Consider the following 144,179-nt stretch of genomic DNA (forward strand, 5'->3'; position numbering starts at 1 on the left):
TTTTTTTCTTTAATCCTCATCAGAGGTTATTTTTTTCCATTGATTTTTAGAAAGAGGAGAAGGGAGGAAGGAGGGGAAGGGAGAGAGAGAGAGAGGAACATTGACATGAGAGAGACACATCTATTGGTTGCCTCTGACTGGGACTGGGGATCGAACCTGAAACTGAGGTATGTGCCTTTGACCAGGAATTAAACCCATGATCCTTCGATCCGCAGGCCGACACTCTAACCATGAGCAACTGGCCAGGGCTTGGTGTCCCTTTTTGTTGTTGTTGATGATGTTTATTTCTTCTCAGTGATTGTTTTACTGCATTTTTAAATTGAAAATAGACATTTTATTTTGTTTACATAAAATACAATTTCAAAATGCAAGTCATAATGTGTAGATACTAGAGGCCTGGTGCATGGGATTCGTGTACTGGTGGGGGGCATGGCTCATGGGGATTGACTTGCTATGGGAGTGCCGCTCATCCAGGTCAGCTGAGTGGCTGTGGACCGGCCCTCTGAGCGGCTACTCCCTGGTCTGGCATCTTTTGTGGCACCAGATCACTCGCCTCTCCAGAGGACCTGGTCAGAGCCAGGCCCAAGGACAATAGCGGTAGAGTAGGCCTCATTCCCATGGCAGCCAGAAACCCACCTCCCAGCCTCGGGGGTCCAGCTCTGTGAGCCCGGGCCATGGCGGTGGTGGAGATGCTGTGCAGCCTGCAGGTGTCCGGAGGAGGTGGAAGGGAGCAAGGAGGAGGAGCCTGGGGTTCCTGCCCATTGGCCCAGAGTTTGCAGTGGGAGCAGCCGCTCTTCCTGGTCAGACTTAGCAGGGATCCCACTCCTGCGTTGAGTGTCTGCCCCCTGGTCAGTGCACATCATAGTGACTGGTCAACTGGTTGTTCTGCCATTCGATCGCTGGGCTTTTATTATATAGGATAATAAACGATGTATAAATATAAATGTATATATGGAGAATGTCACTGAGTTCAGTTTCTTTCTGAATCCTTAAATTAAGAGAATTCACTGGGTACAATATCTCTTTGCTCCCTTTCAGTGCAAGCAGAGCATCTAACTGGAGAGAGTTTTAGGAGCTCAAATGCTAATGTCATCCTTATAGACACCTCTCAAGCCAGGAGGCGCCTGCTGAACTCACTTAGAGCCTCAGATATATTTTTCTTTGTAAACTGCCAGTCAGGAGGAGGGATGGAAGAGAGTCAAGCTGATCAGTTATCCTGAATAAATATCATAATAAAATAAAAGCCCTGATAGGAAGACCTGAGGCCTTCAATGCCGGGGACTTTGGGAACTTGGCCCCATATCTGAGGCAGGGCAGGTATCAAGCTTCCATCGTAAGCCTGGAGCGCCTACTCCTCTAGACAGTGCTGCGGGTGGGCACATCTTGGTGGCTTCTCCCTGGCCCTGGACTCCTTGAGTCTTTTCTAGGTCCCCTGTGGCCAGAACAGAGTTGGTGCCTTCACTGTAGCCCTTGCTGGCCTGGCTTTCCCTTGGAGTTTCCTAGACTGTGTGGCTGCTTTCTGTATCCTCCTCTCGGCCATTGGTTCCCCCAGTCATTGGGATATCTTCCATATTTTCCATTTGATCACGGGGTGTCTGGGAAGTTTGCCTGTAAAGAAATAATTCACAGGTTTTGAAAAGAGGAGAGCATTGCCCTCAAATTGAGTAAACAGTCCCTATTGAACACTCACATGGAGAAAACTGTACTTTGGGCACATAGTGTTATATTTTTAGGGTTCTCAGCATTTAAAAAAAAATATTTTATTGACTTTTTACAGAGAGGAAGGGAGAGAGATAGAGAGCTAGAAACATCGATGCGAGAGAGTCATCGATCGGCTGCCTCTTGCACACCCCTACTGGGGAGATGCCCGCAACCAAGGTATATGCCATTGACCGGAATCGAACCCGGGACCTTTCAGTCCCCAAGCCGACGTTCTATCCATTGAGCCAAACCAGCCTTGGCAGTTTTCAGCATTTTTAATCCTCTTATTCACCAAAGATTTCCAAATGCTATTGGAGCAACCCCCCCCCCCTCCCCCTGCCAATCCTCCGCTGAAAAGTGGTAGCTCAAATGGCAAGAAGAGAAGGAGAAAGTAACTAGGAATCAGCTAAGCCAGATGTGATAATCCTGATAAAAATGATATAATACTTATAAAGCTTTTAAAACAGTTCTTGGCACTTAGTGTTAAGCATTGACCCAGGAACTAGGTTTAATTCCTGATCAGGGCACATGCCTGGGTTGTGGGCTCGATCCACAGTAGAGGTATGTACAGGAGGCCAATCAATGTGTCTTTCTATCTCTCTCCCTCTAAAAATAAATTAAAAACATTTTAAAAAGTAAACTCTTAAAGAGGTGATTATGAATATTTCTTTAACAGTCTGTGAATATTGATATTTTCTTATGAGCATATTTATTGGCCATATATACTACGTTTTCAAATACTTTTAAAGAACATAATTTAATGTATTATTCTTTTAAAAGATTGTGTATGAATTTTTTTTTTTAAATACTCGCCTAGCCAACAGCATCTCAACCTGTGAACAGGAGGTCATGGTTCTATTCCTAGTCGGGGCATATGCCAGGTTGTGGGCTCCATTCCCAATGTGGGATATGCAGGAGGCAGCCAATCAATGATTCTCTATCATCATTGATGTTTCTATCTATCTCTTCCTCTCTGAAATCAATAAAAATATATTAAAAAAATATATAGTCAATGATTATAGTCATTATAATCTCTTAAGAATGTAACTCTAAATATAGCATTTTATATGAAAATTATTATGATATTTAAAAAATCCTTCTAAAATACATTTCGCCAACGTTTTAAAATTTTTTATTTTTTGATAAGTTCTTAAGTAATATAGTAATCTTTGTTAATTTCTAAACTATTTATGAGCTTACGGTAATTCTTGTTGGTTGAGATGGTATTAACAGGTTTTGAAGATTTATGTAAATTTTTAGATACTTTCATTTTGGCTTTACAGTAGCATTTCATGAAATGTTCATTTTCTTTGAAGTTAGGCTCAAAGGACAGTGTAGCTTTTATATTGATATGATATTTACAAAAGAATATTTTTTTTCTATCATAGTAACAGCTTATTTTCAAAAAATCTTATGTTCATTGATTGTATAAAGCCGAGAAAGGATCCAGAGCAACTACATCAATGTGGAATACTGAAATACTGGTTACTAATTGATAGAAGTATAAAATTAAGGCTAACCCAGGCTGGTTTGGCTCAGTTGATAGAGCATTGGCCTGTGGATTGAAGGGTCCTGGGTTAGATTCCCGTGAAGGGCACTTGCCTAAATTGCAGGCTTGATCTCCACTAGGGGGCGTGCAGGAGGCAGCTGATCCATGATTCTCTCTCATCAATGATAGTTCTCTCCCTTCCTCTCTTAAATCAATAAAAATATATTAAAAGAAAAAGAAAAATTCATTTTAAAAAGTTTAAGGAGCATTTAAAAAATAAATTAAGTAAAGGCTAATGTGTCATTTGAGGCTTTAATGAAAAAAAATGATAAAAATGCCTGATGATTAGAAAAATAATAAGGTCTGAAATTTCAGCAAGTGGCAGAAACAATCTTGTCACAAGTGCTGAAATGTAGAATTTTAATGATCAGAAATACAAAAGTAAGACTGACATGAATGAGTATATTTATAAAAAAAAGTATCTCCAGCCGAAACCAGTTTGGCTCAATGGATAGAGCGTCAGCTTGGGGACTAAAAGGTCCTGGGTTCGATTCCAGTCAAGGGCATGTACCTTGGTTGCGGGCATATCCCCAATGGGGGGTGTGCAAGAGGCAGCTGATCGATGACTCTCTCTCATCCATGTTTCTAACTCTCCATATCTCTCCCTTTCTCTTTGTACAAAATCAATAAAATATATTTAAAAAAGTATCTCCATATTTAATGAGTGCATTGAAGAAGAATATAGTCATGCCTATATGATAAGAAGTGATACAAATTGCATATCTACCAAATTGGTAATTTGGCACATTCTTTCTTTCTGAATTGGCTCTTGGTAAAATTGACCCCGTGTCATCAGCTCTCATTGCCCCATTTCTGACAAGTGGCCTGCTTTGGAAAGTAAATGGCTTTCTAAGACTGGTTCAGTGTGACTGCTCAACTCCAACACTGTTGTGTGCTTTTTAAAAATCCTCACCTGAGGATATGTTTTAGAGAGAGGAAAGGAGAGAGAGAAACATCAGTGTGAGAGAGAAGCATTGATTGGTTGCTTCCTGTACAGATCATATACCAAAACCTGGGTATGTGCCCTGACTGGGAATCGAAAAAACCATCTTTTGGTATATTGAGATGATGCTCCAACCAACTGAGCCACCAGCCAGGGTCCAACACTCCTTTGGCCAACATAAAAGAGGGGCGAGAGGGAGATCCTGTGTCTTTACCCAAAAAAGGGATTCTTCATTGGGAAGGCAGGCTCAGAGTCATAATAATGAACTATTTTCTCGGAGGAAAGGAAGAATCTTGTCCAGTGTGATTCTCTTGTGCCACTCACCTTGATCTTTTACAATAACATACCAGAAGTAATGCTCCACAAAGCACAGTAACAGATGAGAGTGTTGCCACTGTAAAAGAAGAGAACTAAGCTGGTATCATCCTAAAAGTTCAGGTTCATTTCATTTTTATTTAATTTATCGGGGTGACACTGGTTAACAAAATTATACAGGTTTCAGGTGCACAATTCTACAACTCATATTTGTATACTGTTTTGTGTGTTTAGTACCCCAGGTCAAGCCTCCATCCATCACCATCACCTATAAGGTTCATTTCTAAGAATCTGAAAAATCTTTACTATTTACATTCCCGCAGAGAGATACAAATGCCTTCCCAACCAGCTTACTGTTATTAACATTTCTTAAGGTTCCATGCAATTCAATCTATTCTACCTCTGGGCAAAAAGTAAATTCCTTCTCCACCAACACTGCCAGTTCACACTGTCCAATTCATGTTATCTCATGTCCTGTGCTCCTAATCCTTGACCTTCCTGAGCAGAGTGACAGAGTCAGGAGGGGAAAGTAAGAGGCTCAGAGATCAGAACCTGGGGTGGACATATGAGGATGAGGAGGCCAGCACTTCATGAGAAGAAATGCTTGCTGCTAAATCCAAAGTCAAGAAAGTAGATATGGTAAGGGTCCTTCTCAGTTGTCCTCTGGCACAACCTCCCTCTTCTCTGCAGCTTTGCAGAATCCTGATTTAGAAATGATAGCTTGCAGTGCCATTTTTCTTCCAATTCCATTGTCATTATTTATTTGCTACTTTTTTTTTATAACAGAGGAAGGGTGATAAGGAGAAAGGGGGGTTGTTATAAGAGAGATTTTACAAGTAAGAGGAGAATAAAGAAATGCTTAGGAAAAGGAAAAAACTGTTGACTGAGTTGAAAAGAACAGCATGGATGGTGGGAGGATTTGAGGTGGAAGGCCAGCAGCAATGACAGCATTTGAGATTTATTAGACAGGAACAGTGGGATCCTCGTGTGGAAGCAAAAGGGCAGGTGAACATAACTATTTTTAAAACACCGAGTGAATAATAAATTCCAAGCAGATTTTGCCAACTTGCCTTAATATTATGAAATCTTTCTGCAAAAATCACCTGGCTGCCCCACCTGCAAGATGACAACCCTGAACATCTGGAGAGCCAGTCATCTCACTGTGGACCATGAGTCAATTAGTCTCCTAGACCAGTGGTTGGCAAACTCATTAGTCAACAGAGCCAAATATCAACAGTTCAATTGAAATTTCTTTTGAGAGCCAAATTTTTAAACTTAAACTTCTAATGCCACTTCAAAATAGACTTGCCCAGGCCGTGGTATTTTGTGGAAGAACCACACTCAAGGGGCCAAAGAGGCACAGTTTGCTGACCACGGTCCTAGACCATTAAACTTTCAGACCTGTCCCTGTACAACTAACACACAACCTTGTAGGCAAGGGTAAATCCCCATGGGTTGGCATTTAAAATATAACCCTATTGAAATACAGGTTAAGTATATGGAAATGGGAAACACCCAGATTCTCTGCTTTCCAGCAGTGAATGTAAATGGGTACAGTTTTTCTCAAAGGTAATTGGTAATATAACAAAAGCTCTAGAGAAGACCATATATATTAACTCTCCATTTCTACTTCTAGGATTCACTCTAAGGAAATGGGAGAGTATATATAGGAATAATTACTGAAGTATTATGTAAAATAATTTTTTAAATGTTTACCTAAATATCAGTAGAAAATTAGTTAAAATGTGTTAATACCCATCCAATGGAATATTATTCAGCTTTTAAAAATTATGAAATGGCCTGGTAGATGTAGTTTGACCTATGAACCTATGAGCTTTGATCTATGAAATAGGACAGTGGTTCTCAACCTTTTTAATGCCACGACCATTTAATACAGTTAGGTATTAGGCTCTACAGCAGCGGTTCTCAACCTGTGGGTCACGACCTGTGGGTTGAGAACCGCTAGTAGCTTTGCCTAAGACCATCAGAAAACACATTATGATTCATAATAGTAGCAAAATTACAGTTAAGAAGTAGCAACGAAAATAATTTTATGGTTGGGGGTCACCACACATGAGGAACTGTATTAAAGGGTCACGGCATTAAAAAGGTTGAGAACCACTGAACTAAGAGGTCACAGTTTGATTCTGTCAGGGCACATGCCCTGGTTGCTGGCTCAATCCCCAGTAGGGAGCGTGCAGGAGGCAGCTAATCAATGATTCTCTCTCGTTGATGTTACTATCTCTCTCTCTCCCTCTCCCTTCCTCTCTGAAATCAATAAAAATATATTTTAAAACTTGTGAAACTAATCTATATTAACATGAAAAGATGCCTATCTATAATAATAAACACATAATATGCTAATTAGACCGGACAGCCAAACGATCTTCTGCATGTCCTTCTGTATGAAATCCGGGCAATTTCATGTATTGGGCCTCTAGTGATATCATAAGTGAAAAAAGGTGGTTGAAATAAAAATGAGCCAAAAGAAATCCAGTAAGCCATGTGTATATCATAGGCACAAAAAAAATATTGAAGAATATCTATCAAAGTATTAAGTAATGGTGGGATTGTAGATAATCTTTATGTTCTTTAAGAAATTTTCCCCTGATATTTTTGCAATGTTGCTGTAATCAGAAGAAACAGTAAAGTGCAAAACCAAAATTACTTGCTGTAGAAAAAGCATAGAAAAGTTGTTCTAAAAGAAGTAACAACAAACTTGGAAAACTAGTGAAAGTTGTTTTGACTAAAAATCAGAAATCTTTATTAGCAGAGATATTGTAGCTGATGATTCACTATTTCGTCATGTTGACTAAGCAGTTCAGCATGCATTTACTGTTCATGGAGAGATTTATTGTAAAAGGCAAGCTGATATAAACAATAAGTTGTATTTCACAATGCTCCTTCCTGTTTATTTTTAATGAGGATATATATATAAACTACAGACTCAAACTCAAGGGAGAAGCAATTTGAACTCAGTGACTTAAACTCAAACACTTGGCCTCTTCCTCAATTATCTACGGAGATAATTTAGTAAAGAAATTGAAACCAGAATCTCTATAACAATGGACCAAGATAACAACTGCCAAGTCCTCCACCCTTTTGGGTTTCCTAGGGGTGCATGGATTAGAGAAAAGGGAAGTGAAAGAGATTTCGTGAGATAGAGGAGGATTAGAGTTGGGGGGGGGGGGGGGGAGAGGAGAAAAAGTGTGTTATTGCACAGGAAGCCAGAAAGGCTAGTAACTGCCTGCATTTTATTGCAGGTTAATACCAGACCTGCCACAAATAGAATCTCCATTTCTACTGAGTGAACAGATGAATGTTACAACGGTAGCTCCTGTTAAAGGCTGAGCATATTGACTGTAGCAAACATTTCAGATGTGACAGAAAAAGGAACTCCTCACTCCTAGTGTACTAAATGAAGATGGCCATGTAAACACCATCATAGATGACATTTTGACTTTTATTTTACGATTGAGACTCCTCAAGAATAGCTTAGTTAAGGATCAGAGACCAGACCTTGGAAAAACTGAATAAAATTATTGATAAAAAGGGCTGCCAAGTGAGGCAGTAGATATTTAAGACAATGAAATGATGCACCACACTTCCTGAATATTTATTTAAATGTTAAATCCCTCAAATTTACTTAATCATTTTCTCATTCATTCACTGCTTATTCATTCAATATTTCTGTTGTACTAAAAAAAGCAACTTTAAAAGTTGTGCTATCTTTTATAACCTTATTTAAAAAACAAATGATATTGGTAGTAACAATGGGCTGATCAAAACATTAAGTTAACATTTATTGAGCAACCACTATTGTATAAAGCATTATTTATTTATTTATTTATTTTACAAAGATGAGCTCAACCAGGACTGTTCAGCTTCCTGGGACAAGTCCCCTGAGTTCCAACACTTCGAGGACAAAGGGGAATACTTACCAGTGACAACTGTGGAATTGGATGAATGTGCACCTGCGGGGAGAGATTGCAGCTCAGTTATGACGGTAGTCCTAAAGATACTGTTCTCATTAAGCAGGAGAAATTCTGCACAATTTGGTTCCTATCTTAAAGCCTTGAGAGATGCATGGCTGGCAGCCAAACTCATTTTAGCAAAGAACAAGCAAGGTAATTAATTCATTTAGAGGCTGGGCCATGCTTAAGAATTAGATGGGCCCTTACATAAGGTACAGGTTACCGAGAGCTCTTCCACCCCATAGATCGTGACTCCAGAGGGTGGGGAGCTTCCTCCATCCTCCCATATTAGGAGGAGGCAGAGAGTATTCAGATTCTTAGCAAAGCAGGTTAATACGGCGAGCCTTGGCATGTTTGGGAAATGGACTTCTTTTTTCACCTGGACTGAGCCAGGGTGGAACACAAAACAGACCAGAGCAAGAAGGCTGTGGCAGAGAGCTGATCTCCAGTAAAGTGTGCAAAGCCAGTGCCAACCTGGCTTCTCGAGGGAGGTGGAAGGAGTGTGTTCCAAGGCCTTTGCAGTTGTGGGAGGTGGGGCTTGGGAGGGCTCATTCCTGACCACCCCCGTGGTTCCTGCAGGAGGTTTGGATGGCATCAGCCTGGAGCCCGGTACCACGGCTGGCTTTGTGGCCACTATGGTGTCTGGCTTGGACATGAAAGCTGGTTCTGTCAGAAGGTACAACACATGGAGAACATAAATGTTTAGAATAGTTGCCGGAAGCCGATCATTGTTTTAATAATAGAGAGGTGTGGACAGGGAATTCGGAGGGCTGGTCATCCTTAGTTGCTTTAAAGCAGGGGTCCTCAAACTTTTTAAAGTGGGGGCCAGATCACGGTCCCTCAGAGAGCTGGAGGGCCGGACTATATGAACTACTAATTCCTACTGTAACACCTCGGCTGCACTCACTGCCCAAAAAACCTGGCGGGCCGGATCAGACTCCTCTGCGGGCCGCTTGTGGCCCGCGGGCTGTAGTTTGAAGACCCCTGCTTTAAAGGGTCAGAGCTAATTACTAGATATTGGTAGTTGAAGAAGCCCCCGCTTGTTAGTCCTAAATTCACTGACGGGCTTTTATTGGAGTTTCCTGCCTAGGGGAATGGGTGTGTCCTATAATTTTAATCTTAATAAAAGGGATGGAAAAGCCAGAGCGAGAAGTAGTTCTCCCACTAGAGTTGGACTACCGCCTGGCCCCCATTTCCCAAATTAAAATCTTTTCTAAAGTCTCTTTTCATTTGTGTGCGGCCTTCTCCAGAACCCAAACCCTGAACCAGAACCCTGAATCTCACGGAACGTGAAAGGGGTTCCCACAAATAGTAACTTTCTCAGCTCCAGAAGAGAATGAACTTAATCCGTGCTCCAAGGAGCCCGATCTGGGCCAGCCCTCCCCGCACACTGCTCCATGGATCTTTACGAAAATCCCTTAAGTGTTTAACATAGTCGTCCATCCGGAGTGGCCACGAGACTTTTGAGAAAGCTAGAAGGTTTGCAGAATAAATTACAAAGATTAGAGTAGATCCAGGCTGTTTACTAGAGAAGACTGGTCTCAAAACAAACAAACAAAAAAGACACACAAGTGGGACTGTATTTGCCAAAGCCAAAGTGTCTGGGATGCTGGCCTTAGTTTATTTTACACATGTCTTCTAAATAAGGGGGAGCCTGAGATGCCGCCCATCTGAACGATAGTGTATTTAAAGAGTATCTTGGCTTTGCCCCAGACTTGGCATCTTTGGCCGTCCGGCCACATTATTTGGGCTGCTTCATGCACTCCCAGCCCAGATGCTGCGGGAGGTCCTATGCCCTTTAATCCTTCACGTCCTCATACTACCCAGACTGCCAGCACTCCAGGTACTTTGCATAGAGTACCCCAGAGCAGTGGTCGGCAAACTCATTAGTCAACAGAGCCAAATATCAACAGTACGACGATTGAAATTTCTTTTGAGAGCCAAATGTTTTTAAACTTAAACTTCTTCTAATGCCACTTCTTCAAAATAGATTTGCCCAGGCTGTGGTATTTTGTGGAAGAGCCACACTCAAAGGGCCAAAGAGCCACATGTGGCTCTCGAGCCGCAGTTTGCCGACCACGGCCCCAGAGCATTCCCATCCAAGTGCCCATGGCAACATCACTCTGTGTCAAAGATGACAGTCTCACATCTGAGATTTTGACTGTGCAGTTTCATCTGACCAAGTGTTTGGCGCATGAAGGCAGAACTGGGAGAGGCCACTTGATGATTTTCATTAATTGGGTGAATCAGATTTGACTTCGATCAAAGGAGCTTAGAACTGCCCCAAACTTAAATATAGCCAGTACCTCAGCCTCTGCCTTCTGTTTGTAGCCAGCTAACTAGAAGGAAACCTTTTTGGCCTCTCCATCCTCCCTTCAGCAGTGGCTCTTGGCTCTGGCTACCTAAGAATTACCCAGGGAGCTTCTAGAATTCTTATTCCCAGGTTGCTCTCGAGAGTTCCAAGGTGACCTCAGTGGACAGCCAAGATTAGGAGCCCTGCTCTAGGGAGGTGTGCCAGGTATAACAGGGTGACTGTGCCTGGAGGGGAGGAGAAAGGGGCCAGGAAAAGCCACAAATTGGAAAATGGGACACAAAAAATCAAGAGTTAAGCCAAAACCCATTTGGCTCAGTGGATAGAGCGTCAGCCTGCGGACTGAAGGGTCCCAGATTCGATACCGGTCAAGGGCATGTACCTTGGTTGTGGGCACATTCCCAGTAGGGGGTGTGCAAAAGGCAGCTGATCGATGTTTCTGACTCTCTATCCCTCTCTCTTCCTCTCTGTAAAAAAATCAATAATAAAAAAAAATATATATATATATTTTAAAAAGAGTTGTGTAAAATAAGGGGCACATTGTCCCATGATATTTAGCACCCAAGGTTTCAAATTTTCTTAACACTGAGACAGTGCTCAGGAAATTGGGATGGATGATTACCTAGGACTCAATGGAAATGTGGCATGCTGGCAGCTTTGGGCAATGCTGCTACACCAGCGCCATCATAGTTCACTTGCTGGTGTTTAGGACTGTTGGGAGGTAATTCTGCGTAGGTCTCTCGTGTTTCTGAAATTCACTTCTTTTGTTATTAATACTTAGAGCTCTTTCTAGAACCAGAACTCTGTTTTTTGTTGCTTTTAAAAAATTATTCATAATTGACACCGTATTATATTAGTTTCAGGTACACAACATAGTGACTCAACATCTATATACTTTACAAAGTGATGGCCACAGCTCTGACCCAGGCGTGCTGTGTTTTCTGCCAGTACCCTGAAACTATGGTGGACTAACATGTGAGACAGGCCAAACCTCAGATCCTCCATGGTTTTGACAAGGATAGCAGTCTACAGTTAAGTTTGATCTGACGTAATACGAGTGGATTTCAAACCATTCTTAACCATGCACATATAAAACCTGGATATCAAGCCCCTTTGATTTAAAACAGAAAATTAAGCTAAGGTAAATTTTTGTTCTTGATTTTTAAAAAGTTTTGTTCTATTATGTAAGTTTGTAGTGAAACTTCTGTTGTGGTCCATGTATCTGAGGGATCTGTGGGGACCTGAGTGTTAGCAGGGAATGGGAATCCTTAAAAAACTCCCAACATTCCTACCTTTTCCAGAAGGGTAGGGACTCTCTGTCTCTGGGGTCACCCTTGCTGGCGCTACTGTGGAGGATGGCCTTTGGCGAGTCAGGGAGGGGTCTCCTAGAGAGAGGACAACCACATGGCATTTATGATCCTGCGGGTGGAACCTGGGGTGGCTTCAGAACTGGATATAAACAACAAATAAACATACAAATTTAAAACGGATACATTTGGCCTCCTAGGATAGGCCAGAAGCACAAGAAATAAACTACAATCAATGTTTCCCAACTTGCAGTTCTCATGCAAATACAAGCACAGACTGCAAACAGAATAGGCAGCAGGAATATCAGCAAATCTGTATCAGTTCCCTCATCCCTAAGCCCCACGGAGGCAACATGGATGGGCCAGAACAGATACATCCAGTGGTCTGCAACACAGCAGCGGAAGCCTGAGCTCAGGGAACCTGAGTCTTTTATTAATGGCATGACCATGCCTGCCTTTTCTCCAGAGGGAGGTGCTGTCTCCATCTTCCAAGGCTGTATTTATACATGCATCCTTGAAAAGATCAGGGAAAGGGCCAGTCAGTCCTCTGCATCAAGTAGAACGCTTTCTCCTTGCTCTGCCTCTGATGCCTGCATGACAGTCATGCAAAGAGACAGAGAGGTTGAAGGGGAGGGCTACCAGTGGCCTAAACACTACAAATTCTTGGCTCTCCAAGAAGTCCTATAATAAAGTGAGTTTGCTATAGAACATTCTCCCCTCTGCCCTGACTGGTGTTGCTAAGTGGTTGGGCCCATGCACCAAAGGGTCGTGGGTTCAATTTGCAAGTTTGATTCCTGATCAAAAGCATGTACCTGAGTTGCATTTTGATCCCCATTCCTAGTTGGGGCCCTGTGAAGAGGCAATATATCCATGTCTGCCCCCCTCTTCCCCACTGCCCTCCTTGCCTCCCTTCCACTATCTCTAAAAATCAATAGATGGTGGCCCAGAAAGAAACTCTTTACAGACTGATTCATATGCCTTTCAGCATAACGATTATTGCTTGTCTCATTTTTTATTCTTATTTCCAGTAGGACATGATCTCACTCATCTAGGGGAAATGGTGAACAACATAGACTGATGAATAAGAACAGACCCAGAGATAAGGAGCCATGGGTCAGACTGTTGGACCTCAAAGGGAGGGTGGGGATAAAAGGGAGAGATCAACCAAAGGACTTGTGTGCATACATATGAGTCAAACCAGTGGTCGAGGACAATAGGGGGTGGGGGCATTTTGGGGGTGGGGGTGGGGGATTGGAATGGGGAGTTGAGGACAAATATGTGATACCTTAATCAATAAAGAAAATTAAAAAAAAATCAATAGAAAAAAATCATCTGGTGAGGATAAATAAACAAACAAAACCTCCCCTCATCTCCTTACCCCTCTGCTTCCCCCATAGAGAAGTTGGCAGTTTTCACAAATGTTATATGAGAAAGGATCTCACTCACTGCTGGACATGCACCAAGTAAGCAATGAATGTTAAATCCGAAGACTGTGGCTTAATGTTTTTCCTAGAGTAAGTGGATTAGAATTTCTGGAAATGGCACAATTGGCTTCTGCCACAAGATTAATTGGCTCCTTCTGGCATGGTTACCTAGTTGTAGGTGGTTTACAAAAATCGATTCTGGCGACTTTCCCTCACACTTGCTCTGGACACTGACTGGACACCCGACGTGGGTAACCAAGTTAGGGAATCTGTGCCATGTGTCTCCGCAGTCTGGGATGGGTACCTTTGGAGAATGACAATAATTTCCCTGCAGGCCTTCTCGGGAGAAACTGGAAGCCCTCAGGGAAGTAACTACACTTGAGCACACATCCTTGTCTGTAGCCAAATTCTTGCTACCACAATCTTAAAAGCATCGATGGTAATAATAGTTAATATTTACCAGGCTTCACTGAATCCTTCTACAAACAAGCTACAATGTTGACATCAGGTCCATTTTCTATATGAGAAACCCAGAGTTCCGAGATATGAAGGCCCCTCCTCAAAGTCTCATAGGTTTAGGTAAGTGGCAGAGCCAAGATTTGAAGCCAGAATTGTGTGACACCCTCTCCGCTCCAAAGCCCATGTATTTCCACCTTCAGAGGTGTTGTTTAGAGGCCTGTTGGTTAATTTAGCCTCAGACCTAAATACAAAACTCTTGGCCCCTCAGATGGGCTATTCCATTACCCACACTGCAGCATTGCTGTCTATGTGTCCTTGGCAAGAGTGGCAGGGAGGGATGGTGCAGGGGCAGGTACTTACTGATGCATTTGAGAGAGGGAATTGTCCACTGGGTAATATTTGTGTCCTCGTTATGCAGACACTTAGTTAGGCTGGACGTACCAGCTTTACGCTTGAAACCAGAGTTACAAATATAACGCTCTCTGGAGTTCTCGTTATAACTCTTGACTTGGATGTTTGCGTGTTCAATAGATGTTGGAGTAGCGCATGTGGTACCTGCAAAAGTACAGATAAGAGGGAGAGATGAACAAATTTCAGCTTGTTCAGAAATCTTCCAAAAGCCTTGCCTTAGGTGCCAGACTTTCAGCATAGCTAGACATGGAGGAGTTATCAGAGAAAACCTCCTTTGCCTCACTCTCACTTCCCATCCTCCCCAGCCTCAATCAATCTCAAAGGTATCCATCTCTATTTCTCTTCTGCCTCATCCATACCAAGCCTTTGAGTTCTCTTGCCTAAACAAACAGCAATAGACTCCAGGCAGCCAGCATCATCTTTATAAATGCATATTCGATAGCTTTACTCTTTCCTGATATTCTGCTGCTCTTAAAATAAAAACTAAAATCGTTAAGTCTTCAAGGATCATCCAGAACTGGCCCTGCTTACCTCTCTAACTACTCTTTCCCCTGGCCACAGTGGCCTCTGGTCCCCTAATGCCACTTACCAGGCTTTCCCTTCCTCCCCTCGCCCCCCTCTTGGCTGGCCATCTGTCGTCCTTCTTCAGGAAAGTCTTTCCTCACCCCATAGTCAGGCCCTGGTGCTGGAAACCAATCATTGTCTCACTAATAGAAAGAGGTTGGTCAACCTTGAAGCTCTGAAAGGTCAGAGCCAACCACACCCTATCTAATTGAGAATAGTAACTGAGGCAACTTCCCCATCTTGTAACCATGTAAATCCTTACTGATATGATAATCCACGTATTACCTGCCCGACTTCTTTCTATTAGTGAGACAATGATTGGTTTCCGGCACCTGTGGAGTTCTCTGTTCTTTCCCTGTATAGTTGTTTTAACAATTGGGGACCCAGGTTCAGGCAGGGGGAGACGGGGCTGTGAGGCGGAATCCCAGGGGAGCAGCGAAAAGCAGAGCCCCCCGGAGTCACGCACATTGTGCGCAGAGGACAGTCTGTTGACTCTGATGCTAGACGCCCCTAGCGGGAAGGAGGAAAAAAGCTCTAGACTGAAGGAAAACGACGAGGAGCAGGAGCCCCTGCCGGACAACGGCCAGCCGGGCGCCAGCAAGGAGCCGGGCGACGGGGCCCCCAGGGGGGGTGCCCCTGGGCCCTTGACCGCTGAGTGCGGGCCACGAGCCGAGGCCAGGGGCTGCTTCCTGGGCTGCGGTGCCGACCCCGGCAACAGGCTGAACCAGCACAAGAGCCCGCGGAGAACAAAGGGGTGCCACAGGCCAACCTGCTGAGCTTCCAGGACAAGGAGGAAGAAACCGAAGAAGTTTTCAATGTGAAGAAATCAAGTGAGAGCAAAAGATAGTAAAATTACTTAAGAAAGAATATAAAGAAGATCTTGAAAAATCGAAGACTAAGTCAGAACTCAACTCAGCAGCCAACATTGCAACATAAATGAGTTTAAAAAAAAAAAAAAAAAAAAAAAAAAGGACAGAATGTTGGAACGGCCGTGGCCAGGCCTAGAGTGGCCAGGCACAAGGCAGTGGCAGCCGGGCCTGGAGCAGCAATAGCCAGGCCCCAGAGCAGCAGCAGTCAGAACCAGAGCAGCAACAGCCAGGCCTGGAGCAGCCAGACCTGGGGCAGTGGCAGCCAGGCCTGAGGCGAAGGTGGCCAAGCCCAGAGTGGCCAGTCCAGGAACACCCAGGGCCGGAGTGGCCGGGCCCAGAGAAGCCGGGCCCAGAGCAGCTGGGTCGGGTGCAGCCAGACCCAGAACATCAGCAGCCAAGCCCGGAGCACCCAGGCTGGAAGCTGCCAGGCTCGGAGCGGCCAGCCCCGAGACAGCCGGGTCCAGAGCAGCCGCTTCGGAAGCAGTCAGGCACAGAGCAGCAGCAACCATGCTTGGAGCAGCCAGGTCGGGAGCGGCCAGGCCCGGAGTGGCCGGGCCCGGAACAGCAGCTGCCAGGCTGGGAGCGGCCGGGCCCGGAGCGGCCGGGCCCAGAGCAGCCTGGTCGGGTGCGGCCAGGCCCGGAGCAGTGGCAGCCAGGCTGGGAGCGGCCAGGCCCAGAGCGGCCGGGCCCAGAGCAGCCGGGCCCAGAGCAGCCGGGTCGGGTGCAGCCAGGCCCGAAGCAGCAGCAGCCACGCCCGGAGCAGCCAGGTCGGGAGCAGCAGTGGCCAGACCCGGAGCAGCTGGTTGTGGAACGGACCAGAGCAACAGAGGCCAGGCCCGGAGCAGCCAGGCCCGGAACAGCTTGCTCCTTGCCTGCCTCCGCCCCAAGGCTGCCTCTCAGACATGGCTGGAAACTTTTGGGGGAACTTGAGAGTCTGCTGAATCAAATGAGGAAGGTTTAGATCTGGATGTGTTGAGTTAGTATAGCGCTGGGGTGTTGATCTGTGAGTGCCTTGTGTGGAGCCTAGATGAGGTTGGTTGATCTATTTGGAAATGTCTTCTGTGTGAAGTGTATCCTTGGGCATGTGGAGGTATTATTGATTTGAGAAAATGCTAAGTAACTGATTTACTATCGGTAAAATTTAAAGTTCTGAAAGTTTAAGGTCTCTTGCCAAAAAGAGGTTTTAGAGCTAACACCTTAATTTTAATGGAGAAAGGGAATGACAAGCCCTTTCCACCCAGAACAGGTAATCCAATTCCAACCAGCAGCTATGTTTAAACAATGTGTCCATTTACACTTGAATGGCTACACCTTTTGATAGTCTAAGGGCAAGTTTACATGTAAACAAGTTTGCTCTCAATTCCCAGGGCAGAAAAGAAAACCAAGGTTTAAAATTATTAGATTTTGGAATATATTCTTAGAAGTGTAAAAGTTTATTAATTAAAAAACAACAACAACAACAACAACAACAAAAAGGAGATTGAAAAACCTGATGAACAATAATAGCTGTTCATTGTAGTAGAGTCAGCGATATGGGAGGGGAGTGGACTGACTGTTCTCAGGGAAAGGGAGGGAGGAAGAGACTGAACATAAACTGTGCACCTATGGATGAGGACAACGGGAGCTGGGGAGGGGGCGGAGGGTGGGATGGGAACCTGGTGGAAGGGGGAAGAAATGAGGAACCTTTGTAATAGTATGAACAATAAAGATTGATTTAAAAAAAAATTGTATTTAAGATGTTGAGGTGATGTAATGAATATACTAGGTGTACCGGTTAATAATAGCAGATTTTGTTATCAAAGAAAATACGATAATTTCAAGAGAAACATCAAAAGTGTTTTATTCAAAGTAATGTCCATCACTAGCTACACATTTCTTTTCTTTTTTTTAATATATATATATATATATATATATATATATATATATATTTCATTCCGTTTACAGTTGTTTTTTAATATATATATATTTTTTATTAAGTTATTATTTTTGTACATATACCAATGCCCCCCCCCCTCCAGTACATACTCTCCCTCCCCAGAGTTTTGTGTCCATTGGTTGTATATATATGCATGTATACAAGTCCTTCAGTTGATCTCTTATCTCCCCCAGATCTCCCCAGCCTCCCCACTGTAATTTGACAGTCGGCTTGTTGCTTTACTGTCTCTATATCTATCTTTTGGTTCTTCAGTTTATAATGTACTTTATCATCCATAAATAAGTGAGGTCATGTGGTGTCTCTCTTTCATTGACTGGCTTGTTTCACTCAGCATGATGTTCTCCAATTCCATCCAGGTTGCTGCAAATGCTGAGAATTTTTTTCTTTTTTATGACTGCATAATATTCCATTGTGTAAATGTACCATAGTTTTTGGATCCAATCATCTGCTGATGGGCACCTAGGCTGTTTCCAGATTCTAGCTATTGTAAATTGTGCTGCTATGAACATAGGGGTGCATATATTCTTTCTGGTTGATGTTTCTAGCTTCTTGGGATATATTCCTAGGAGTGGGATTACTGGGTCGAATGGGAGTTCCATTTTCAGTTTTTTGAGGAAGCTCCATACTGTTCTCCACAGTGGTTGCACCAGTCTACATTCCCACCAGCAATGCATGAGGGTTCCTTTTTCTCTGCAACCTCGACAACACTTGTCTTTTGTTGATTTGTTGATGTTGGCCATTCTGACAGGTGTGAGATGGTACCACATTGTTGTTTTGATTTGTATTTCTCGGATAATTAGTGACTTTGAACATGTTTTCATGTGCCTCTTGGCCTTCCTTCTGTCTTCTTTTGAGAATATTCTTATATATATATATATATATATATATATATATATATATATATATATATATATATATTTTTTTTTTTTTTATTGATTTTTTACAGAGAGGAAAGGAGAGAGATAGAGAGCCAGAAATGTCGATGAGAGAGAAACATCGACCAGCTGCCTCCTGCACACCCCCTACCGGGGACGTGCCCGTAACCAAGGTACATGCCTCTGACCGGAATCGAACCCGGGACCCTTCATTCTGCAGACCAATGCTCTACCACTGAGCCAAACCGGTTTCGGCTAGCTACACATTTCCCCATCTTTCAGGTAATTTGTGCATACTGACCCAATAGAACTTTTCTTGTTCTGAGGCAAACCATTCAGAGACCCAATTATTCACTTCTTTGTATGTTTTGAAGTGCTGCTCAGAAAGTGCATGTGCCATCGATCAGAACAAATGGTAATCTGAAGGAGCAAGGTCTGGTGAATACAGCAGGTGGGTGAATACTTCCCAGGCAAGATATTTTAACGTGTCTTTAACTGGTTTTGAAGTGTGTGATGGTGCGTCATCATGAAGCAAAATTACTTTGCCGTGCCTTCTGGCATATTCTGGTTGTTTCACAATCAAAGCATCGTTCAAATTGATTATTTGTTGTCAGTAGCGATCAGTATTAACGGTTTCACCTGGTTTCAGATGCTCATAATACACATACCTTCCTGAACCCACCAAATGCAGAGCATTGTCTTCTTTCTGTAGCAATTTGGCCTTGTAATCATTGCTGATAGTTGACCTGGATCAACCCATGATTTTATGCATTTGGGATTATCAAAATAAATCCACTTTTCATCACCAGTCAAATTCGATGCAAAAATACTTTTTTTGTGTGTGTGTGCTATTGAAGCAACATTTTACTGATGACTTTTCAGTTTTCTATTTGTTTTTCGTTCAGTTGATGTGGCACCCATTTTCCTTCCTTGAAAGTATTTCCCATTTCTTATAAATGATTGGAAATTGTTTGCTGAGCAACGTTTAATCTTTATGCAAGTTGTTTTTGAGTTTGATATGCATCTTCATCCAATAATGCTTGTAATTGTTGGTCTTCAAATTTTTCAGTTGCCTTGCATTCTTTGTTTTTCACACAGAAATCATCACTATTAAATAGTTTAAACCAGCATTCACAAGTATCTTGAGATGGAACATGTTCTCTATAAGCTTATTCAGCAGCGCTTTTCTTCAAAATAAAGTATGAAATAAAACTTCTCGCAAATGCTATTTTTTTGTCATGAAATTCAACATTTTTAACTGTAAAATTATCTATAATGTTAACATCTTCAGCAAATTTGACATATGAAGTTTTGAAACTTCTCAATACAACAAAATAGTATACATATCAAATCACATACATATCAACATATGTGTAACTCCATGTATTATTAGCCAGTACACCTAGTATGTCTCACCATCTGCACTGTATGCTATAAAAGGTGGGCTCACATCTGTTTTGCCCAACACTATATTCCCGGAGCCTAGTATAGTACTTGGCAAGAATAGGTGCTCAAGTAATACTTATTCAAAGAAGAATGAATAAAATTTCCTCCTTAACACCAGGCTTAAGTTTGAACTTCCAATATAAGAGTTCTATTTATTTAATTTCTATATGTATATCCCGGCTTATCTAATTCTTCTCAATTTTTTGGAAGAAACTAGAGGCAAGATGAATCTTTTCAGGTGGCTCTACTTTTGTAACAGCTGGAATTAAACACTAATTCCAGAGAGAGAAACCAAGATGGCAGCATAGGTAAACACAACCATTTCTTTCTTTTTCCCTTTTACATTTTTTTATTAAATTATTCTCTGTGTACATATTTTAACATTCCCCCCCCATACATAGCCTTCCCCCCCCCCGAGTTTTGTGTCCATTGGTTGTATTTATATGCATGCATACAAGTCCTTCAGTTGATCTATTATCTCCCCCAGATCTCCCTACCCTCACACAACCATTTCAAAACTACAACTAAAAGACAAAAAGGACATCATCCAGAAACACAGGAAGGTTGGATAAGTAGAAGTTCTACAATTAGAAGGGAAGAGAAAAGCACACTGAGACTCAGAGGAACTGCAGAAACAAAGTGCAGAGGTATGGAGGCACACACAACTGAGTATGCAGCTGTATTTTTCAATCTGCAGGGAGACACAAGCTCCCAACTGCTCTGAACTCTAGTTCCAGGCGAGACTCTTGGGACCCAGACTCATATGGGGAGAAAATGGACTGTCTGGCAGTGGGCAGAACTTGAGGGTGGCTTTCTCTCAGAGGTAGTTGCAGCGATTACCAAGGGACACTGAGACCCGGAGGCCTCTTACGGCAGGGCTGAAGGGAACCATTGCTGTTTGCTCTGCCCTGAGACTCTGCTGTACCTAAGCTATGTGCAGAGGCTTCTGCATATGAATGGCCTGGTCCTTTGAAATCTAAACCTACTTAACAAATTGCAGCTGAGTCAAAGAGACCTAGAATATCCAAAAGAAGGCCTAAGACCCCACAGAGGCTTGAATACTTCACAGCTGGGCCTCATCTGGGCACCTCCAAAACCCAAACAAAGAAGAGGAATCTGCATATCTCTCTGTAGCTCCTGCTGGGTGGTCTCAGGCAGAGGCTAAATTAGCACCTCCTTGGAGATCCAAGAGCCAGTGTACCCATGGATCAGAGTAGGACCATCCATATTACAACTCCTCAGATCCTTAACCTGTTAACCAGGGAGTTCCCTTTTTAATGACGCAACCTGTAACGGGCGCGTACTCTTTCACTAGGACGTGTCAGTACGTCACGCCCGGAGGACGTAATTTCATATTATTTTTTTTTATTTATACTTAAAGTCCAGGTTCGATTCCGGTCAAGGGCATGTACCTTGGTTGCTGGCACATCCCCAGTAGGGAGTGTGCAAGAGGTAGCTAATCGATGTTTCTCTCTCATCTCATCAATATTTCTAACTCTCTATCCCTCCCCTTTCCTTCCTCTCTGTAAAAAACCAATAAAATATTAAAAAAAAAAAAAAGATTACAAAAAATATATACCGTCCCTCTCAGGACGCAACATATATTTCAAGGACGTATTCATACGTTCTACCTGTTCCCGATATTGTTTACGTTTGACGTATTTATAGGTCCCGCTTGGTTAACAGGTTAAGGGACACACTCAGGGGGCAGACTCAGTGAGCACCAAAGCCACACTGAAGCAAGTTTTTTCTCATAAGGGTGTCTCCAGCACAGAAAGTCTCCCATGATAGACAAAGCTGATTCTCACAGCCAATTGGCCTGGAGATCAATTCCTCCCAGTGATACCAACAACAATTAAGGCTTAACTATAACAAGACTGTGCACACAGCCCACAAAGTGGTGCACTAAGAGTGTCCACCTCAGGTGACTGGGAGGCTGAGCTACTGGGCCCTAAAGGACACCTTGCACACAAAGCCACTCTATCAACACAGGGAAGCAGTCAAAATGTTGAGACAAAGAAACAGGTTACAAATGAAAGAAAAGGAGGAAAGCAAACGACTGGATATAGAGTTCAAAACCACAGTTATAAGGTTTTTCAAGAATTTTCTAGAAAAGGCTGATAAATTTAGCAAGACCCTTGAGGATATGAAAAAGGACCAACTAAAAATTAAGCATACACTGACTGAAATAAAGAGTAATATACAGAGATCCAGCAGCAGACTAGAGGATTTCAAGAATCAAGTCAAAGATTTGAAATACAAAGAAGCAAAAAACACCTAACTGGAAAAGCAAAAAGAAAAAAGGATCCAAAAACATGAAGATAGTATATGAAGCCTCTGGGACAACCTCAATGTCAAAATTATGGGGGTTCTAGAAGAAGAGAGAAAGCAAAATACTGAAAACCTATTTGAAGAAATAATGACTAAAAACTTCCCCACCTAGTGAAAGAAATAGACTTATAAGTCCAGAAAGCTCACAGAACCTCAAACAAAAGGAATTCAAAGAGAACTACATCAAGACACATCATAATTAAAATGCCAAGAGCAAAAGACAAAGAGAGAATCTTAAAAGCAGCAAGAGAAAAACAGTTACCTACAAGGGAGTGCCCATACGACTGTCAGCTGATTTCTCAACAGAAACTATGCAGGCCAGAAGGGAGTGGCAAGTAATATTCAAAGTGATGGATAGCAAGAACCTACAACCAAGATTACCCAGCAAAGCTATCATTCAGAATTAAAGGTCAGATAAAGAGCTTCACAGATTAAAAAAAAAAAAAAAAAAAAAAAAAAAGCTAAAGGAGTTCATCACCATCAAACCAGAATTATTGATATATGAAATGCTGAAAGGTATTCTTTAAGAAGAGGGAGAAGAAGAAAAAGGTAAAGATAAAAATTATGAACAACAAATACATATATATCAACAAGTGAATCAAAAAATCAATTGAATAAAAAATCTGATGAACAGAATAATCTGGTGAATATATTGTAATATAATCAGGGGTACAGAAAGGGGGTGGGCTGACAATCCTTGAGGGGAAAGGGATGTGGGAGGTGTGGGAAGAGACTGGACAAAATCATACATCCATGGATGAGGACAGTGGGAAGTTGGGATAAGGGCAGGGTACCAGGTGGAAGGGAGCTATGGGGGGAGGGGAGAGGAGAGGGAAAACTGTAATAATCTAAACAATAAAGATTTAACAAAAAAATAAAAGTAAAAAAACAGTGATTCCAAAATGTAAGCTAAAAAATTCTGGCAATGCGGCTTTCATTCTGTTCTGTGGAAATTAGGAGTTTCACAAGTCGATATCTAAGGATATTGGCCCAAGAAGAAAATGAAAGACTGAAATGTTGGCCATTTCCATTTTGAGGATGCCATATTTATTATTGACTTTTTGTTATTTTTAATTATTTATGGCCTGTTGATATTTTTGCACCCTTGGAAAAATTCCTTTCATATATAAAAGCAAGCAACATAAACATTAAACAAATTTAAAGAGTACTTCATACTTTTTTCTACATTATATAACAATAAAGCTTGCAATAAAGAAAAAATAACTTTTTCTTTCACTGGGCAAAACTGTGAAACTGACATTATTTATCATGTACCTAATGTAAAATACTATAGATCCCAGGAAAGTATCTATTTTTAAGTCCTTGATAACAGTATCCTCCTTGGCACCAATTTTATAGATTAGGGTTTTATAAAAAACCAAAAAAACAAAAGGCTCTTTAATTATTAAAAGACTAGAGGCCCAGTTTTCACGGGGAGTTGTGGGGGTGTCCATCAGCCCAAACTGCACCCTCTCCAATCTGGGACCCCTCGAGGGATGTCCAACTGCCAGTTTAGGCCCAATCCCACTGGGAATGGGCCTAAACTGGCAGTCGGACATCCATCTCTCTCAATCCAGGACTGCTGGCTCCCAACCACTCCCCTGCCAGCCTGATCAACACCTAACTGCTCCCCTGCCAGTCCGATTGCCCCTAACTGCCCTCCCTTGCCAGCCTGGTCGCCCCCGACTGCCCTCCCCTGCTGGCCTGATTGCCTACAGCTGCCTTCCCCCACTGGCCATTGTGACGGTCATCTTGTGTTCATATGGGAGCAGCCATCTTGTGTGTTGGAGTGCTGGTTAATTTGCATATTACCTCTTCATTATATAGGATGAGAACCAGCCCTGGCCAGCATAGCTCAATTGTCTGGGCATTGTCTCATGCACTGAAAGGTTGCTAGTTTGATTCCTGGTCTGGGCACATGCCTGGGTTGCAGGCATGATCCCCAATAGGGGGTGTGCAGGAGGCAGCCAATCAATGTTTTACTCTCACATTGATGTTTCTCTCTCCATCTCCCTTACTCTTTCTCAAAATCAATAAAAATAATTTTTACTTAATCAATAAAGAAAAATTAAAAAATGTTTTTTAAAGGTGAGGACCATCCAATGTAGTGTTCTGCCACGTTTGCTTCAAAATAATATTGCTGGCATATCCTTAAGATGAGGTCCTGTCCAATGCCAGAAAGAGTCTATTGCAGAGAAGGTTAAAAAGCAAAAAATTTCTTTAGCCACTTGAAACACTGTATGACCTTTTTTTAAATTAATTTTTTAATCAATTATAGTAGACATACACTATTAATTTAGTATCAGATGTATAGCATAGTGATTAGACATTTAGATAACTTAGAAAGTGATCACCCCCATAAGTCTACCAATCTGACACCACTGTATGGTTTTTATATGCTTTTTACTATTGATTTAATACATTTTAGGTTTTCTTGCATGCAGAGGAGATGAGCAAGAACTAGTTTCTGAGGCCAAGCTTTGCCTGAGGCGGTAGAGGAGGCTCAGAGTGGGCTGCGTTGGAAGGAAAGTCCCACACAGGGAAATTCTGCAGCATTTCCCATTGTCCTGGAGCTTGTATGGACGTGTTGAGAAAGTATTGCCGCGCCCCCCACCTGGGCAGAAACCTAGGTTACCAAGATAGCAGGAAAGCATACAAATCTGTGGGCTTCCTTCATGTCTGGGAGCTGGCTTTTTGGTTCCAATTGTGGAACCCTGAATATGTCTCTGCTGAGCAGTTGGGACATCAGTAGGCAAGAAGGTTAGGACTTATCCAAGAGAACTGAGTGAAACAATCTTTCTACTAAGGAGGGTAGACTGAGGGGGAGACTAAATAGAGTGGCACTTAGATCCACAGACAAGGCAGACCAATCCACAGAAAGCAGGTGAGAAGGAAGGAGAAAGCTGCTATTTAGTCAAAGCTGACCGTGATCCTGCCTGACCCAAAGAAGGTTCAGGTTGCTGGAAAGCAGGCACAGATTCTATTGGGATAAGTCAAATGAGAGTGGCTTACTTGAAGCATATACGTAGAAAGAAATCAGCATCACCTGAACACCCAGCTAGAGATCAGAGCTTATCCAGGATAGATGAAGATTTCTGTTCCAGAATTCAGAATCCTCACATTCAAAGCTGTGGAAGCTGATCAAGTTTTCCAGAATCCACCCCTACCTCCCCCCACCCCTCACTCCCCACCTGGTACACAGTTTAAGCTGGATAGGTGGCCAGGCTCACTTCATCCATTTGGGAGTTAGTTGTCCACAGTACTATGAGGTAGCTGAATCATCAGACTTTCAGACTAGAATTGCCTGATCTTGGCATGTTTCTAAACTCAGCTATGAGAACGAATAGTATGCCAACCAGCCATTAGACAAGCACTAGGTTTATCCTGAAGATCTACTCAACATCTGTCAATGCAGAGATGCCAGAAAAATAAAATGAAGGGATGCCCTGGCTTGTGTGGATCAATTGGTGGAGCATTGTCTCATGCACTGAAAGGTCACCAGTTTGATTCCTGGTCAAGGCACATGTCTAGGTTGTGGGTTCAATCTTGGACCATATGGGAGGCAACCAACCAATCAATCTCTCTCTCTCTCTCTCCTCCTCCTCCTCCTCCTCCTCCTCCTCCTCCTCCTCCTCCTCCTCCTCCTCCCTCCCTCCCTCCCTCCTAACTTCCTTCTTCCCTCCTTCCCCCTCCCTCCAGTGTAGTTCAGTTGGTTATAGCATCCTCCCGTGCACCGAAGGGTCTCAGGTTCAATTCCCACTCAGGGCACATACCCAAGTTGCAGGTGTGGTCCCTGGTCTGAGCACATATGATTCCCAGTCAGGGCATGTATGGGAGGCAAATAATTGATGTTTCTCTCCCACATCCATGCTTTTCTTTCACATCCATGTTTCTCTCTCCCTCTCCCTTTCCTTCTCCCTTATTCTCTCTATTGAATCAGAGAAAAACATATCCTCAGGTGAGGATTAAAAGAAAATAGTAATAAAAGGAAAAGCAAGCTGGTCTAGATAACGAGTAAATAGTGATGGTTTGCAGCTTCTGTAGATTTTCCTCCCAAGCCCTTCTCTGCTGTTAAATATGGGGGCAAAAATATAAAGTCACTGTCATCTCTCCTTTTCTTCTTGAAAAACTTGTAGTAATTAGTCATCGTCCATGAGTGAAACAAACTCAGTCCAGGTTTTGGAGGAAGAAATTACAACTGTGGAAAGGGGAAGGGGATGAGTAGAATGTATCCTATGGTGTTGGACTAGAATTGAGGTTGGAGATATTAGCATGTAATTAGTGTGTACATGAGTTTGTGTACGCTTGTGTGTTTGTGTAAGTGTATACATGCAAGTATGTACCTGTGTATGTGTGTGCTAATTTTGTCCTTTGATAGTGCCTAGAAGTAATGTCATATTAACAGCAAGCACACTTGGTACCCAGATCTTGGTCTCTACAAAAAGTCATTGGAGCAAAGACTAGTTCCAGGGTTAGGACAGGGAAAGCACAAATGAGTATGGAATATATTGTGCCAGGAAGTAAGGAAGTGCTCAAAGAATGATGAAAACATGTCAAAGGATACAGTGGCCAGGTTGAACCAGCTCATGTGAGCCAAATCTGGAGCAATTTGTGTATTAAAATAAAATAGTAACAGATTATGGAACAAAATAAAATTCCATAAGTTTGTACTAATAAATAAGTAAATTAATAAATTTGGGAGAAGAGAAAGCCTTTCTTACAGTAGATTGAAATTCACATTAGTAATATTGGGACAATCAGTATCATATGCCTCCTAATTAAATTCACTCAGAAAGACACATACATCTGTGGTATTCTTAGAGCACTAGTTAAGTATACAATTTTACCTATATGTTCCCCAAAATTCTAGATTAGCACTTCTTAGTTGGGATTCAGGAATCTGTATTTTAACAACTCCACCAGGTGATTCTCATCATGAGAGAAGTTTGGGAAACACTGCTCTATCCCAATAGTTTTCAAAAATGAGTGGGCATTAGAGCCACCTGCATGGCTTGTTAAAATACAGAGTGCTGGATTCTCCTCTCAGAGCTCCTGAGTCAGTAGGACTCAGGGATAGCTGCTTGTTCATACCTTTCTTAGTTACTGCCACTGATTATATCAGTGAGGGTTTCTTTTATAAGTTCCTCTTGATGTACTTTTCTAATACTTTTTAATTGGATCTAGTTCCCCCTCTGTCATCGTGTGTGTGTGTGTGTGTGTGTAGCTTAGCAGTACCATGGTTTTAACTTCATACTACCAAAATCTTAAGTCTGCATCTGTGATGCTTTCCTGTAAGTTCACATAGAGGATAGAGTGAGATGAATGAAAATAAAACTCAGCTCTAGAAATTTGGCAGTAGACCAGAATAGATAGGTCCATTAAAATACTAGACTATGCTCTATGGCAAAATGTTCCTTCCTTCTGAGGGAACCAGAATTGACCTTGGATCTTTGGACCTCTTAGGTAATATTATGTTATTGGTGACTGGACAGTCTCCATTCAGCCACAGATCAGGGATACCAGAGAACATGAGAGACATGAAGTCCCTAGGTATATTCAGATGTTCAATTTCTTCACGATTTAGTCTTCATAGAATTTGTATATCTAGAAGTTTGTCCATTTCATCTAGATTGCCCAATTTGTTAGTGTACAATTGTTCATAGTACTCTCTTATAGTTCTTTTATTTTCCATTGAATTTACTGGGGTAACATTAGTTAATAAAATTAATTAGGTCTCAGGTATACAATCCTAAAATGCATCATTTGTGTATTATATTGTGTGTTTACCACCCCAGTCAATTTAATTTTTTTAAACAAAGATAACCAATTATCTTATTAAGATTTATTATAAATAGTCCATTTTTTAAAGCTCTATCATAAAATAAGTTGCCATATTTTGTCTCTTTTTAGGCCATTTTATTTCATTGATTTAGTTTCTATCTCTACACCATAATTCATGTAGCTAATAGAGCAAGGCTAATTTAGGAGAATAGACATCCTTATGGTATTTAGTCTTAGTACCTGAAAAGTAAATCTTTTTACTTATTTAGTTTTTTTTAAAAAAAGTTTTATCATTTTCTATATATTAATAAGAGACTGAAAAGTTTTGTTGGTTTATTACTAGGTACTTAATTTTTTATTATATGCACGTTTGTAAAATAATTGTATATTCTGCAACCTTGCTAAACTCACTTATTCAAATTGTATTTTGGTAGATTCCATAGGATTTTCTATGGAGATGATTATGTCATTGATTATTTGAGTATATTTCATAATTCTATTTCATCTCCCTTATTAGCTAACTATCTACAACTTTTTTTTTTTTTTAAGAATGGATTTTCTTTCTTTTAAAAAAAAAATATATTTTAATGATTTTTTACACAGAGGAAGAGAGAGGGATAGCGAGTTAGAAACATCGATGAGAGAGAATCATTGATCAGCTGCCTCCTGCACACCCCTACTGGGGATGTGCCCGCAACCAAGGTACATGCCCTTGACGGGAATCGAACCTGGGACCTTTCAGTCTGCAGGCCGATGCTCTATCCACTGAGCCAAACCAGTTTCGGCTATCTACAACTTTTTGTTGTATTATTCTAGTAGTTGCTTTAAGGTTTATAATATATATCTTTACTTTACATGGTTTCTCTCCAAGTGACATTATACAACTTCACATATCAAGTAAAGAGGGAATATGCTAATTGACCCTCAGGCTGTTGCAAAGATGGTGGTTACCACAGCCAATAAGTAGGGAATATGCTAGTTGACTGTCACACCCTCAAAAGATGGTGGTGTCCACAGCCAATAAGGAGGGAATATGCTAATTGACCGCCACACCCTTAAAGATGGCAGCACCCACAGCCACAAGATGGTGACGCCCAATCCGCTCAGCTCCACTGGGCCCACCCCCAGGCAGGCCTGGTCACTCCGCGAGCCTGCCTCCAGAGTCCCCCAGTCCCTTCAGCCCCCCAGCTGCCCAGGGCTGGCCTGAGGCACAGGCAAGCCTCAGATGGCAGCTACCTAGCTGCCCAGGGCCACCCAAGGCTCAGGTAGCCAGGGCCAGCTGAGGCTTGCGCTGCTGGCAGTGGCAGCAGCAGAGGTGTGCTGGGGAATTGCCTTCCTCTGATCACCAGGTCATCTCCCGCCCCTGAGGGCTCCCGGACTGTGGGCTGAGGGACCCCCCTCCAGTGCATGAATTTTCATGCATAGGGCCTCTAGTATAGTATAAGAACCTTAAACAATATATTTCCATTTCTCTTCCCCCAATCTTTGTACTATTATTGTCATACATGTTGCTTCTATTATACATATATCATAAACCCAACAACAGCACCACATTTTTATTATTTTTGTTTTAAGCAGTTATTATATATTTTATTGGCTAGAGATTTTTTAAAATATGTTTTTTATTGATTATTTTTACAGAAAGGAAGGAAGAGGGATAGAGAGTTAGAAACATTGATGAGAGAGAAACTTTGATCAGCTGTCTCCTGCACATCTCCTACTAGGGATGTGCTCATAACCAAGGTACATGCCCTTCATCAGAATCAAACCTGGGACCTTTTCGGCTAATACTCTATCCACTGGGTCAAACCAGTCAAGGCTTGGCTAGAAATTTTAATAGATGTTTTCACTGTTTTATTAATTATTTCTGGATGTTTTGTAGCAACAGGGTTTTTCAGAAACCTCTACTTTGTCATTTTGCTGAAAAAGGAAGTCTACTAGAGTTTTTTTCATGTTGAATAGTCCTCAAAGAAAAATAAATACATGATTACTTGATTACATGCGAATGCATAAGAATATCAATGTCCTGCATCCAACCCAATCAGCCAGTTACTTATTTTACAAAGCTAGACTCTCATAAGTATACAAGAGGCCTGGTGCACAAAGTTCATGCACTCGGGGGGAGGGAGGGTACCTCAGCCCAGCCTGCACCCTCTTGCAGTCCAGGAGCCTTTGAGGGATGTCTGACCGCCGATGTCTGACTGTCAGTTTAGGATGTCCTAAGCTGGCAGTCAGACATCCTTAGTGCTGCCTCAGCAGTGTAGAGGCTTCCACCACTGCCTCTGCGCTTGCCAGCCATGAGTTCCGCTTCTGGCTCAGTGGCACTCCCCTGTGTGAGTGCACTGATCACCAGGGGTCAACTCCTGCATTGAGCATCTGTCCCACATCATAGCGACCAGCCATTCCACCATTTAGTCAATTTGCATATTGCTCTTTTATTATATAGAACTAGAGACCTGGTGCATGAAATTTGTGCATGGAAGGGGTGTCCCTCAACCCAACCTGCACCCTCTCCAATCTGGGACCCCTTGGGGAATGTCTGACTACCTATTTAGGCCCGATCTGTGGGATTGGGCCTAAACAGGCAGTCGGACATCCCTTTCACAATCTAGGACTGCTGGCTCCCAACTACTCACCTGCCTGCCTTCCTGATTGCCCCTAACCACTTCTGCCTACTAGCCTGATCACCCCCTAACCACTCCTCTGCCAGCCTGATTGATGCCTAACTGCTCCCCTGCCAGCACAATCTTCCCCAACTGCCCTCCCCTGACATCCTGGTCACCCCCAAATGCACTCCCTTGCATAGATAGGGGTTTTTCTTTAGCATATTGGACAATCCTAACTGGTTTGGCTCAGTGGATAGAGCATTGGCCTGCAGACTCAAGGGTCCCAGGTTTGATTCTGGTCAAGGGCATGTACCTTGGTTGGGGGCACATAACCAGTTGGGAGTGTGCAAGAGGCAGCTGATCGATGTTTCTCTCTCATGGATGTTTCTAGCTTTCTATCCCTTTCCCTTCCTCTCTGTAAAAAATTAATAAAATATATATTTAAAAAAAATAAACATTTAAGATTCCTCTATATCTGCCTGGCTGGTGTGACTCAATGGTTAAGACCCCAGGCTACCACTGCTGGAAGGGGATCGCGCCCTGGCCAGGCTGAGACCCCAGCCCAGGCAGCCATCTCAGCCTGGCCAGGATCGCGAGGTGGGGGTGCATGGACCCAGCCCAGGCTGCCACCATTGTCCTGAAGATTGCTTGGTGGGGGTGCACAACCCTGCAGGTCTGAGACCCCAGCCCAGGCTTCTTCTACTCTCTGGTGATAGTGCAGGGCGCTGGTGCCTCCCAGCTGGACACCCTGGGCTGCTGCCACTGGGTGGAGTTGGGGACTCTGGTGGGGCTAAGAGGACTGGGTGCCACCATCTTGTGGCTATGGGCGCCACCATTTTTGTCACAGAGTGATGGTTAATTTGCATATTACTCTTATTAGATAGAATAGTAGATAATGCATTTGATTGTATCAGTGAGCTTTCACTGAGGCTTCAATCACATCTTTTGACACTTCAATGATAATTTCCCTTTACATTCCTTTTCTTTATAACATTGTTCCCTAGATATTCAATGTAAGCAAGTCTCAGCTTTTTTTTTTTTTTTTTAAATATATATTTTATTGATTTTTTACAGAGAGGAAGAGAGAGGGATAAAGAGTTAGAAACATGGATAAGAGAGAATCATTGATCAGGTGCCTCTTGCACACCCCCCACTGGGGATGTGCCCGCAACTAAGGTACATGCTCTTGACCGAATTGAACCCGGGACCTTTCAGTCCGCAGGCCGACGCTCTATCCACTGAGCTAAACCGGTCTCGGCAAGTCTCACCTTTTTAATAATATTGTAAACTCATTGATGGTGGTGGATATATTTTAAAGTCCTCTGGTACTCACAGAGCTAAACCTGACATGCGATGGTATTTTCTGAAGTTAGTGGCTTGTGAATATATAGAGTGGGATGGAAATAGAAGTAAACTTACTAATAAGGTTCTTGAAATGTCAAAACTCTTAAATTGTCTAAAAAACATATATAGCAAGTCCTAACGATCATTTAAATGAAGTCACTAAAATAGTGCATAGGGCTACACATGTTTCTACTTCCCAGTACTTGAGAATCAGGCTTTTTTTTACCAAGTTGGTTTATACAATTTAATACAAGTCAGTAGCTCTGGCCTACTCTCATTTTTGGAGTTCAAAAGTTATCAGGTTAGCATGCCCCTCCTGTTCTTTAAGGGGAGTCAGAACCCATTCCAATATTTTATTTCTCTTTTTCTACCACTTAAAGGCCCACAACATGCCAATTATAGGATACAAAGAAGTATGCCATGTAATTTCTGCTCTTAATAAATGCAGTGTGAAACTGATGTATTTAAAGCATAAAGGGCTCTGTGTTCATAGTAATCTATTTTCTTTCATAATTTTTCCAGTTGAAATGCCAACCAAGCCAACCCACTTCCTCTGGTACCCACTGTAAGTACCAACAGTACTCAGGTCATTGCCTTTAACTCATCTATTCTTTGTCTTAGGCTCATTTACTGAGCTTCCCAATCTACTTTTTGTGTGATAGGTAAATTCATCATAGTTCAAGTCCTTACATAATGCTTTTTTAGGGCTTGGATGAGTTGAATGAAAGTTGAGGAGCAAACAAAAGGGAAAGAATGAAATACATTTTATGCTCATAGAACTTGGGAGGACATCTGCCCCTCCTCTCTTCCTTATTGACCTTGTCTTGGTTCAGGATTTCATCACCACTTACTGGAACTATTGCAAAAGCCTCCAACCTAGCTTCCTGCCTCCAGACCCACTAAACCACAGTTAATTCTCCACACTCTTTACACCATTATACCACTCAACTCCAATGATGTTTCCTTTGCCCAGAAACCTTCAATGGCTCCCTACGATGCAGTAGAAAATTAAGTCTTTCCAAATAGAAAGTATTCAGATAACATCAATCCTGTGTAACGAGTAATACTGAGTGATTCCAAGAGTATATACTTGGGGATTTTATACATTTATTCAAACAGTTATATACTACTAGAGGCCCAGTGCACGAATTTGTGCATGGGTGGGGTGTGGCCGGCTCTCTCTGATCGGGGCTGGGCTGGCCTAGGGGAGTTGGTGGCTGGCCCTGCCCCATGGTCAAACTCCCGGTCAAATTCTTGGTTGAGGGGACAATTTGCATATTAGCCTTTTATTATATGGGATTTGGTTAAAAAAAAAAATCCAAAATTCTAGATCTTTTTTTTTTTAATAAAAAATTTTTATTGATTTTTTACAGAGAGGAAGGGAGAGAGATAGAGAGCTAGAAACGTCGATGAGAGAGAAACACTGACCAGCCACCTCCTGCATACCCCCCACCGGGAATGTGCCTGCAATCAACGTACATGCCCCTGACCGGAATTGAACCTGGGACCTTTCAGTCCGCAGACCGAAGCTCTACCGCTGAGCCAAACCGGTTTTGGCCAAAATTCTAGATCTTGATTGTGTTATTTTGTGATTTTATTTTACTTTCTCTATTTAAAACATTGAAAATATTAGCACCATCCTCTAACCAACTGAGCTAACTGGCTAAGCACAATTCAAAATATGATAGAAAAACGAAGAAAGGCAAAGACACAGATACAAACAATCTGTATCTAGATCTTCTAGTAAAAATGATCATATGATGCAGACTATTTTAAAGCAACTCCATTGTATTTATGCAGTACTCCACTGCTGAACATTTAGTTTGATTTGAACAAATCCTATATTTTTTGTACATTTAAGTTTTCATCACTTTTTTGCTATTAGTAGTAGCACAAAGCAATCATAACTAGATAAAACTGATTTGAAATAAAATAATAAAAGGTTTGGGCAAAACCCCCATAGTTTTGAAAAAATAGTTTAAATTTTTTTAATTTAAATTTTTTATTGTTGACACTGTTACAAATGTCCCCTATTCCACCTTCCACTTTGCCTACCTCTATCCTAACTCCACTGTCCCATCCTATTCCCTCCCTACACTATTGTCTGTGTCCATGAGCTGTGCATATATGTTTTTTAGCTAATCCCTTCACTTTCCTTTATCCAGTCACCCTCTTTCCTCTACCCTCTGACATTTGTCAGTCTGTTCCATTTATCCATGCCTCTGGTTCTATTTTGTTTGTCAATTTATTTGTTCATTAGATTCCATATATTAGTGAGATCATATGGTATTTGTCTTTCTCTGGATGGCTTAATTCGCTTAGAATAATAATTTCCAGGTCCATCCATGCTGCCACAAAGAGTATGATTTCCTGCCAAAACCGGTTTGGCTCAGTGGATAGAGCATCAGCTTGTGGACCAAAAGGTCCCAGGTTCGATTCTGGTCAAGGGCATGTACCTTGGTTGTGTGCACATCCCCAGTAGGGGGTGTTCAAGAGGCAGCTGATTGATGATTCTCTTTCATTGATGTTTCTAACTATCCCTCTCTGTAAAAGATCAATTATATATATATATATATATATATATATATATATATATATTAAAAAAGTAAGATTTCCTTCTATGTAGTATATTCCATTGTGTAAATGTAATGCAGCTTTTATATCTAGTCATCTATTTGTGGGCACTTGGGCTATTTCCAGATCTTGGCTATTGTAAAAGATGTTGCTATGAACATAAGGGTGCATATATTCTTTCTAATTGGTGTTTCAGGATTCTTAGTATATATAGTACCCAGAAGTGAAATTGCTGAGTCAAAAGGCTGTCCCATTTTTAATTTTTTTTAGGAAACTCCATACTGTTTTCCACAATGGCTGCACCAGTCTGCATTCCCACCAACTAGGGTTCCCTTTTTTCCACATTCTCAATAGCACTTCTGGTTGGTGTGAGGTGATACCTCATTGTCATTTTAATTTATATCTCTCTGATGATTAGTGATGTTGCTTATTTTTTCATATGTCTATTGGCCATCAGTATGTCCTCTTTGTAGAAGCATTTATTCAGGTCCTTTGCCCATTTTTGGATTGTTTGTCTTCCTGGCATTAAGTTGTATTAGTTCTTTATATATTTGGGGGATTAACCCCTTATCAGATGAATCATTGGTGAATATGTTCTCCCATATGCACTAACCACCAATACACTAACCACCCCCAATGCACTAATGTACAAACCAGCACTGGTGAGCAGGGATATTCAACTTTAAACAAATGACCTGCCCATGATGATGAATTTCCCTCCAAATCAGGCCCTTTGAATAAGAATAGACAGATGACAACTTGCTGTCTAGTAGCACTGTAAACTAGCAGCTACAGATCTGAGACTGTATTATTTTCTCACCTAGGAATAAGAAATGGGCTGCTCTTTATACTTTACTAGAGGCCCAGTGTATGAAATTCGTGCATGGGTAGGGTCCCTAGTGGCTGCCAGCTGCCAGCTGGGGCCTCCCTTCCCTCAGTTGGCTGGCTGGCCCTGTCCCCTGGTAGAACTCACAGTTGAACTCCTGGTCGAGGGGACAATTTGCATAGGCTTTCATTACTAATATATAGGATAACCAGGTTCATACTATCAAGTAACAAATTTAATAATTTGAATCTCTTCTACTTAAAAAATATTAGGTATCTTCTGCTCTACTAGCTCTTTATCCATTTTACCAATACCACATTGTCTTGATTATTATAACTTTATAATTAGTCTCAAAATCAGAAGTGTTTTTTGAATTTCATTCTTTTTCATTTTCTTTGGTTATACTACATCTTTTGCATTTTCATGTAAATTTTGGAATCAGTTTGTTAATTTCTACAATAAAGCCTGCTTAAATTTTGATTAGTGGAGAATTGCTACCTTAATGATATTGATTTGGCCAGTCCATGAACATGGTATATTTCTCCATTTGTTAGATCTTTAAATTTCTTTCAGCAATAGTTTGTATGTTTCAGTGTACAGGTGATCTTTTCTAGTCTTTTGTCACATTTATCCCTGAGTATTTCACACGTTTTGATGCTATAGCAAATTATACATTTTTTAAATGTCATTTTCCAATTGCTTTTTGCTAATGTATAGAACTATAATTGATATTTGCATATTGGTCTTTTGTCTACTACAATCAATCCAAACATAAAGGAATGGCTGATGCTTTTTTTTTTTTAAAGTTATAATATCAATTCAGCAGAATAGTCTTTTCAACAAATGGTTCAGGAACAATTGGATAGTTATATGCAAAGCAAACAAATAAACAAACAAAACAAAAAGAAACTGAACCAAAGCAATACTGCTATTGGGAATGTAAAATAGTGGAATTACTTTGAAAAATGATTTGTCAAGTTCTTTCACAAATTAAACATCATGTGTCATATGATCCAGCCATTCCTAGTCATTTTCTCTACTAAAGAGAAATGCCCATGTCCACACAAGAACCTACATGTGAATATATGCAATAGCACAAAACCAAAACAACATAAATGTCCATTAACAAGTTAATGAATAAACAAACTGTGTGATATCCATGCAATGGAATAGTACTCAGCAATAAAAAGAAAGGAACTGTTGATACAAGTTACAGTGTAGATGGATTCTTAGAATAGTTACAATGAAAGAAAGAATCCAGACAAGAAAGAGCACATACTGTGGTTGCATTTATATAAAATTCTAGAAGATACAACGAAGTAACAGAAAGCAGATGCTGTCTGCCTGGGTGACAGAGCCCTTTGGGAGGTAAGGAGTATGAAGGACATGAGGAAACTTCTGGTAAATGATGATTATGTTTATTCTCTTGATCCGTGGTGATTGATTCATGTGTGTATACATTTAACTTTAAATTTATCAAATCGTTCAATCTAAATGTATGCAGTTTATCTGTTAATTATCCCTCAGTAAAGCTGTTTAAAAAAACAACAACTAAGAAACATGAGGAGTTATAAGACGTCAGCAAGAACCTTGTGAGGTTAAAGAGCAATGTTGTAATTGATGAGCTTTACAAATCTTGACTGCAGTTTTGCTCTCTGCACTTTGACAGCTCGTCTTTGCTGCGTTCTGACTAAAGCTGCACTTCCTTTCACATTGTGCAACTGAGTTGCCCCAGTCCATTGGCTGTCTCCTTCATCTCCTTAGGGGTCATGCAGGACACTGGTTAGCCAGTTGGGAGGACCTGAACAAATTACCAATATAACTCACATTCTCAGATGTGGGAAAAGTCCAAACACAGTCTTACAAAAATAAAACTTCATAGAATCCCCAGAGCTATGGAGTTAACACCAACCCAGCCAGGATGGATGGCTCTGATCAAGTACTCGCTAGACTGGTCTGACTGACTGACTGGATGTAAATGATTGGGAATCTTGCCTTAACACACACACACACACACACACACACACACACACACACGGAAGTAAGTAAGAGCTATTATGGATTTACTAATCCCTGGGGAGTCCATGGATGCCTTTCAGTGGGTCCGTGACCCCAAAATCATTTGCAAGTTTTATAAGTATATGCTTTTTTTCCCCCTCTGGGAAGAGAGTACCTAGCTTTCATCAGACCCTCAAAGAGCTCCCAGACTAAAAAAGATTAAGAAGAGCCAACGTGGATAAATCCAGACCTATTATTTCTTCTTCCTCCTCTCTACCTCCCAGGAGAAAAGGGTATCCGCCCCTCATTCGGTTCTTCCCGCGGAGATTACATCTATGCGACCTACACCAAACCATCACCAACAATTTCGTTTCTTCGCCTTTGCCTGGGAGCGCTTTCACTTGCTGCCCCACTGTCCTGTGACCTGGCACCGTTCCCAGCCGCTTAAGAATTTGGAGTTGTTTCCAGGTTCCCAGATGTGCAGTCTGCCCAACGCCTTTCCTCTCCCCAGGGACGCAGTTCCTAGCCGATCCTACGACTACCCACGCGCGTTATTTGCTTTTTTGTCTGAGGACGGGGCCGTCTTCCCGGACCTCTGCAGGGGACTGCCTGCATTGCAACACGGGCACCGCTTTCCTTCTGGGGCTCGGAGAACCGCGCTCACGGTTTCTCGGAATTGCTGTTAAAGCTCCAGCTCAGATACCCCATGGCAAGCCCCGGGTTTTCCCCTTTGCTTTGGAAATCGGGGAGAAGTCCTGTTAAAAGCCTGGTCTCGCAGCTCCCTCCCTTGGAGAGGGTCGGGGCGCGGGGACCCGCGCTCTGGTCCCCGCCACCGCTCCCTCCACGTGTTCCCCGCGCGCGGGTGCCGCGCCCCCTCCCCGGCAGCCCTTCCCCCTTTCCTATCCCCGCCACCCCCCACTCCCGGCCGCCGAAGGTGGGGAGCTCAGGGCAGTCCCTCCGCGGCGCCCCCGCCCGCCGCCCCAAAGGCGCACCCCTCTCCCTTCCCTACCCGGCGTCCGCGGCGGCCGGAGCAGCAGCAGCAGCAGCAGCGCCGGGAGGTCGCCGGCCCAGCGGCCCCGCAGCGGCGGGCGGGCCATGGCCTCACCCCCGCCCGCGCCCCCGCCGGCGCCTCCAGGTGCCCAGGGGTCCGGGAGGAGGCGACGGGCACGGCTCTCTGGACCGGCTGCCCCGCGAGTCTCATTCGCTTTCGCTTTTACTTTAGACCCCGGAGGGCTGGTGAGAGGTGAGGGGCGTGACAGCTGTGTGACTCAGCGTCCCCACCGCTCCGCGGGGAGCCGCCGGGCGGCCGCAGGGGTCCCGGGCAGCCCCGGACAGTCCCCTGCGGAGGACCGGACCCCTGTCCCCGCTTCTCTCCGCGCCTCTCGGGACTCCCAAAGCGCCGTGGGTCTCGGGTCTCCACGCAGAGGGGGTGGGCGAAGCCATCCGGAAGCGAGGTCTTTCCAGTAAACTCGGGGCCGGCGGGCGTTCACACCTGACTTGGGTTCCAGTCCTTGACCTCGCCGCGCCTGTCTCCTCCTGTCGCCCCGACGTCACCTTCCAAGTTTCCCTTCATTCCCAGGCCATGGGCTAGTGGGTGTGTGGCTCTGCGCTCCCCCCACCATTCTGATCCAATTAACGGTGGGGGAACGGACCTCATTAGTGGGTGGCCCCGGAGGTGTTGCCCAGGTGCGGATGGCCACGTCACCTGCTGGGGATCGCAGCCCATGCCACCTGTTAATGCCTGCCGGAGCCTTGTTTACTGGAAATTAGCACAGTATCACAATGAGGAAATTGACACTGGCACAAATCATAGCCATATTAGGATTTTGTTAGTTTCCTGTGCATTCATTTGTGTGTGTGTTTAGTTCTGTGCAATTTTGTCAAACACACACACGCCCAACTGACAAGCCCCTGCATCTGCCCCTCCAGGATGTCTACAAAATTGGTGGCATTGGTACTGTCCCGGTGGGCAGAGTGGAGACTGGTTTTCTCAAGCCCGCCATGGTCGTCACCTTTACTCCAGTCAGTGTTACAACTGAAGTAAAGTCTGTTGAAATGCACCATGAAGCTGTGAGTGAAGCTCTTCCTGGGGACAATGTGGGCTTCAACGTCAAGAACGTGTCTGTCAAAGATGTTCACCTTGGCAATGTGGCTGGTGACAGCAAAAATGATCCACCAATGGAAGCAGCTGGCTCCATAGCTCAGGTGATTATCCTGAACCACCCAGGCCAGACCAGTGCTGCATATGCACCTGTGCTGGATTGTCACACAGCTCACAATGCTCGCAAATTTGCTGAGCTGAAAGAGAAGATTGATCGTCGTTCTGGGAAAAAGCTGGAAAATGGCCCCAAGTTTTTGAAATCGGGTGATGCTGCCATCGTTGATAAGATTCCTGGCAAACCCATGTGTATTGAGAGCTTCTCTGACTACCCTCCTCTGGGCCATTTCGCTGTTCGTGATATGAGACAGACAGTTGCTGTGGGTGTCATCAAAGCAGTGGACAAGAAGGCAGCTGGAGCTGGCAAAGTCACCAAGTCTGCCCAGAAAGCTCAGAAGGCTAAATGGACATTATTCCCAACAGCTGCCACCCCAGTCTTATCAGTGGTGGAAGAACGGTCTCAGAACTGTTTGTCTCAATTGGCCATTTAAGTTTAATAGTGAAAGACTGGTTAATGATTACAATGCTTTGTAAAACCTTCAGAAGGAAAGGAGAATGTTTTGTGGACCATTTGGTTCTTTTGTATGTGTGGCAGTTTTTAAGTTATTAGTTTTTAAAATCAGTACTTTTTAATGGAAACAACATGACCAAAAACCTGTCACAGAATTTTGAGACCCATTAAAATAACAGTTTAATGAGAAAAGAAAAAGAAAAAGAAAGTATAAAATGTTTCCACCTGGCTATAAAGCCAATTGTGTTCCTGGGCTGAAGAAACTGCAAGGAGGCTGGTTGTTAGGAAGAGGAAGCTGGGCACTGCTACCTGACGTCATTACCCCAACGGTCAGACGCTTAGCATATCAGCCTTATATATTTATAGATTAGTTTCCTCGGACTGCCACAACAAATACCGAAAACAAGATGGCTTAATCAAATAATTAATAGAGTTAATAAAAGAATTTCTTTGGTAAAGCCCAGACACTGTGGCTCAGTGCTGAGCACTGACCCATGAACTGGGAGGTCATCAGTGAGATTCTGATCAGGGCACATGCTGGGTTTGGGGCACAATCCCCAGTAGTGGTGTGTAGGAAGCAGCCAATGGATAATATTTCTCTCATCGATGTTTCTATTTCTCTATCCCTTTCACTTCCTTTCTTGCCAAAAATCGACAAAAAATATTTTTAAAAATTTGGTAAAGAAGCAGGATACAAAATTAATAATATGTAGAAATCTGTGGTGTTCCAATACACTTATAACCAACAATCAGAAGGAGAAATGAAGAAAAAATTTCATAAAAAAGAATAAAATAGGAATAAACTTAACCAAAGAGGTGAAAGACCTCTACAAAACTGTAAAACATGGAAGAAAAAATTGAAGAGGATGCAAATAAATGGAAGGATATACGGTGTCCTTGGATAAAAAGAATTAATATTGTTAAGATGACCATACTACTGAAAACTATTTATGGATTCAGTGCAAGTTCTATAAAAATACCAGTGTCATTATTCTCAAAACTAGAACAAAAATCCAAAATTTATATGGAACCATAAAAGATTCTGAATAGCTAAAGCGATATTGAAAAAGAAGAACAAAGTTGGATGTATCAATCTTCCTGATCTCAAACTATACTACAAACCTATAGTAATCAAAATAGTGTTGTGCTAGCACAAAAATAGACACATAGGTCAATGGAACAGAATAATAATCCTAGAGATAAATGCTCACTTGCATGCCAGCCAATCTATGACAAAGGTCAACTAATCTAAATACTGAAGTAATGACAGTCTTTTAAATAAGTGGTGTTGAGAAAACTGGACAGTTATATGCCTTATATCATAAACAAAATAAACTAAAAATGGGCTAACAACTTAAATGTAAGGCCTAAAACCATAAAATTCACAGAAGAAAACAAAGGAAGTAATCTATCTGACATTAGTCTGAGTAATATCTTTTGAATAAGGAAAACAAAAGAAAAACTAAACAAAAGTATAGTGAAGAAAACAAAAGCTTCAATAAAACAAACAAACAAACAAAAAAACAACCTACTGACTGGGAAAATTTATTTGCAAATGATATGTCTGATAAGGAGTTGATATCCAAAATATATAAGATTTCTCATGCAACTCAATAACAACAACAAAAATCCACTACGATAAAAAAAATGGGGAGAGGGCATGAAAAGACATTTATCCAAAGAGACATAGAGATGGCCAACAGATTTATGAAAAGATGCTCAACATCACTAATCATCAGGGAAATGCAAATCAAAACCATAATGAGATACTACCTCACACCAGTCAGAATGGCTATTATCAAGTCAACAAATAATACATGTTGGTGAGGATGTGAAGAAAAAGCAACCATCATGCCAAGTTTGGGAAGCTAATTGGATTCTGTTTTGATGTTGTCTGAAGCTGGCCGCTGGGTGTATTGGTCCTGGGTCTCTTGGGAGGGACTCTGGTGTAGGCCAATGTCAGATGCTGTCTGTCCTGGCCCTTGGCAGCCTGTTTGAAGTTACAAGGGATCTAGTTTATGATTGCCTCTGTTGGGTTTGGGTGAGGACAGAAAGGACCAAGCTGTACACTAAGACCAGCCTGTTTCAGCACTGGGCCCAGGGTCAGGTCGGCAAAAGTCCTAAGGTACCCTGAGATCCATCTTGCCTGCCTACCCCTGCTGGCTGCCTGTTGGGCTTAGTCTCTAAAGAGCCTCAGGCAGAGTAGGGAGGATGGGGCTAGTGGATCTCCCAGGAGGGGCAGGGGATGGGTATAGTCTTCACTCCAGAGTCACAAGACTCTGTCTCAGACTTTGCTCCAACCTTGACAGGGTGGAGCCACCAAGAATCTGGTGGGGCCTGGTGGGGCCTCTGGAGCAGGGAGATTGAGTCTGCTGGAAGCTGGAAGGGTGGTTTTATTTATTTTTAATTTTTTTTCTTTATTGATTAAGGTATTACATATGTGTCCTTATCCCCCCATCACTCCCCCCACCTGCCCAATCATACCCTCACCCTCGTCCCCTGTTGTCTGCATCCATTGATTATGCTTATATGCATGTATACAAGTTCTTTGGTTGATCTCTCCCCTTACCACCATGGGAGGGTGGTTTTGACTGATCTATTGAGGAGGAAGTGCCAGTCAGGTTCCCAGAGAAAATGGTAGGAATGGCCCCTACCTCAAAGTCAGACAACTCAGTCACTGACACCCCCTGAGTCTGCCTAGGCCTCTACACCTTGGCCAAGGCAGCTGACTCAAGGCAGGGCCTAAACTCCACAATGTGGGGTGAGAGGGAGTCCAATTGCTCATTTCCCCCACGCCTTGCCCCCCCATGCCACATGAAGGGGAGTGCTCCACTCAAGAAAGATGGCATCTGTGGTATGGAAGAATAACTCAGCACAAGGATTCTGGCAGCTTTCCCTTTAGCTTTCTCCACAAGCCCCATTTTCCTCACAAAAGTCTAGTCCACTCTGCCCTTCTTAGGGTGAGAGGCTGTGAACGAAATCTTGTGCATTGGCCCTTTAAGAGGGTACCTGTGTTGACAGCTGGACCCTGTCTCTCCCTGGCAGACAGAAATCCTGCAGCTTTTCACAGCTGGATGTTATGTGAGAGCCTCTTCCCAGCAATGATGTTCTGGGCTGTGAGCCCAGCTTGGGGTTTAGGCCCCATGTTTCTGAGGGGGAATCCCTCACAACTGAGAGAACTTCAGCCTTTACCTGTGGGAGCAGAGCCAGCCTTTTCTGTGGGTGTCTCTGCCCTTCCTACCAGTCTCAATGTGGCTTCTTCTGTAAATTCTTGTTTATTCCTCTTCGGCTAGCCTTCAGTTGGTGACTTAGGATGATTTTTCTTTAATTTAGTTGCAATAACAGTTTGCTCCTGGGAGGAGGCAAGCATAGCTTCCACCTACTCTGCTGCCATCTTGAAATCTCTGTAAGGGTAGTGGATTCTTATTCTTCCTCTTCTTTCTTTTCTTTCTTTTCCTCTACCTCTTCCTCTTCTTCCTCCTCCCCTCCCACCACCTCTTCTTCTTACATCTTGCTTTAGAATCTTAAAATTTTAAATTAAGATATCATTCACATAACATAAAATTCACAAGTTTAAAGTGTATAATTCAGTGATTTTTAGTATATTCATGATATTGTGCCACCAGCACCACTGGCAAATTCCAGAATATTTCCATTACTGGAAAAAGAAACCCAGTACCGTTAGGAGACACTTCCAATTTCCTTCTTTTGTCCCTGATAACTCTAATAATCTACTTTCTGTCTCTATGGATTTGCCTTTTCTGAATAGTTCTCATAAATGAAATCATACAATATATTATTTATGTCTGGTTTCTTTCACTCCGCATAATTTTTTTCAGTGTATCAGTATTTTATTTCTTTTTATTACTACGGTAGATCACATTCTATTAAATAGATATTCCACATTTTGTTTATTCATTCACCTGTTTATGAACATTTGAATTGTTTCCACTTAAAAAATGTTTTATAAAGAGATAAAGGGAGATGGAGAGAGAAACACTGACGTGAGAGTAATACATGTATTGTATACATCCTGCACACCCCCAGAAGGGATCAAACCTACAACCTGGGCAAGTGTCCTGACCAGGAATTGAACCGGTAACCTTTCAGCTCACGGGAGGACACCCAACCAATTGAGCCACACTGGCCAGAGTTGTTACCACTTTTTGGCTATTATGAATAATACTCTTATGAACATTCATGTACAAGCTTTTGTGTGAACATGTGTTTTCAGCTTTAATGGGTATATACTGGGGAGTGGATTTTTTTTTGGTCATATAAGACTTTTGAAGGCCATTGAGAAGTCTTGGGGAGCCATATTGGGACCATGCACAATCAGTTCGCAGGCTGGGTGTATATAATGTGTGCGGGGGAAACCTCCCATTGTCTTCACTAGCAGAGGGGTGGACAAGGAACCAGCAGAAGGCTGGAGACCTTGAGCTCAACTATACACTCACTGTATAGCTGGGACGAAGGTAGCTGAAACAACTTACACATTTTAGTCTTATGTAAATCCTTGCTCATAGGCTATCACCGAGCTATTACTGGAATTGCCTACCTAAGGGTGTATCCTAAACCTGAATAAAAGGGATGGTAAGGCCAGAGCAAAGTGGAGTCCTCCCCTGGGCTTCCACCTGGCCCCCAATTTCCAAATTATTATTTCTTGTCTTGTCTCTTTCATTTGTGCGCAGCCTCTTCTAGAGCCCAAACCCAAACCCTGAACCTGAACCCTGAACCAGAACCCTGAACCACACGGGACATGGGACACTCACACGGTGGGTGATGCATTTCTAATGCTCACCAAATGATCGCATAATTGGCTTCGGGAGATACTGACTTAGGAACTAAGGCAGGATAAGTCTGTGGGAATCAGCATAAAGGCATCTATTTGTTACAGTAGGAAAACCAAGGCAGTAAAAATGAGGTGGAGGAAATGAAAGAAAACAAGTCCACTTACAGAAGTTTTGCTTAAGAACAGAAAAATAAACATTGGCTATAACAGAAAAGAATTGATAAGCCATACTCAAAGTATAAAAGTATCACATTTACTTTTTTGTAAATCATATCATATCTGGCTTCAAGTTTCCACTTGCTAAGATCAACAAAAATCTGATATCATCCCCCACCCACGCTCATGGCAAATAATTCTCTTCCCTTCCCTTGGGTTTTGCCAAAACCCAGGAAAATAGGGAGAGGCCTGTGACCTGTTTCTTTCTATTTATTTTTTCTATAAAATATATTTTTCATTGTTGATAGTATTGTAAGTATCTCCCATTTCCTACCCCTGTTTACCCTCCTCTTCACAGCCCCTAACTGCCCCCCCCCCTGCAGGTCTTCACTACCCTATTGCCCGTTTCCAAGGGCTATGCATATCCTCCTATATAATAAAGAGGTATTGCAAATTTACCCTCACACCCTTGCACAAGATGGCCACCCCCATGTGGTCAAAGATGGCCACCACAAGATGGCTGGCAGGGGAGGGTAGTTGTGGGTGATCAGGCCATCAGGGGAGGGCAGTTGGGGATGACCGGGTCAGCAGGGGAGCAGTTAGGTGTCAATCAGGCTGGCAAGGGAGTGGTTAGGGGTAATCAGGCAGGCGAGTGGTTGGGAGTCAGCAGTCCCAGATTATGAGAGGGATGACCTACTGCCGATTTAGGCCCAATCCCACAGACTCCCTTCCAAATAGCCCATCCCCAATACCTTCAAAACACTTTTTGCATGTCCAGTTATCCTAGACAATCTAGGCTGTTTATCTCAGCCTAGGTCTTCCTCCAGAAAAAAAGCCTATTTGGGTCAGCCTCCTTGATGTCCTGTAATCAAATAAACAAATGTCAAACAACCTATAAATTACATTCCTGAGATAGGAGGGCCCCAAATTCTGGAACAGAAAAGCTTGCCTGTTTTTGAGCAAAATCACCCCTTTCTTCTCTGTGATGAATCTTTGGTAGCAAAAATCTCCAAGAGACCAATTCATTCTTTGATAACTCAACAATATTAATTTAGAGCCTCATATTATAATTTACTCATCTTTGTAATTGAAAAATAAAGCTATGAAATGAATTTTGATCTTTAAATATTTAAATATATCAGAGTAGAGTGAGCTTAACAACTTTTAAAAGATTCATTATTTTTTAACTCAAAGCTGCTTTGGAATTTTACTTTTTAATTGTCTTTGAAACCAGTACTGCATGTGTGGAAATAATAAGACCTACTCCATGGGGTAGTTGTGAGGAGTAAATGAGCTAATGAAAGCATTTTGAGCAGAGCCTGACATATAATAAATGCTTAGTAAGTGTTAAATAAATGATATACAGAATCTAATGTTTACTATGTTGTTCTTTGTAAACTACCTAAGATGATTGTAGAGAAAATTGTCAGCTAAAAATGTACAGTACAAGTTAGGGGGTGAACAAGCATTCAGAGATATGTAATCCATGATACTGAGCCACGCCGTCTGCCACAGCAAGATGCCAGAGCACTGAGGAGGTGGATGGGAGGCCTCATGAACAGATGGTGAGGGTAGAAACTCCACCCTGGGTGGAACTTCTAACAGTTGGGACACATGTTCCCCACTGCAGTACCACACCCAACTAAGATGATAAACATGTAGAGCAAACCACCCCAAGATGAAGCAGGTCATGTTCAACCCCAGTTACACCAGGAGCATCCCCTGTGGACCCTCACCTACCTAAGAGCTCAACTTGGCCTGTCTGTCACCTTCGGGGCACTTCCTTCATGCTCACAAAATATTTCTGTCCCTCTCCCCCACTTTTCTCTGCCTTCCTCAACCCATCTCCTGGTGAGTTTGGTTCATGAATTTTAAAATTTTAGAACTTGGAAGAAGAGGAAAACCTTTTGTTTTCTCATTTGTTTTTTGTTTTATCCCTATACTCAAGATAAAAGCAAGGAAGAAAGTGACGGAATGTTTGGGTTTTAAAAATGTAAACCCAAGATTTATTTGGGAGTTTCAAACCCAAATGTCTATCAGGAACAGAAAGCAGGATTGGTGAGCATGACACAAGAGGAAGTGCTGGATGCTATTGCAGACTGTAAGGGAGCAATGTAGGTAGCAGTGACACTAAATTTTTAGTTTTTGAAGAAACTTTGAAAATATTGTGAGGTAACCAGAAACTCAAGAATGCCTGAGGATGCCTTTCTAGCCGTACTACCAATCATCAGATGTACGGTAATATTACTTGGGGCAAGTGGGGAAATATTTTGGATTTATGCTCCTGACACTTCACAGGTAAGACTCCTTACATGGGCTGATCTCCGACCTAATGTAGTCACCAATAATACCAAACACCTTGGTCATCCAGGAGGACTGTGGGAGGGGCAAGAAAGTGTAATTACACAGGGGTTTCCACCCAGCTTCCCTTTTGTATGACACAAAATCAAAACACTGCCCCTTTGTGTGTAAAATTAAAGAGCAGTTTCTGGCTTGTGTGGACACCAAAGAAAGGATGTCACTACTATCCCTACTAGCCCCTTGGAGAGGTCCAGAAAATGTAACTAAGACCTGGTCCATAGAAAAAGAAATGGACAGCCAGTATGAAATGGAATTGCCATGGCCTAGAACAAAGAATATCCTTACATAATATTATTCTACAATATCATTAAAATTTCCCCCAGATTTGTGTTATCCAATTACTTATAATAGTACCTTGAACCCTTGGGGAATCAATAACAAATCATCTTTTTGGTGATTGGAGACAAAGGTAACACGTCTCTTAATATTCAAAAATTACAACAGCGTAATATACAATTATCCCTAGCAAACTTACAAATTAACTCTTTGAATGTCTGGCAGCAATTTAAAAAGGACGTAAAAGGACTTAAACCCTTCCATTATGTAGAGGGCCTCTGGGAAAGCACCTGAGCATTCCATTTGGGCCCCTCTTGCTCTTTTGACCAAGAGGGACCCTCTTCTCACAATCCAATTGCCCACAGCTGCTGCCTGAGCTTTCTGTTTATGCCGAGGTTGAAGCCTCATGATGACTGGTACCATGGATCTGTCTCTCACCCAGTGGGGCGAGCTGGGACCTTCCTGGAGAAGAAACCTGGGTTCCCCAAGATATGTGATCAGTGCTGGGGCCCCACCAGCAGGCGAGGGGATCCTAAGACAGGATGTGGAGGCCACAGGGGCATAGGATACCAAGGAGACAGAACTGAACCTCATATCACCCTGTTTGGCCCCAGAGGATGGCTGGTTAGCCAGTGACGGGTAAGATTCCTCAAGAAAGAAACAACCTAAGACAGGCACAGTAGAAGAGGGGCCATCAGGAGATAACTTGGGGGTCAACTGAGGTGGTGCACAGACCCTCACCCCCAAAACTTTGCAGGGGCCTGAAACCTCACCCCTGCTGAGGGAGTCTCCTGCCCCCATGGCAGCTTAACTTCCTATGCCCAGCTCAAATCGGGACCCGGGTAAAAGACAGAGACTTGGCTGACAGCAGCTGCCCTCTCACTACAACAAGATTTGTTTGAGTTGTCTTGTAAACATGGTGTGGGGAAGTGGGTTTTTTATATCTAAATCCAGCCTAACATCAGGAATGTTCAGGGCCTACTCAAGAAGGCAAATAATACTTTATCCTAATATTTACAAGGTAAAATAAGATTGTTTTAGAATAATAAATTTGACAGTAAAATAGTAGACAAGTTTTCAGGCTTATTTATTTATTTAAAAATATATTTTATTGATTTTTTACAGAGAGGATGGGAGATGGATAGAGTTAGAAACATTGATAAAAGAGAAACATTGATCAGCCGCCTCCTGCACATCCCCTACTGGGGATGTGCCTGCAACCAAGGTACATGCTTAACTGGAATGGAACCTGGAACCTTCCAGTCTGCAGGCCCATGCTCTATTCACTGAGCCAAACCAGTTAGGGCCAGGCTAATTTAAATTGGCTAATTGAAATAAGCAAATATCTTAGATAAACTAATTGCACTGAACAAAAAGCTGTTCCTAAAGTGGTTAACTAAAATTTTTATTGGTAGTTCATCTCAGGATAAAATTTCACAGCAGGAAATTAACCTAAAGCAATTATATTATAGTGCAAAAAATTTAAATTTAAAAGTTATCAAGACTTGCCGAAACCAGTTTGGCTCAGCGGTAGAGCGTCGGTCTGTGGACTGAAAGGTCCCTGGTTTGATTCCGGTCAAGGGCATGTACGTTGGTTGCGGGCACATCCCCGGTAGGGGGTGTGCAAGAAGCAGCTGGTCGATGTTTCTTTCTCATCGATGTTTCTAGCTCTCTATCTCTCTCTCTTCCTCTCTGTAAAAAATCAATAAAATATATTAAAAAAAATAAAAAAAATAAAAGCTATCAAGACTACATTATAAAATTTTCAAAAGCCTCCGAAAGTGGAAGAATATCATGTAAGGAAAAATATCCTGTATGTAAATTACGTCTAGAAAATTTGTATTTTAGAAAATTAATTGTAATGCTCACAGCAAGACACCCATGAAAAACACACATGGTGTCAAAACAAGCCAGAGGAAAATCATTTGGGCAAAAAATGAGAAAGGATCCCAAGTCAAATTTATAGAAATATTCCTTTATTAACTTTTGGTCGAGAATATGTTTGTATATTTTCAGAAAACAACTCTGAGACCATGTGGACTCTGGCAACAGAGAGGAATTGACAGGACTACTCCAACCATGAAGACAGAAGAGAAGCAGCCCAGAGAGGGAAAACACTGAGGACGCGTTGCCATAATAGCAGTCAGCAGCTGTGCATCACCGCAGATTGCCAGGACCAAACCAGAGAGGGTTGGACCTGCATTACCACCATTTGCCCACCATCCAGAACTGAAATATTGTTGACATGTACACATAAGGAACTGTTTGACATTGAAATTGGGTCTCAAAAGAACTGGTGGCGTAGAAAGAAACTCTCTACAGACTGATTCATATGCCTTTCAGCATAACTATTATTGCTTGTCTCATTTTTGATTCTTATAAGTATATTTCCAGTAGGACATGATCTCACTCATCTAGGGGAAATGGTAAACAACATAGACTGATGAACAAGAACAGACCCCGAGATAAGGAGCTATGGGTCAGACTGTTGGACCTCAAAGGGAGGGTGGATATAAAAGGGACAGATCAACCAAAGGACTTGTGTGCATAAATATGAGCCTAACCAGTGGTCGAAGACAATAGAGGGGTGGGGGCATGAGTGGGGGGTGAGGGTGGGGGATTGGAATGGAGGGTTGAGGACAAATATGTGATACCTTAATCAAAAAAGAAAAAAATATATAAAGATGCAAATGGATTAAAACAATGGAAAAGATACATCATGCTAATACGAATCAAAAGAAAATTGGAGCTATATTAATATCAGATTTTTAAAATTATAAATTTATTAGGTTACCTGGAAACCAGATGAGCTGAGCCCAAAAATGATGCCAGCACCCAAGGATGGGGAGTTAGAGATTTTAAAGAATTCCAGGAGGACTTTTTAGGTGGGGAATTCTCTGGGTAAGTCTAGATTCTGGGCAATCTGGAGAGGAACATTACTGGTTTTAGCAAATGGAATGTGATCTAAGCGAAAGGGAATGCTGGTTGTGAAATTACCTAAAACTTGGTTTTCCAGGGGAATGGGTATTGATTTGATTATTTGATCAAACCTAACATTCTAAACTTTTTGTTTTATGGAATAGGGAGGGAGGTCATTTCCTCTGTAGTTCTTTCCTGCTGAGAGGGTTCATTGAGATCATAAACGGATAGACTTTTATTATAGTTGGCTGGAACACTGTATAGATTCCTCATGGTTGGAGTGAGAGGTTGCAGCAGCATAATTTTCCTGAGAGACTTGTTGGTGAAGATCAAAGGCAGTCCTGAAGGAAAGATGAAAAATGACACAGAATACATGGGCCAAAAATGAGGGTGAGAAATAGGAATGTTAATGGCCCTATGAAGGGAAGTAGATACCAATTTATATATTGTTTTTCAGTAGTCACATGAATTTTCAAAATATGATAGAGCAGTGGTTAAACATCTGCTGAGATACTGAGGATTTGAGGAGAGGGGTTATCTGGACTGCCCTTTTGTGTCGGATATGATGGATTATAAAGACAGGTAAAGACTGATTATTGGAGGGCTATGTCTACATTGGGTGAGAGATAGACTAGCATACAGGTTCCTGTCCAGTTGATCATCTCTGTTTTAGAACTCTGTCTTCTGCTAAGAAGGGATGTAGAAAAAAAAAAAAAAAATCCCTAGCGCATGCCGAATCAGTAATTACAGACAGTGTTTGATTAGAATGCTGAGTGGGGTTTATATGTGATACCCAAGGCTGAGTAAACCTGTTGAGTGACTTGGGAGTTAAAAGCTGGTCCTGAGGCAGCCATTGCATCACATGCCTGGTTTTGCTGCTTTTCTGGGCCTGGAGCTTTTCTGAGACCTAGATGTTATCTTTTGGGAGGAAAAGGTCAAGGGTCTAAACTGCCTGACTAATGATATGAAATGGGAGGAAAAGTCAACCTGGGAGCAAGGTCTCACCTTACAATTGATTTTCCATTGCTAGGCACCTGAGGCTTCCTACCCTGGTCACCTTCTGTACCTGGCCCACTGTCCTGGCTCTGCTTATGTCTGTCTAACTGCCTACAGCATCCTCCCCAACCCCCACCCCAAAAGGGTCTTGGCTCTGAAATCTTTCAGAGAAAAAGGGTACAGGGTCTTTTTTTTTTTTTTTTTTTTTTTATAGCTGCTTCCTGGTGAAAGGGGGCAATGTTTTTCTTTAGAGTCAAGAGATCTCTGACAGAGGGATGATGAGGCATGGGCACAAAGGATGTGGTGATGTGTCTACAGGTGGTATTCCTTGAGTACGAATAGGGCTTATACCCTGGTGGAGACAAACTGTGTTATAAATCTTAGTATTATTGGGGTAAAAACTAGAACAACAAGAATTATGATAAATGGTCCGATGGAAGAAAAAAATGTTTTAGTTCTCATAATTTCAAATAAAAGGATAGGAGAAAAAGGAAACATTAGTTTGGAAGGTTGTAGCCAAATATTTAAGAACATTAGAGAAATTCAGGACCCAGTTTAATTCACAGGTGAAAAATAAAACTTTAGAGACAATTAATTGAATTAGTGCCTAATATTCACAACTGTGTATAAGAGTCTATTGGAGTATACTTTCCCCCCTAAAATCACCCTCATTTTTATTAAAGACCAAATTAAGACCAATTTATTTATTTACTGCATTAAGTCCAGTTCCAATTTGGTCTGATTGTTTGTATAAACACAATAAAAATAGCAATTGATTGTATGGGCTCTTTAAATCTGCTTTTCTGGAATTTCAGGATTGAGCTTTAATTTGCCCCTCATGGCAAAGAATCTGAGTCACCTAGTTGCCATCAGTTTTGCCTTCAATACCTGTAGATTTGGGTGAATTCCTCAAGTTCTTCTCGTTCCCAAAATATCTCTAGGTTCCCTTCTTGACATCTCTCAGGAAAGTAACCTTTGTTCCTTACATGGAAAAACTGCCATGAACCATGTGACCAACCGTGTGACCAGGCTTTCTCCAAGGATCTCTTATTTGCTTCAAAGTTAGTTTTCACTTCATAAAGCTTTCTGGTGATATTCAGAGTCTGGTCATGACTCTCTTAGAAATGACATGCCAATCAAAGTCTTGATTCATAGAACCACAATTGGAAACTGGTCTTATTGAATTTATGCAAAGAAACATATTGCCACCCTAGCTGCCTTGGCTCAGTGGATAGAGCGTCAGCCTGCAGACTGAAGGATCCAGGGTTCGATTCTGGTCAAGGGCACATGCCCAGGTTGTGGGCTCCATCCCCAGTATGGGCATGCAGGAGGAAGCCAATTAATGATTCTCTCTCATCATTAATGTTTCTATTTCTCCCTCCCTGTACCTTCTTCTCTGAAATCAATAAAAATATATATATATATATTTTTAAAAGGAAATGTATTGGCATAATTCACTCATCATTAAGAATTGGCAAATTCTGGAGGGATGAAATAAAGAGAAAAATATAATTTTCCAACTTGCTTAAAAAACAAGTCTTCTTATATCTGAAAAGCAAGAGGAAATCCTTGTCCTTTTAATGAAGTGGGAAAGAACAAAATTCTAACTCTGTATTAGCTTACTTTTGATTTTTAAATGTATCTACTTAATTAAATTTACTAATCAGGAAAGTGCATGCTGGGCCTTCATTTTAAGGAGTTTTTAAGACTGGGCATTTTCAGGAGGGCTAGAAGGGGATCTCAATAGAATTCATCAGTTTTATGCTGATATAACAAAATGAGGTCTATTCTCTCTCTTTTAGAGAAATATGTTCATTGACTTCAGAGAGAAAGGAAGAAGGAGAGAGAGTGAGAAACATCAATGATGAGAGAGAATCATTTGATTGTCTACCTTCTGCATGTCCCACACTGGGGATCAAGCCCACAACTTGGGCATGTGCCCCATCTGGGAATCAAACCATGACCTCCTAGTTCATATGTTGATACTCAACCACTGAGTTATGTTGGCCAGGCAAGGTCTATTCTCTTAATTTGTCCCTGGTTGTGGTCAGCAAATGACACTAATTGGATTTTTGCTATATGTCTCTCTAAGTAGGTTGATATGAGCTATTTACCTTCTGCAAACCATTTACTCTTAAGTGTCCCTGGTTTAGGGGAGATAGGATTTACTAGACGGCTGTGGACTGCTTGGCATCTAGATTTTCTATATGGCTGCAAACTGCTGTTTAACTCAGTTTCCCTACTCTGCTTGTTCTGGCTTACTGGTCGGTGTCATTTATATAACTCCCACTTAACATTTCTCCTTATAAACCTTCTATAACTTTCACAAACCTTTTTACAATTTTCACAAACCTTCTTACAACTTTCACAACCCTTCTTACAACTTTAATTCACTTTTTTTTTCCTTCAAAATGCATGTCCATGCCTCATGCCTTCTATTACCAAAGCAACACAATTTCTTCCTAATTTAATTAGAATTCTTAACACTTAGAAGCCTTAATTTTCCAAAGATAAACAAAGAGTAAACTACCAGCATTTCTTATATTGACATTTATGAATGCTCACTTTCAAGAAACATTCCTTCAATAAAGCACAAAACATTACATTAATAGTTCCAAATCTAGATATTCTGTAACAAAAGATTTTGAATTAAAAATAAATAATATTATCAGGGATAAAAAAGGACATCATATACTAACAGGGTAAATTAATCAAGAAGACATTGCAATTTAAATGTTAAAGTACTTAATAACAGAGCTTCAAAACATGTTAAACAACCGAAAGGAGAAAGAAAACAGTCTATAAGCATGATCTGAGTATGGCTCAACACTCCTCTCTATGTAATTGATAGAACAAGTGGATCAAAAGATCAGTAAGATATAGAAGATTGAAAATACTATCAACCAACTTGACCTAATTGATATTTATAGCACACTCCATCCAACAACAGTAGAGTACATGTTCATATATACATATGGAACATTCCACCAAGATAGATAATTTTCTAGATCAGAAAAAAGGGTTCCTATTCTGGGTCTCAATAAACGTAACAAAAAAAAATTATGCCACAGAAACTATATTCTCTCATCACAACATAATAAAATGAAAATGACTAAAAGAAAGACACTTGGGAGCGGCCAGGCCCGGAGCAGCAGCAGCCAAGTCCAGAGCAACTAGGTCGGGAGAGGCAGTGACCAGACCCGGAGCAGCTGGTTGTGGAACGAACCAGAGCAACAGAGGCCAGGCCCGGAGCAGCCAGGCCCGGAACAGCTCGCTCCTCGCCTGCCCCTACCCCACGGCTGCCTCTCAGACATGGCTGGAAACTTTTGTGGGAACTTGAGGGTCTGCTGAATCAAGTGATGAAGGCTTAGATTTGGATGTGCTGAGTTAGTATAGGGCTGGGGTGTTGATCTGTGAGTGCCTTGGGTGGGGCCTGGATGAGGCTGGTTGACCTATTTGGAAATGTCTTTTGTGTGAAATGTATCATTGGGCATGTGGAGGTATTATTGATATGAGAAAATGTTAAGTAACTGATTTACTATCTGAAAAGGGATTTACTATAGGGGAAAGGGAGGGAGGAAGAGACTGAACATAAACTGTGCACCTATGGATGAGGACAATGGGGGATGGGGAGGGGGCGGAGGGTGGGGTGGGAACCTGGTGGAGGGGGGAAGAAATGAGGAACCTTTGTAGTAATATGAACAATGAAGATTGATTTAAAAAAAAAAAAAAGAAAGACACTTGGGAAATTCTAAAATATTTGGAAAACAAATAAAACATTTCTAAATAATCCATGGATCAAGAAGGAAATCACAAGATGAGATAGAGATTTCTAACTTAATGATATGAAGATACATTTCAAAATTTGTGAGATACAGCTAATGCAAAGCTTAGAGGCAAATTTATCATATTGAATACTTATTTTAAAGATAAAGGAAGATTTCAAATCAATTATCTCAACTTCCACCTAAAGGAAACAAAAAGAGAAAAGCAAATAAAGCTAAGAATAGACAGAATGAAGGAATAATGACTTTATTAGCAGATCACCTATATTGAAACAGAAAGTTAATAGAAAAAAATCAAGGACACTAATAGGAAGTTGTTTGAAATAAGCAATAAAATTAACAAACCAGAACAACTTTTTAAAAAGTTATAAAAAACACACATTACAAATAATATGAATTAAAGGATACATGTCACTATAGATGCTACAGGCATTAAAAGGATAATATTTATGAGCAATAATTTGATAAGAGGTAAAATGAACAAATTCTATGAAAAAGAGAAACTACCAAATCTGAACCCAAGAAGAAATGGATAACCTGAATATACTTACATTTATTAGAGGACAGTAGTTAAAAACCTACCCCAAAGAGAACTCCAAGTATTGATGGATTCAATAACAAATTTTTATAAGAAATTTGAAGTATTTTTTTTTTACCTTTAAGTCCTTAATTTATCCGAATTTAATTTGTTTGCATAGAATGAAGTATAGATCTAATGTCATTTTTTTTTCCATATGGAAAATCCACTTTTTCTAGCTTTGACAATTAAATAGCCCCTCTGCCATGCTCCTTCATCATTTCTATGTGCCCTATATACCTGGGTCTGCAAATTAACTCTCGCTTGAATAAATTACTCCAGGAGAGGTGTGTCTCCACAGGATTCCTGTAGTAGAGATCAAAAAGGGCATAATATCTGGAGAAATATTTATAATGGGTCACTCAGATGGACACTGACATTTTTTTAAATTTAGTAATTTCTTATTTCTCAGTTACAGTTGATATATAATATTATATTAGTTTCAGATGTATAACTCAGTGATTAGACATTTACATAACTTACAAAATGATCCCTCCAATATTTCAAGAACCCACCTGGCACATAATTATTATAATACTAGAGGCCTGGTGCATGAAATTCATGCACTTTGGGGGGGCGGTGTCCCTCAGCCCAGCCTGCACCCTCTTACAATCTGGGACTGCTGGCTCCCAACCGCTCATCTGCCTGCCTGCCTGATTGCCTCTAACCACTTCTGCCTGCCAGCCTGATCACCCCCTAACCACTCTCATGCCAGCCTGATCGATGCCTAACTGCTCTCCTGCCATTTCAATTGCCTCCAACTGCCCTCCCTTGCCAGTCCAATCATCCCTAACTGCCCTCCCCTGCTGGCCTGGTCACCCCCAACTGTCCTTCCTCCCCTGCAGGTTCGGTCATCCCCAATTGCCCTCCCCTACAGGCCTAGTTCTCCCCAACTGCCCTTTCCTGCTGGCCTAGTCACCCCTAACTGCCCTCCCCTGCTGGTCTGGTCACCCCTAACTGCCCTCTATCCCCTGGACACCCCTGTCATCCCCAAATGCCTTCCTCTACTGGTCATCTTGTGGTGGCCATCTTGTGACCACATGGGGGTGGACATCTTGCATGAGGGTGTGACAGTCAATATGTATATTACCTCTTTATTATATAGAATTATATAGGATAATTGACCATATTCCCTGTGCTGTATTTTTACATCCCATGACTCTTCTGTTACTACCAATCTGACTCTTTATTTCAATCATCCAAAACAAGAAAAAGCCAAAGAGTCTGAATTTGTCAATATACAACATACATACATACAAATAAACATACATACACATACATACATACATACATACATACATACATACATACTGGAATAGAATGATGAAGAAAACTTGATGACTGATAGGCGCCTATGAAATATAGAAATTGCTTACAGTTCTGAAAAGCTTTTTTTCCTCACCATATTAAATGACAGGTCCAGGGATCCATACAAAGCAGAGTGATCTTGGCTCCCTTATGATGAAACCATGGAGAACAAGATCTTATCCTTCATTTCAAACCTGAGAAAGTAGAGAGAACAAGACTCAGATTCTTGCCATAGGTAAAGAAATGCACACTCAGCCAGGCATGTTCTTTCCTGATTAATGCTTTGTTGAGACTTCCCCAGATCAGTCTATGAAATCAGAAAGATTGTTTCCAGGAACATCTGGAGGAGCTAACAAGAAAACATTTCTCTCTTCATTCTTTTAGGGTCAGATTATTGAAAACTCCATCCAAATAGCAAGAATGGGAATTAAAACAATCCTTGGGTCCCTGAGGAAACATTTGCATTATTGTACTGCACTCAGAATCATGGTTCTTCTAGGGGTCTTCTCCCAGGAAGTGCTCTAAGGGAAGTGCTGGGTGTCATTGGTGTGTCACAGTGCCATCATAGGTTCTGAAGTCAGAGTACTGGAATTTTAGTTTCCTACACACTGCCTCCATTTTTCATTTGCAAGGTGGGACAGAAGTGAGGCTGTTGTGGGTCTCGGGCTCCTTCAGAATGGTCTATGAAGACTGTTGGAGATGAGATAAAGCTGGGTCAGCAGGGGAGAGCTGCAGGAGGTGGTGCTGGGACCGAGAGAGATTAGGGCACAATTTATGACCTCTGCAGCTGCAGCTGAGAATTCCAGCTGGGCAATCGGTGTCAGGGTCTGGAGAAACACAAGAGGCCTTAAGGATCCTGGCTCTTTCCTGTGCACGTGAACTTGAAAAAGTCATTCTCCTCTGTGTCCCTCTCCACTCTGTCTGGAAAGCATTTTAGGGTAAAAAACGGAGGGAGAGGATATAATAAAAAATAAAAAATAAAAAATAAAGCATTTTTATTAAAGAGACTGAACATTGCCTACAAGGATTGTTTGAATTGGATGGGGACATAGTGTTAATTTTCTTATCAGCTAGTAGGTGGGGCCTGCCTGATTCATTATAGATTTATTATAGATTACAGAAGCTATGATTTCTGTGTGTCTCTGAATGGTAGTATATGAATCAGAGTCAGGCAAGTTAGGCTTCAGTGAAAAACAGCCTCCAAATATTAGTGGTTTGTAACAACACACGTTTGATTCTTACTCAAGTTACATCTTATCAAGTTGGCTAAGACTCTGCTCCAACTCACCTTCACACAGAGACCCAGACTGACAGAGAAACTTCTATCTGGAAACTTGTGTACTGTCTCTTAAAGCTACAGCCCAGAGATGACACACACGCTTCTCATGTTTATTGGTCAAAGCAAGTCACATAGCCATGCCTGAGTTTAAGAGGGTGAACAACAGAATTCCCCTGCATTGCAGGGCTCTGAATATTTGGGAACAAATGTACCCATTAGAGGGATAATGTGACCTGCTGTACTTGCAATTCATTTATTCTCCAATATCATTGTCTTGTAGGATTCCTTTGAGCTGCAGCAAATGGTTAATCAGTGTATAATAACTGATACAACTCTAAGGAAGCAAACTATTAGAGAGGAGGAAAGGAAAAAAAAAAAAACACACCTGTGAATCCCAAAGGTGTACTTTGGGGAGCAAAGATGCCATGTGGTTTTTCTAGGCAGAGTGAGCAGTTACCTTTGTAGGACCCAGTGTGGCAGAAGCATTTTAGAGTCATGGCATTTAATTTCTGATTCTAAATCTCTGCTTTGCCAGGTGCCTTCAGTTGAATCTTACCCACTCCATGTTTCCCCCCTTCCCATTAATGTCTTAGGTCAATTATTAATTCAGTCAGAGTTTAGTTCAGAATTCTACCTCGAGATTCCATGCCCTCTTCCTCCAGTACTGCTGCAGGGCTCAGCAGTCTGGGATTCCAGGAGGGAGAGACTCGTGATAGTTCCAAATGGCCACACATTGGAGCGGGGGGATCTCTCTCATTTCTGCCTCAGATGTCTCCAGGGCTGAGGACTTCCTGTTCCAGGCCCTGGCAGGTGGCAGCATGCAGGTCTGTGGGAGCCATTCTCTTCCTGACACAGAGACCCACCCAACTCCTTTGGGGTCTATGGCAGAGAGCTCACGCTCCATCCTCTGTGACGCCCTGGAAAGTGTGCCTGTCCATGCCCTAAGTTAACCTCTCTTCTCCACATGGACACATGGAAACATTGGGGCCCTGTTCAGGCCACATTTGCCCTGAGGGAAACTCAGAGGCATCCCTGGAAGCTCCTTCTTGATTTTCCCCACTTCTAGTGGTACACGATTTGTATTCCTGGTTGTGCTCTCAAAACAGCCAGACTGCCCTAGCATCTTCCACCCCCCCTCCCTTTAACAGCTTTATTGAGATATTTTTGACATAAAAATTATATATACTTAAGGTGTACAATTTGATGTTTTGATACATGTATGCATTGTGAAAAGATCAGCACAATCAAGCTAATGCACATCTCCATCACTCTACGTAGTTGCCTAGCTCATTGGACGTCTCAGTTTAATGGAGTACTGTGTATCAGAACCTCGCCTTCCTGCACAGATCACAGAGCAGCAGGAAGGTGGAGGCCTTGAGCATACTTGTCACTATTCTTTCTGTTTTTCCTTGACAGCTTGGGCAGTGAGAATTGTGTAGGGAAGGAAACCAGTTCTCCTGGTTGTCCCATATTTCCCCACCTTTATTGTTCCAGCAGATTAACATCTTGTGACTTTATTTCGATTAGTCTAAGTGTAGCTGGTTGTAGAACATAGCTTGATGCTTTAATTTAGTTCTAACTCTGCCAAACTGTAATGCTTTACTTATCAGCTTATCACACCAGCTCTGGAGCCTCCTGTTTGCAGGTTTTCCCCAGGGAGTGGTGTTACACATTTGTAAAATGAGTACATGGAGGTAGTCCTGTCCCCAGAAGCGGCACCATGGCGGCCCCTGGGCAGCGGTGGCCACTGCAGCTGCTTGTCACGCTGCGGATCCTGCCCGCATACGGAACCTGCCTGTACTAGGCCCCCGCCCGGGGCATGCTGCTCTCCCAGCATGAGCAGGGCACTTCTCCACAGGTCTCGGGCTGTTTTGCCCAGCCAGGTCATCTTCTGGGCCTCTCTGGCCATGGCAGCCTTGGCTTTACTCTTGTTCCAATGTGCCTCCAAGGGCAGAGTTTTCAGACTGGGCCGCTTGGATGTGAGCTCCACGCTCTGGTGCTAGGCTTGGCTGTGGGCTGTGGTGCCATCTGCACCCTAGTTCTTGGTGCTGATCTTCTCCTTCCTCTCTGCGTGTTCACTGATGCTATAAGGGAGTTCAGGCTGTAGGGGAGCAGGTGACCCTCCCCACTCATGCTCCCTTTGGCTTGGGTGCCCATTTCACTGTTCCCTTGAACCAGGTATCTTGCATGGCCCAATGGGGTAAAGTCCCTGCCATGTTGCTTCTGAAGGTCAAAGATCACCACTCCTACATCTCCTTGGACAAAGCTGGACATTTCTCCAAAAGAAGACAACACTGTGGATGCCTACTGTAGTGTGTGAGAAAACAACTGGGGAGACTCAGCCCTCCCAGAGGGAAATAAAAATTGAACCTTACGGATGGAGTGACCACTAGCAGCAGATGCTCTAGCCACTAAGCCAAATCGGCTAGGGCTGCAGTCATTCTTTGAAGATTAGTAAGGGTATAGTCATATTACCACAAAGAATTGACACCATTTTCTTTGATATACAATTTTTAAGATAATATTTATGGAAACAAAAACATGTATTTATGTGAAAGCATGCTTAAATGTTAAAAGCTAACTCTTGACCCATTTTCTATTGAAATATTTTGATGCAAATATGATAGTATAAGCCAAATTTGGGAGAGGGGCATGTATATGTCTTATATTAGTAAGGATGGATAATTGTTATAGGATGCTGATATATGGAAAAAATCACAGTGTCCTGATTGGGAGGATTTTTCTGTCTTAGGTACAGTCCAGGTATAAGCTGTCCTGGTGTGGCACCTTCATGGTGTCAGGCATCCAGGCTTCTTTGGTTTTGTTTTCCAGTCAAACTTAACATGCAGTTTCTATCACATCGGTAGTTCTAACATCCACTGTCAAGGCCACCTGCCAGCCAGTGGAAGAGACAAAGAAGGGAAAAGGCATACCTGTTCTCTTCAAAGACACATCCTCAAAATCGCACACTTTACTTCTGCTCACACCTCACTGGTCAGAACTCAGTCACATGACCACACTTAGCTGTTAGGGAGGCTAGCAAACATTACCCTTAGCTGGGAGAGGATGTGTTCCACTGAAACCTGGGTTGTTGTTGTTTGTTTGTTTTTTATTACCAATGGAAGAATAGATTTAGGAGGACATAGCAATAGGTGTCAGACTTATTTCTTTATTTTTTAAAAAAAGGGTTTTAATCATTTTAGAGGGAGAGGGATAGAGAGACAGAAACATCGATGAGAGAGAAACATTGATCATCTGCCTCTTGCATGCCCCCTACAGGGGATTGAGCCCACAACCCAGGCATGTGCCCTGACCAGGAATCAAACTGGTGACCTCTTGATTCACAAGTCAACACTCAACCACTGAGCCACACCAGCCAGGCAAAATGATTTCTTTTCCATAGTTGTTTTAAATAATTCCCAGTCTGATGATTCCAACAACAACTCTGCCATTATGAATTTGATTCTAATGTTGCCTTTGTCTCTCCAAACTTATTATTATTATTATTATTATTATTATTATTATTATTTTGGCCTGTTAGCGTATCTTGTAATTTTTTGTCGGAAGTTGGACATGATGTAGTAGACAAAAGGAACTGAAGTAAGCAAGCTTTGGTGTGAAGCTTTGTGTTTATCTGACTAGGAGTTAGGTTTTGGTTGTATTTACTCTTTGCTGCTGCTGTGGGGTAAGAGGCAAAATCTTCTCTAGTGTCTTTGCCTCTCCTATTGTCTCGGGGTTTCTGGAGAGACTTCATAAATAGAGTATGAGATGTGGGGTTCTTTTAGCTGCTTTTCCCTGTTACCATACAGGAGAACTATTGATGTGGTGTTGTGGTGGGGGACAGGGGGGAGGGAACTGGTCCAACATGCTACAATTAGGGATTAGGTTTCATTCTTTTAGTGAATTGTTGTTTGTCATCTCAGAAAACATGAATACTCATTAAGTAATTACTCTTTCCATGCCATGGTAAGCACTAATTTACTTTTTGTCTATATGGAGCTGCCTATTTTGGATAAGCCATATAAAAGAATCATACAATGTGTAGCTTTCTGTATCCGTTTTTTTTTTCATTTAGCATAATGTTTTTGAGGCTCATCTACATCATAGCATGTATCAGTACTTCATTCCTTTTTGTGACTGAATAATAATAATATGGATATCCTACAATTTCAGTGGTTCTCAAAGTGTGGTACCTGGACCAGTGTTTCTCAAAGTGTAGAACCATCATGCAGAATCATCAGCTTCACCCGGAATTTGTTAGAAATATAAATTTTTAGGCCCGCTCCAGACCTTGAAACTCTGGAGATGGGCCCAGCCATCTGTGTTTTAACAATTCCTGCCCATTGATGATAATTTAGGTTGTTTTCACCTCTTGGCTATTTGGCTATAGTGATATTATAAACAGTTATGTACAAGTTTCTGTGTGGACATAGGTTTTCATCTCTCTTGGGTACATAGCTAAAATTAGAATCAGGAATAGAATTGCTATTATGTGGTAATTCAATGTTTAACTATTTTGTTGTTGTTGTTGTTAATCCTCACCCAAGGATATTTTCTCATTGATTTTTTTTTTTTTTTTTTGAGATTGGAAGACAGAAAGAGAAACATCGATATGAGAGAGACACAGCAATTAGTTGCTTCACACACACCCCGACCAGGGTCAGGATCAAGCCTACAACCCAGGTACATGCCCTTGACTGGGAATCGAATCTAAGACCCTTCAGTCCATGGACCAACACTATCCACTGAGCCAAACCAGGTATGGCTCAATGTTCAACTTTTTGGGGAACTTCCAACTTGTTTTCCACAGTGGCTGCACCACCATTTACATTGCCACCATCAATATATAAGAATTCCTATTTCACCAGCACCGGTTTGGCTCAGCGGTAGAGCGTCCGTCTGTGGACTGAAAGGTCCCGGGTTCAATTCCGGTTAAGGGCATGTACCTTGATTGTGGGCACATCTCCAGTAGGGGGTGTGCAAGAGGCAGCTGGTCGATGATTCTCTCTCATCGATGTTTCTTTTTTTTTTTTTAGACTTTACTACTTTTCTACATATGTGCTTTATTTCCCAATCCTTTAGTTAAAATAAGTCAAACATTTGAGGTACTTCTTCTTGGGGGGGCTGACCACGACTTCCCTTGCCCTGCGGCTGGGCTCCTCATGCGGCTGAGACCCTCCCAGCTCAGGTTTACTGCATGTAGCCTCCTCATTAGGGAATAAATAACTCTTGGTCCTGAAATACTTCACATTTCACATGAAACTGAGCTAGTTCAGCATTCTCTATTTTAGAAATTTGGATTTATTTCTCCTTATGGGATATATCATCTCATCGATGTTTCTAACTCTCTATCCCTCTCTCTTCCTCTCAATAAATGAATAAATTTATCGATTTAGTGAAAAATCAACAAAATATATTTTTAAAAAAAGAATTCCTATTTCTCCATAATTTTTCCATATCCTTGTGAACATTTGTTCTTTTCTTTCTTCTTCTTTTTAAAAAGTATATTTTTATTGATTTCATAGAGAGGAAGGAGAGGGAGAAAGAGATAGAAACATCAATGATGAGAGGATCATTGATCAGCTGCCTCCTGCACGGCCCCTACTGGGGATCGAGCCCACAACCTAGGCATATACCCTGACTGGGAATCGAACTGTGACCTCCTGGTTCATAGTTCAATGATCAACCACTGAAACACACTGGCCAGGCTTCTTTTTTTGTTTGTTTTGTTTTGTTTAAAGTAATCTTAGTAGATATGACATGAAATCTCATTGTGGTTTTGATCTGCATTTATGAAATGATCAGTGATGATGTGGTTATTAGCTATTTGTTAGGAGCTCTGTATATTATTAAAAAGTATTGAGGATGCCAAGACCTTTTGTTTAAATAGTTACAGCTAGTGGTACTTTCCGTATTTAGATACTAAAAACAAGGAATTTAAAAAATATGATTTATTAATTTCTTTATAAACAACAGTAATAAGCTCATTGTATGTTAACATCCGAATGATGACATGATCACATAGGTAGTTTCTGGAAAACTCCACCATACACTTATAAGAGAATTAGAGTTAAAAAGGTTAATTAACATCTTAATTATTATGAAAAAATTTTGATCTCATAGAACTCTCTCCCCCAAAATGAGTAATGTTACTTCAATGTTACTCAAGTAATATAAGTAAAATAAAATAAAAATTATGGTCTGAAATTCCTCTCAACTTTAGTTTAACTAGAAAACACAAATTTGGGGCAGTGATGGGGGATATTAACAATGGAATCTGTTTGGTACTTGGTTGGTCACAGAAAGGACAGAAAATGTTTCTTTAATCTGGATATGGCACCTTCCTATATTTTTCATAAGACTTTTCTGCTCTTTCCAAAACAAAAACTGGCTGCAGGTTTAAACTTTTCATGAATTGCCTTGGTCATCTGATTTTTTTTTGTTTAACTGTGACATCGAGTCAACTGATTTTAAGATTGAGCTCTTACACAAAAGGCTGTACAACAACTTTCACTGAAATCCCAGCACCTGGAGCTGATTTTCAGTAGGCATTGGGGATCAGAGGGCACGGAAAGATATAACCCAGTGGTTCTCAAAGTGTGGTACCTGGAATAATCATCAGCATCAACTGGAATGTGTTAGACATGTGCATTTTCAGGTCCAATCCAGACCTGTTGACTCTGAAACTGGAAATGGACCCAGGACCCAGCCATCTGTGTTTTAACAAGGCCTCCAGGTGATTATGATTTGCTAACAGTTTGAGGACTACTGGTATGGCCTTTTCGATAGTTGCATCCTGTCAATGTGATCTCCTTCCCCACTTCTCCCTTTTTTCTTCTTTCTTTCCATAAACATTGAATGCATTGATCTATTACTGGTGTTTTTATAACACTTACTTGAAAAAGTACACATTTGCACATAATGTGTCTGTCTACAAATATCAAATTTTTGCAGGACAAATTCAGAGTATCATTTACAGCATGCTCAAAGAAACTAACCCTTAAAGAAACCTATTAGTAATGAATAGGTGGCACTTTTTAATAGGTATAATTTATTATCTTGGACCTAGTTTATCCCTATTTTCCAACATGAACTCCAGTAAAATCCTTTCAAGTATTTAGCTCTACAATTCCAAGGGCTCGATGTTACCCAAAGATAATTCTGCCATAGTCTCTGCTCTTCTGAAATTCAAAATGGAAGGTTCAGTGAAGCAGGGCTAGTTTAGAAGACTGACCTAAGGACAAAAAGATGCATTCAAGTTACCAGTCCAGCATTCTTAGAGGAATCTAAGGAAGTAAGGAATGTGATCAGGAGAATGAACTAGTCATTCAGAGGCTGGGAAAAGAGCTACGTGAATCAAGAGACAAGATCCTCTATTACGTAGGCTACAGAGTGTGCGTATGTCTATTTACATTAGTGCTGGGTTTTTCCTTGGGATGTCTAAACTGGGCAGTTGGGATGAAAATAACATTAAGCTATTTTCTTCATACTATTTAGGGTGTGGAGAGAGTTTCTGGCCCATCAAACTTTACATATACATGAGAATAAGAATGAGAGTTCTGGTTGCTTCTTGCTGTTCCTCCAGTGATGTACTTAGAATCAGGTTGTGCTTACTCATTGATCCAGAGCTGGCTTCATGATGAGGTTGCAGTTGCTTGTAGTTCTGTGATGTGATGTCAGAGTTTTTCAAAACCCAAGGTTATCACAGGAGATGCAGCTTAGGTGACTATTTAACTTCTTTGATTTTGCTTGTGCTTCATGACTGCTGTGGGCTGTTCTCAGCTTCTTACCACTCTAGCTTTCTAGAGTGTTCTTCTACTGTTATTCCTGTAGTGATATAACTAAGTCATAGTTATCAGTGTAATACTGAACCTAGAAAAATGTGTTTCCACCTAAATTAATGTGAGTAGAACATTCAACTAAGCCCACGTTGATCTGCTAACTTTAAATTCCACCCAGGATACTATTATCTTCCTACATGCTGAAATCTGACCTCAAGTCTCCTCTATCCTCCCAAGCCAAGACTGCCCCGTGGTTCTTACAGCATGAAAAGTCAGTCATTATTCAGTGAGGCAATCTGAAAAAGAGCCCAAGGTAGCCCTTCCATTTCCCTGTCAGTTCTATGACTTAACAGTTATAGGTATGTATATTATATATATATATAATATTATATTTGTATATTTGTATATATGTATATATTTGCATATATATATGAATATTTTCCATGTGTCAGGAACTTGTATACATATATGTATATTCTATTTATATTCTATTTATATATGTGTATATAGTTGTGTATGTATATATATATATATATATATATATATATATATATATATATATTTTTTTTTTTTTTTTTTAAAGAATATTTGCCATGTGTCAGGCACTTGTCAGGGGCCTGAAGATAAAAACAAATGTCCCCTTTTCTCAGGAGCTTATAGACTAGTATAGAAGGGAAAAAATAGAGAATTTAATATAATTTGTTGGAGTCTATGATTAAGGTGTTATAAGAGCAAAGAAAATGAGCACTTAACCATATGTGGGGGTGCCAAGAAGGCTTTTAGAGTTGAAGGTGCCTAAGATGTCTGAGGCCAGATTTTAAAAAGGCAGGAGATAGTGGGGGTGTGGGGAGAGGGGAAGCAGTGAGAGGGTGTATCATAATGTTTGGGAGAAGCCAAGAAGTTTTGAACATAACGTGCATGGGGCAGTGGTGAAATGATACTTGGGATGGATCAAGTCATGAAGATCAGGCCAGACTGAGGGTTTTAGACCCTATCCTGAGGGCAACAGAGAGCTTCACAAAAGCTTTACTTATGGGACAAATGATAGCATTGACCCTTTGAATGGTCCAGCTACAACAGAGGCTGGATTTAAGATGGGTGATAGTGGTGCAGTCTGGTTATGTTATGATGGAGTAAATTCACACAGGAGATGATTACAGCATGAACTGGGTCAGTGGGTGTATGTTAAAAAGGAGCAAAAGAATCAAGACATACTATATAAAGGAGGTTATGGTAGCTGGTTTTAAGTGAAGGTTAAGGAAGAGGGATGACTTAGGAGTGCGTTCAGGTTTTAGAGTGTGACAGTAGGACTTGGTAGTCAATATACACTGAGATTAAATGTAGAGTGAAGATCTAGAGTAGTAAGGTGTATATATGTTGATTTGATATGTTTTAAATATTGCAATATGAATACCACTGTAGCATCAGCTAACACCTCTGTTGTGTCACATGATAATCATTTTATTTTTATGGTAAGAATATATAAGATCTAATCTCTTAGCAATTTTGAAGTATAGAATACAGTTTTGTTGATGATAAGCACAATGCTGTGCGTTAGATTCCTAGAACTTATTCATCTAACTAACTGGAAGTTTGTGTGACCTTTGGCCCACATCTACAGAGGAGATAGTCTATAAAATGTTTTAATTGTGTAGAGGACAATAATTACAGAAATGGGATAATAATAGCAACTAAAAGTGCTCGTAATTTTTCATGAGTGAAAACTCTTAGTTTCTAGCCAGCACTGTCCTATCTGAACTTTCTGTGATGATGGAAATATAAACGTGGCTAGTGCAACTAATGAATTCAATATTTAATTATATTTAATTTATAAGTTTAAACTTAAATATCCACATGTAACTAGTGTATACCATATTAGACAAAACGGTGCTTATTTTCCCGAGTTTTTATTTAGTCCAGTTGGTTGCTTTCTATCTTGCTCAGAGCTCCATGAAGCAAGGTTTTGATAAGTGTTGTGCTGGGAAAAGTTTAATGTATATCCAACCAGCTCTCTGAAAAAATTTGCCAATTTCCATGTGTAAATACTCCTATCATACATAGTTTCAGGCTACCAATGTGACATCACTGAATACAGAGTTGGAAAGAGAGATGCACTAGCAAATCATTATATAATATTTTCTTAATATAGACACAATAGTTGTAAATAACTCTGAGAATAAAGGAATCAGTAAAATGTAGTAAAATAATTAGAAGAGTGATAGCTTTGAGTATTTAATTTTGTATTTAATGTAATGTATTTGTAAGTTTGCATACTTTAATTTTTCACAACGGTTATGCTTCAAACAGTTTGTAAAATTCCTGAAAATTTAACTTTGGCTCTCAGTAGCCAGTGTAAGCCAGCTCTGGCTCATCACTAGTTCCTAGTAATTGCTGGCAGGTAAATAAGATCAAATGTAAGATTCTGTATGGCCATAAGAGGGCATTATTAGACGAAATTTGACTTTAGGAAGGATTTTGGACTAATCTCTGAAAGAGAGGTCAGGTTGAGTCTCCTGGAAGATTGTAATTCTGGAGGAGTTTGTGGGACTCATGATTACAGGCTGTTCTTTATTTCACAACATACATTCCACAATCTTGAGCACCCCCAAGTAGCTTCACCCCTTCATGTCTGAAGGCTTTTTGTCTTTAAACTACCAAGATGAAAAAATCCTTGAGAGCTATTAAGTCTTATTACTGAAGGAAGGAGAGGATCAAACAAATATCTTCTGAGGGTTTTACTGGGGAGTTTACATTAGGGTGGGGCCAGAGTGTACTCTTGTATGGGGTAGGGATAGCCTGGATCTTTGAAAAAGTGATATAATAGGTCTCTATAGACTGCTGGCTAAAGGGTGGGAGAAGCAGGGTGTGTGTGTGTGTGTGTGTGTGTGTGTGTGTGTGTGTTAGAAATGTGCATTTTCAGGCCCTATCCCAGACCTGCTGAATCAGAAACACTGGGGGTAGGGCTAGAAGTCTGTATGAAGCCCACCAGGATATTCTGATGCCCATCAAGTTTGAGAACCAATGGCTTAGTGCAGAGTTGGAAAAATTGAATGTGAATGTATTTGATGCATCTGAAGAGTTTTTAAAAAAGTATTTCATAGTCACATGAGGTTGTATATTGTGTGATTCCATTTATATGAAATGCCCAGAATAGGTAAATCCACAGAGACAGAAAGTAGATAAGACGAGGGGAATTCGGAACTTCAGGGTTTCTTTTTGGGGTGATGGAAATGTTCTAATGCAGAATTAGGTAATGATGGTATGTTTCCAACATTGCTAAAACCACTGAGTTATGCACTTGAAAATGGTTAAAGTAATTAATTTTATCTCAATTGAAAATAAAAAAGTACTGATTTCGAGGGCCAACCCCCAAAGATTTTTGGTTGGGACCCAAGCATTAGTATTTTAAAGACTGTCTCCTGACCTGGCTGGTGGGAGCATCATTCGATGCACCAAAAGGTGGTAGGTTCCATTCCCAGTCAAGGCACATACCCAGGTTTCAAGTTTGATTCCTGGTCAGGGTTTGGGTAGGAGAAGGCAGAATGTCTTCTCTCTCTCTCTCTCTCTCTCTCTCTCTCTCTCTCTCTCTCTCTCTCTCTCTCTCTTTCTGTCTCTCTTTCTCTCTCCCTCTTTCTAAAATCAATTTACAAAAATAACTCCTGGTTGTTCCAATCTGCAGCCAAGATAGTGGAAATAAGACCACACATCAGTCATGTTCCTGGTCTAGAAGGCTCTGGTGTGAGTGTCTGCAGGAGGTGGAATGAGAGCTCAGGAGAGAAGAAGCTTAGGGTGGACCTAGCTTCCTTCTAGCCAGGTAATGGGGCAGAAAGGCCTTGGGATCTCTATTCAAATTGCATTTGGAGCTCTGCTGTGCAATCTAGTTTATGTTACTTAATCTGTTCATGATGTAGCTATGAGAAGATTTCTGAGAAGACATGTTGTGATAATGTTTATTAGACAAGCATTGAAATTGGTATACAGTAGGTGCTCAACAAATGTTAGTTTCCTTTGCTCTTCCAATTCCCTGTGGCTGTAATTTTGTTGATTGACTCTTTGGGAGTGCATGCTTGGCCAGTTCTCCCTCTATTATGCTCCAAACTGCTGGTGGGTAGTAGGAGGATGGGGAGTGCTGGGGACCCGGGTATCTCTGCCCTGAGGCTTTTTCTACTCTGGCTTCACAGATAGCTTGGGCAAGGGTTTCCTTCATAAGGGACTCACCGTCTCCGCTGCCAGGTGAGCGCACTCAGAAGGAAAATACCGATTAGCAGGAGAATGCAGCCGGCCACTGCCAACAGAGAAGCAGTAGATCAGCACAGTATGTCCTGGGCTAGGTCACAGAGCAGGCTAAGAAAACCCTCCCATGAGCAAGGGTATCCCAAAGAGGTGGGTTCTGCAGTTTCTGATTTCCCTCCCCCGACAGATTTCTTAGGGCGCTCTAGGACTGGGTGAGGTGGCATGGATGGAGAAGGACATGGTGCCTTTTACGTGAGATCAAACTGAAAGACCCTCTTTTCAGAAAGATCCAGAGCCCACGCCTCCGTTAAAGAGTCTGAGAGTGAGGCCTGTGACAGGTAAAAGAAATACTGGAACATGAAGATAAATCATAAACACTTTAGCATCTCTTGAAAGTGTTCATATTTCCCAATAGTACTGGAGTGAGCCATCTACCTACCTACCTATCTACCTTAAATGTGCTTCAAAGCATGTTTTTCTTCTTTTCTCCCCAGCTTTATTTACACACTAGAGGCCCAGTGCACGAAAATTCATGCACTGGGGGGAGAGGGGTTCCTCAGCCTGGCCTTCCCCCTCTCAAAGTCTGGAAGCCCTCAGGGATGTCCTACTGCAGTATGGCCTCCCTCTGTAGGAGGGAGACTGGGTCAATCAGGAGAAGGTGCTACCCCCATCACCCTGCTGCTGCTGCGGCTGCTGGCCCTCCTCAGCTCTCACAGTCACTGTTGCTTTGTCCGGTCTATCTGGCCTGTTAGCATATTACCCTTTTATTAGTATAGGTAATTGACACTAGAGGCCCAGTACATGAATTCAATGCACAGGTGGGTTCCAGCCAGCCCACCCCGATCAGGATGGGAGAGGCCCATCAGGTGGTTCACTGGCTGTAGTGGGTGTCATAGTGTCATAGTGTATGGTCATTCCAGTCATTACGGCATTCTGGTCACTGGCATTACACACACACACACACACACACACACACACACACACACACACACATTGTGTGAGTTTAAGGTGTACAACATGTCGATTTGGCACATTTACATAGTGCCCTGTAATTACCACCATGGCATTGGCTAACACCTCCCTCATGTCACATAATTACCATTACTTTTTTGTGGTGAGGACATTTAAGATCTCCTCTCTTAGCAACTTTCAATTATACAATGAAACCACCATGCTGTGCATTTCATCCCCAGAACTTCTCTTCTAACTTGAGTTTGAGCCCTCTGATCACCATCTCCCTACCAGCCCAAGCCCCAGCTCCTGGTGATCTCCATCCTACTCTTTTTCAATGAGCTCATTTTTAATTTTATTGTTTTCTTGCCACAAAGCATGTTTTTTTCCCTCCTACCAGGAAACAACTCTACTGCTTTAGGAATTTTTTTTCTTTCCCTGGTTATACGTTCTCCCTCCCCCTTTGCTTCAACCCTCACTTCCAGCCATGGGGTATTTTGTCATTTAGGATCCATTTAGGAGGAGCTGAATGAGGCTAGTTTGAGACTTCGCTGTGATTTTAGGTTATGTCAATTTCTGCATTAGTATTTTACTCTTATAAACATATAGTGTAAATAGGGGGTCATGATAAACAACTAGCCAACCCACCCACCCACAAGCAACATGCCCCACAATCGCTGACTGGTATACATTTCGTTAATAATAGAAATGACTCCGACATACCTGCTATCTGATACTCTATGGTAAATATGAGCATCTCCGTGGTTGTAGACACATCTGTATATTTCTGAAAACCTATGCAGAAGAGAAAGGGAAAGATGCTCTGTTTAGGCAATTATTGGATTGCACAGCTGAAAAGTGCCAGGGTTCTCCCTGAGCTACTCAGAGACTAATGGAAGAGGCATAAGGGACTAGGGCAGGTCATGCGCAAGCATTTCCTTCTGCTTCAAGACATCGCCCTCAGTACGGTATCGTCTCTTTATGACACTTGCTTTCCAGCCTTTGAGGATTGGGAGGAGGATGCAGATCTTGATCATCTTAACATCCATGGGGCAGTTCTGCCCATGCTGGTGAGGCTACTCCAGACAAACTGTCTTCCCCCTCTCCCATTTGATATAATGGCTTCTATCTTCATAGAAACAGACTGTAGCCATACCTGTCGTAGAACGTGTCGTAGTACCTGTCGTAGTACCTGTCGTAGTACCTGTCGTGGTGAAGGGACAGGAAGCTTCACTCCCAGAAGGAGTGTCCGTGATTACTGAAGACTCTTCGTCACCTGGCAGAGAGAGTAAGCAATGCTTGTGGAACTGAAAGGGGAGGGGGTCTTACATCCAGCCCCACCCACTCACCTCGGCTGACTCTAGATACACTAGCTAAGGCGTGAATCTCAGTTCTGGGCATGTTATCTGTGGGTGCCATGTGACATGGCATCAGAGTCACAGGGAGTGGCGTAAGAGGCCCCAGCAGAGCCAGTGAGAGGGAATTCTAACTCTGGCCTTGGTTTTCCACAGAACTTTGGGAAACTCTTTCTCTGTAGGCTTCCTACTCAGCCTGGTTTACATCTGTGACTTGGAAACAAGTCATAACAATACCAATACCATTGAACTATCAAACAAAGTAGAAAGGCACAAAAGGATAGTTTTTCTCTGTTATAGGTCCTCATTCAGCATGAGTGCTGTCAGTTACCCAGGACACTGCCCCACCTTGTCATCCTCTTACCAAGGAAACCAGGGACATGCTATGACCAACAGTATGGCTTACTGGGAAAGAAACAGAATTCTCAAGAATCCAAGAGGAAGTCATGGGATATGGGAAAGAGTGGTGAGCAAAGAAACCTGTAACCCATTGTTAAATGTAACTGACTCTTAATACACACACACACACACACACACACACACACACACACACACACTCGTGCTCGCGCTTGCACACACACACACATACATTTATTTATAATCCTCATACGAGGCTATGTTTTTATTGATTTTAGAGAGACAGGAAGGGAGGGGGAGAGACAGAGACAGAGATATCAATAGGTTGCCTCCTCTATGTGTCCTAACAGGGGATCAAACCTGCAACCTTTTGGTGTGTGGGATGATGCTCCAACCAACTAAGCCACCTGGCCAGGACACTGTAAGTGACTTTAGATTGTAGAAATAGTCAGATGACTTCAGAATGAAAATAGCAGAAGATCTCAGCACACATTGGTTGTATGTGTGGATGAAGGAGTGTGCATGCTTATGCTTGAATAAATCCCTTCTCTGCACACTTGGACTTTTATTAAGCTCAGGTGGGAAGTATGCAAGGGGAAGTCAACAGTGTAGCACTGTACAAATAATGGATTTTCACCATCAATCAATAAATTAGAAATGTGTGGGCTGCAGGTTTGACTTTCCCCTTTGAATGAGAGGAAGTCGTGGTAGCTTAGAGGAAGAAGTGGGATTTCAGGATCAGCTGGGAAGGGGAGGCATTATCACCCGTGAGGGACCTGGGGGCTCTGGAACACTCCAAAGATCTTTTCTCCTCCTCCCTCTCCTGCTACTTATCTCCATTCAGGGTACAGGAGACCTTAAGTGATAGAGACCTTTGAGTTTCTCTAGTGTTTTTTTTTTTTTTAATTTTAATTTTTATTATGATTATTATTATTTTTTTTAAAAATATATATATTTTATTGATTTTTTACAGAGAGGAAGAGAGAGGGATAGAGAGTTAGAAATATTGATGAGAGAGAATCATCGATCAGCTGCCTCTTGTACACCCCCTACTGGGGATGCACCCGCAACCAAGGTACATGCCCTTGATCGGAATCGAACCTGGGATCCTTTAGTCCGCAGGCCAACGCTCTATCCACTGAGCCAAACAGGTTTTGGCTATGATTATTATTTTTTATATGTGTCCTTATTCCCTTATTACCCCTTTCCCCAATTCGTGCCCCACCCCCCTGTTATCTGTGTCCATTGATTAGGCTTATTGCATGTACACAAGTTGCTTGGTTGATCTCTCCCCCTTTCTCCCACTGACCCAAGTGTTTTTTATAGAATGAGAAAAAATAGAGACCCAAGGAGATTAACTTGCCCAAGCTGTTAGGTCAGGAATTCCACCCTGGAAGGTGCCGCCATACCTAGAAACTGATCATTCTCACTCTCACTTGTGCACTTGAGTTGGGGCTGTGTCCACCTTATCTTCCCACAGATCTTTTTGCAGGTACTCGTGGCAGGACCTTTTTGGATGGCCCTGAATCCCTGGGCGCACTCATAGTGAACTGTCTGGCCCTCCACAAAATGATAAATTCTCTCTGAAGCTTCATGTTCCCATGGAGGAGGCTCCGTGCAATGACCTGGAAGAGGGAAAGGAAATTCCGAAGGCAAGTTGGGGAGAGCACTGTGAGTCCAAGTTTCCCCTTCCTAGAGACCAGCCCTTGGTTCTTATTTTTGTATGTTTGTTTGTTTGTTTGTTCATTTATTTTCTTTCATTTAACCAATATGTATTGAGAATGTCTATGTGTCAGGACTTTGCTAAGCACTTTGTGGGAAGGCACAGAGACTCAGTCACTCCTGCAGGAGGGGTCAGTCAATTGGGTAAGAAAGACATGTGAAGGCAGAATGTGCTAAGTATTATAGTTAAGGAACAGACCCTTGCTATGGGAACACAGAGGCATGAGTAATTACTTGTGATGATAGTGAGTTTTGGTAAGTGCACAGGACTGGGAAGGATGGTCTCAGCTGAGCAGGTTTAACCCAATTTGGGTCACTGAAAAGTGAAGACAAACCACCTCTTATCTCCACTGTTGATTGAGGAAGCTACATCCTCAGGTTGTAGCTGATGGTCACCTTGGGACCATGGTAGAAGGACTGGGGACAAAACCAAAGCCCTGAGAAGAGAGTGGCTGAGAGAATCTCAGAGAATTGGAGCCTGATCTCTGATCAAGCCATACCTGAAGCTTGCCCTGAGTTAGCCCAATTATTGCCTCTGGAAATGCCCTGTGTTCAGTAACTTTCCACTCCCAAACTAAAACCCAAGCCTGACTGACCTTTAACCCTAAAGACTGTGTCCTGTTATGATATAATCTCATATGTCCATCCCCAATCTGGACATATGGAACTACATGTACCCTCTATTCTTCAGACATGGAAAGCTACACATATTCTCTGACCTTCCAGGCCTTTCACAGCCTGAAAACCCAATATAAGCTCTACCAATACTCTGTATAACCCCTCTGCCCCACTTGGAAGCTTAGTGGTTCTGTCCTGAGCAGTCTGCTCTAACACCTGGCAAATCATGATTGAACTCATGTTTTAGTCTCAAAAAATTTCTTTTACAGTTGGTGATATTCATAACTGTTTTTAATTGGGTTTGCTTCTTTTAAAAAAAACATACTAATTAAGACAATCTGTGAAATAGCCCTTAGCCAAAACCAGCTGGTTATCTCTTGAGTAAGGACAACAAAATTGACATTTTGAGGAACCTTTCAATAATTGTGGAGGGTTTTATGGGAGAAGTAGAGACAAAAAAAACAATAATTAAAATTGCTTTGAAATACCATTCCAGTACCAAGTTGGATGTGTGTGTGTGTGTGTGTGTGTGTGTGTGTGTGTAAATGGATAAAAACCTCACATTGCAACAATGTCCCTGGATGATGATGATGATAATGATTCTTCTTCTTCTTCTTCTTCTTCTTCTTCTTCTTCTTCTTTTTAAATAATAGAAGATGCAAATAAATGCCAACAAGTGTAAAATAAGTAATCAGTAGGAAGATTTCTAGTCTAATTCAGGAGACCCAAGGTCTTATTCCTAAATTATGTGAGTATAGCCAAGTCTTTTATCTTCTCAATGTCTCAATTTCTTCAGTAAATTGAAGTAATACTCCTCCTCCTTCATTCAACGGGTTGTGAAGTTCAAGTGGGATTTTATATAATATGTTCAAGTTCTTTGTAATACCGTGTTTCCCCCAAAATAAGACATCCTCTGAAAATAAGACCTACTTACAGGTTTCCTTCTGAGTAAAATATAAGGCATCCCCCCAAAAATAAGCCCCCCCTCCCCAGGCTAAACATGAGAGATTTGGTCCACTGATTCTGAAAGAAATGGAGTCACAAGAAATTCACCAGGAAATTCAGGAATTGGATTGTTATGATGATGTTCCAGAAGATGATGACATGATTGTCATTGAATAAATGAGTAAATTCTTGATACTGTAGGATTCACAGTTTGTCTGGTTTGTGTTGACAACTACCGTACTACCGTAGCGTATACAGGTAATAAATTTCCTTTATTTTCATTTAACAATAAATGTGTACCGTATTCTTCTTCATGGAAAAACAAGACATCCCCTGAAAATAAGACCTAATGCATGTTTGGGAGCAAAAATTAATATAAGACACTGTCTTATTTTCGGGGAAACGGGGTATTATACAATGAGCATGGGACCATAGGTCAAAAGTTCAGGCTTTCCTAATAGGTTTTATTTCCTCCTGATATTGTGACTTGACTTTAATTAACATGATTCATCTCAGGAAGTTGCAGCAACAACTGGGTAGTTATAGTGCTCACTAACCCCTTCCCCCCACACCCAACTTTGTACTGGAATGGTATTTTTTTTTTAATATATTTTATGGAATGGTATTTCAAAGCAAGTTTAGTTATTGTTTTTTTCTCTACTTCTCCCATAATACCCTCCACAATTATTGAAAGGTTCCTCAAAATGTCAATTTTGTTGTCCTTATTCAAGAGATAACCAGCTGGTTTTGGCTAAGGGCTATTTCACAGATTGTCTTAATTAGTGTGTTTTCTTTTAAAAGAAGCAAACCCAGTTAAAAACAGGCTCAGACAGTTATGAATATCACCGACTGTAAAAGAAATTTTTTGAGACTAAAACATGAGTTCAGTCCTGATTTGCCAGGTGTTAGAGCAGACTGCTCAGGACAGAACCACTAAGCTTCCAAGTGGGGCAGAGGGTATTTGTCTGCAGCTTCAAGACTCACTAGTATGGCCCAGTACATTACACACACACACACACACACACACACACACACACACCCCTCCTAAGAAGCATCTGGAAATAAATTGCTTTGCTGGCAATTTATTATCTTCTACTTAGGGAAAAAAAAAAAAAACAACAAAGTATTTTCTTTAGAGAAGGAGCTATTGTCTGCTCATGTTTATATCTCTGTTGGCAGTGCATGGCACCGTTAGACCCAACACATGCTTTTTGAATTGAATTGAATTGAATTCTATTCAGCCAGCTCCCAAGGCCAGGGTGACTTCTATGAGAGTGACTTGAAATGCTGAGCCTAGAGCCTGCAAATGCTATTGTTGACATGATATCCTTAGAGGAGAGGATAATGGGACAGACTTTCTTCCTTTGGGGACCACATCATATAGCTGCAAGAGAAGGGCTGGCTCCTAGTACTCAGATAAGTGTCGTTCAGATTCCCCTCTTACCTTGAAGGTTAACTTGGTCTGTGGGCCATGTTTGGCTTTGCATTTCTGTGGTTTTTCTTTCCTTCGGTTCTTCAGGTTTAGGAGTAGCTTGTTTTTGTTTCTTCCTGTGGGCTAGAGAATATGAATGGAAAGAAGCAAATAACCTCACAAATGTTTATAATAGTAAACATTCTTCGTGTATTCATTTACTCAGAAAGTGTCTTTCTAGTGCTTGCAGTGCACCAGGAAATATCAAAGTGCTGCCCTTACAAAGATGTGCCACACACAAGCCCTGCCCTTGGGGTGCTCTTAATGGGCCCTGCTTACGTCAAGCCCAGGACAGCAGGCCTGTCAGTATTCATGTGTGTAATGACAATGGCCTTCAGCATAGCCATGACAACATTTGCCATATCAGTCATTTTAAGTGTACGGTTCGGTGGCATTCGGTATATTCACATTGTTGTGAACTAGAATTATTTTTTAATTGTTCAGTAATCACTAGTGGAATGTCTGTTTTCTTCCTGACCCTGAAATATAAGTTTCTTGAGTGCTGAGTGTCCTGCATGCCTAGACCAGTACTTGGACCTAGAAGACACTCCTTAAATATTCGTTTAGTGGATGAATATTCCAGAAACCAGTAAAATTAATTCCCATGTAGTTAAGACTGGACAATTTTTGTCTGTAGGACCGAGTGAGCAAAAGCTGAAGCTCTGCCTCGCTAGCTCTTCTCTTCCCCTTGGCAGTTACAAAAGGAAACACTTACAATTCATGTTGCACTGACATTGGTTTTTCCAGGCAGAGGGGTCAGCATTTCCTGTACAATTCATAAAGAGCGACCCTCTGCTTCTGCGGAAACCATTCTTGCAGTCACAGTTTAACAGGGTGCCGATTTCATAGGTGATGGCTTTGAATGTGGCATGTGGGAGATTTGGTGGGCTGAGAATACAAAACTCTGCGAAGGAAAAGAAGCATATTACCAGTTCAGGAGTGTCCAAGTAAAAAATTCACATATTTAATCATGCAGTGATTTAATCACACATATCTGCGTTTTATTTAAAGGATTTATATATACCCCACTTTTTCCTAGAAAGAAACTAAGTCTGTTGTCATTGTTCTTTAGAAACTTTTGTATGAGAAACAGTTCAAAATTTAATTTAAACCAAATTAAAATATAAACTATCGATACAATATATTTTAAAGTGAATGAATGAGAACTGTGGTACATCTACACAATGGAATACTATCCTGTCATAAAAAGAAGGAATTCTTATCATTGGCAATAACCTGGATGGAATTGGAGAACATCATGCTAAGTGAAATAAGCCAGTCAATAAAAGAAAAACACCACATGATCTCACTCATTTATGAATAATAAAGAACATTATAAACTGCTGAACAAAAAGATAGATATAGAGACAGTAAAGCAACAAACAGACTGTCAAATTACAGTGGGAAGGTTAGGGAGAGGTTGGAGAGATAAGAGATCAACTGAAGGACTTGTATGCATACATATAAGCATAATAAATGGACACAAAACTCTGGGGAGTGAGGGCATGTATGGGAGTGAGGGGGGCAATGGTAAGATATGTACACAGCCAGGACCGGTTTGGCTCAATGGATAGAGCGTCGGCTTGGGGACTGAAGGGTCCCGGGTTCGATTCTGGTCAAGGGCATGTACCTTGGTTGCGGGCATATCCCCAGTAGGGGGTGTGCAAGAGGCAGCTGATCGATGACTCTCTCTCATCGATGTTTCTAACTCTCTATCTTTCTCCCTTCTTCTCTGTATAAAAGCAATAATAAATATATATATATATATATATATATATATATATATATATATATAATAAAAGATATGTATACATATAATACTCTAATAAAAAATAAAAAAATAAAGTAAATGAATTATGTTTTATTCTGAATATGCCTGATGCTGAGCAAGTAGAGAGAGGAAGACCAAGGGATATGAGGAAAAGAAGAAAGGAAAGCCATGTAAATTTAGTTAAAATACAAAATGTATGTGTGAGAAAAGAACTTTTCAAGATTGTCTGACTTTCTGTAATTAATGATTCTGCATCACTAAAAATATAGAAATTTAAAATGCTTCCCTCAATGTCTGGCTAGTAGAAGGTGTGTATTTCTCATTCATCTACCCATCTGTTAGTTTTCCAAATTCTTTTTCATACTGCAAAGACCTGCCCCTCAATCTGCTCAAAAAATGGACCTTGATTTCCCACTTAAGACCCTTGATGTAGTGACCAAACGCTCAACTATAAAGCGGGAAAGGCATTGGTCTAATTAGAAAGATGTACCAGTTCCCCTTTTAAGAAACTAGATTTTTAGGAAGAAGCCACACATTGGATAAAAGAATGGATAAGAAGGATCACAGGAAAGAAAGGGATTCTATCACAGCCAGCTAATCCGAGCTGGTTGCTGCACTAGTTGCTGGTAGAGGATGATCTGCCAATTGCTTATTAATATCTCAGATTGTAGTGAAGGTTCCCTGTGCCCGCACATTCTGCTCACCAGCCTTTTGTCATCTTAGATATCACTCCCATCTAAGACTTAGGATACTATTACCCCCAAGAACAGAAGGCGAGAAGAATATGGAGAGCTTGCCCCAACTCTAAGCAAGAAAGGACTAAACAAAAGCAATCTCTTTGGCTCAGTGAGCCAGCAATTATAGAGGGACATGTATCATAAGCACTCAATACATCCTGCTAATCATAATAACAATCATAATAAGACAAGAAAGGGGAGAAAGGTGATTTTCTTAATTCTAGCTCTGCCAGTTAACTAGTTATATAACTTTATTATTTTTACCTACTTAAAATGTGGCTTCCTTTTCCATAAAGTGGGTGTTATCATAATTATTTTACTAATTTGTTTGTTTGGACACTGCGCCATCTTGAATGGGAGAGAGGACGTTGGTTGAAGCCTGAAAATCCTGGGAATTTACAACAACGGCACCCACTGAACAGCTGCGAGCCCAGGAACATGGGTTCCCAAGTGGCGCGAGCACACGGATTCGGAGGAGCTCCGCACCCTCTCACAGAAAGGTCAGATTTCGCCTGGGATAAAGTAAGGTCTGTGGTCCGGGCAGATGAGAGAAAAGTGCACTGGGGGAGCTGGAGGATCTGGGGAAATCTCCACCCAGAAAAGTCCATTGGGCTTGTGTGATCCATCAATGTGGAAAGGGATCCTCAGGGCGGCTAACAGAAGGGAAATCTAAGAAACAACCCATAGCTGACCTGGGCGCAAAAGGGCAGCCTAAAATGTCTAAGAGTGTGCCGGCTGCTTAGACCCAAGGGGAGAAAAGACTGCAGAGACTGCGTGCAGTCCCGGAGTTCGCACACTTACTCTGGCTCTTTTCTCTCTCTGTCTCTCTCTCTTTTTTTCCTCTTTAAATCCTTGCTTTTGATTACTAAGCCTAATACATAGGATCGCCCAATTGGGTAAGAGACTGCAGGGGAAACTTGTTTTTGTGGAACCTGGGTATCAAAGTGGGGAATAACGATCAGAGAACCACCTCTAGAGCAGCCCCCCCCCACTTCTCACCCCCCCTATTAAGAGCCACAGGGAAAACAAAATCTAAACACAAGCAAGGGAGGACCTATAGAACTGAGGTCAATCCAGAAACACTGCCACCCAGGGGCTGAATCACAAATTGACTCTTGTGTAAACACAAATAAAGGAGTATAAGAAACAAAGAAAGTACTGCCTGCTTGAAAATCAGAACTGTGGCCTACAACACTGAGGAGCAGTGGAATTCAGGGATCTTCAATACTGTCCTGACTAGGAAACAGGTGTTCCAAACAGAACAGTATGACCTTCACTACTGCACTTTTCTTTTTCACCTTTTACTTAAAAAACTAATTTTTTCTTTTTGCCTCACTTGATTTTATCTTTTTAATTATTACATTTTTATTTTTAATTAGTATTATTACTACTACTATTTTACCTTTTTTAAATGTCATTTTATTTTCTCTTTATTTTATTTTGGAATCAAGAGTCTACATTCTTTTTTTTTTTTAAATATATTTTATTGATTTTTTACAGAGAGGAAGAGAGAGGGATAGAGAGTTAGAAACATCGATGAGAGAGAATCATCGATCAGCTGCCTCTTGCACACCCCCTACTGGGGATGTGCCTGCAACCAAGGTACATGCCCTTGACCGGAATCAAACCTGGGACCTTTCAGTCTGCAGGCTGATGCTCTATCCACTGAGCCAAACCGGTTCCGGCAAGGTTCTACATTCTATTTTCATCTTTCCTTTAGCATTTTTTTTTTTAGTCTACCTCAACTTTACCTTTATACCAACACTCTCTTCCTCACTTTTCCCCTTTTGTTGTCCTGTTTCTCTTTCTTTATTTCTGCTTTAGATTTTCCCTATTCCTTTTTTTTTACCCCCTGTTAAAATTTCACCTACTTTTATATCTAATTTCTAATCCTCTGCTCTAAGTCCATCCACATCTCTCTCTTCTCTGTTTTAGCTATTCAAGAAATTGTTTTTCTCTTTGTCCTTTTGTTGTTGTTTGCCTGATTGTTGATTACATTGGGTTTTTTTATGCTTTTTTGTGAGATTGTTTCACTTTTTCTTTTTCTTTTGTTTTGTTTTTGTTTGCTTTTTGCTTCTGTTTCCCTCACTTCACTTGATATTAGTTGTTTATAGTTTGCATTCATCTCTAGGTATTTGTTGCTGGCATTTGTTGGGATTAGTGGCTGTTCTATTGGAGTTTTCTCCCCATATAAATAGTTTTTCCCCCTCTTCTTTTTTATTCCCTTCTTTTCTCTCTTACTTTTTTTTCTTTTCCCAATTTCTTTTTTGCACTTCTCTCTCTTCTCTTTTCTTCTTGTCTCTTCTCTTCTTCTTTATTTCTTATCCCCTAATTCTCTTTTCTCTTATGATCTCCTTTATTTAGGGTTATTATTATTATTGTGAATAAATTTGTGTTCAGTGCCTTGTGTTGTATTTTGTGCCTTTAAATCAATGCAGGAGAGAGAACTACATAACCGGACACCCGAACAAGAGAGATCACAGGGAGACAAAGAAACAGCCCACATATAAAAGAAAAGCAGGCATCACCAGAAAAGGAAGTAAACAAAATGGAGGCAAGCAACCTGTCAGAGAAAGAATTCAGAGAAATGGTCATAGGTGGATGAAAATAATGAAAGACAAATTCAACAATATGTGTAAGAACCAAGAAGAAATGAAAAATGACATCACTGCTATAAAGAACTCAACAGAAAGCATCAACAGTAGACTAGAAGAAGCAGAGCACAGCATCAGTGAGCTAGAAGATAAGGTAAGAAAAAAATACCCAAGCAGGGCAGCTTTTAAAAAAAAAAAAAATTAAAAAGCAGGAGGAGAGCCTAAGAGAACTTTGACACAACACAAAATGAAACAACATCCACATAATAGGGGTGCCAAAAGGAAAGGAAACTGAGCAAGGAATAAAAAACCAGTTTAAAGAAATAATTGCAGAAAACTTCTCTGATATAGGGAAGAAAAAACTCATACAAATCCAAGAAGCTCTCACAATCCCAAACAATGACCAATGCCAAGGCACATTAAAATTAAATTGGCAAACACCAACGACAAAGTAAAAATCTTAAAAGTGGCCAGAAAGAGATGGAAAGATACCTACAAAGGATCTCCCATCAGACTAGCAACTGATTTCTCAACAAAAACACATCAGGCCAGAAGGGACTGGAATGAAATATTCAAAGTCATGCCAAGGAAGGATCTGAATCCAAAAATACTGTACCCAGCAAGGCTATCAATCAAAATTGAGGATGAAAAGGACTAAGGGAGTTTATTACCACCAAACCAGCAATGAAATAAATGCTAAAGAGTTTGCTGTAAAAAGAAGAAATAGGAAGGAAAGGAGGAACACAGGGGTAAAGAATAAAAATGGTGACAAACAAGTACCCATCAATAATAACTTTAAATGTAAATGGATTAAGTGCCCCAATCAAAAGACATAGGGTAAATGAGTGGATAAGAAAACATGACCCATATATCTTCTCTCTACAGGAAACCCAACTCAGAAAGAAAGACGCACATAGACTGAGGATAAAGGGATGTAAAAAGGTTTTTCAGGCGAATGGAAATAAAAAAAAAGCTGGGGTAGCCATACTTATATCTGACAAATTAGATCTCAAAATGAAGGACATAAAAAGAGATAAGGAAGGACACTTCATAATACTAAAGGGAGCAATCCAACAAGAAGAAATAACTCTGGTAAATATATACACACCTAATACAGGAGCACCCAAATACATTTTAAAAAAAATCTTCTGGAGGATATCAAGGGAGAGATTGACAGCAATACAATCATAGTAGGGGACTTTAATACCCCAACTATCACTATTGGACAAATTCTCTAAACAAAAAATTAGCAAAGAAACATCAGTCCTAAATGACTCACTAGATCAGGTGGAATGAATTGACATCTTCAGAACATTTTATCCCAAAGCCACAGAATATACATTCTTCTTAAGTGCACATGGGTCACCTTCAAAGATAAACCATATATTGGGTCACAGGCAAAGTCTCTTCAGATTCAAGAAGATAGAAATCATATCAAGCATCTTCTTAGATCACAGTGGCATAAAACTGGAAATCAACTACAATAAAAACAATCCAAAAAAAATCAAACACATGGAGACTAAATAGCATACTATTAAACAATGACTTGGCTACCAGAGAGATCAAAGAAGAAATAAAAAACATCATGGCAACAAACAACAATGAAAACACAACAATCAAAAATCTAGCCGAAACTGGTTTGGCTCAATGGATAGAGCATCAGCTTGGGGACTGAAAGGTCCCGGGTTCGATTCCAGTCAAGGGCATGTACCTTGGTTGGGGGCATATCCCCAGTAGGGGGTGTGCAAGAGGCAGCTGATCGATGACTCTCTCTCATCGATGTTTCTAACTCTCTATCTCTCTCCCTTCCTCTCTGTACAAAATCAATAAAATATATTTTTTAAAAAAATCTATGTGACATAGAAAATAGCAGTCTTGAGAGGGAAGTTCATAGCTCTACAAGTCTACCGGGGGAAAAACAACAACACAAGAAACAATGGTAATAAATTACCTAACCCTACATCTCAAAGAGTTAGAAAAAGAGCAACAAGAAAAGCTCTGTGTAAGCAGAAGGAAGGAAATAATAAAGATCAGCATGGAGATAAACGACAAAGAGACCAAAAACCAACAACACAAAAGATCAACAAAAGCAAGAGCTGGTTCTTTGAAAGGATAAACAAGATTGATGAACCTCTAGCCAGGCTCACCAAGAAGCAAAGAGAGAGGACCCAAATAAATAAAATAAGAAGTGAAAGAGGAGAAATAACAACAGATCCCACAGAAATACAAAGGATTGTTAAAAAAAAAAAAAATACAATGAACAACTCTATTCCAATATCCTGGACAACCCAGAGAAAATGGACATATTCTGAGAAAAATACAACCTTCCAAAACTCAATCAGGAAGAATCTAAAAGCCTCAATAAGCCAGTAACTATGGAATAAATTGAAGCAATCATCAAAAAGCTTCCAGCAAACAAAAGCCGAAGGCCAGATGGCGTCCAAGGGGAGTTTTACCAAACATTTAAGGAAGAACTTAAACCTATCCTCCTTAGACTATTACAAAAAATTCAAGAAGAAAGGATACTTTCAAGCTCATTCTATGAAGCCAGTGTAACTCTAATACCAAAACCAGATAAAGACAACACAATGAAAGAGAATTACAAGCCAGTATCCCTCATAAATATAGATGCCAAAATCCTCAATAAAATTCTAGCAAATCGGCTCCAGCATTACATAAGAAAGATCATACACCATGACCAAGTAGGATTTATTCCAGGGATGCAAGAATGGTACAATATTTGCAAATCAATAAATGTGATATATCACATAAACAAATTGAGAGATAAAAACCACATAGTCATATCAATTGACCCAGAAAAAAGCATTAGACAAAATCCAACACCTTTCCTTAATAAAAACTCTCAACAAGGTGGGAATAGAAAGATCATACCTCAACATAATAAAAGCCATATATGACAAACCCACAGCCAACATCAAATTAAATGGGCAAAAACTAAAACCATTTCCCCTAAGAACAGGAACAAGACAGGGCTGCCCACTCTCGACATAATACTGGAAATATTAGCCATTGTGATTAGACAAGAAGAAAAATAAAAGGCATTCAAATTGGGAGGGGGGGGAGGGAGTAAAACTGTCCTTATTTGCAGATGACATGATATTGTACATAAAAAAAACAAAAAAACTCCCTAAAAAAACTATTAGATTTAATAAATGAATTCGGCAATGTAGCAGGATACAAAATTAATGCCAAGAAATCTATGGCATTTCTATACACCAATAGTTAACTTACAGAAAAAGAGACTAAAAAAGCAATCCCATTTACCATCGCATCAAAAAAATTAAGATATCTAGGAATAAAATTAACTAAGGAAGTAAAAGACCTATATGTGGGAAACTACAGGACACTAAAAAAAGAGATAGAGGAAGACATAAACAGATGGAAGAACATACTATGTTCATGGATTGGTAGAATCAACATCATTACTACCCTAAGCAATCTATAGAGTCAATGCAATCCCCATTAAAATACCAATAGCATATTTCATAGACCTAGAAAGAACTCTCCAAAAATTCATCAGGAATAAAAAAAGACCCCAAATAGCCACAGAAATCCTGAGAAAGAGAACAAAGTAGGTGGGATCTCAATACCAGATTTCAAGCTGTATTACAAAGCCACTGTTCTCAAAACAGCCTGGTACTGGCACAAGAACAGACATATAGACCAATGGAATAAAATAGAGAACCTAGATATCAACCCAAACCACTGACAAAGAAGGCATGAACATACAATGGAGTCAAGATAGTCTCTTCAATAAATGGAGTTGGGAAAATTGGACAGATACATGAAAAAAAAAAATGAAACTAGACCACCAACTTACACCATACACAAAAATAAACTCAAAATGGTTAAAGGACTTAAACATAAGACCATAAAAATACTAGAGGGATCCACAGAGAGCGAAATCTCAGACATATGCCAAAGCAATTTCTTTGCCTATACCACTCCTAAGGCAATGAAAACTAAAGAGAAAATAAATAAATGGGACTACATCAAAATAAAAAGCTTTTTTACAGCAAAAGAAATAATCAACAAAACAATAAAAAGCCCATTGTATGGGAGAATATATTTGCAAATGTTATCACTGATAAATGTTTAATCTCCCACATCTATAGGCAACTTATACAACTTAATAAAAGGAAGATAAATGATCCAATAAAAAAGTGGGCAACGGACTTAAATATAATCTTTTCAAAAGAAGACAGAAGGAAGGCCGAGAGACATAAAAACATGCTCAAAGTCACTAATTATCTGAGAGATGCAAATCAAAACGACAATGCAGTATCATCTCAGATGTGTCAGAATGGCAATCATCAACAAACCAACAAGTGTTAGAGAGGATGCGGAGAAAAAGGAACCCTTGTGCACTGCTGGTGGGAATGCAGACTGGTGCAGCCACTGTGGAGAACAGTATGGAGTTTCCTCAAAAAACTAAAAATGCAACTCCCATTTGACCCAGTAATCCCACTCCTAGGAATATATCCCAAGAAACTAGAAACTTTGATTAGAAAGGATATATGCACCCCTATGTTCATAGCAGCACAATTCACCATAGCTAAGATTTGGAAAAAGCCCAAATACCCATTGGCAGATGAGTGGATTAGAAAACTATGGTATATCTACACAATAGATGAATTCTTACCATTTGTAGCAGCATGGATAGAACTGGAGAACATTATGCTAAGTCAAATAAACCAGACAATGAAAGATAATACTACATGATCTCACTCATTTATGGAAAATAAAGAACATTATCACTTGATGTACAAAAAGATAGATAGAGGCAGTAAAGCATGGAACAGACTGTCAAATGACAGTGGGAAGGCTGGGGAGTGTTGGGTGGGGGGGAAAGAGATCAACTGAAGGACTTGTATGCATGCATATAAGCACAACCAATGGACACAAGACATTGGGTGGGGTGGGATGAGGGCATACTATAGGGGGTAGGGGTGGCTGGAGAAGGTCAATGGGGGGGGGAAGATATATATGTACTACTATGTGTAATACTTTAAACAATAAAATAAAATAAAAATAAAAACAACAAAACAAACAAAATACACAGGTTTATTCAAACAGATTCAATTTTAATTCTGTCACTGAATCAAGGATTGAGTCAGATAGAAAAATTGTTTCAAAATATACCAAGACCTTTCCAGAAATAGAGGCAGTCTCATGACGATTGACATTTTTAAAATAAAATCGTTTTTACACATGGAAAAATAAAGTGTCTGCTGCCTATGGATTGGAGTAAATCTTTAGATTCCTAACCTTGTAGATCACATATGTCAAACACAAGGCCCGCGGGCCAAATTCAGCCCACCAGGCCTTGCAATGTGGCCCGCACCATGCTGTCATCACTGCACTCCGCTGTCAGTTTATGACATTGTCAGTTTATGACTGTTCAGTAAACCATTCGGCCCGCGATTTAGGCTGGATTTTAGATTTTGGCCCCTTCTCTGATTGAGTTCGACACCCCTATTGTAGATGGTGATAAGTAAGTTTCCAGAGCTTGGAAAGTGGGGCTCCCAGTGGGGGAGTCCCACTATAGGTGCAGGAGTGCACTGATGTGGCCTGACCTTTTAGCTCTTACACCTTTTATGTGGACAGTGGGAAAAGGAGACAGCCAACATGTTACTAATCCTGAAAATCCCAAAGGTTTAGGAATCCACCAAGAGAGCATTAAACTGAGCTCTTCTGATGTTGAAAATGTTTCACATCTTATTTCACTTCTTTTTTTCTATGAATGGTGATTTGGAAGACACAGGCAGGATCCATGTGTTCCACTCCTTTCTCACACCCGACATCCATTGCAGTCTCTGAAATACGATCACAGACACATTGTACCTTGGGATATTTATGGATTTGTTGCCTCCTCCTCCTCAATGAAGTATAACATTCTGAGTGCACTTTGGCTTCTTCAGCTGACACTAGCGACAATAACCGAGAGGCACCTTCCTCTGGCTTGTATCACCAAACAGGTCTGGGGAGAAGAGTGAGGGGCCCTCAGACACTCTTCTCTTTTTCCTGCTGTTTTCCCCCCCTCCTCTAATGGATTGCTGGAGACTCAACTTCTCCATGTCACTCACATGCCACGCTAGGTAGGGAAAGATTAGGCTTTTGTATGATACATAGAAACAACTTTAGGGATTCAAACCAGCTTCACTGTCTCCCAGACATCTGCTTTCTCCTTTCAAGTATTAGACCATATCACTATTGACCCAAATAGAAATGTACAGTTTCTAATGCTTGGGTTAAAAAAAAAAAAAGATGAGAAATGTAACTAAATGATGTATTCTCTTTTCTTCCTATAAGTGTCTCCATCACACAGGAAAAAGAACAGGAGCAAGAGATTCAGGGATTCCTAACTGGATTTGGAATCCTGACACCCCTTATTTTATTTTGCCAACTCCCCCTATGTAAACCCTACTCCTTTTTTTTTTTTTTTCACCCTTTTGGTTTTTAAAAGGGACTATAACTAAAATGAGTTATGTGCTGAGATATTGTTGTGTCCTAGACATATCAACACTTGGAAGTCATTTGATCTGGGAGAGTGGTGTCTAAGTTGGATTCTCTCCAACCAGTAGGACCTGTGCTTAAGCTGTTCACAGCCATGCTTCTCAAACTTTAATGTGCACACAAGGCCCCTGGGGAGTCTTGTTAAAATGCTCATTTGGATTTGATAGGTGAGTGTGGAGGCTAAGACAATGTCTAACAAACTCCCAAGTGCTGCTGGTGCTGCAACCACACACTTAGAGAAGCAATGGCTGCCACAGCCTCTGTCTCTAGCTGCCCTCTTCCTAAGGACCACCTCCCCCAGTAGACAGTGAGCAGGGGCCTCAGGTGCGGTGCAACCTGCTTACAAATCAATTTGTTTCCAGGCTATTTTACTCAGTATCTAAGAGGGTACAGTGAAAATTTTTTTAGCTGGAGGAAAGATGGGTGGGAGAAAAACACTTGTTTTGTTGTTGGTGGTGGCGGTGGTTTGTTTGGCCTGATGTTGTTTAAAATGAGAAAGAACTCATCTGGCCCTTGTGGTCTGTGTGAGCAACTTGAAAAATAAGGAAAAGGATGGAGCTTCAAAAGGATGTGGACAGAGTCTGTGCTAAAACTCTTTGCTCTGTGGGTGAATCAAGGTCAAGTTATGTTTACCCACAGCCCAACTATCACTGTTTCCAAGACTGAGTAAATGGCTTCATCTTTGTGCCTCTATAGTAGGGGTGGGGAACTTTTTATCTGCCAAGGGCTATTTGGATATTTATAACATTTGGTTAATATAATTCATTTAACATGAGTTTATGTTGCTATGATAAAAAGCTCCTAAATTTATTGAATTTCAAATCCTACCTTCACTTTACTTAACAGGGCTAGACCAAATGATTTTGCAGGTCTTATAGTTCCCCCTGATCTATAGAATAGGAATGGGGGATGACTCACTAAGCACAGAAAGTTCTAGATGATAATTTACTAAGCTTTATACAAAGGGTATAGAAGTATATTAAGAGTTCAGGGCACCCAATAAAGAAATGATATGGTTCTTCACTTAAAGCCATTCCGATGTCAAAGATAGTATCCAACTTTCTTAGGAAGCCCAACCAGCGAAAACCAAGTATTTCTGGTGCAAAAATACCATAGGACATGCTGACTATAACGCTTAAGGATCCTAAGATCTGAGAGCTGGGAGAAACCCTAAAGGTCATTTAGGTCAACCTCCACTTTTTGTGGATGAGGAAATAGGTTGTGTGGCAACCTGATTCCCAGTTTAGTACTTTCCCATTATGTAGAACCATAATCTTCAGCAACGCGTGTGCTTTTCCCCAGCTGTGGGAGGTTCTCTCTCGGGGAGAAGTAGAGCTGTGTCTAAACTATCTGGGTCAATGCAAAGTGCTTATGAAATGTTGTGGTTTAATTCAGATCATTATCTTTGAAGAAGTCAGAGAACTCAGGTCCTCCAATTGGGGTGATTTATATAATAGTAACTATGAGAGCTGAGCCTTGCCTGTGTGCTGATCCTTTGTCTAGACTACCTTTAATGTCCGCTACACCACTGAAAGGTAGATATTGTCATCCTGACTTTACATAGCAGGAGACCGAAGTTCAGAGAGAGGTGGTGGGACAGGAATCGCATGAAAGCCTATTGTTGATGCACTCTTTTCTGCCTTTAAATTTTTTACTTTCACTTTTAGGAATTCTTTCAAGAAGCAAACTTAAATATTTCAGGAAGAAGAAAGGATGAAAAGGACAGAAGTGTGGATAAAAGGTTTTCATTGACCTTAAGGAACCATAAAAGCTCAGAGGGTGATGCCATTGGCTTTGTGTAGGAGTCAGATTCAAAATATTGAACAGGCAGGATAGCAGACTCAAGAACAAATATGAATATAATAGTGAAATGAATTAGGGCCCTAGCTGGTTTGGCTCAGTGGATAGAGTGTTGTCCCGCGGACTGAAGGGTCCCAGGTTCGATTCCGACCAAGGGCACATGCCGGGTTGTGGGTTTGATCCCCAGTAGGGATCATGCAGGAGGCAGCCAATCAGTGATTCTCTCTAATCATTGATGTTTCTATTTCTCTCTCCCTCTCCCTTCCTTCCTCTCTGAAATAAATAAATAAATAAATAAATAAATAAATAAATAAATAAATATTTTTAAAAATGAATTAGGAATTTTGAAGATCATAGTGAGAAACTTTCAAGAAACATTATGTAGGGGTAATGACAAATCAGAGATTGTGATAGAAAAATGGGGGAAAGGAGCTCAGGCGAGGTGGCACGTGGCCTGGACTTGGGGCAACAGCAGCGAGGAGGGCCCATCCGTGCGGAGTCAGGCGGGTCTCTCTCCTGCGCCAGGCCAAGCTGGAGCGATTTGCTGTAAGAAGGAATAATAAGGTCCTGAAGCTGAGTTTTTACCCGTTTCTCTACATGACAAAGAAAGACTTGAAAAATGATTAAGGAACATGAAACAAGATTCACGGATGTCCAGTAAATACCAATTCCTGTGTAGCGACCATTTCACACCTGAGTCTCTGGACATCAGATGGGGGATTCGGTATTTGAAACAAACTGCAATTCTAACAATATTTTCTTTGCCTGTAGACAGTCAGGAAAAAGACCCTTCCAAAAACAACTGTCAGAAGAAAAAAAATAGAGTATGAGGCAGAGGCGTGCCTGAAAGCAAAGTCACAGGGATCATTTGCATCAAAATAGCCAAAGAAAAATACAGTTAATACAGGAGTCCTCCCTGCACGTGCAGAATCACTCCATTCGTCTGCGTTGGTGTTGGTGAAGCCACCAGCTCCAAAAGCAGGATAACATATTAACTGGTAATCTTTTTAAATTGGAAGATACTTGAAAACCAGAATCTACCTTGAGAACATCAATTAACCAAGACATAGGTGGTTTTCACACATCTTTTGAGAATGTAAATTCGACAACTTTTACTTGACAATTTCAAATTAGTCAGCAGTCTTTGGAAACCCAGAAGTGCTTGAAATAACTACCAATCATCTTGTTGCAAATAATTCAGTGGAAATTAACTCAGCAGGGGAAAATTCATTCTTACTCAGCACAATTACTCAAACGGTTGAAGAATTAAACCTAAATAAAGAATCTGTTATTGCCATTTATGTGCCCACAGAAAATTCCAAACCTACAATTCTTTCATGCCTGTCCAAAAAGAAACTGTAGAAATGGGAGACATAGACAGTGAAGACTCCTGTAAGGAGCTAGACTATGAGACAGAAGTCTTACAACTTGAACATTCTTACTGCAGACAGGATATAAAGAAGGACCATCTTTGGCAGAAAGTCTCTAAATTACATTCAAAGATTACTTTTCTTGAGCTATAAGAGTAACAAACTCTAGGGAGATCTAAGTCTTTGGAAGGTCTTAAAAGGCAACTACAACAGAACTGGCTCTCTGAAGAAAATGTCAAGATTATAGAAAACCATTTCACAACATATGAAGTTACTATGATATAAAGACGTCTCAAAGCTATGACTTTTATATAAGCATTTTGCAGCCAAACTAAATTATATGTAAAGTGAACTCTTTCCTGCATAAATTTCTCCACTTAATGAAATTCAAAGAGTGCCCTAACATTATGAACTGCAGAAAAATGATAACTGGTAGAAAGAAAAAAATCAAATGCAAAGTGATATGAACTCCCAGAAAGAAGCAATTACTTGTGTATAGTGGGTAGGACAGTGGAAAGAGAGCTATGAAAATTATGACTCTGTGAGCAGAGTCTGGAGGGATAAAAAGCATTTCCCAGGCATGAATTAGAAGAAGAAAAGGAACAGCATAAAAGAAACAAGGTGTTGGGGAAATACTGTGAACTAGTATGTATGGGAAACTGAGAGCTGACTGTTCCATTTAGGTCAGCATTGAGCCTCAGCACTTAGGGCATTTAGCAGAGAAAGCTAGATGGTAGATGGTTAGGACAAAATCATGGAGTAAATCATGTGAATGTCATCTGTGAGGCACCAGGGAACCATTGAAAGGTTTAAGACTATGGGATGCTGTACTCAGATCTGTTATTTAAGATTTTTTTTTTTTTTTTTTTTTTTTTTTTTTTTTGCATTTACAGATGGCTAGCTGGGGGCATCAAGTGGTGAATGGTAGGGTGATCAGGGTAGTGCTTCTCAAACTTTTGTGTGCACATGAGTTACATAGGGATTTAATTAAAATGCAAATTCAGACCCAGCAGGTTTGGAGTGGGACCTGAGAACCTGAATTTCTCCCAGGTGTTGCTGCTGCTGTTCCAACCACAGTTTGATGGGGGAGGAATTAATAGACCATTATAATAGTCTGAGTGAGAGCTAAGAGAAGCTTTGGACTGGGAAAGAGCAAAGGGGATAGGTAAATTGGAGAGACAGGAGAAAAGGGATGATCAGTATGACTGGGAAACCATTGGCAGATGGAGAACAAAGGAAGAGAAAATATGGGAGATGACACAATGGATCCTATTCGAGATGGGACAAAGAGAGTTACCGATGCAGTCAATAGAGTAGATGTTGGTGAGGTAAGAAATGTGAACACCTTTAAAGAAGAGAACACTTTGTCTTCACTTTAAAATGACAGAAGTTTAGTATGATGACCTTGGGTTGCGAGCTTGTTGGGCAATTTCAGTCTGCCACCTAAATGTTTAAGGAAAGTAAATCATTTCTGAGTGTCAGAGACCCAAGCCTTCCTGTCCCACTCACTGGTTCACTGTGGTCCCTCCTCACCTGGATGCTCACCCATAAGATGGAGTAGGAAGAATTCCTCCCAGGTCCCTGGTCAAATTTCACAGTGCCTTAAGCTCATTTACCCCCTGGAGGAATTCCTGTGGGAGGCTAGGAAAAGGGCCATGGAATGAGAGAGTATCTTTGATAGTTGGGTGAAGTTTATGAAAATTTGAAGATGCTTAGATGATATTTGCTAGCTTGAAAATTATAATATATTTGGGCACACACACACACACACACACACACACACACACATATATATATATATATATATATATATATATATATATATATATATATATATATTAAGTTTACCCTAGATTTTTCATGACATGCCTTTGAAAGGAATTCTAATCTTGCTCACAGATGAGGAAATGTACCCTAAGAGTCTGTCTGAGTAGGTTGTTCAAAATTACACAGCTAGTGGTGCAGAACCAGAGCCAGAAGTCAAAAGATTGGGCACTATTCTGCATTCTACTGCCACCCATACCCTTAGTTATACTAAGAATTTGGCCAGCTGATGTATTTGCTTCATATCCCTTTCTCACTTGCCTTCTGCATTCTCCCTTGTTCCTGATTATCCTCAACTATCCTTTTTACATTTCATAATGGCCCCACCTTTACTCATCACTTCTTCTATCTCTCCACTTAAAACCTATTCCTGATCTCTCTAAACCTGACACCATTGTGCTTTGGATCACTTCTCCTCTACTGCCTCTGGCACTTGCCCTGTCAGCTGTCCTTGCTCTAGCTCCCCACTCCCACTGGACCCCCTCTTCTGCCTTATAAGCATCCAGGTACTTAAGTTGCTCCCTCCCCCAAAATCAATCCTTATTTCTTTTCCTCCTAATTCAGCATATTATAAGAATAGTTCACCTCGTTGTTTCTATTTCCTCCCTACCGACTCATTCCATTGCTATTCAGTGCGTGTTCTGCTTCCACTGGAGTATTAAGCGCACACTAAAAAGCTACATGTTGCCAAGTCCAATGGCTCTCATTCTCCTCAAAGTTTGTTTAGCACATGTTTCCAAATTTAACTCTTCCTTTTTGAAATTTCACTTTTGTTATCATAAGACATCATGATCCCCTGGTTCCTCATCTCTTTGGCTTTCTTTCTTTGAATGCTCACTTGATCTCATTCTATAAATCCGCTGACCCAAGTTTTCCCCATTATTGATATCTTAGGATGTACATTAGTCACTGCTACTGAACCAATATGGATACATTATTATTAATTAAGTTTATACTTTATTCAAATGTTCTCAGTTTTTCCCTAATGTCCTTTCTTCTGTTCTAAGATCCCATCTAGAGTTCCAAATTACACTTAGTAATCATGTCTCTTTAGGCTCCTCTTGGTTATGAAGAGGATATGAAAGTTTCTCATTTTCCTTGTTTTTGATGACCTTGATAATTTTGAAGAATACTAATCAAATGTTTTGTATGATGCCCCACTATTGGAATTTGTCTGATGTTCTTGTTATAATTAGCTTGGAATTAGAAGGATAGTTTTCATAAGATTCTCAAAGTAATCCATGACCAAAAATTTGTTAAGAAGGGTGCAGTGTAGGAATTTGCCAATGAAATGACCTTGACTCTTGTCATTCTATTTTTTCTCAGAAGTTTCATCATTTCAGCCCTTTACATATATTGACTAATTTAATTCTGAAAACTGTACTATGAAGTAAATGTTATAATTATTACTGCCATTTTTCAAATGAGACATTAAAGTGCTGGGAGATTTGATAAATTGCCTGATGTAATTTCTAGCTTGGTCACTCAGCTCGAGGACCCACAGTAATGGAGCTGAGAGTCTCCTCTATGCTTCAGAGCCCATATTCTTAGTAATGATGCCAGCTATGCTGTCTCTTTCAGATCTGTATCTCTATCCCTGAACTCTAGTCTACACTACTCTGTGCCCTTCTATTTTTCCACTCAGCTATCCTCTGATACTGCAACTTTGTTCAAAACTATTTCTTCTCCTACTTGACATTACCATTGAGGTTTTATCCAATTCAATCAGATAAAATAATGTAGAGGCATAAAAAATAGAAAGAAGCCGAAACCAGTTTGGCTCAGAGGTAGAGCGTCGGTCTGCTGACTGAAAGGTTTCGGGTTCGATTCCGGTCAAGGGCATGTACAGTGGTTGCGGGCACATCCCCAGTAGGGGGTGTGCAAGAGGCAGCTGGTCGATGTTTCTCTCTCATCAATGTTTCTAGCTCTCTATCCCTCTTTCCTCCTCTCTGTAAAAAGTCAATAAAATATATTTTTAAAAAATAGAAAGAAAACTATCATTGTTTGCAAATTATATGATAGTATATCTACTAAACCCAAGAGAATCAATGATGAAAGTAATAAAATGATTTTAAAAGATAGCAATTCATAGTGGTACTAAAAAAAATCATGGGTTATGAGGAGGAGGGAGAAAGCTCTTCTTTACAAGATAATGCCAGCTAACAGATGCTAAAAAATGATCTCAGGGGAATTAAGTGGAGAAAGATGGATCTCCAGCGACTTAAGTTAAGTGAAAAAGCCTATTTCAGAGTTTTCATATTATATTATTCCATTCATATAACATTCTTAAAATGACAAATTATAGAAATAGATATAGCTTAGTGGTTGTCAGGGATTAAAAAAGAAGGAGGTAGGTGTCTGTGGCTACAAGAGGGTAGCAGGAGGGATCCTTGTGATGGAATCCATTGTGTATCTTAAACCATTGTACATGTAGATTCCCATGACCCTCATTTAAGAGAAATGAGGGTCATGGGAATCTACACATGTGATAAAGTTGCATAGAATTAAACAATACACTATTGAGTTCATACAAAATTGGTGCAATCAATTGACATTGATAGATTATATCAATGTCAATTTCTGCTTGTGATATTGTGCCAAAATCATGTAGGAAATTGAATGAAGAATATATTGGATCTCTATAATTTACAACCGCATGTGACTCTACAATTATCTCAAAATTAAAAGTTAAAAACAAATATACAGACAGCCCTCTGATCCTTTCTTGGACTTGTTTCTCTTAATGACCCTCATTTCTCTTACTGACCCTCACATTCCCATCATCTGAGTCTCCCAAATTTGACCCTTCTGCATCTTCTTTAAATTCCACGTCTCCTTTGCCTACATATCAAATCTCTTCCTAAGAATCATTATTTTTATCTGCTCAATAGTCTTTTTATAATTAATTTTGAAAGAGAGAGAGAGAGAGAGAGAGAGAGAGAGAGAGAGAGAGAGAGAGAGAGAGAGAGAGGAACATTGATTTGTTGTTCTGCTTATTCATGCATTCGCTGGTTGTTTCTTGTATGTGACCTGACCGAGGATCGAACCTACAACCTTGATGTATCAGGATGACACTCTAACCAACTGAGCAACCTGTGTAGGGACTCTGTGCAACACTCCTGTTCACATCTCTTCTGAACTTCACTTTCACCACCTAACTGTTCACCTGCCATAGCAATAGCATCTTATCATTTCTCTCTACCTTTCATCTCTCCATCACTCCAATATGTCTTTAAAATATTGTCAAATCAAGCATCCTAAAGCACAGAACAAATTGTATTAGTAGCATAAATAAATGGCCGAGAGGAGAGGTTTCATGTGTTCTCCACCCGTGTGACTCATCTCTGGTTATAACAATAACAACCCTCCCTTCTTTTTCCCTTGATCCAGGAAGTGGGTTTGTCTAACATGGACTAAGTTTTTGTTGGGAGATATTGATTGCATTTTGTTGCTTTACTTTGGTGATTGAGTTTGCCAATCAAAGAGCAGATGGAAGATTCCTGAGAACCATAAACCAGAATGTGACCATAGGAGCTTCTTGGACACTCCAAGTCTTTGCCTTTGGCCCTGCCATTTAGGTCTCCTGACATGGTGCCCCCCTGATGGGGAATTCTGCCCCTGTTTATAAGCCAGATAAGGAGAAAGACTGCTCTTGATTCTACCATGTTTGAAGGGTGAAAAGAGGTTCATTTGATAGGATCAGCAGAATAGGTCGCCCACTTGATAGAGGGAATGTTGTGTTCAAGGAACTGTAGGTAGAATGTTTTGCTGGAGTGTGAATGGCAACGTTATGAATGACAGAAACGTATCAGTAGAAATAATGTATGTCAACGGATCTTGAAATCTGTAAAAAACTCAATAAATCCTGTTTGTTGCCTTTATAACTGCCTCAAGCAGTGCAGCATTTAGGACAAAGTGATAAAATACGTAAGGTTACTTTGTGAGTTGGAAAAAATATTTAAAATGTTACTTACAGCTTGATTGTGTCAGAGCAAAAAAAATGGAGTTTCTTTTATATTCATCTTCTAAGAACTATTTGAGAATTCTACATTAGTTTCCTTCCTCCCACCTATATTCACATGAATAGTTTAAAACGGGTTTCAAATCTATTAAAATATGGTCATCCCTGACCATGTGGCTCAGTTAGTTGGAGTATCGTCTGGTACCCCAAAAGGTTGTAGGCTCAATTCCCAGTCAGGGCACATAGCTAGGTTGCAGGTTCAATCCCTGGTTGGGGCATGAATGGGAAGCAACCAGTCTATGTTTTTATCTTACATCGATGTCTCTCTGTCTCTCTCCCTTCCTCTCTCTCTAAAAATCAATATAAACTTATCCTTGGGTGAGGATTCAAAAGAGAAATAAAATTTTAAAATAAATAATAAAATAAAATATGGTCAATTCCCTGATCACGTCTAGGTAGGTCCCCACAGTTTAGTTTGAATACTTCCAGTCACTTCTAGTTGTTGCTGGCTGCCTGCATCACCTATTCTTTATTTAAACTATTTCATCAACACGGGAACTGAATAAATTATTGGGAGCATTGGCAGTGGTAATACTGTTCATTTATTCACTCAAACTAATATTCATCTTTGTTCAGCAAGAATAAATGTTGAGGGGAATGTGGCAGAAGCAAAATTTGATGCCACAAGGAATGGGGGCTGGGACAACCATGACAAGGGAAGTTACTGTCATTAAGGAAAAGGCACAGTCCTGTCTAGGTTGCTCAGTTGGTTAGAGTGTCATCCGGTGCCCCAAAAGACTGTAGGTTCGATTCCCAGTCACGGCACATACCTAGGTTATGGGATAAAAAAATTCATCCTCGGGTGAGGATTGAAGAAAAAGAAAAAGAACCTGGTTCAATGGGGAAATAAGAGGTGAGACTGTGTGCTCCTAGGGAGGAAACTTGGGTGCAATTGGGCAAATTCAGCTGTGATTAGCGTCTATCATCTCTGTGTTATCTGACCCACAGTTCCTGACTGGACCTAGGAGTCAAATAGTCAGATTTTCCACAGTTGAAGAATGAGTGGCTCACATGGTCAGACCTGTCTGGAAAACAACCTATGCCTTCTTCAGCACTTGTTACCAAGAATAAAGGGGAATCAAAGGTAGGAATCCAGTTATTTTCTCTTTACCTTGGAAAGAAAAAAGAAGGCAGGCCGATAATAAACAAAAATGTTGGTTATTATCGGCTGACTCTACATTGAAACTGTTATATTTCGGAATTTCAAATGCTTCTGCCAGTAAAGTGTTGAAACTGTTATTTCTGCCCCTCAAGTCTTCTCAAGCTTCTGTACATGAAAGGGTTAACCACAAATTCACCACAGAATGTCAACCTGATGAAAATTAAAGGGTTGTCAGATAAGAAAAACAAGGGAGGTAAAAATATACTCTTGTTCTTTCTCTGAAATCTAAAAGCAGTTTTCCTTCAAATCTTTGAAACCTAATTCTTGGGATGGAATAATATTTTTAGTAAAAATATGCTGCATGGGTGAATCCCACCCACAGTCTTCTATGAGGAGAGTTTTCTGTGAAATTAGACTACAGAGTTGAGAATATTTTCAACTGGATAACAACAGGATTTCCACTGAAACTGTAAAGAATACTAGCTAGGTAGGTATGATGCCAGGTAGGAACTTAAGACCAGAAGAGAAACAAAGAAAAGATAAAAAAAGGAAAAAGTCATGTGAAACAATGAAGACTTCAGCAACTCAGTGTTTCTCCTCAGAACTGTAGCCTGGTCTGGGTGTCAGGCAAGAACCAGCCACGTCGACACAGACACTTACTGTGTCAGCACACCAAATCCACATGTGCAAAACTGAGGACGACCCCTGGCCAAATGTTGCCTTCAGCCACTCTCTCCCGTTATCTCCATACCCGTCTCCTGGGCGTGACGCTTGGGCCCTTCGCTCAGAGGCATTCTTTGCTCTCAAGAATCACAACTTTAAACAAGACACAAGTGTATACTGTTTGGACTAAATATTTGTTAACCCCCCCCCCCCGCCCCCCCCCCCCCACACACACACACTGTCCAATGTAATGGTATTAGAAGTTGAGGTCTTTACAAGTAGATAAGGTCATGAGGGTGAAGCCTCATGAATGGGATTCATGCCCTTCTAAGAGTCACCAGAGAGCTGGCTTCCTCTCCCTGCTCTCTGCCCTGTGAGGACCCAGCAAGGAGGTGGGCATCTGTGACCCAGAAGCAGGTTCTCACAGACCTCCACCATGCTGCCCCCTGACCTCGGACTTCCCGTGGGATGATGTGGTGGGAAACACAAGATAAGGAGGAAGTTCTGTTACCAAAAATCCTCTCTTGTACTCCAGGGACCGGCCTTAGAAATGCCAAGTTAACATATTGCGGACGGGTCACGAGAATTCTCGTGTTTCCTGTTCTAAGGCTTGTGACCAATCACGAAAATTCTCGGCTTTTCGTTGTCATTTAGAGAGAAACAGTGTAATGGAAAACACATTCGCTGAAGTTAAAAATTACAAAAGGAATTTAAAGTGATTAGTCTTTTGTCGTTAGTAATAAAAATAACTTTTTTATATCAATTTGATATTTTTAAAGTGCTCAGTAACCATGGATAGTGACAAAGAACATGATAAAATTATGGATATATTTGCTGACAAAGATATCAGATATTCCAAGTGAAAGTGATTAAAGCTTTGACAGTGGCAGTGATATAATTATTCCTTCAAAAAGGCGAAAAAAATAGTAATTTCAAGTGATTCCAAACCTGAAAATTTGAACAATTCCACACATGATTTTGAGTGTAATTTGGGTCTTGGTTGCCAAGATAATGATTGGTCAAAAAAGAACTTTCAACCTAACTTGGAAAAATTTGAAGGTAATACCTGGTTTACAGTTACACCATGTGATTATAAGAACATCATTGTAGTCACCAACTTGATTTTTTTAAAAATATATATTTTATTGATTTTTCACAGAGAGGAAGAGAGAGGGATAGAGAGTTAGAAACATCGATGAGAGAGATTCATCGATCAGCTGCCTCTTGCACATCCCCTGCTGGGGATGTGCCCGCAACCAAGGCACATGCCCTTGATTGGAATCGAACCTGGGACCCTTAAGTCCGCAGGCCAACGCTCTATCCAGTGAGCCAAACCGGTTTCGACACCAACTTGATTTTTGATGACAATCTGTTTGAACTATTTTATCATCAATCGAACACATATTATAATCAAAATTTGGGAAAGCACAAAATTTTGATAGCAATAAAATGGTCTCCTGTTACTCCAATAGATATGAAAAAATTTTAGGACTTAAAGGGTTAATGGGGCTTACTTGAAAGATACTTGGAAGGAATATTGGTTTACAAGCCCAGTTCTAGCTGGTCCAATATTTCCTCGGATGCTGAGTCGAAATCATTTTGAACAAATCTGGACTTATTGGCATTTCAATGACAATGCAAAGATGACTAAATCTTCATTCAGGCTATTTAAAATTCAATCTGTACTCGACCATGTTATTAGTAAATTTGAAACACTATATAAGCCTATGCAAGAATTATCATTAGATGAAGGCCCCATCTTCTATTTCAAACCTACAACCAGCTGAAATTATTAAATATGGTTTACTTGTAAGAATGGTGTGTGAGAGCAAGACGGTATATTTGCAATATGGAAATGTACACAGGTGAAGGGAAAAAATTGAATGATTCTATTCTGTCACTACTTTTGCTGTACCTGGAATTGGGGCATCACATATTCAAGATAACTATTACAATAGCGTTTCAATTGCAGAAACTTTATATAAAAAGAATTATCCTACTAAAGCTTGCAAAGTATGCAAAAATAATGGTAAGAGAAGAGAAGCATGTTACATTTTCCAGCTTTGTTTAGTTCCACTTCATATCACACAGTGATTTACAAAGTATCATACTTTAAAAAGATATTAGCTTGTAAGAACATGTAATAAATAACTTCAAAATGCAATGGGTGTTTAACTTTAAAGTGTGCCTTTAACATTTATGTAAAACGTTTTTTTGTACTTGTTATCTGGCCACTGGGTAAAGCTAGGAATAAAGCCACTAGTCTGCCATGTGTTAACTTAAAGGCTTTTGTGGAGTTCAGGCTGTGGACTCAGAGTGGGCTGCACTCCCGCAGCCAGCGCCGAGGGAAACACGGCCCTCCAGGTTCTCAGCGCTCTGCACCATTCCCGCCTTACATAAATTCTTAGTTATCCCACGCAATCATGGTTTCTGGGCCTGCAATGGGCATTAATATTGGGCATTAAATCCAAGGTGGCTGAATTTTCTAAGGACATGGGAACTTTAAGATCTGTTACCTTGATTCACTGGAAATTGCTTTGTGCTAAAAAAGTAACAAATGGAACTCATCAAGGATGTGGTCATTATAGCTGTCCCCCTGGGAGGTTAAATGGCACCGTCAGCATGATGTTGAAGAGATGTTACTTTTCACTCTATGACAGGGCAAATGTTTATTAAGCCGTAGAATGTCAGGACTGAAAGGGGGCTCAAAGACGCCTTCTCTCAATCTGCTTCTTGCATAAGAGCATTCACTTTGTCCGAGGTATCTCAGAGTAACGGCACGCCAGGAGCTGTTCTAGGCACTTCACACACATCGACTCCCCTATTCCTCTCAGTCACCTATGACATAGGCTATTGTAAAGAGTAATGCTAAATATCACAATATTATATCATTAGAATAGAATTAAATATATGGTAAATAAAATACAAAATACTATAGTTTCATTAACAAAATTATCATTGGATAATAACTAATGATTAGATGAGTAGCTCTTATCCTCTGCATTATATAGGTGGTGGAAGTGAGGCACCGATAGGTTCAGTGAGTGACCTTCCCAGAGCCACTCAGCCCTTCGGTCGCAAAGGCAGTAGTTGGACCCAGCAGCCTAACAGCTGTATGTGCTCAGACCTTTCCTCCCGTTTGTGCCTTGGCTGCATCTGCTCCTGTGGTCCCTGCAGCCTATGATCTCCCCCTGCCCTTGTCCCGCATCTGTCCCGCACTGTGGAGATGCTGTCGTAGGTCTTCTCAGTGGGGGTGATGAGAGTGATCATGGAGAGAGGTTGCTAATGTTCAGAGATTGTAAGGGCTGGAGTCTCCAGAGACTGGGGCTTGATTTGGTACATGGGACCAGTAAAAGGAAAGGAGGCATTTTCCCAGGTGTCCAGGACAGCTGGCTGGTTAATGGTGTTGCCATTGAAACAGAAAATGGGGGAGAAAGAGCCTGGGAGAGCAATTCTGGAGGTATTCAGCGTGGAAGCCTGAGAGATATCCATGTGGAAAGGTCCACTGGGCCTTTGGTTATGCAGATTAGAAGTCCAGCAAGTCGTGTTTATTGAGCACCTTCCACATCCTGGTCATTTTAGGCAGCCTGTCTCGCACAGCCAGTGGGCAGGGGCTTGAGGGGCGTTGTTCCCATTTTATACCCACAGCAACTGAAGCCCGTGGAGGTTTAAGAAACCTGCCTACCATCCACTCTCCCCTCACCTCGCAGCCTAACTTTGGGGTCTGCCACTCCCTGACTCCCATCCCGTCTGCTGCTAGTCATTCACAATGAAGACAGTGCCAACTCTCCGGATCACGTCCCTCCCTTGCCTAAGGCTGCTCTGTGGTGTTCTGTTCCTCTCAGGACACAGTGTTACCCCTGTACTTGGCAAGGCTTTGTGATATATAGCTCACACCCCGCTTCACAAGCCTCCCCCTCCGCTGTGTACCTGAGTGCCCCGTCCTGGCAGAACCATGTGCAGCTCTCGGAGCTCACTGTGTCCTTTGTCTTTGGCCTTGCTCTCGCTGAACTTAAAACGTAGTTTCTGCCTTCTTGACTCTATATTCTCCGGCAGGTCTCCCTCACTGTCGTTTTTCTCTAGGAAGCCTTCGGACCCTCCCCGGCCTTGGCATTCCTCTGCACTCGCAGGCTACCCTGCCATTTCTTGTGCTCACCACACTGTGCCCACAGATCCCACCACCCTGCTAGTGCCTGCAGAGAAGGGCACTCGATGATTGGCCTAGTAGGGGTGTCGAACTCAATCAGAGAAGGGGCCAAAATCTAAAATCCAGCCTAAATCGCGGGCCGAATGGTTTACTGAACAGTCATAAACTGACAATGTCATAAACTGACAGTGGAGTGCAGTGATGACAGCGCGGTGCGGGCCACATTGCAAGGCCTGGCGGGCTGGATTTGGCCCGCGGGCCTTGTGTTTGACACATGTGGAAAGGAAAGTAGAGTCATGCATGTCCACGCTAGGATCTGAATGCAAGCCTGTAGCTCCCCTAATTCATGAGCCCTTTCTGCTCTCCCAATATGTTTTTCAGTGGTCAGAATTCCAAGTAGGCAGCTGAGGTGTGGAAGATTATTCCAGTAAGGAGGGGGGCGGGGTGGAAATAAGGTTTCCCTAGGAACCAAGCTTTGAAATCACAGGTGAAGAATAGGAGGAGGGCTGCTGGCAGGGTTGCATGGAGCTGGGGTGCCCTCTGCAGAGGACATGTGGACATCCAGGAAAGAATATTAGATGCCAGGCTTTGGAAATGTGTCCTATAGGCAGTGGAAGGTGATTTGGGCTCTTTGATCAGGGAGAAGTCATCATGAATTTTGCTTTCAGGGGAGATTAGTTTGGGGATAAATCAAAGAGTGACTTCAAATGAGAGACGAGAGGCTGGCTTGCATACAAGCCACGGGACAATTGCTTTCCTTGTATAAGGATGGAGCAGATAGCCCACTTCTACTGCTATTCTGGGCCTCACAACCTATTTCCTCACCTGTAAAATAGGCGTGATAATAATGGTACCTGTCTCATAGGGTTGTTCTGAGGATTCGGCAAGATAACACATGAAAAGTGTGCAGCTTGGGGCATGGCTGGCCCACAAAAAGGCTCCAGAGCCACAACTACTACCACATGAAGAGGAGGAAAGGAGGGTGCTTAGGCAGCCTGTCCTGCTCTGGCTCAAAGTCCCTCCTGCCCCAGCCTACGGCAAACCCAGACCAGAGGGGAGAAACGCAAGCCTCCCTGGGAGAGGGAAAGTGAAATTCATGGCCTGATGAATGAAATGCAGTGAAAGCCAGAAGTGAGATAAATAAAAAAATGTTTGAATACCGAGAGCTGAAATGCTAACCCTTTGCGGTCTCTGTGCTCTCTTGGGTGTTAGCAGGATGTCTGGGGAAATTGCCCTTTTATTTTATGATGGTTTTGGGGTGTGTGTGTGTGTGTGTGTGTGTGTTTGTAGTTGCTTGTTTTGCTTTCCACTTGAAATACGGAGTTTTCTTTTTACAAAGATCCTTTTATTCTAAATCAGGCCATGAACAGAGGTGTCACTACCACAGGGGCCGGAAACACTCAGTGATACCACACAGATACCACACAGACGCTCGGTTGGGTTTGAAGGCTGTGCCCGGTTTCATCAGCCAGGGAAGCCAAGCCAGCCATGGCCACAGCCAGGAAAGGTATCAGATGAGCAACCTCTTGTAAAGTCATCACGTCATCCCCAAAACTCCCGGGAAACTCACAGCGCTCTGAGACAGGAAGAAGCTGACGTCAGCTTGTGTTTTGGGGACTTCAAACAAAACTCTTAGAAATGATTCTTTGTCCTTTACTTGGTGTCATAATAACTGATCTTTTGATGAGGAAATGGGCCAGTTTGTTCCAAAAGGCTCATTTCATGAAATTAAAAAAAAATAAATAAATAACACCACTGTTCCTTTGCTTTTAAGTACATAATAACATAAATGAACCCTGGTAGGTTTCCTTAGGTCTTCCCTGGGGTTTAGAGAGGGAAGTGGTTCCTGCCCCGCTGGGGAGGCAGCACTTGGTCAGCACCATCTACAAACGGGGCTTCTGCACCACTTAGGGGCTTCAGGAGAAATCGAACAGTTCGATCTTAAAGAACTGTAAATACTCCCACTTGAAATATTCCCGTTTTCCTGTAAAGGAATTTCTTGAGCAAAAGACAGTTTCTGCACATCCTCTCTCTATGTTATTCCAAATTCAAAATTAGTGTTTGATTTTGGTCATTAAAAATAACCAAACAATCTCTCAGCTTCCTCTTCTTTCCTTCTTTTCTTCCTTCCTTCTTTCCTTCCTTCCTTCCTTCCTTCCTTCCTTCCTTCCTTCCTTCCTTCCTTCCTTCCCTCTTTTCTTTCTTCTTTCTTTCTTTCTTTTTATTTCTTCTTACTTTCTTTTTTTTTTGTCCCAAATGTTAGTGTAAACTTGAGGCAGTTATTGACTTAAGATGTTGGGACTTGCAGTAAGAATAACCATCTATCTATCTGTGTGTTCCACCACTCTTTCTTTCTTTACTCTTGTACCTTAGATCACAGGTTGTAGTTATCTATGCCATGCATTTCTCCCCTGTTGCCTGGTGAGCTCCTGGAGACTAAGGACTGGGTTACATTCATCTCTTACCCTGTATTTGGCATATGGTAGTGGCTCAATACATATTTGCTGACTGACTGAATAAACAAAGGAGTGGACAACTGACTGGAAGGTCTGCCACAGGCAAGATGTCCCAGCCATCCTATGGCTTCCCTCTTCCACCTGCCCCACCCATCCTGTCTGTGGGCTCTGCTTCGCAGCAATGGTTTCACTCTGAAAACCATCACAGCAGGGAAATCTCCCACCATGCTGTCTTAGAGGCACCCACCTATCCTGCCTTTGTTTTTATTGCTGAGAGTACAGAGAGCAGTGAGGCTGCTGGAGGAGGTATCTATTTCGGTCCCAAACAGAAAAGAGTGGGTGATTCCGTGGGCAGAGATGGCAATTCCTGAACATGGTGTGATTGACTCATGCCCGGAGGTGCTCAGAATTTCCTCTGTTTTGTGGGCGTTTGGGGCAGACATGCCCCGACTGAAGTTGCTTTGAAGCACAGTCAAATGCAAGATAGAACTCCAGCTGCTCTTTTGAGGGTAGAAGGAGCACTGAAGGGGAACAGCAAGATTCAGAGAATTTAAGACTCCAGGGACTTGATGGGCCTTAAGAGACCATCCCTCCCGCACATTAAGGGACAGCTCCCCGTGGCAGCAGGGTTTGGTTTCCATAGGCACATTAATTTATGCATAATCACAGAAGCAGTGGGACATACCCCAGAACATATTTACTTCAACTTTCAAAAGAGTGAAAATAAACTTCTCTGTTAACATGGCACATATATCTTGGACACTTAGCAGCAATTTAGAAGGACAGTAAAGAATCCAGGCTCACCAGAACTGGTTTGGCTCAGTGGATAGAACGTTGGCCTGCTGACTGAAAGATCCCAGATTTGATTCCGGTCAAGGGCATGTACCTTGGTTTCGGGCACATCCCCTGTCGGGGGGCTGGGGTGCAGGAGGCAGTTGATTGATGTCTCTCTCTCTCATTGATGTTTCTAACTTTCTATTCCTCTCTGTAAAAAAATCAATAAAATATATTTTTTTAAAAGAATGCAGGCTCTGGGGTGAGACTGCCTGGCTCACAGCCTAATTGTGTGACATTGAGCCACACATGTAACCTCTGTAAGCCTCAGCTTTCCAGGTGTAAAATAGGAATAACAATAGGGCCTGCCTTATTTTGAGGATGAGCTGAAGTAATACTATGTTTTCACATAAGACCTGAAAGATAGCCTTTAGAATATGAATAGTCGCTCTTGTTATTATCATTACAGTTTAAAATATTTTTGGAACAGGCTGAAAGCAAATAAGCCTGAAAGGAAAAATTGTGTTTTGGTATCAGTATTTGTGCACAGCCTGCCTTAACCAGCCAGCTGTTTTCCAGTTCACAGCTTCGCTCATCAGTCAACTTTCCATGCTCTTTAGGGTAAAAGAACCAATTGTCTTCTTTGAACTTCCTTTTGATCTTTAGAAATGTTCTTCTTCTTCTTCTTCTTCTTCTTCTTCTTCTTCTTCTTCTTCTTCTTCTTCTTCTTCTTCTTCTTCTTCTTCTTCTTCTTCTTCTTTCTTCTTCTTCTTCTTCTTCTTCTTCTTCTTCTTCTTCTTCTTCTTCTTCTCCTCCTCCTCCTCCTCCTCCTCCTCCTCCTCCTCCTCCTCCTCCTCCTCCTCCTCCTTCTTCTTCTTCTTCTTCTCCTCCTCCTCTGAGTAAAAAGTACTCAACTACTCCTAGTCTGACACCAGCCTATTCTTTCACTGCATCTGGAATAAGGAGTGTGAGGACTCCTGGGCAAAGGAGAAAGTTGTCTGGCTAATCTGACCCTCTGCTTCCACCATGGGGTGGGCTGCCCAGAGGCACAGACTTCTGACCAGCATCTTACTCCTTCCCTTCATCTTCCTCCCAGCCTGGTGACCCCCACCTATGACACCCACACTTTGGTGCCCTACTTTCCTCCTGTAGGTAAGATGCCTGGCACTGGGCTGCAGACAAAGTTGGTGATCAAAAGTCCCATGAACTGGGTGGTGTGGTTGTAGGTGTGAGCTATCAGGATAATCTAGCCACCAGCGTGCGGTTAGCTGGTGCTGGGTCAGGGACAACATTTGGATGCGGGGAAATAAGACCCTGGGCTTTTTTACTGTTACCCAAAGGTAGCATGTAGCCTTGGTGATGCTGATCCAGGGATCTACTGTGTGAATGAAGTCTACCAGGTTCCAATGATATGTGTAGAAAGAGGATTAAAGTGAGATACTTTTTATATGAGCAAAATTTTATTTGAATCAGAGATCACTAGCCATTTAACCTCATTTTGCTCAGCACACACATGCACACACACACACACAAATGCATGTGTGTGTATGCATATATGTGTATACATACATACATATATATGTATATCATAATATGCTAATTAGAGCGGACATCCTTCCAGATGGCCTTCTGGATGAAGCCAGGGCCGCAAGGGAAGTCCAGGTCCCGGGTGCCAGAGAGACGTCGGTGCCAGCAGCTAGGGGAAGGAAGGCCTACTCTTGCATGAATTTTGTGCATGGGGCCTTTAATATATATAATGTTTTTATTGCCTTAGTAAACTCCTGTTTTCAGTTTGTTACTCATGGAGCATGATCCATGTATACAACTTTAGCAAAATTATTAGAAGACACCATTCTACAACCCATCTTCTGATGTTCACAAGCACAAATTCAGAGCCAATAAGTCCCATCTCCACCGAGAAGCCTTCCCTAAGCAATAAATTTTTCCTAAGCCCACCTATTCTGATTGCTATGGAATGTGTCAGTTTTGCCACATACTACTTTGCAATATGTGATCTTGAATCTTTCCCAGGTTGGTTTGCCCATTTTAGCTGCAAGTTCTGTGTGGGTAGATACAACTTGTATTTCTTCTCATACACAAGAGCCTTGCTACTCGAAATAGGGTCCATGCACATCATGTAGGAGCCTGTTTGAACCAGAATCTCAGGCCCCATGTCCTGGACATCCTGAATCAGATTCTGCTTCCTAGCAATAGCTACAGGTGATCTGTAAATACATTAAAGTTTGGAAAATACTGTGCTAGGGCATCCATTCTTAGTGAATAGAAATGAAATCATGGAATCAGACCAAAATGGGAATCATTAATTTGTGTATTTCAATTCTGACTGCATCTTGAATCCTTTGAGGAACTTTAAAAAACTAATTTTTATGTCCAGTTCTCATCCCCAGAGAATCTGACCTAATTGGTCTTAATTATTCTTGGGGCCAAGGGTTGGTCACTATTTGTTAAAACATCTCAGATGCATAATTAGTGTATAGTTGGTATTGGTAACAACTGCTCTAAATGCATTTCCCAGTGGGACTTGTGTTACCTTATTGAAGGGAGCAAGTCCCAGAGTAACTCTAAAACAAGTCAAATAGCCAAAAACTATCTGAGTAATATTAGAGTGGAAAATACCTAAAATATCTAGAAACAATTATATTACTCTTTTCCCCTAAATGGGTGACTTATTTGAAAGCCTTGTGGGGGGATTCAGTGATGGGTTGTTGACTCATTGGCAACCACGGTTGGCTTCCCTTGTCAGTCAAGAGAAGAATTGCTCAGCAGGTGTTTCATCCCCATTGTTCAGTCAAAAGCAGTTTGATGGCAAGGACAGTCACTTTTTTCATCTCAGTAATCCTGCTAGATGGATGTGTCATTGAGAGTCCATGTAGAGACAAGCAAGGAATGTTGGCCTGGAATGTAAGAGGTCTAGATTCTAGCCCCGGCTTTGCCACTTTTCTTACTTGCCTTGTGTCATTGGTTTGTCCTGGGTGCCCTTTACTTGCTATCTTCTCTAGGCTCCCAGACCTCTTAGGTTGCCCTTGCCAATTATAGTTCCCTTTCCAGAGAGGGCAGCTTCCTGTATCTCATTCTCTCTGTTCAAGACAATAGAGGTTAAGATATCAAATAATGTAATCGTATGTCTTACCTGGGGACCCTGGTTTATAGGGAGGCTTTAATCCCCAAGAATTTTATTCAAAATTTTGTGCATTGGCACATTTTTTTTTCTAAGAAGATAGTTGGTAGATCTCATCAAATTTTCTCAAATACTTACCAATATACCACTCAAAAAAAAAAAATTAAGAACTAAAAACTAGATGGATAGTTGTTATCACATTGTTTTTCCTGTTGAGAAATTCAGCTATGTATATAGGAGTGAAACATGAGGTTCATCTTTATGTAGTGAGGCTTGCTGGGCCCTTTCCCCCCCTTTTCCTCCCCATCCTTGATGGTACCTGGGGTAGCAGGTGACTTTACCTAACCAGAACTTCCTGAAGAAATCATCAGAAAGTGTCACCAAAGAGTTTGGCAGGAGATGAGGGAGCTCTATAACGGTCTCCAATCTTTCCCCACCTGATAGCTGTCTAGACAAAAAATTGAACAAGAAAAGAGGGTCCCAGGAAGGTAGGGACCCCCAGTAACAGAGGAGCCCCAGATGGGCCATGGATTGATATCAGAGGGATGCACATTGTCAGTCCAGAGGGAAGAAGCCCTCGATTCTGAACCAAAGGGATCCGAGCCTATCACTTCCACTTTCTGCTTCCAGAGGAAGGGAGCCTATGCCTTTGTGGAGAGGCCAGGAGGGGAAGAGCTCCTTACTCTGGGTGTGTGGCTATTGGAAGTTCACCAAATACAGGGTGGGACAAAAGTAAGTTTATCATTGTGAGTACACAAAACAGTTTATTCTTGTATTATTATTTATTAATTATGGAATTTTCTTATGAACAACTGTAAACCTACTTTTGTCCCATCCTGTACAGATAAACTCATGGTTCACATTTTACTTTTTTGGTGGCTCCCTTCACTCAGTCTCAGTCACCTTCCTGCTCAAATTCTCCTTCCTTTTATGTTTCTCACTGACAGCCAAAGTTTGGAGTGGGGGAGCAGATAGTGGATTAAAACCAAGAATTCACACTTATATGTTATCCGGAGTCTTTTGTATGTGAAAGGATGAAAATCACATATCCCTAATTTCATTTTCTAGGAGGGGAAGTAAAAAATACAGGTGGGCTGGCCGGTGTGGTTCAGCATCAATCCATGAACCAGGAGATCACGGTTTGTTTCCCAGTCAGGGCACATGCCTGGGTTTTGGGCTCAGTCCCCAGAGTAAGGTGTGCAGGAGGCAGCTGAATGATGATTCTCTCTCATCATTGATGTTTCTATTGTATATCTCTTTACCTCTCCCTTCCGCTTTGAAATCAACAAAGATATATATTATTATTATTATTATTTTTTTTATTATTTTTTTTTTTTTTTTAAGAAATACACTTTGGAAGGAGGCAGAGGACAACCAGAATGGAGAGTTGGGAAGGAACCCAGGATGTTTCCAATCCACCTTCCTGGCCAGAATGCACCCCTTCATGGCATCCCACAATAGTAGCCACAGCTTCTATTTTCAGGGTGAAGGGCTTATAACTTTTTGAATCAATCAATTGAATTAAGACACTTTCCTTTTCTCACAGGGAATGGCCTTGGATAAAGAGAAGAGAAATAGGTTCCCACTCATCAAAAATTCCTTAATCAAGCAAACAAGCAGCCAAAGGCCTCGCCAACAGTGAGGGGTGTTTTTGCCTTGCCTCTTACAACTGCAACAATTACGAAGGCACTGGGTCGTACTTGAGAGCAGCAGAAAGAGTTGGAAATAACCTACAATGAGATGTCAGCTTTGGTATTTTGACATTGAAAGGTCGCTAGACCCAGATCCTGTTGTGTATGTCTTCAGTTTGGGGAAAACTTTTTCATCCCAAAGAACCCCAGCTTGAAAATGCCTTTCAGGCAGAGTGTATTTTCCCCCTATCAGAATTCTTTGCATAGACTGGAAGGGGGCCTTGAAATCATCTCTGTCAACCCTCTCATTTTACAGAGAGGAACTGAGGGCCAGAGAAGTATACAAATTTGTCAAAAATCACATCCTTCACGTCTTCTCGTTAGTCTTCCAACAATGTTTGTTAGGAAGTGCTTTGACCCTCTATCAGCTCCCTGCAAAGTTCAATTTCCTTCCAATTCTTCTATCCACTGACCTCAGTTGACATGCCCCACTCCCTAAGGAGCTCTGTCTATTTGCAAGGTTTCTACTGCTCACTGGGCAATGAGAGGTACAGGGAAATTAACTCCAGAGGCCACCATGTTGAGGGATAGCCTGACTTAAGGGTCACTCTAGCTATTATAGGAATGACTTCAACAAGAAATTACACAGAAGTATTCAGCATACTCAAGGATTTAACAAAAAAAGTTTAAGAATACTTTTCTTTGAGATGAGAGGTTCAAGTGGTAGGGCTATATAGTTCAACCAAAGTTCTTTGCTAGCACCTCTCACTGTCCATTTGTGAAGTCAATTCTTTTGTGTCTCAGTTTTCTTAAATCTAAAATGGAGCATATCTGGCCGAAACCGGTTTGGCTCAATGGATAGAGGGTCAGCCTTCCGACTGAAAGGTCCCGGGTTCGATTCGGTCAAGGGCATGTACCTTGGTTGCGGGGACATCCCCAGTAGGGGGTGTGCAAGAGGCAGCTGATCGATGATTCTCTCTCATCGATGTTTCTAGCTCTCTGTCCCTCTCTCTTCCTCTCTGTAAAAAATTAATAAAATATATTTTAAAAAGTGTGTGTATATATATATATATATATATATATATATATATATATACACACATATATATTTAAAAAATAATAATAAATAAAATGGAGCATACGTATCTATATGTGACACCGCACTGCTTATGTAAGACACTTTTTTGTTGTTGTTAATCCTCACTTGAGGATTTTTCCATTGATTTTTAGAGAGAGTGGAAGAGACAGAGAGAGAAACATCGTTATGAGAGAGACACATCGGTGGGTTGCCTCCCATACACACCCTGACCAGGGCCAGGGATCGGGCTTGCACAACCAAGGTACGTGCCTTTGTCTGGAATCAAACTCAGGACCCTGCAGTTCATGGGCTGATGCTCTACCCACTGAGCCAAACCAGTTAGGGCGAGACAAACTATTTTTTAAAAGTAGAAACTATTTTATGAGGTACTTCCTATGCTTACCAAAACCTTCTTGCCAAGGTATATCTTTTTTTAAATTATTTTTTATTTAATAATTTTAGAAATAGAGAAAAACATCAGTTTGTTATCCACTTTTTAATGCATTCATTGGTTGATTCTTGTATGTGCACCGAAACTTTGGTGCATGCAGATGATACTCTAACCAACTGAGCTACACAGCCAGGGCTCACTGAGGTATACCTGGAAGATGAGGTCTAGAGAAATTGAATGATTAGGTGTGAAGAGTTAAACATTTTTTGTTTTAATGACAAATGTGAAGATGGGAAATTCCAGTGTGGGCAGTAGTCTTTACAAGAAGGGATAATTAGAAATATCATCTTAATGGGTTTCCGCACATTTTTTGTTTTTTATTTTTTAGTCTAAGGGATGAAGATTTGATCACAGAATTCCTAGAATGAAAGAAAGATGATCAAGGTACAGATAAACTCTCAAAATTTCCACAATTCTGAGAAAAGTGCCTCAATAATGTGCCATGGTAACATCAGGAGAATTTTCTTTTAACCACATCCCAGGGCCCAGTAATATAGAGACTAAAAACATTCAAATTGATTAATTGTAACACATCACAATTTTTAAATGGTGGCTTTGGAAAGTTTCAGAATGAAAATCTGCCTTATGAATCAGCTAGAAATTGCATCTGTTGACAATCTGTTTGATTTCAATCGAGACCTCTCGCTCCTAATGAATAAAGACTTAAGACTGGGTTCTTGGAGGAAAAAGTCCAAGATGAGATTGTTATCCAATCCATTTCATTCTCTTTACCACCAACTCCTCATTTGCCTCTGGATTGGACTATCTCAAGAGCCTCATGAACTGCTTCTGGGCTCCTAATGTCTCTCCACCCTATGCCAGAGTCCTCTCCACAGAGCTCTTATCCTGTCTCAGTGAACAGAACAGACAGAGCATGAGCAAGGGAGACCTGGGTTTGAGCCCCAGCTCTGTCACTGCCTGGGAGATTTCTGAATTTTGGATTCTTCTTCATCTAGTGGGTTTGTGACATCCACACTGCAAAGTTGTTATAAAGATTAAAATAAGATATATACCTGGCACAGAGAAGGCACTCTATAGATGATAACTTTTCTTTCCAGTAGTCTTTTCTTGACTACCAAATAGAGTTAAAATTTTTAAACTTGTTATCCGAAGCCTTGGATCATTTTTAAAAATATATATTTTATTGATTTTTCACAGAGAGGAAGAGAGAGGGATAGAGAGTTAGAAACATCGATGAGAGAATCATCGACCAGCTGCCTCTTGCACACCCCCTACCAAGGATGTGCCTGCAAACAAGGTACATGCCCTTGACCGGAATCGAACCCGGGACCTCTCAGTCTGCAGACCAACACTCTATCCACTGAGCCAAACCGGTTTTGGCCGTAGCCTTGGATCATTAATTTGATCTCATCCTACCGTTCCAATCTTAATTTCCAATAGCCTCACATCACTGTGTAGTGCTGGGGGTTACATCAGACCACTTGTGGTTCCCTAATGCTCTTCTGTGTCTTTGCTCATATGTTCCTCTCTGTCTGGAATCTCTACTTATGGAAAGGTACTAGTCCATCAGGGCTCCCCTTGTGTGCCACCTTCACAAAGCCTTCTCTTTTAGTTTCACACTTCCATAGATCTTATCACATTCTAACTTTATTACTGCATTACCTTTATTATATATATGCCTTTCTCTGTCTTACTAGGTTATAAATCTCTTAAGGATAGAGGCTGTCTGGTTTATTTTTATATTTCCCACAGTGATGAAAATAGGAATAAGAGGTATTGGATAGATTTTTGGAGAACTGAGTGAATGAAAGAATCCTCATAATACTTCCACTTGCCCCACTGCCATCAAGATAAGTCACCATTTGCTAACAATAACACAAATTTACTTGTAACTTGTTTCCCAGAAATAGGACATGAATAATTGTAAGGACTTCTCTGTTCTGGCTTGGACTGACCTCCCTCTTTGCAAAGACCACGCTGAGACAGAAATCACATTGTAAGCATTCCTAAAACCATGCCCACTTTAGCTGCAAAGTGAAGAAGTACCTACACCTGGGTCAGTTCACAGCCCAACATAATTTGACCACTTCCTCCAAACAAGCAAAAAGATTATATGCATAATCGTGTTTGACTTCTTAGCACATCGTTCTGTGGCCAGTTAGCATTGTTATATATCTAGAAATTAAGAATATGAAATTATAGACTTTGCCATCTTATCTGTCTTCCTATAAGCAAGAGAAGTCATGAGAAAATTCACACTCAGGTAGGAAGGGTGGTTTTGAGGTAGGAGTTGGAGTTATTGCTTTAAAAAAAAAAAATCAAAAAAACGTTGACAAACCCCTGTGAAAGGTTGAATGAAGTTCAAAATTTGCATATACATACATACATACATACATACATATCCCATACACATACATATAGTACATGCATATACACACATAAGAACACAAGAGAAAGTAGTGTTCAGAAAGTGAGCACACTTATATTTCCAAAATGTCTATAAAGTTGCACATATAATAAGCTTCCTAGGTATGATTTCCAGAGGCAGTAGAGAACCAAGTATACATCCTTAAAGCTAAACTATTCTGAGATCTTAAATTATCCCTATATTTCCTATGTGAGTTACTGACATCTCAGGCACATTTACTTGCTCTTAGATTTCTGGCAGATTTTAACCATTATCTTAACAGCTGGGGGTGCAGCAGAAAACTAAATCCATTGGGAAATAAGAAGAAATTTCTTTTCAATTAACAGGCCACTCTATTCATCCCAAAATTAACAAAGACTTTGAGTGACGGGAGAGCCCATCATTCTTAGCTTTTTTTTTTTTTTATAGAACAGGGACAATTGGGGCATAAAATGGAGCTCCAGAGGGTCGTGAAGAACGGGGTAGAGCCCAGGATCCAAACCTCTTCTCTGTACCTTCTACTTAGGGGCTCCCTGTGATTCTGTGGCTGGGGAGAAATAACATCCAATAGCATTCCTGAGTTCCTGTGGGCACCTGTGACCCCTTACCTGGCATGCAGTCAGTTACCATGATGAATGTGAAGAATTTCCACATCAGCAAGCTTGACTCCATCTTGGCACCTGGGATGGACTGCCTACTTAGGGACAGTGAAGAGAAGATCTTTCTCTGCAGAATTCTGGGTTTCCAGTCAGCCTCTTGTTAGCATCGTGCTGGGAGGATGGAAGATGACAGGATCAATCCGTTAGGGCTGTCATCCTTGCTGGTCCATCCGGTGTCTGTGACAACGAGGAGAAGCTCTCTATAAGCGTCAGGCTGATTTGTTCAGCCAGGAAATTGTGCCTGACATTCTCTAGTCTCAGATAGGAAGTGGTTTTAACCAAGTGTTTTCAAGTTCAATTGCTGGGAGGTGTGGGCTGAGGTTGGTGAGAAGGATTGGGCTTCGTTGATGAGTCTTCTTCAGCTTCACCCAGAACAGGAAAGGGAGATTCCCCTGCTGTTAAAGGAAGGTGAGCAAGCACTTCTTGGCAAGTGGTCTCATCTAGCACTTCACAAATTGAGGTCTTCCCCCGAACTTGCAGCTCCCTGGGGAGTCAGCAGGGGTCAGACGAGATGGGGGAGCATGACCGGTGTAGGAGGAGCCTTGGCCTTAAGTAGCAGGCAGTTCCTAAAACTGTGTGACCTCTAATCCCTTTAAAGAGTCTAGTGGGCATCCGGACAGGTCTCCAAGAGCCAGGTATTAGAAAAGGAAGCAGCATGCTGACCCATACTCAGAATACATTAACAATCTCCAAAGATTTATAATTGGTACTAGTCATTTTACCAGGATGCCCTGGGTTCCCAAATGTGAGTTGTTGTTTTATATGTTGCCTCCAGATTAGCCTTCCTCTTAAAGGAAAATATTAAAGATGGGCTTTTGTTTAAAATTAAATCTTGCTTCCTTGTTTAATTATCAGAGCACTATCTCCTGATTTTCAAGAAATGGTTGACTGTTTTTGCTCTCTGGAAACTCATGTCCATTAGCAATCATCTTGTTATATTAAAATACAATTTTTTAAATATTAGAAAGAAAGCAAAGATATTGTCAAAAGACCATATGGGCATGCCCAAGCAGTTTATGGCTATAATAGTGTTTCTTCTACCCCTGACCTTTCAGAAAGATAGCTACCTCTGAAAAGAGCCTTGGGATTCTGTCAATGGAGTAAGAGTGGTTTCCAGATTTTCCAGTACAAGAATTTGCAGAGAAAAATAGTAAACTGATCTCTTTCCCAGAGTGGGAAACGTATCAAAATTTGGCAATATTACCTTTTAAGATTCCATAGCAGGCCTAACCTCATTGCTAGACATCTTTTCAACTGTATGAAGTATACAGCAATCCCTGTTATTAAGCTGGAGATTTTTGCTAGCTGTACTTATCATCCTGTAATTATAAAAATCATCCTGGCTGAAACCGGTTTGGCTCAATGGATAGAGCATCGGCCTGCGGACTGAAAGGTCCCTGGTTTGATTCCAGTCAAGGGCATGTACCTTGGTTGTGGGCACATCCCCAGTAAGGGGTGTGCAAGAGGCAGCTGATCGATGATTCTTTCTCATCGATGTTTCTAACTCTCTATCCCTCTCTCTTCCTCTCTGTAAAAAAATCAATAAAATAAATATTTTTAAAAAATCATCCTGAAACAAACTTACAGAAAAATTGGAATTTTGTTACAAGTAATATCTACACCCCCCCAAAAAAGAAACACAACATTTAATAGTGTTGCCAATACGAAGTTTCGTCACCCTAGAATACTTTAGTGTGTGTTTCCTATGAACAAGGACATTTTCCAACGTCACCACAATTAAAATCAGGAAATGACATTGATGCATCACTGCCATTGAATCTCCAGGCCAGGTCTCTCCAGTTGTCTCAGTAATGCTCTTTCAAGCAAAAGGATCCCATTCAGAACCACTTGTTGTATTAAGTCATCACGTGTCCTTAGCAGGTCCTCTGTCTTTTCTTGATTTCATGATCCAGCACTTTTGAGGAATATAGGCAAGTTATTTTATAGCTTACCCCTCAATTTTGATTTCTTAATTGTTTCCTCATGATCAGATTCAGTTGTGCATCTTTGGCAGTAGTGATACTATGTACTTGTGGCACCCTTTTACCCCATTACTGACAATGTTCACTTTGATCACTTGATTAAAGTGGTATCTCCCAGGTGCCTCCACTTTAAAGTCACTATTGTCGTCTTTGTGATATCAAACTTTCAATTTATTCATTTACTTATATCTATATGGACTTGGTATTTTCTCTTTTATTCAGTGGGTTATAATCTCTCACTGTCATTTAGTTCAATGCCTAAATTGTCTCCTATTTGTCCACTGGAAATCCATTCAAGTTGGCCTCTGTGTCCTTTGGACATGTCCCCATTATTCTTTGAATACTTCATTGCTTTGGGATATAAAACTATTTTCCAGGATTATCTTGTGCTTTCTCTGTCCAATCCCTGGAATCAGCCATTTATCCAAAACTCCCTGATTCCTTTAGAAGAAAATAGTCTTTTATGAGCCAAGATATGCTCATTGCTATTGGGGTGACACTACTCCAGGGCTCTTCCCGTAGTCAGAGTTAGGGATTCAACACATGTACACACACACACTCACCTTTATATTTCTATATCCTCTGCACATATCGAAAAGCATGAGTTCACACTGATACATCCCAACTCCAATCTAACACCACAGGGTTGAATTCTAATTTTGTTCTTCTCTCTATTTGTAACTCCCTTTTCTGACTGTGGGAAAGTTGGCTTCCATTATCCCTAGTGTATTAACTTTTTTATCAGTTCCCATATATGCTATCAATTTCTCATCTCTGCCACCACCTTGCTCCCTCCATGGGTACCCTCTTCTCCCTGTGTTGGCTGTGAACCCCTATTCTGAGTCAATGCCCAGACTCTGAGAGAATGGTCTCCTCACACAGATCAGGCTCCGACACCCTTTACGAGGCTAGCCCCCATACTCCCATGGACAGCCTTCGGAAACTGTTTGGATGCTGAAAGCTTATGCTGAAGCCATTCCCTTTGGGGACAACCTCTTTCTGTATATTCTTTATTTCAGTCAGTGTATGCTTAATTTCTGACTGGTCCTTTTCCTTTTTTTTTTTTTTTGGCATTCTCATTAAGGTCTTTGAAGGTCTCACTAAGCTCCTCATAGGTCTCATAAAGTTTCTCAGAGGTTTTTAGAAGATTCTTGAGTAACCTTATAAATGTGGTTTTGAACTCTATGTCATCCAGTAGTTTGCTTTCCTCCATTACTTTCATTCATGACATGTTTCTTTGTCTCTACATTTTGGCTGCCTCCCTGTATTAATGGAATGGCTTTGTGTGGTAAGTGACCTATAGGGTCCAGTAGCTCAGCTTCCCCAATCACCTGATGTGGACCCTCTTGGTGCACCCCTTTGTGGGCTGAGGGCAAAGTCTTGGTGTAGTTAAGCCTTGATTGCTGTTGGTACACTGGGAGGAATTGACTTGCAGGCCAATTGGCTGTGAGGACCCGCTGTGTCTATATGGAAGAACTGCTGCACTGGAGACATGCTTATGGGCAGGACTTGCTTTAGTGGGGCTTTGGTGCTCACTGAATCTGCCTCTTGACTGTGTCAGTTACATATGTGAGGAGTTGAAATCTGTGTCCCACGCTGACCACTAGGTACACTGGCTTCTGATCTCCCATGGGGTGTAGGTCAGCTACTGTCTGAGGCCACCCAGCAGGAGCTAAAGTGAGAACTACAGTTTTCTCCTCTTTTCTTGGGGTTGGATGCTTTGGAGCTGTCTGACCAGAGCTGCAGTTTGTTAGGTTAAGCTGCCATAGGGAAGGCCATTTATATGCAAAAGCCGCTGCATGGAGCTTGGGTGGGTTTGTAGATTGTTTGGGGCGGGGTCTCAGGGAATCACTAGGCTAGGGTGTGGCAAACAGCGCTGCTGCCAGTCAGCCATCTCTGCATCTCTGATTTTCCGCATGCCTGCATCCCGTGCCTCAGTGCAGTAAACAATGATTCCTGCACGCAGCTCTACAACCAAGCCACCCTCACTTTCTGACCTGATGGCAGACAGTCCAGCTTCCTCCCATAGGAGTTTGGGTCTCCAGCATCTCCCCAGAAACTGGATTTCAGAGTAACCGGGAGCTTGTCTCCCTTTGGGTTGAAAAAAAGCAATGCCTACTGCCAGCCCTGTTCGCCCATCTCCATACCTCAGCTTTTCAGCACTTGTGTACATCTCAATGTTCTTTTTCTTTCATTCTAGTTGTAGAACGTCCACTAAGTCAGCTTTCTCTTGGTTCTGGGTGATAGACATTTTGTCTTTTAGTTGTAGTTTTGAAATTGTTGTACGAAGCAGCAGTTTAGATGTTTACCTATGCCGCCATCTTGGCTTCTCCCACAAAAGTTTCTTGGAAATTTTCTTAAGCACTTAAAACTCTCTGTGCAAAGGAAAAAGCAATTGAAAGATGGGTGTCAAAAACTTGTCTCAGCAATCCAAGAGATTGCTTTTCAAGCTTCTTAAGTTGTTTTATCTAAAGTTGTGAAAGTGAGTCTTAGAAAAGAATTTAAATGCTCAAACTGTGGGCTTTTAGAGTATTCATATTTGAGATTTGGGTGTACACTTGAGATTAGATGTACTGTTTTGGGTTACTCTTCTTGGTTTGTAACTCATTTTTATTCACTTTGAGTTTGTGATTGAAAATTCTGAGCAAAGTGAAAAACAATGATTTCTAAAGGAATTTTGTATGTTAAATCATGCCTTATAAACACACCGCGTGTCTTTTCTTTGTGGTCAGTATTATTAACAACAAAAATTTTATTTTCTATTATCTTTTAATAGTCATTGTAACAAAGACAACCAAATAACCTGTTGTGGTCACTGTAAAATTAGCAAACAACCATGTACCAAGGATTAGCTTATAAACCATCATACCTTTTGTTTGAAGGGAGAGGGAGAGATAGAGATATCAATGATGAGAGAGAATCCTTGAGCAGCTGCCTTCTGCATGCCCCCCACTGGGCATTCAGCTCACATTCAGAACATGTGCCCTGACTGGAAATCGAGCCGTGACCTCCTGGTTCATAGGTTGATGCTCAACCACTGAACCACATCAGCAGGATGAAGTTTGGTTTTTTGGTGTTTTGTTTTGTTTTGTTTTGTTTTGTTTTGTTTTGTTTTAATGATCCAGTAATAGAGGGGAAACTATCAGCCAAAATCAGTTTGGGGAGTAAACTGATTGGGTGGGTGGCTTTTCTAAATGTGGTCTGATTGTAAAAATTTAAGGAAGGATCTGATCACCCATGATGCAACTATTGAATTAGTAAAGTGATACCAGTAGCTTTTTGTTATGTCCCTCTTGCCTTTAAATTTCACTTCAAACTTTTTAAATTCCAATACTTTTTGCCCTTGGAATATTTTTTTGTCTTCTGGGTTAAAAAAAAAAAAAGTTTAAAAATATGTTGGCACAATGGTTCTTAACCAGTGACTTTGGCCTGAAACTTGGCTCAGAAGTATCTGATTTGGACGCTAAGATTGCTCCCTGAGAAACTGATCTGAAAACTTTAAATGATAGCCTCCTAAATACAGGGCTTTCTGAGAAAGGCCTGGACACATGACAGAAAACTTTCTCCTCCTAAGACTCTAGAAATTCAATTTGCAGGCATCAATATTTGCAGGCTCTCTCCTTCAGGGTCCAGGTCCAATATACTCCACCCAGGGTGCAGGAGATGCAAAGACAAATAAAAATAGAGTTCCTGCTCTCAAAGAGTTCACAATCTACACTGAGTGGCCAGATTATTATGATCTCTGAAAGCATAATAATCTGGTCACTCAGTGTATATCCAATATAATGAAAGGCTAATATGCAAATTGTCTCCTCGACTAGGAGTTCAACCAGCAGGCAGGCTGGCCAACTGCCAATGTCCCCTCCTCCTGGCCAGGCTGGCTGGACCCCACCCATGCACGAATTCATGCACTGGGCCTCTAATATATTCAGAGGTCATAATAATCTGGCCACTCAGTGTAATTACGAGAAAAGCCCCCGACTAACCACAGACCATATGTCAGTCCCAGCTGGGGAACCATGTAAAAGTCTTTTAGTCATAGAGCCAAGTCATCATGATTGCATGATATAAATGTTGAGTATTCATTAAGCTGAATAATATAAAAAACATATGATGAAATTAAAACTCATTATGTGACAGGGACCAGATACCAATAAACCAACCATCTGACAGTTGGTATGGTAGAGACTGCCAGCAATTCACCAAAATCCTTCTTTCCTTCTTCTTGGGCAACTGAACAGAATACATTCCTCAGCCTCCTGGAGCCAAGTCTGGTTATGTAATGAAGTTCTTGACTAGAAGTGATGTTTACCACCTCTGCCTTGTTTGTTTAACTGGAAACCCTGGTTTTTCTTCTTTCCTGCTAGCTGGAATGCTGTGACCAGAGTAGCCTTGGAAGCTGGGTGTTGACAATGGCAGCACTGTGTTCTACCTAGGTTCCTGAATGCCTGGAGCACAGCGACCTATAAAAACCTGAAACATGTACCTCAAATTGCTATGTAAGAAAGCAGTAAACTTTTTTCTACATTAAGACACATTATTGTTGGTTCTTTTATTACAACAGTTTAGCTTACTCTAACAATATAATTGGCCTCTTTGGACAGATCAAACACCACATGTTCCTGTATCAGTAATTTCCCATGGAGCAGCAATTCTCAAATCACATAAGGAATTTGAAGAATGGCTCAACAATTCTCAAATCACATAAGAACAACCATCTTACCTAATAAAAGAGCAATATGCAAATTAAACATCACTCCACTACACTCACCAGCCATGCCCACCAGCCACACCCACCATCCAATCAGAGCAAGTATGCAAATAAACCCAACCAAGATGGCTACCAGAAGGGAGGCTTGGGTTTCCCTGGCAACAGAGGAAGCCAAGCTTTCCACACACTCTGGTGAGCCCAGGCCTCCACTCAAAGATACAAAGTTTCAATTTTATAAGGTTAACAAATCCAAACAGAAATTGGGGCAGTCACAGATCGAGGGGGAGGCTTGGCTCTGCTCCAGGCTACAAAGTTTCAATTGTAGAAGGTAAATAAATTCCAGATACCAGGGTCTCCGCTTGGGTCACCAGGGGGCATGACTGGCCTGCAAACCACCACAGGCCTCTCACCCAGGCTGTCCCATGCCCCAAGGGAATCCCCACCCTGATCTGGGACACCCTTTAGGGCAAACCAGCTGGTCCCCACCTGTGCACCAGACCTCTATCCTATCTAATAAAAGAGTAATATACAGATTGACCATCATTCCAACACACAAGATGGCTGCCCCCAAGTGGTCAAAGATCCTGCCCTCATGTGGACACAAGATGGCCACCACAAGATGGGGCAGATAGGGGTGACCAACCCTGCAGGGGAGGGAAGTTAGGGGCAAACAGGCTGGCAGGGGAGCAGTTAGACATCAATCAGGCTGGTATGGGAGTGGTTAGAGGGTGATCAGGCTGGCAGGCAGAAGTGGTTAGGGGCAATCAGGAAGGCAGGCAGGCAAGCAGTTGGGAGCCAGCAGTCCTGGATTGTGAGAGGGATGTCTGACTGCCAGTTTAGACCCTATCCCGGTGGGGTCCCAGATTGAAGGGGGTGCAAGCTGGGCTGAGGGACACCCCCCCCTCCGCCCCTGTGCACAAGTTTTGTGTACCAGGCCTCTAGTTATAATATAAAAGCTACTGTCTAACTCTTCATAAATAGAAAAATATAGCATTTTGCAAGCTTCTAATAAAAAATGTTTCACCTTATCTTTTCAAAATATGGGGACCCTGCCATTTTGCTTAAAACAATAAATCTAACTAAATGATTCAATTGTTTGACATGTTGTTATTCAAGGTTTCTTCCTAAGATTATTTTTTTTAAAATATATTTTATTGATTTTTTTACATAGAGAAAGGTAGAGGGACAGAGAGCTAGAAACATCGATGAGAGAGAAACATCGACCAGCTGCCTTCTGCACACCCCCTACCGGGGATGTACCCACAACCAATGTACATGCCCTTGACCGAAATCAAACCTGGGACCTTTCAGTCTGCAGACCGACACTCTATCCACTGAGCCAAACCGGTTTCAGCCTAAGATTATTTTTAAGTTTCATATAAGCATTACCTTGATATTTGAACCAACATATTGCCTGAAGCTCAATAGCTAAGCAACACCTAAGACTACGTATAAAACAGAAGAGCAAATATCTTCAAGTATTTAACTGATTATAATTATAAAATATTTGAATTCATATTAATGAAAAAAGTTAAAATATGATATCACAAAGCACCTCCTCTCCCCCCCCCACACACACACATACACACACATACACACACAAGTTTCCTGACAAAATAAGAGGACCAACTCTTGGTACTAGGGTGAACTAATGTAAAACAAATAACCCAATTGACTTTTGCAGTTTGCAATGAGCTGAACTTTCAATTCTGAATACTCAGTCATTGATGACCTTGAGCTTTCCAGTTGTTTCACTGCACTATGCAGAGACAAGATGGACAGAGAGAAGGAAGAAAAAGTAGACCGATTTTGTCATGAATTATATATTATATAATCTCATAGAGGCGCTCTCTCTCTCTCTCTCTCTCTCTCTCTCTCTCTCTCTCTCTATATATATATATATATATATATATATATATATATATATATATATATATATATCAAAGCTGATGCCCTTATTGAATTTACAGATGAGATGGAAAAACACCTGAGGATCACTTCCTACAGGAGGCCTTATCACGGTACTTGCCACGCTGCATTGTAATCCACTATTTATGCACCTTTTCTTCCTCTACTCTGTTGGTTAATCTTTCAGGGGGTTGAGAAGCCTCTTGAGAATCTGATGGAATCTATGGTTTTTTTCCCTTGGGAAAAAAAAAATGTTCATCAGCATATACTCAGCAAGTTGGCAGGCTGTTTTAGAAAAGTCATGGGAAGTTTAAACTTTAAGGTCTGAGAATCACAGATTAAGGATCTCCTTGCCAAACTGTGGCAAGCAGTTCTCAACCTGTGGATCGACTCCTTTGGGGGTCAAACGACTTTTTCACAGGGGTCGCTTAAAACCACCGGAAAACACATATTTCCGATGATCTTAGGAACCGAGATACCACTCCTCTATTTATATCCAGGCGGGTCTGCCCACGTATAAAAACCTGGCATGATGACATCATTGCGCCAACCCCATCACATACACCCCGTACAAATATAGGTGTATGTGACAAGGTTGGCGCCATAATGTACTTATGTGGACCAGTCACACATGTGTAGAACTCAGCTACTGTGTAAAGAGCAGCTGCTTTGTTGAAAGCAGCAGTATTGAAGGTAAAATGACACTTCATGAATTCTAATTACTGGGTAAATGTAAAATCATTACTGTAAAATCATCAACTGCTGCTGCTGCAAAAAAAAAATTTGTACCATGGGAACTTAATCTGGATGCTGATCAGTCTTTTTATATTCAACTGTGGTTGATGTGAATACTGGCCCCTTGTGATAGTAACAGGTATGCAAAAAAAACAACACAGAGAATGGTAAATCATAGGAAACTTTAATGAACTGTATCACCTGAACTATACCATGTACCATCTTTTGTATTTTAAAGCTATTGTTATATATTATTTTCTTTTTTTTAAATAAATCTTTTTTGTTCACATTATTACAAATGTTCCTCATTTTTCCCCCCTCCATTGCTCCCCTCCACCAGGTTCCCACCCCATCTTCTGCCCTTTCTCCACCCCCCATTGTCCTCATCTATAGGTTCACAGTTTATGTTCAGTCTCTTCCCACACCCCCCCACTCCCCTTTTCCCAAGAATCGTCAGTTCACTCCCCTTCCATACCTCTGATTCTATTATATTCACCAGTTAATATTGTTCATCACATTTTTTGTAATTCCCTTGGTTTTTAGATTCACTTGTTCATAGTTACGTATTTGTTGTTCATAATTTTTATCTTTATCTTCTTCCTCTTCCGAAATAACCCCCTTCAGTAATTCATATAATTCTGGTTTGGCGGTGATGACTCCTTTAGCTTTTTTTTTTTTTTTTTTTTTTAAGTGTAGCTCTTTTTCTGGCCTTTGATTCTGAATGATAGCTTTGCTGGGTAGATTATTTTTGGCTGTAAGTTCTTGCTATTTATCACCTTGAATATTTCTTGCCATTCCTGTCTGGCCTACATGGTTTCTGTTGAGAAATCAGTTGACAGTCATAAGGGCACTCCCTTGTAGGTAGGTAACTGTTTTTCTCTTGCTGTTTTTAATATTCTCTTTGTCTTTTGCTCTTGGAATTTTAATTATGATGTGTCTTGGTGTGGTCCTCTTTGGATTCCTTTTGTTGGGGGTTCTGTTGTGCTTCCTGGACTTGTAAGTCTAATTCCTTCACCAGGTGGGGGAAGTTTTCTGTCACTATTTCTTTCAGTATGTTTCGGTATCTTGCTTTCTGACATCTTCTGGGACCCCCATAATTCTGATGTTGGTTCGCTTAAAGTTGTCCCAGAGGTTTCTTACACTATCTTCAACTTTCTGGATTCTCTTGTCTTCTTGCTTCTGCAGATGAGTGTCTTCTGGCTCTTTATGTTCCAAATCTTTGACTTGATTCTTGCGATCTTCCATTCTGTTTTTAGGACTCTGTATAATATTTTTTATTTCAGACAATGTATTTATTATTTCTTGTTGATCTCTTATTATTTCTTGTTGATCTCTTTTTATATCCTCATAGGTCTCATTTATTTTATCAGCCTTTTCTAGGAAATTCTTGAAAAACCTTATAAGCGTGGTTTTGAACTTTATATCCAGTCGCTTTTTGTCCTCCATTTCTTTCGTTTATGATCTGTTTCCGTGTCTCGGCATTTTCGCAGCTTCCTTGAGTTGGTAGCCTTAAAAGTCTCTGTGTTCAGCTTGGATGGGGCGGAGTTTCAGGGAGGAGCCTACAGCCTTGACTTCCATCAGCCCCGCCCTATGAGGCTCCTGAGTCTCAGTGTTCTCAGGGTCCTTCGGTACTTGCTGCAAGCAACTCTGAGAGAAAGGTGCCCTCGAGTTTCGCCTGCTACCAAACAGTCTAGGCTCTCCCCAATGGGCCCGGAACTGGGTTCAGTTCAGTTGGAAGTGGGGTTCAGAGCAGTCTGGAGCTTTTGTCTCCTTCCCGCTGGGGCAGGGGTCTTCAAACTACTGCCCACGGGCCACATGCGGCCCGCAGAGGAGTCTGATCCTGCCCGCCAGGTTTTTTGGGCAGTGAGCGCAGCCGAGGTGTTACAGTAGGAATTAGTAGTTCATATAGTCCGGCCCTCCAGCTCTCTGAGGGACCATGATCTGGCCTTCACTTTAAAAAGTTCGAGGACCCCTGCTCTAGGCCAATCCAGTGGCACAGTCAACCGTCTGTTCTCTGAGTGCAATATGCATGCCTCTGGGACTTCCTTTCGCCGCTCCCCTGGGTTTCTGCCTTACAGCCCAGGCTCCCTCTGTATGAGCCTGGGTCTCCAGGGTCTGGCCTAGAACTGGGGTTCAGCACAGTCCGGAGCTTTTGTCTCCTTTCCGCTAGGGCAATCCAGCGGCAGTCAACTGTCCATTCTCTGCATGTAATGTGTGTGACTCTGGGGCTCTGCCTTTCCCTGCTCCCCCAAGATTTGTCCCACAGCCCAGGCTACTCAGAATGAGGTTCAGTGCTGTCAGAACTGGGGTTCAGCACAGTCCGGAGCTTTTATCTCCTTCCCGCTAGGGAACACCAGCCAGGCACTCAGCCTCCCCTTCTCTCCAGGTCCATCCTCTCCGCACGCGCAACGTGTCTCCGTACCTTAGGCTTTTACAGCTCCTCTGCTTTTCCTTCTGGTTTTCTCTTTCCCTTTCGTTGTAGAATTTCCAGTCAGTCGACTTTCCTGTAGTTCTGGGTAATGTTCATTTTGTATTTTAGTTGTATTTTACTGAAATTGTTGTGTGAGGCTGCAGTTAGGTGTTACCTATGCTGCCATCTTGGATTCTCTGTTATATATTATTTTCATTAGCAAACCATCCCATAACAATGGATCGTGTAGAGAAGAATGTTAAGAAAAGAAAATATAGTGAGGATTTTTTACAGTATGGTTTTACCTCAATAATTACAGCAGGAATTGAGAAACCGCAATGTGTTATTTGTTGTGAAGTTCTATCAGCCGAATCTATGAAGCCGAACAAACTAAAATGCCATTTTGTTAGCAAGCATTCGAGCTTTGCTGTCAAGGATACCAACTATTTTAGAAGCAAAGTTGATGGACTCAAGAAAGTCAGACTTGGCCGAGACCGGTTTGGCTCAATGGATAGAGCACCGGCTTGGGGACTGAAGGGACCCGGGTTCGATTCCGGTCAAGGGCATGTACCTTGGTTGCGGGCATATCCCCAGTAGGGGACATGCAAGAGGCAGCTGATCGATGACTCTCTCTCATCGATGTTTCTAGCTTTCTATCTCTCTCCCTTCCTCTCTGTACAAAATCAATAAAATATATTTAAAAAAAAAAAAAAAAAGAAAGTCAGACTTGACACTGGTGGCAAGTACCACAAACAAAACATAGCAGCCATTGAAGCTTCATATTTGGTGGCACTCAGAATCGCCAGAACTCTGAAACCTCACACCATTGCTGAGGATTTACTGTTGCCAGTGGCCAAAAACATTCTTCAAGTTATGGTTGGAAATGAATTTGTTACAAAATTGAGTGCAATTTCCTTATCTAACGACACTGTCTGAAGAAGAATACATGAAATGTCTGCTGATATTCTTGATCAGGTAATCCAGGAAATTAAATATGCTCCACTTCCAATATTTTGTATCCAGCTTGGTGAATCTACAGACGTTGCAAATTGTTCACGGTTACTAGTGAGGTATATTAATGATGGCGACTTTAAAGATGAGTTTATTTTTTGCAAACCTCTTGAAAGGACAACTACTGCACGTGATGTATTTGACATAGTTGGTTCATTTCAGAAAGAGCATAAGATCTCTTGGGAAAAGGTTTGTGGTGTTTGCACAAATGGTGCTCCAGCTATGCTAGGATGTTGATCTGGATTTCAACGTTTGGTACTGGATGAGTCACCAAAAGTCAATGGAACTCACTGTATGATTCATCCACAAATATTACCATGAAGACGCTGCCACAAGAGTTACAAGAAATAATGAAAGACGTCATAAGTTCTGTCAATTTTGTAAAGATGGGCACTTTAAACAGGAGACTGCTTTTGCAACTGTGCAACGAGTTAGATGCGCTGAACAATGCTATGCTATTTCACAATGAAATGAGATGGTTGTCAAGAGGAAAAGTTTTAAAATGAGTTTTTGAGCTTCGTGGTGACCTCAAAGAGTTTTAATCAGAAAGCAAGACTGCAGTTTGAAGCACTTTTCAGCAATAAAAGTGAACTGCAGAAAATAGTTTACTTGGTTAACATCTTTGCCATCTTGAATGAGTTAAATTTATCACTGCAAGGACCAATGCAACATGCCTCGATTTGTCTGAAAGACCCAATCATTGCAAGTGAAACTTCAGCTTTGGCAAAAATTTGGATGAAAATAAAATTTACATGTTGCCTATCTTATCTGCTTTCTTTGAGGAACATGACTTTGAACCAGACAAAATAATTATGATGATAATTTCTGTGAAAGAACACTTGCACGTGCTTGCAGACGAAATTTCATCGTATTTTCCAAATCTACCTGACACCCCATTTGCACTTGCCAGAAGCCCATTCACAGTCAAAGTTGGAGATGTTCCTGAGACAGCACAAGAAGAGTTCATTTAACTTATTAACAGCGATGCAGAGAGAACTGATTTCTCTATTTTCTGCCAGTTACAATATTCTGAATCAAGTGTTTGCAGTCATATCCTGTTCTGTCTGAGACTGTACTGGGCCTTCTTCTTCCATTCCCAACAACATATCTTTGTGAAATATGGCTTTCCAGCTTGTTTGTTATCAAGTCTAAATAAAGAAGTAGACTTCTTGTGGAAGATGATCTTCGTTGTGCTCTTGCAAAGACTGCCCCGAGAATTTCTGATCTAGTGAGAAAGAAGCAATCTCAACCTACACACTGACATTGGCTTTTTATCAATACTGTTGCAAAATGTAGCAATGTAGTTTACTCTTGTTATATTAAAACTGTTACCCATGCTACACCATGCTTCAGGTCAAAATTTCATTTATTTGTAATTATAAATAAATATTTTGCAATATATAATTACATATTGTTTTTGTGATTAATCACTATGCTTTAATTATGTTCAATTTGTAACAATGAAAATACATCCTGCATATCAGATATTTACATTACAATTCATAACAGTAGTAAAATTACAGCTATGAAGTACCAAGGAAAATAATTTTATGGTTGGGGGTCACCACAACATGAGGAACTGTATTAAAGGGTGATGGCATTAGAAGGTTGAGAACCACTGCTCTAGAGGGTAGACCTCCACCCAATTTATCTTTGAACTTATGTGAATTAAGACAGTGGGTAACACATATGGGTGTCCAGCTGTTATTTATTAAGGCATATTTGGATTTTTTTTAAAAAATCACTAACATATATATATATTTTAAATCTATTTTATTGATTTTTAACAGAGAGAAAGGGAGAGAGATAGAGAGTTAGAAACGTCGATGAGAGAGAAACATCGACCAGCTGCCTCTTGCACACCCCCTACTGGGGATGTGCCCGCAACCAAGGTACATGCCCTTGACCGGAATCGAACCTGGGACCTTTCAGTCCGCAGACCGACGCTCTACCACTGAGCCAAACTGGCTTCGGCCACTAACATATATCAAAGCAATTTCAGACAATTTTCAAAAATATTTTACTTATTTAAGAGAGGAAGTGAGAGGGAGAGAGAGATAGAAATATCAATGACAAGAGAGAATCATTGTTTGGCTGCCTCCTGCACACAACTTACTGGGAAACAAGCCCACAACCTGGGCATGTGCTCTGGGAATCAAACTCTGACCTTCTGGTTCCATAGGTCAATGCTCAACCATTGAGTCATGTAGGCCGGGCTCAAACAAATTATTTGTGAGTACATGTCAAAGTTTTATTTCAAACCTTCTTAAAGTTACTTTCCAATAAGTCCAGTTCAAAGATTTCTTTCCTGACAGATTTTTTTCCCCTTAAGAAGAAAGGGTAGTAAGATAACATTGATAGATTAGGTTCAAGAGATGAACATTTAGTAAAATAACTAAATTCCTCACAGGACAGATGGCGAAATGTGCAAGTTGAATCTAACTTTATCAGGAAATTGCTCAATTCTATTATCAGAAATGCTTGGTAATTCTCAGAATAAACTGTTCTTTACGTAAGATTGTGCCGCGCCAGCACAGCCAAGGGTTTGGCAAGCCTGAGGGGGGCTGGCGAAAGATGAAGAAAAGACAAAGAGAATAATCTGGGTGGATCTTCTGTGCCTGGCTGAGACCACAGAGAAGATCCAAACTGCAAGCTGATGCTTTATTTTATAGTCAGAGGTAAACTTACAGTGTTCTTGTGAGTTTCATTTATTTTGGCAGTATTTGCTGCACCTCCCACAGACCATTAGCTACCCAGGAAGGCTCTAGAAAGTGTCTTAAGGTCAAGCTTAATTATGCTAAGAGGGCTATACCCTCTAAGCTGGGACTTGTTTGTGGTTTTGCCAGCAGGTCAGTCCAAGGCTTAACCCTATAGCTACTCCCTACATCAGACAATAAATTTCTGACCCAGGCTGCCTTATCTTTGGCTTGAGACAGTTTTCTAACAATAAAAAATGATGAACACTTATGTTCATTTTATATATATATATATATATATATATATATATATATATATATATATATATAAAGCAATAGACATTCAGAAAGGAAAAATTTACACGGTTGATATGATTGGGATAGGCCTAAAAATTATCCTTGAAGGATGGGGGTAGCCTGATAGGTGGTTACGGAGGTAGCAAGGCATGGTCTGTGGTTCACTAGAAGTGGAGTTGTGTACACAGCTGGTGAAAACTAAGAGCAGAAACAAACGTTAGTTGGATTTAGAGTAGGGTGGACCTTGAAGGATGGAATAAGGTGTTTGGACTTTAGCCACTGAAGATGTCTACATAAGGGCAGGACACGATCCAAGTGGCATCATAATTAACCTGAGCTGGTGCAGTGTGCAGGAGAGAGTAAAGGTAAAGAGAAGATTGGGTACATACAAATGCTAAGATGCTCTCCAGGCATGAAAAAATAAGGATCTGATTGAGGTGATGCCAATTAGAATGACAAGGAGGAATGATGTCAGAATATCTTGCAAAGGAAAAATTCAGTTTTTAATATCTGGTATATGAAAAATGGAATTTGTGAGCTTTGGCAGAGGTGGAATTAACTGATTAGAGTTTCATCTTTTCCTTTCCTTGAACACTCCCTGTGAAGATGCAAGTAAACACAAAACGAAGAGACCAGGATGGGGAGGTGGAAGAAGACAACAGATGATTCAATCCACGTGCATGAGGCTGAGGTTGGGTGAGGGGCAGAAAGGTGGTACCATGAATGGGTAGGAATTAGTCGTTTACTTTTGATTGTCCTCTCATTCCCACTATTTTGGAAAGTCCTTGAAGACAGAAACTTTGTTTTTGGCATTTATCATTCAGACTATTCTAAACTTTGGATCCCCAGTCTCTCCCCACACTTCACTAATGAACAGTGACCCCGATTCTCTTATTGAAAGGAACATAAAAGCAATGAGTCATGATGATTGAGTACAGAAAGAAAAAGTAAGGAGAAAGGATGGAATAAGGAAAAAAGAGGTAAGAAAAAAGTGAACACAATGAGAGATGGTGAGTCCCACTTGATTGGGCTGCCATAGCTTGCTAACTCCTGGTCATTGAGGACAGAGTCATAGTGGAGACTAAAGGTTGCTAAGATGAGCTCTTTAATTAATCCACTTATTTCTTATTAAAATGCTAGTTTTCCAAGGCTTGTTTGATAGGATGGGCATGCATTTGCACATTAGAGATGCCAGGAGCAAGAAAAATTGCTCTATAGGAAAAAAAGAAATGGTGGACAGATGATGGAGAAGCAGAGTTGAAAGAGAGTGCCAGAGAAGAGTGAAAACTGAAGGGGAACCTTGGGGAAATAATAGAGAGCTTAAAAGATATTTTTAAAAATCATTGGAAGATAATAGTTTTGATTTGCTTTGCAACGTTAAACTTTTTCCTTAACATTCCACAAAAATCTTGAATAAAATCCCCATTTTTTGTTCATGGCTTCTGAAATTGAATTAGCTTTGAAGATGAGTTAAAATGCTGAGCACAGCTTTCTCTGTGAGATAGGGTCAAGAGGGAAACCTATTTAGCTCAGGAATCATGTGATTTCTCTTTTTGTTTTTTCCTGTTATTGTCCTCTTTACCATTTCATTGTTTGCTAGCATTTTTACTGGGGAAGTCTAAGGAAGGGAAAGGTGAAACTTCAATAAAAAAATTTCACCGCCATCAAGTAATCCATGAACAGATGTTGACTGAACACCTACAGTTAAAGCATTATGCCAGGATATAGGGGAGATCTAAGAAATTAAACTCTGGGGATACTCACAGCCTACTCAAAGAGAAGAGATGGGCCCTTGACAAAAGAAATGACTGATGTGTTCTGAGGGATTCTTTAAACACTCAGCCCTGCCCTGCCTTACCCAGCTGCACCACATAAAAGCAGCCTTGCCCTCTCATCTCACATTCTCCCTTCTCTAGCAGAGTGATGGGCTGAGCTGTGGTTTCAGAGTCACGATCCAAAAAGAAGAGAACTCTTTGCTTCCTTGGATAGTGGCAGCAGAATGACCAGAGGTGGTGCAAGGAGCCTACTGTTATCATAGCTGATGTTCTTGTTCGGTTCAGTAAGAGGGCACCACAGGCATTTCTGACCTTTATCTTTTAGGTTTGAGCCTGAAATCTCCATTTGTTGTTGTTAATCTCATTCCAGGATTGATTTTTAGAAAGAGTGGGAGTGTGGGAGAGTGTGGGAGAGAGAGAGAGGGAAAGAGAGAGGGAGAAAGAGAGGGAGAGGGAGAGGGAGAGGAAGAGAGGGAGAGGAGAGAGAGAGAGAGAGAGAGAGAGAGAGAGAGAGAGAGAGAGAGAGAGAGAGAGAGAGAGAAATCAATAGGTTCCCTCCTGCACACACCCCAACTGGGGTAGGGAATCAAACCTGCAACCCAGATATGTGTCCTTGACCATGAATAGAACCCTCAGCCCTTCTGTGTACAGGCTGACACTGTAACCACTAAACAATACCAGCCAAGGCTTAAACTTCCATTTAAGGCCACATAATTTACTTTTTTTTAATTGTTCATGTACTCCTGGATGCATCTTCTAGTATAATTCAATGAGTACAGATTAAGAATCCAGGTACCTAAGTGGGAGATGCAAAGACAAATAAAAATAGGGTTCCTACTCTCAAAGAGTTCACAGTCTAATTATGAGAGTTGGGGAGCAGAAAAGCCCCCAACTAACTGCAGACCAGCTGTCAACTTGATAAGCTCCCTACTAGCAAATCAACCAATAAAAAGAAGCTGGAGCATGGATGTCTCCAGTACATGTTTGTTGAATGGATGGTGGAGGAATGACCAGTCTCTGCCATGATTGATACCTCCCATCACTGAGAAATGTGTAATACTTCTTAAAATTTTGTCCCAGTTGGTGCTATACAGTTTTACTTATCTCAAACTGGTGTTGAGAGAATGCTGCTGCTAATTCTACGAAATGTACAGGTACATCCTGTTATTGTTACACTGGTTGAATTTCTACAGTTTGTATTTTCCACCAGTTTTTACTAGATGGGGCACAGATGTTACTGTGGAAAACCAAAATCCACTGTGGATCAAATAACTCGCCCCTGCTCCCTTGTCAAGTTCCCAATGAGCTACTTGACTGTTGTGAATTGCCCTGCCTATAAAACACTGGAAGAGAATGGTTGATTATATGAATAAAAAACAGAGCCCTCCATCTGTGATAGTTGAAAATGGACTTTGGTATCAGTTTGCAACTTACGATGACCATTCTTGTTAGATCTCACAGAGACTATTTAAAAGTCAGATTCCTTCCCCCCCCCCCCCACCTTTCCATTTGAGGATAGGGTATGTTTACAGGATGAAAAAGCTCCCTCACCTCTACCATTATGATTGTAGTCTAGATATGGATAATAATACATTTTGTCTTTCAAGCCAGTACTGTCCAATTACCACTGGCTTCCTGGAGCAGATCTGGGGGCTCAGGCTGAGCTCAGTGGGCTGTAGGAATTAGGATAAGGCTTGTAGGTATGCCTGTGCCATTTTTTGTTCAGACTGCTACCTAGCTTTCCAATGTATCTCTTCACACCTCCATCCTTGTTGCCCATTGCTTCCAGTTTAGTCTTCCTGAAGAACACTATTTTTTCCCTTTCCATATCCAAAACTCGGAGTCTTAAGAATGTCCATCATGTCTATGAAATTAAGCCCAGATTTCTTAGCCTGGCATTCAAGATCCTACATAATCTGCCCTAGCCTATCTCTTCAATATGCATTCCCCACTATTCTCCTTCATGCTGTCTTTGCTTCAGAAAAACAAACAGCAAAACAACAACAAAAATCAACTGCTCAATAATACCCCAACGTGACCTCCTCTTTTCTTGGTTGTCTCTGCAAATCTCTAAGTCCAAATCTAACTTACTCTTTAACATCTAGCTTAAATGCCACCTTCTAAAATAAATCTCTTTATCCCTACATTGGAAAGTATCCTTTCTCCTCTGTCTCAGTCATATCTTATATAATAAAAGGCTAATATGCAAATTGTCTCCTCGGAGTTTAACTGACAGGGAGTTTGACCACTCACTATGATGTGTGCTGACCACCAGGGGATGGCACAGAATGAAGGCAGCCAGGGGAAGAAAGACCCTGATGGGCCCCGATCACTGGCCAGGTCTAGGGACCCTACTCATGCACAAATTTTGTGCACCAGGCCTCTAGTTAACAATAATCACTAGCATTAATTAAACACAGGTACTAAGCTGAGCATTGATTAAACACATACTATATGGCAGGCACTGTGTTAAGCATATCATATGTATTATCTATCTCATTGACTTCTCACAGGAATTAGATGAGATCAGCGTACTATCACAGTTTCCATTTTATAAATGAAGATATTGAATCTCATTGTGGTTGTGAAACACCCACACTCACACAATTACTTAGTATCATGTCTAGATCCCCAGGTAGTATGTCTAGATCTACCTCGTAAACAATGCTGCTGTTCCATCATTCTGTATTTTCAAACTTATAACTGTGTTATTGGTTTCTGGAGATATGGTTGATCATTCCAACATGTATTTAAAAGCAGGAAATGCCTCTAAGTCACCTGTTTATTCCCAGTGCCTAATTCAGAACCATGCACATAATAGATGCTCCATAAGTGTCTGTTGAATGAATGTTTACATGGAAAACCCCTTTGGGGAGACAAGATTAATATGGTATCAGCCTCAACTGATTTTTCATCAGGCTCTTACTTTATGGAGTTGGGTTTGAGGGGAAAATATTCAATTGCTGTATATCCAAGCCCACAATTAGGCAACGTGTTTACACAGGTTTGATGTACATGTATCTTCAGTTTCAGGACTCAGGATGGTCAGTATTCTCAGTCATGAATTCAGAGAATTGGATGCATTTAGCTAGCTGGTACAAGTTCCTTTCTTTTAGGAGCAAAGTGTGTTCTCTTGGGCTCTGGACTGGCCTTTTCTTAAACGGCCATAAACTGGGTGGGTAGCCTTGTCTTCTGAATGTGTGAGCTTAGGGAGGGTAAAAAGAGAGGAGGATAACATTTTGCTTATTTAGATTTTGAGCAACTTTGCCCTTCCATAAAAACTGACAGCTTTCCCCACAACTTTTCCAGCAACGTCTACTTTCAGTAAGTGAGATAGTAAGATAAAAACAGAAACAAAATGGAGAATTTTGGGGTAATTTCATAATAGGTCAACTTTTTTTTTTTTTTTATGTGACACCTGGAGGATTAAAATAGAACAAAAAAACCTGTCTAAAGAACCTAGACGTGACATTAACAGTGGTTAAATTCATGGAAGCCACATTATCTGTTTCATCAGTCGTGGCCAAGTGGGGTATTAACAATACCTCGAATTGTTGAAATTCATTTTTCTGAGAAGTTCAGAACTTTTTGCTTGAATTACCTCCTTCTCCCACCCCCAAACTACTGTGAAATTTTATATTTCTTGTTTGATAAATGAAGAGATTCAGATCTGTTGAGATTAGATAAATTTTATCCATGGTAAAGACAAAACTAATTTATAATTTTCTCACCTGTTTTTCTTTTTTTTTGAAAAACCCATACCTCTCATTATTACCCATATTTCCCCATGTTGGTGACTTGCTTATCTGATTTATATAAAGAAGAGAATTATTCATTTTTCTGGTGCTCTGTTACTGCTACTATTTATCGAGTACCTGCTGTGTGCCAGGCACAATGCATGGGCATTAAGTGAGAATAAAATAGACAAAGTCCTTGGCATTATTATGGTGCATAAGTTCTGATGCAGCAGACAGACAATAAATAAATAAACAAATGGATATATAGTGTAATAAGTGTTACAAATAAAAATAATGCAGATAAGTTAAGCATGCGTGAGACAGGGGAGGAAATGATGCTTTTATAGGTGAAGATGTCAAGAAAAACCCCTTTGAAAAGGTGATACTTAGTCAGAGATCTCAGAGAAGTAAGGAACAAGCCAGAGTGGTACATTTGAGACAATTTATAAACCTACATTGATACATCATCATCACCCAGACTCCATAATGGACATCAGGGTTTACTCTTGGTGGTGCACATTCTATGGGTTAGAGTATCATACTAAGTAGTGTCATTGCCCTAAAAATCCTCTGTGTGCCACCTTTTCATCCCTCTAACACCTGACAATTAGTGAGGTTTTTTTTAAAAAAAAATTATTATTATTTTAAAGAAGGGAGTTATTGTATAATAGTATGCTGATACAAATGAAAGGGAGGGAGGAAAAATTATTATTGCAGGCACAAAGCTTTTGAATATGGGGGGGGGGAATAAACAGAGGATTTGGTGCATAGATGAAAGAACCAGCCAGAGATACCAGTATAGGTAGCTTTTACTGTAATTGGTAGAAAATAGTGAATAATGAATAGGTGAATAGGTCAGAGGTAGGTTTGCTGATAAATATGGTGGTAAAATTACTCTCTTCTAATTGTTTAATTTTCTCAGTGAAATGAGAAGCAAGGACATCACCTGAGAGCCAGGGAGAGGACAGAGCATATTAGCTGAGAGGGTTCATTCAACAAGTCCTATTAAGTCACTATTATGTACCAGTCACCATTTTTGGATCTAGAGATATAGCAGTGAGCAAAATCATGTCCTTACTTTCATGGAATTTACATTCTAATAGATTGGAGGAGGTATGAGAGATGAGAGTGACTCTTAGGTTATTTTGCTTCAGTAATGAATGACTCCGAAGTTTCATGGCTTACAACAAAACGTTTCACCATGCTGCGGAAGGTGATCTACAGCTCTGCCATGAGGTTAGAGTAAGACTCAGCTCAGTCTTGGTCTCCTTCATTCTCAGATGTCAGCTTTCATTTCAAAAAAAAATTTCAAGCATAAAAACTTTCTTCTTCTTTAAAAAAAATTTTTTTTTTGGAAACCAGTGTTTAAATCAACAAAAGCTGAGTGCTTTAGTTGAAGTAGGGCTGGTGCTTTCTGAGCATGCCACTGTCACTGAATCTCCTTGAGCTCACCAGTCCAGAATCTCTCTGACCCTTGTCCTTTTGGAGTTTTACAGAGGCTTTATTACAGAGGCACCACTGATTGACTCGTTGGCCATTGCTAATTGAACGCAATCTCCAGCCCTTGCCCCGAGGTTAGGGGGTTGGATTGAAAGTTCCAATCCTCAAACCATGTGGTTGTTTCCCCCGGTTACCAGTCTCCATCCTTGGGGGCTTTCCAAAAGTTACTCATTAACATAACAGAAGACACCTATATCACTCTCATCTCTGAGGAAATTCCAAGGGGTTTAGGAGCTGTGTGCCAGAACCAATGTTGAAGACCAAATATATATTTATTCTAAATTACAGCAACATACTCTTTTTATGTCACAACAAGTTCAAAACTCAATGTACCTAAAAAAAAAAAAAAAGAAAAAAAAAAAAAGAAAGAAAGAAAAAGATAATTGGCTAAAGGGATGAAGGCACAAAAATCTTAAAAGATTGAAATCCCCAAAGAATTCTTACTCTCTTGTTCCTTGTTTCATTTCTGCTTTTTTGCACTCACTTGCTCTGTGACCCTCACTACACTAGCGTGCCATGAAGCCCTATAAGCCTCATTGTCTATGATCATTCAGATCTCACATGCAGTGGACTGCAGCTGGGAACACAAACTAAGCTACTCAGATGCTGGACTGGACTGGACCTTAATAGGGAACAGAAACTCTGGCAATGGCTTTAATTCTATCTCTACTAAAGATAAAATGGGACTTTTTCCATGGTGGGACCGAGGGAAATGGGACCTTGAAGTGAAACTCCCTTAATGTTACCTCATAAAGCTTTCTGTGAAACCTCATCTTCCCGTGGGAGCCACAGAAAATTTCTTCTCCCACAGCACCCCAAGAGCTCCACTTCCACCAATAACAGGTGGTGGGGCCCTAGCTGGTTTGGCTCTGTGAATAGAGCATTAGCTGCAGACTGAAGAGTCCCAGAGTTGATTTTGGTCAAGGGCACATGCCCAGGTGCAGGTTCAATCTCCAGTAGGGGGCATGCAAGAGGCAGCCTATCAGTGATTCTCTCATCATTGATGTTTTTATCTCTCCCTCTCCCTTCCTCTCTGAAAAAAAAAAAAAAAAAAAAAAAGTGTGTGTGTGTGTGTGTGTGTGTGTGTGTGTATCAGGTGGTGGGGTCAAAGAGGGCACCCTACCAATAACAACCCTAATCTAACAGAGAGGGGAATATACTAATTGACCCTTCTGCTGTTGAAAAGATGGCGGTGCCCCAGCCAATAAGAAGGAAATAGCCGAAACTGGTTTGGCTCAGTGGATAGAGCATCAGCCTGCGGACTGAAAGGTCCTGGGTTCAATTCCAGTCAAGGGCATGTACCTTGGTTGCAGGCCCATCTCCAGTAGGGGGTGTTCAAGAGGCAGCTGATTGATGACTCTCTCTCATCGATGTTTCTGACTCTTTGTTCCTCTCTCTTCCTCTCTGTAAAAAATCAATAAAATATATATATTTTTAAAAAATCAAGTCTTTCTTAAAAAAAAAAAAAGAATACATTTAAAATTTTAAAAAAAGAAGAAATACACTAATTGACTGCCCTATCCTCAAAGATGGCAGCACCCATAGCCAATAAGGAGAGAAAATGCTAATTGACCGTCACACCTTCAAAGATGGCAGTCCCCACAGCCAATAGGAAGGAATATGCTAATTTACTGCCACGCCTTCAAAGATGGCAGTCCCCACAGCCAATAAGGAGGGAATATGCTAATTTACTGCCACGCCTTCAAAGATGGCAGCACCCACAGCCACAAGATGGTGATGCCCAGTCCCCTCAGGCCCACCGGGGCAGCAGGCATGCAGCAAGGCTGGGCTCACCCCTGGGTGGGCCTGGTCACTCTGTGCACCTGCCTCCAGAGTCCCCCAATCCTTTCAACCCCCCAGCCACCCAGGGCTGGCCCAAGACACAGGCAAGCCTTGGATGTCAGCTGTCCAGGTGCCCAGTGCCAGCCTGAGGTGCAGGCAAGCCTCAGATGGCGGCTGTCCAGCTGCCCAAGGCCACCTGAGGCTCAGGTAACCAGGGCCGGCCGAGGCTTGCACTGCCAGCAGTGGCAGCACCAGAGGTGTGATGAGGCATCGCCTTCCTCTGATTGCCGGGTTGCCTCCTGCCCCTGAGAGGGGGCAGGCCAGGCTGAAGGACTCTCCCTCCAGTGCATGAGTTTTCATGCTCCAGGCCTCTAGTAGGAGATAATTTCTTGAAATTTTAATGCAAAAGACATTTTTGTATAAGATACTAAGTAGTATGCAAGTGGCCAGTACACAAAACCCTAGAGCTTAGAAATAGATTAATAAATTAATAAAAAGTAAGCAGGCATAACTATCCGAATTTCAAGCAGAGCAGGCTTCATAGGAAAATTATCATGCAGAAAAAATTATCCAGGATGAAGCAGGACATCACATAATGATAGAGGTCAATTCTCCAAGAAGACATAATAGTTCTTTATGTGTACTTAACCTAACAATAGCATCAAACTATGTAAGGCAAAAACTGATAGAACTGCAAAGAGAAGTAGATGAATCTACTATCAAAATTGAAGACAACAGCCCTCTCTCAGTTAGGTGAACATCATCCTATGCACCAAGATGTTGCAGGTTCCATTATGGTCAGGGCACATGCCTGGGTGTGGTCTCAATCATCAATAGGGGGCATGTAGGAGGCAGCCGATAGATGTTTCCCTCTCTCCCTCTCTTCCTCTCTCTCAAAAAGAGACAAAAAAACAAAAACAAAACACACATATTTAAAAAAAAAAAAAAAAAAAAAAAAAAAAAAAGGAAAGATTCAGCAGGCAGAAAATCAGTAAGGAGGTAGCTAAACGTGACACCTTCAATCAACCAGGTATAATGGCTTTGTAGACTCCATCATTCAACAACAACAACAAAATACATATTTTTTTCTCAAGGTCACATGAAACATTCAACAAAATAGACCCCATTCTTGGCCATAAAACACACATCAACAAATTTAAAAGACCAGAAATCATACAATGCCTGCTCTCAGACCACAGTAGAATTAAACTAGAAATCAATAACAGAAAGATAACTGGAAATCCCCCCAAATGTGTGGAGGTTAGCACATGGGTCAAAGAAGAAATCTCAAGATAAATTAAAAATGTTTTGAACTATCCTCTGGATTTTAAACTTGGCTTTCAGTTGCTTGTTAAATCCCACAGTTTTGTTGTTGTTTTTTGTAAAATGCCAATGTAACCTAGAAATAGCCTCTGCTACGGTCTTAATGTTTGTGTCCCCCAAACACATATGCTGGAACCCTAACCTTTGTTGTGGGGTTAGGAGGCAGAGCCTCTGGGAGGTGAGTAGGTCATGAATGGATAGTGCACTTATATAATGGGATTCGAATCCGTGGACTCCCTAGCCCCTTCATGTGAGAACACAACTAGAAGACTCCATCTGTGAAGCAGGAAGTAGGCTCTCACTGGACAACAAATATGTTGGCACCTTGATCTTGGATTTACCAGCCTCCAGAATTATGAGAAATAAATTTCTGTTTATAAACCACCCAGTCTATGGTACTTTGTTATAATAGCTTGAATGAACTAAGACACCTATTGTCCTTATAATTCTGTTCCCTTGACTTTCCCAAACACCCAATATTTCACACCAGATAGTAAATTTCTTTTCACTGGTGTACTATTCCAATTCACCAGAAAGTTCTCCAAAATTATAACTCTGTTTATGCCCATTCAGGTTTCTTCTCATTTTCTTCAAGTCTTGCCATCAAGATCTCAAACTGTTTGCAGCTGGGGCTATTATCAGATGTGCCGCTTCCACTGTGACCTTCATACTAATTTCCTGAGCATAAACACCTGTGCTTTACCTCTTTTTAAAAAATATACATTATATTTTCTTAAATCTCTTCTGTGAGCTCTTATTTGTAGAGGCTATTGCTCCATTACATTTTAAAAATTCATGGCAATGTATTTGGTTCCAGGACTCACCTATTGCATCACAATATTTTTGTTGGATAACTTACTTTCTTCCTTTTGTTTTAATGTATAACTTTGCATTGATCTATTTGGGGTATATTTTCCTTTTTTTTTGGTTGAAATTTCAATAAGTCCTTCTTAAACAGTCCATTTACAGGTGCTTGGATAAGAACTACTCTGGGGTTGTAGTCCAGAGTAGCAGAAATTCTCAGGCACAGAGGGTTTGTGTTAGGATCTGTTTTTTGTTTGTTGTTTGTTTGTTAAATTTTAGCTTTTATTTCTC

At 41.2% G+C, this 144,179-nt stretch overlaps 3 protein-coding genes and 2 pseudogenes across 10 annotated transcripts; 3 read left to right on the plus strand and 2 right to left on the minus strand.

The window, feature by feature from the left end:
* Nucleotides 1-311: 311 nt before the first annotated feature.
* IL15RA (interleukin 15 receptor subunit alpha) lies at nt 312-38,682 on the minus strand. 3 transcript variants are annotated; one of them, XM_084868995.1, is made up of 7 exons: nt 38,554-38,682; nt 14,344-14,538; nt 12,086-12,178; nt 8,957-9,148; nt 8,450-8,482; nt 4,541-4,587; nt 312-1,608 (listed from the first exon to the last, which is right to left on the minus strand). In XM_084868995.1, exons 1-7 carry the CDS (start codon nt 38,639-38,641, stop codon nt 1,585-1,587), a joined length of 672 nt encoding a protein of 223 aa, XP_084725121.1. In that variant the 5' UTR covers nt 38,642-38,682; the 3' UTR covers nt 312-1,584. The 3 variants fall into 3 exon arrangements, with proteins under 3 accessions (XP_084725121.1, XP_084725120.1, XP_084725122.1); XM_084868994.1 differs by having other exon boundaries at nt 4,518-4,587; XM_084868996.1 differs by lacking the exon at nt 8,957-9,148 and having other exon boundaries at nt 4,518-4,587.
* Nucleotides 38,683-39,545: 863 nt separating this feature from the next.
* LOC311614331 (elongation factor 1-alpha 1-like) lies at nt 39,546-40,193 on the plus strand (the record flags this gene model as incomplete). The annotated part of the gene is made up of 1 exon (XM_084869051.1): nt 39,546-40,193. One exon carries the CDS (start codon nt 39,546-39,548, stop codon nt 40,191-40,193), a length of 648 nt encoding a protein of 215 aa, XP_084725177.1.
* A 17,371-nt stretch (nt 40,194-57,564) lies between these two features.
* IL2RA (interleukin 2 receptor subunit alpha) lies at nt 57,565-117,711 on the minus strand. Of its 4 annotated transcripts, XR_014793606.1 has the most exons (9): nt 117,167-117,592; nt 78,811-78,999; nt 78,069-78,179; nt 74,749-74,964; nt 72,784-72,903; nt 72,351-72,422; nt 70,662-70,728; nt 66,277-66,489; nt 57,565-57,577 (listed from the first exon to the last, which is right to left on the minus strand). XR_014793606.1 is itself a non-coding variant. In XM_084868889.1 (8 exons), exons 1-8 carry the CDS (start codon nt 117,228-117,230, stop codon nt 66,465-66,467), a joined length of 864 nt encoding a protein of 287 aa, XP_084725015.1. In that variant the 5' UTR covers nt 117,231-117,711; the 3' UTR covers nt 64,602-66,464. The 4 variants fall into 4 exon arrangements, 3 of the variants coding, with proteins under 3 accessions (XP_084725015.1, XP_084725016.1, XP_084725017.1); XM_084868889.1 differs by lacking the exon at nt 57,565-57,577 and having other exon boundaries at nt 64,602-66,489; nt 117,167-117,711; XM_084868890.1 differs by lacking the exon at nt 57,565-57,577 and having other exon boundaries at nt 64,602-66,489; nt 78,829-78,999; nt 117,167-117,571.
* Nucleotides 60,383-60,975, plus strand: LOC311620913 (transmembrane protein 223-like; annotated as a pseudogene). The gene has a single exon. The product of its transcript is annotated as a transmembrane protein 223-like (transcript).
* On the plus strand, nt 92,141-93,198 carry LOC311614349 (THAP domain-containing protein 5-like; annotated as a pseudogene). The gene has a single exon. The product of its transcript is annotated as a THAP domain-containing protein 5-like (transcript).
* Nucleotides 117,712-144,179: the final 26,468 nt, after the last annotated feature.

This window comes from Pipistrellus hanaki (genome assembly GCF_964339955.1).
Source record: "Pipistrellus hanaki genome assembly, chromosome: 1".
Classification (NCBI taxonomy): Eukaryota; Metazoa; Chordata; class Mammalia; order Chiroptera; family Vespertilionidae; genus Pipistrellus; species Pipistrellus hanaki.

What these genes read in the sequence shown, in the direction of transcription:
- IL15RA (XM_084868994.1), bottom strand. Translation starts at nt 38,641, where the DNA reads ATGGCCCGCCCGCCGCTGCGGGGCCGCTGGGCCGGCGACCTCCCGGCG. An exon ending in CCGGCCGCCGCGGACGCCGG is followed by an intron (nt 14,539 to 38,553) that starts GTAGGGAAGGGA and finishes GTACTTTTGCAG; the next exon opens with GTACCACATGCGCTACTCCA. An exon ending in TCCCTACCCTTCTGGAAAAG is followed by an intron (nt 9,149 to 12,085) that starts GTAGGAATGTTG and finishes ACCTTCTGACAG; the next exon opens with AACCAGCTTTCATGTCCAAG.
- IL2RA (XM_084868889.1), bottom strand. Translation starts at nt 117,230, where the DNA reads ATGGAGTCAAGCTTGCTGATGTGGAAATTCTTCACATTCATCATGGTA. An exon ending in ATGTCAGTGCAACATGAATT is followed by an intron (nt 78,180 to 78,810) that starts GTAAGTGTTTCC and finishes CATATTCTCTAG; the next exon opens with CCCACAGGAAGAAACAAAAA. An exon ending in TGAGAATGATCAGTTTCTAG is followed by an intron (nt 72,904 to 74,748) that starts GTATGGCGGCAC and finishes TCTCTCTGCCAG; the next exon opens with GTGACGAAGAGTCTTCAGTA.